The sequence below is a fragment of the Onychostoma macrolepis genome, chromosome 09 (genome assembly GCF_012432095.1).
Source record: "Onychostoma macrolepis isolate SWU-2019 chromosome 09, ASM1243209v1, whole genome shotgun sequence".
Lineage (NCBI taxonomy): Eukaryota > Metazoa > Chordata > Actinopteri > Cypriniformes > Cyprinidae > Onychostoma > Onychostoma macrolepis.
Window position 1 is genome coordinate 21,432,951 of NC_081163.1, and position 144,179 is coordinate 21,577,129.

The 144,179-nt window shown below is 39.5% G+C and overlaps 6 protein-coding genes and 2 long non-coding RNA genes across 13 annotated transcripts in view; 3 read left to right on the plus strand and 5 right to left on the minus strand.

Annotated features, from left to right (window-relative positions):
• The first annotated feature begins 7,324 nt into the window (after positions 1 to 7,324).
• On the plus strand, positions 7,325 to 11,525 carry LOC131546420 (uncharacterized). Its single transcript, XR_009272700.1, has 4 exons — positions 7,325 to 7,578; positions 7,668 to 7,821; positions 7,930 to 8,039; positions 10,863 to 11,525. It is a non-coding gene; the product is annotated as an uncharacterized LOC131546420 (long non-coding RNA).
• Positions 11,526 to 16,500: 4,975 nt separating this feature from the next.
• acp6 (acid phosphatase 6, lysophosphatidic) lies at positions 16,501 to 23,462 on the plus strand. The gene is made up of 11 exons (XM_058787051.1): positions 16,501 to 16,641; positions 17,337 to 17,505; positions 17,798 to 17,926; positions 19,197 to 19,327; positions 19,957 to 20,036; positions 20,150 to 20,237; positions 21,139 to 21,271; positions 21,354 to 21,454; positions 21,561 to 21,653; positions 21,903 to 22,068; positions 22,764 to 23,462. The coding sequence occupies exons 2-11, from the start codon at positions 17,344 to 17,346 to the stop codon at positions 22,896 to 22,898; spliced, it is 1,218 nt and encodes a 405-aa protein (XP_058643034.1). The 5' UTR covers positions 16,501 to 16,641; positions 17,337 to 17,343; the 3' UTR covers positions 22,899 to 23,462.
• A 97-nt stretch (positions 23,463 to 23,559) lies between these two features.
• On the minus strand, positions 23,560 to 32,748 carry si:dkey-229b18.3 (uncharacterized). Of its 2 annotated transcripts, XM_058787049.1 has the most exons (8): positions 31,579 to 32,748; positions 31,349 to 31,503; positions 28,605 to 28,678; positions 28,272 to 28,506; positions 25,688 to 27,906; positions 25,248 to 25,457; positions 24,550 to 24,652; positions 23,560 to 24,466 (listed from the first exon to the last, which is right to left on the minus strand). In XM_058787049.1, exons 1-7 carry the CDS (start codon positions 31,647 to 31,649, stop codon positions 24,551 to 24,553), a joined length of 3,066 nt encoding a protein of 1,021 aa, XP_058643032.1. In that variant the 5' UTR covers positions 31,650 to 32,748; the 3' UTR covers positions 23,560 to 24,466; position 24,550. The 2 variants fall into 2 exon arrangements, with proteins under 2 accessions (XP_058643032.1, XP_058643031.1); XM_058787048.1 differs by having other exon boundaries at positions 31,349 to 32,748.
• A 5,595-nt stretch (positions 32,749 to 38,343) lies between these two features.
• chaf1b (chromatin assembly factor 1, subunit B) lies at positions 38,344 to 48,342 on the minus strand. Of its 2 annotated transcripts, none has more exons than XM_058788053.1 (14): positions 48,195 to 48,340; positions 47,589 to 47,722; positions 47,355 to 47,487; positions 47,143 to 47,263; positions 46,539 to 46,642; positions 46,247 to 46,343; positions 46,014 to 46,098; positions 45,269 to 45,362; positions 44,981 to 45,050; positions 43,372 to 43,463; positions 43,124 to 43,283; positions 41,367 to 41,891; positions 39,439 to 39,518; positions 38,344 to 39,157 (listed from the first exon to the last, which is right to left on the minus strand). In XM_058788053.1, the coding sequence occupies exons 2-14, from the start codon at positions 47,712 to 47,714 to the stop codon at positions 39,018 to 39,020; spliced, it is 1,827 nt and encodes a 608-aa protein (XP_058644036.1). In that variant the 5' UTR covers positions 47,715 to 47,722; positions 48,195 to 48,340; the 3' UTR covers positions 38,344 to 39,017. The 2 variants fall into 2 exon arrangements, with proteins under 2 accessions (XP_058644036.1, XP_058644035.1); XM_058788052.1 differs by having other exon boundaries at positions 38,346 to 39,157; positions 48,188 to 48,342.
• A 5,436-nt stretch (positions 48,343 to 53,778) lies between these two features.
• On the minus strand, positions 53,779 to 63,175 carry LOC131546669 (MORC family CW-type zinc finger protein 3-like). Its single transcript, XM_058786443.1, has 7 exons — positions 63,075 to 63,175; positions 61,940 to 61,962; positions 61,800 to 61,863; positions 60,982 to 61,690; positions 60,712 to 60,951; positions 54,337 to 54,575; positions 53,779 to 54,223 (listed from the first exon to the last, which is right to left on the minus strand). The coding sequence occupies exons 1-7, from the start codon at positions 63,173 to 63,175 to the stop codon at positions 54,043 to 54,045; spliced, it is 1,557 nt and encodes a 518-aa protein (XP_058642426.1). The 3' UTR covers positions 53,779 to 54,042.
• LOC131547576 (uncharacterized) lies at positions 61,800 to 68,518 on the minus strand. Of its 2 annotated transcripts, none has more exons than XM_058788243.1 (3): positions 64,353 to 68,518; positions 63,075 to 63,368; positions 61,800 to 61,863 (listed from the first exon to the last, which is right to left on the minus strand). In XM_058788243.1, the coding sequence occupies exons 1-2, from the start codon at positions 65,098 to 65,100 to the stop codon at positions 63,175 to 63,177; spliced, it is 942 nt and encodes a 313-aa protein (XP_058644226.1). In that variant the 5' UTR covers positions 65,101 to 68,518; the 3' UTR covers positions 61,800 to 61,863; positions 63,075 to 63,174. The 2 variants fall into 2 exon arrangements, with proteins under 2 accessions (XP_058644226.1, XP_058644224.1); XM_058788241.1 differs by having other exon boundaries at positions 63,491 to 68,518.
• Positions 68,519 to 114,218: 45,700 nt separating this feature from the next.
• si:dkey-11f4.7 (piezo-type mechanosensitive ion channel component 2) overlaps positions 114,219 to 144,179 on the plus strand; it is a 718,195-nt gene continuing 688,234 nt past the window's right edge. The window contains 2 exon segments of the mRNA XM_058786444.1: positions 114,219 to 114,395; positions 116,875 to 116,970. Of these exon segments, the coding sequence (XP_058642427.1) occupies positions 114,368 to 114,395; positions 116,875 to 116,970 (124 nt within the window). The 5' untranslated portion in view covers positions 114,219 to 114,367.
• Positions 128,580 to 131,261, minus strand: LOC131546415 (uncharacterized). Of its 3 annotated transcripts, none has more exons than XR_009272696.1 (5): positions 130,759 to 131,261; positions 130,416 to 130,489; positions 129,785 to 129,931; positions 128,983 to 129,106; positions 128,580 to 128,899 (listed from the first exon to the last, which is right to left on the minus strand). It is a non-coding gene; the product is annotated as an uncharacterized LOC131546415 (long non-coding RNA). The 3 variants fall into 3 exon arrangements; XR_009272695.1 differs by having other exon boundaries at positions 128,581 to 128,899; positions 131,090 to 131,258; XR_009272694.1 differs by having other exon boundaries at positions 128,582 to 128,899; positions 130,416 to 131,246.

Genomic DNA, 144,179 nt, shown 5'->3' on the forward strand with positions numbered 1-144,179 from the left:
TTTTTATATATGGTAATGCCCAAATAGATGAAAGATTCCTTAATAGGGATAAATGAGGGAATAGAAGAATTGACTTTAACATTATTAATTGGCATTAAAGCAGATTTGCTCCAATTTATTTTATATCCTGATAAGCTACTAAAATTATCAAATTCCTTAATTACACTAGAGACTGAAACATCAAAGTGGTCTAAATATAGAATAATATCATCAGCGTATAACGAAATACTATGATTATGATCATGAATCTTAATCGATACTTCAGATTTCCTGATGGCTTGTGCTAAGGGTTCAAGAGATAGACAAAACAATAAGGGTGAAAGCGGACATCCCTGCCTTGTTCCCCGCTGCAAAGGGAACGGGGGGGAAATAATATTACCAGTTATGACTGATGCTGCAGGTGAGTGGTATAATGTCTTAATCATAGAAATGAAGTGTTCGCGAAGCGAAACATTGCAGAACTGCCCACATATAATTCCACTCTAGCCTGTCAAAGGCTTTTTCTGCATCAAGTGAAAAGACCGCACAAGGGGTCGGGTGGGAGTCTGCAAAGTCCAGAATATGAAGGAGTCGACGCATATTGTCAGATGCATTGCGCCCCTTGATGAAACCAGTTTGGTCCTCCTTGATCAGACTATGAATTACCTTCTCCATACGAAAAGCAAAAACTTTAGCATAGATTTTAAGATCACATGGGATAAGCGAAATCGGTCTGTAGCTGGAACAATCTAATGGGTCTTTCCCTTTTTTAAGAAGTAATGAAATCAGTGATGTTTTTTGATCTCTATGAAAAACCCCATGTTCAATCGCAAAATTAAATGAATTAAGCATAAGTGTCCCTACCAAATCCCAAATTTCTAAATATAATTCCGGGGGGAGACCATCTAGACCTGGCGATTTGCCCTTTTGAAGGCTTTTTAGAGAGATGTGAAGCTCCTCCAAACTTAATGGGGCCTCCAAAGATTCTTTATCCATCTGTGAGATCCGAGGCAGTTCCAATTTATCTAAATACTGCTTACAAATTGGTTCATCAAAATCTGTTTCGGCTTTATACAGATTCATGTAAAAACCTTTAAATATGTCATTAATTGCCGCAGGATTCATGGTGACCTGATCATCCGATGATTTTATTGCGCTAATATATGCCTTAGACTCGCATTCTTTCAACCTAAGGGCCAATAAATGACTAGGTCTCTCTGATTCAAAATAATATTTTTGCCTAGTCCTATGTAAAATAAATTCCGCCTTTGAGTGTGAAAGTAAATCATATTCTTCTTTTAAAGAGGACAACTGTGTAGCCTGTTGCCCAGTAAAATGTTGTTTTTGTAGGTTTTGCAATGATTGTATTTTATTTTCTAATTGTGTAAATTGGTAAGTTTTCGCTTTGGCAAGAGTAGAAGAAAAAGATATACAGAATCCTCGTATGGTGCATTTAGTCGATTCCCACATTATTTGAGGATCCACATCAGAGGGCATATTGATTTCAAGAAATTCCTTAATATATTCTTTTAATGAAGTAATGAAAGTCTGATTACTTAATAATGATATGTTAAAGCGCCATCTAGGGGCTTTGGCTTTAACATCGGAGAGAGGAACACTGCACAACACAGCAGAATGATCAGATAATAAAATTGGTAATATAGAGATGGACGAATTCGACGAAATTAAAGATGGGCTGAGAAATATGTAGTCTATCCTAGAGAAAGTCTTATGTCTATTAGAAAAAAAAGTGAAGTCCTTAGCTTTAGTATTCTGAATTCTCCAAAGATCGATTAAGTTGAGCTCCGTGATAAATTTATTCAGTAATTTAGAAGATGGATTGGCTGTTGTATCAAATTGAGATTTATCTAAAGCAGGATTTATGACAGCATTAAAATCCCCACCCACAACTAATGGGCAGTCAGTCTGCTCAAGTAATGTTTTGGAAATCTGTGTAAGGAACGCACTGTCTGTCTCATTCGGACCGTAAACAGAGACCAATGCTAACCTATTATTACAAATCTACCCTTCTCATCACTACCAAGGTGTTCAATTGTTAAATTTAACTTTCGATTAACAAGGATAAGCACCCCCTTAGTTTTATTTTGAGCGCAGGAAAAAGCCACTAATTTATAATATTTATTCTGAAAACGTGCCACATCAGCTTGTTTTAAATGCGTCTCTTGAATTAGGGCACAGGAAATAGACTTACGGTGTAAATATTCTAACACACGGGTTCGTTTAACAGCGGAATTTAAACCATTCACATTCAGTGATAAAATATTTAGAGTATGCATTGAATATTCACAATCCCTAAATTGTATTCAATAAATGAAAAAAAACAAAAGCACTTCCATTCTGTAAATAGCATGTAAACGCTGACGTGCATTTTAGATACCAAACCTCCTAGAAGAAAAATCCCTTTAGAAATAAGGTAAAATAAATAACAGTATAAATGTCTGTTGTAAAAAGTAAAAACAACATAAAAACCTGAACAACCAACAACTATAAACGAGGAACAACTCAGACCGCACATTACCGAGAACATAGGTCTGACTGAGCAACAAAATAGTGATGGTTCGTGACCGATCCACTCAACGCAAGACATGTCTCCCGAAGGCCCACACAGCCAAAAATATTTTTAATTAAACCTACTCTCAATTAGTCCCTCCAAAAAAGAGTGAGAGAGAGGAAAAAAAAAAAAAAAAAAAAAAAAAAAAAAAAGGAGTGTCAGTCTTACCAGCAACGAGATCGTTGTACCGGATATATAGGGACAATATCTCGGTAGTAGAGAGGAGAGAAGAAAAAGCAAAAAATAGACTTAACAAGCGTCCATGTCCATCCTACCATCATCCCCTACTGGGCAGCTAGAACCATGTCCATCCCGCCATCAAGTTCCTCCCGCTGGACCGAGAGACAGCGGCCGCTGTTCCCGTCGCCGCCCCGCAGAGCCGCGGCATATGTCTTCTGCTGAGACAGGAGCTGATAAAATCCTCCGCTTTCTGAGGGGAATCGAAGCTTTTCTGTTCCCCTTTGTGCCGTAGTTTAACCACCGCCGGATAGATGAGGAAGGGCTGGAGGCCAAGCGCTGTCATCTTCTTCAAAACCGGACCAAATGCCTTTCTCCTGATCGCTGTAGCTGGACTAAAGTCGGGAAAAAATAGTAGTGTAACATTGTTCTGTGCGCATTTCACCGGATAGGCCTGCCGAGCACCCTTCAGGATATCTGATCTGTCATGCCATCTCAGTACACGGAAGATAAGAGTGCGCGGCCGATCGGAGCCTCTCCCTCCATCATACACGCGGTGCGCCCGGTCAATCTCAATGTCACTGCCCCTCAAGAAAGGAATCCACTTGGGAAGATGAACTCTGAGGAAACCAGCCGCGTCGGATCCCTCAGCCCCCTCTGGCAGCCCCACCAGTCGTACGTTGTTCCTCCTGCACCTGTCCTCCATATCCGTCATCTTCTCGGTGAGTCGCTCCAGCTGATTTCTTACGTCCGTGACTGCCCTCCTATCCTCACGTGCATCTGCTTGCACAGAGTCAACGCGGTCACGTGTCTGCTTCGCCGCGGTAGTTATGGCCTCAAACTCCTCTCTTAGCTTTTTAACAGACTTGTTGGTCGCTTGTATGTCCTCACGCAGTTCGCGCAATGCTGGAATCAGTACAGAGTCCATCGCATCTCTTACTGCCGAATTCACAACCGAATTCAAAGTGTTTTGCTGTTGTTTAAATGCTAGTTCAATACGGCTAGCGATAGCATCGTCGAGGTCTTCTCTGGAGATGGCGGAATCTCTGAATTTTTTCTTCATTGGCGATTGCTCAATCTCTCTTTTCCGATCCCCTTTGTCTGCCTTAGCACTCATGATGGGTCCAATACAGAGTGGTTCAAATTTTACTGACAGGATCTTACAATATGTGGCAAAGTGAGCAGAGCGAAAGACTAAGCCTGCATCGCCGTCGAAGGGTCACGTGATCCCCAAAATATTTTATTTTTAATATGTTTGTACATATTCAAGAAACATGCCAACATTGCTTCTCTCGAAAAAACAAAACAAAGCTACAGCCAGTTATTCTACATGGAAATATGTGTTCAGTGTCATAATGTCTGTTTTTGTTTTGGTGAAACTGATCTAAGGATAGCTTTCTAATTAGGTGTCACTGTCAAACCAATCAATAGCCCTATTTGATCATTTTAAGATCAGAAACAAATTGATTTACATTAAAAGTGCTAAAATATGGGTTTTATTCATAATATTTACTTTTATCTGCATTTTAGGTCTTCAAGAGGGGCAAGAAGTCCTCCAACTTGAACTCCTTGACACGCTAGAGTGTTCATCACCAGGTGACAACACTGACTCTTCAGGGCGTTTGTCAGCAGCTGGCAACTTTGACTCTGTGGTGAGCTCCACAGCACAGAATGTCATTGACTCTGCAGTGAGTCTCACAGTAGATGAGGATATTAACTCTGCTGTGAGTCTCAAAGCAGATAGGGATGGTGCCTGTGCAGTGAGTGCCAAAGTAGATGGGGATATTTCCTGTGCAGCGCATCCCAAAGTGGATGTACACACTGCCTGTGGAGTCAATCCCAAAGTAAATGAGGGCATTGACTCTGAATTGAGTGCAGCAGTGAATAGGGCCATTGCCTGTGCAGCGCAGCCCAAAGAAGGTGGGGATATTTTCTTTGCAGAACGTCCCAAAGTATATGGGGTCATTGCCTGTGCAGTGCGTCCCAAAATAGATAGGGGAACCGCCTCTGCAGTGCGTCCCAATGTAGATGGCGTCACTGACAGGGCTTAACAGGAGAGCTGGACAAGGGTAAGTTTACTGTCATAACCCAAAACAGCTGTAACATTTAAATTTTTCATTATTTTAATTACCCTTTAGCTTTGTTGCAGTTAACTTAAATAGTTTTCCAGTGTGTCAAATGTATTTTAATTATAAAACAAATACAAATAATCTAGGCTGTACAAATTTGGTGGCAGGCTGGGTCAAGGAGGATTTGGCTCAGTGCATAAAGGGATTCGCTACAAGGATGGTCTTAAGGTATGTTTTTTTACTTACAATTTTTGGGTTCTTCAAGTTCTTGTAATGTTTACTAATTAGAGAACTCAAACTGCTTAAACTGTCATACTGACTAAACGTGCTTTAATAGGTTTTAAATTACTGCTTGGTATTTAAATTCACAAAACTTCTGTTCTTCAGGATTTATGACTGGAATAAAATGACCTTTGTGCACGTTAATTGTTAATTGTTTGTTTTGTTATTTAGGTAACTGTGAAATATGTCGGAAAGACACAACATACAGCATATATCACCACTGTGAGTACACTGCGCTCTCAATTCCCTATCTATCAACTAATCTTATCTTACATTCACGTTAATCATAGACAACAAATGATTTTCAATAGGCGAATTGGTTTTGATGGAGGCTTTTCATCCCAAACTCCTTCCTTTAGAGATCGCTTTGGCAGTCATTGCCAATAGGAAACCCAGCTGTCCGTATATAATTAAATTGCTGGACTGGCAGGACGAACCGGACTTCTACCTCATGGTCATGGAGCACCCCCGGGCCAAGCATGGATTTGAGAACATTTCTGAAATGCAGCTGTGGGGATCTACACAGGCAGACACACAATACAGCTGCATCACATTCACCCAATACCTGGGATCACATGATGTTCTGGGAGGTCACATGACTAATCAGGAAGTGATAAGTGCTGGCTGCAAGTCAGACTCTCTTTTGTGTTGATGCTAGGCACTGTTGTGTGAGTTGGGCTCCCTTTTCATGCAGGTATGATTTGTCATGGTAGAGCATGTTTAATCACTGCCATTTCATTTTTATTAGGGTAATCCTAGAAGCGCTTGTCTACTCTTCACGGAGGACACAGGCTTCTGCATGGAGGGTTAACATTTATGCGATCACCTCCAGTGTGACCCGAGCTGCTGGGCTGCACTGGTAAATGCCTCAATATGTATACTTTCCATTGGATGTTTTATACCTTATACAGCTTACCTGTAGCTCAAATAGTAGAGCATGGTGCTAGCAACGCCAAGATCATGGGTTCGATTCCCAGGGAAAGCAAGAGCTGATAAAAATTGTTAAAACTGTAACTTGAATGCAATGTAAGTCGCTTTGGATAAAAGCGTCTGCTAAATGCATAAATGTAAATACCTGCATTGGGACATGTTTTAATGCTTTTCTCTGTCTATAGCAACGGAACATTCACCTTTTTTTTTCGTGCTGTCAATGTGCTGTGGGACAGTTGAGCATATTGAAAAGTAGGCCTATATTTTCTAGTTATGTTTGAGTTGGCTATGCTATGCTATGCTGTTTAATGAGGTTGGCAACTAACATGCTTGGTTTCTATTGAAAGGGGACCAGGCCAGCCACTGTTTTTCTGTGATTAATATATTTTTCTTTATTGTTTCCTGTTGTTGTTCGTTTTGTTTGATTTGTTTGGTTATTTGTGATTTTGCCCTTGGGCCTACTACTCATGTGCCACATTCATAGTATTATTGTGTATTGTTTTCTTGACTAATTGTGGCCATTAATGCTGGTGGTTCTCCTCCTTAACTATGTTCTCTGCGTAGGCTATCCCTGTACAAGGCCGGATCCACACTGATGCTTTGTCCCTTCTCGTCGGGGAACCACACTGGGAGAGACACTGTATTGGTGTGTACTTACGACATGGTGTGATATTTTGTAGTGGTGTCTAAAGATATTAAGTGTGTAGTGCTTGTTGTGTTGCATGCTTCGACTGGTGTGGGGTTGCTGTCTCCTGTTTCTGTCTCCCCAGGGGCCTCCTGAGCAGGGGTTTTGCATTGGCTGATCCGACCTTCCTAGACTGAGGAAAACTCCACCAGTCATTTATCGCAGTATTTTTAAGATCCGTTCTTAATAACCTTTTTACATTTTTTTTTTTTTGTGTGTACTAAAGTGTAATAAATTTTGTGATACATTTATATCTCTGCCTCTTGTTGACTGTCCCTGTGTGGGGAAAAACTGAGTTAGCCACACTGTATTCAGAGAAAGATTTGTGGTTCCTCCTGCCTATCATCAGGGGGTGGCGTAGTCAGATTAAAAAAAAAAAAAGAAGGTACTGCTTGGCAGGTACCACACAGCGAAGGTGTCCTCAGCGAGCAGACTGCAAAGAACATTATGTGGCAGGTCATTTATGCCACTAACTTTTGCTGTTATTGTGGCGTTTTCCAACGTGACATCAAGCTGGAAAACCTGCTCATGAACCCGTGCTTGCTGGAGATCAAATTAATTGACTTTGGCTGTGGGGAACTCATGTCGGATTCAGCCTACAAGTCTTTCAGTTGTAAGTATTACGCATCAGTTTGGTAGCAAATTCATTAGCTCACTCAGATGCATCCTGTATATAGTAAACATTCTTGTGTTATAAGTAACCATCAAACAAAATTTCTTTCCTCCAGGCACAAGACCGTATATGCCTCCAGAATATTATGACAGGGGTTTTTACCATGCAAAGTCCGCAACAGTGGGGGTGCTTCTGTTCGTAATGCTGCATGGACGTTTTCCACAAGCCATTAACTTGAGCAATGACCGGTCTGTTTTTGCTGTGTCACAAGGTGAGATGTTTGGCAAAGACCAAATGATTAAAGATAGCATGTGTGAAGTTTAAGTTGATAATCAAATTTCTCCCATCTTTTTTGCACAGAATGCATCCATTTTTTTTGTCGGCTTGTCTGCAGAGTCATCCAGAGCACAGGATTCTTCTGGAGCAGATGGCTTATCGTGACTGGTTGATGTTGGTTTTTCCTAAACACCCACCCCGTAAATGCATCGAACCAGCATTCCAATAATCGATGAAAGTGTGTGTATACATTTTTTTTTTAAAGAATATTGCCTCCTTTTTATTATGCATGTTTTATGTGCTGTTTATTTCTTGTTGATAAAGCTTATTTATGTTTTTGTTTCAGGTCACTGCATAAGACATGGAGAAAAGCAGAAAACGGCCACCCAGTGGTTTTCTCTCTTCAGTCAGCATTATATCTGGCAGGCTGACATGAGTGGCCTTTCCATCCCTTAGGTATGTTTAAATATCGTATATTCTGTAAAGTTTTTGGATTTTTTATATTTAAAATAATTATTATATCATCCCTACACTTAGGCCTTATTACAAGCGTAGGGAGGTTAAAATATTGTATATTGTATATACTGTAAATAGTTTTATACTTTTTATATTTAAAATATTTATTATATCATCCCACTGCTTAGGCCTTATTATAGGCAGGAAGCAGGGCTTAAAAACATTTTCAGGGTAAAAAAAAAACTTATTTGGCAAACCAGTGCTGTTTAAATATTGGACAGAAGACATGCTGGGTTAATTTTACCTAGTTGGTTGGGTTAAATGTTTGACCCAACATGTGGGGTGGTTTTATTTAACTCAACTATTGTTTTAAAATTACTTTATTGCTGGCTTAAAATGGGTTGGAAACTAGAAATCACAGACAGAATTACTAGAGGCAACAGTAAGAAATAAAAGTAACATTTTAATTCAAGTGTATTCAATGATTCTCTCTCCCTTTTCAGTGAAATAGTGCTTATTCTCGTGCCAGTGTGTCACCGAAATCTGAGCCGGTGATGGGCTGCAAACATCAGACCGCCACCTTGCGTTTCACTCGTAGCTTTTAAATTAATTTCACGGACTTTTAAATTAAATATTCCCTCCTGGTGGAATGACCTGCCCAACTTCAAGAATCGGCTAAAAACACATCTCTTCCATCTTTATTTGACCCTCTAACTCTAGCACTCTCTTTTCTAATTCTATTCTTAGAAAAAAAAAAAAAAACTAACACTAGCTTTTCTAATCTTTTTGTATTTTTTATTTGTTTTCTTTTATTTATTATACAATTAACAAAAGCAAAAAGGCCTCTAACACTAGCTTGCTCTATTCTTTTTCTATTAAAAAAATCCTTTCTACGTATACTGCATTAAGCTAATAGAGACTTGTTATAGCACTTGCATATCATTGCTCTTTTGTTGATTTTGATTGCTTCCATTGTCCTCATTTGTAAGTCCTCATAAAAGCGTCTGCTAAATGACTAAATGTAAATGTAGCTGAAAGATGCTGTGACTTACTCCATAAACAAACATTAGAGAACATTTTAACATAAAAATAAAATAAATTCAGTATCAGTTTATTTTATGCAAGGCAAAATGCGTTTCCATCACGCAAAATGACCATTGCTGACACATTTAGTTGACTGACATCCCGTTGCTGTATGTTGCGTTGTGTAAAACAAAATTATTTACAGAACAATAAAGATTTTATAGATTAAATAAAATGTACACAAACATAAATTTCACTGAAGAAGTGCACAAATTAGGCGACGCTGAGAACCACTTTCTCCTGAAGAAGATGCAGAAAGCCTGTGCTCTGACTGTAACTCAACTCATCTGTGTATAGTTTCAGCTACCAGTGATATTAACCCTGCCACTAGCCTAATGGCTGGTAACACAAAAACTACCCAACACCGGAAAAACCAACACAACATAAGACCCAACAGGCTTAACCCAGTGTTTAGGTAGAAAAAAATAACCCAACATTTTTATTAACATTACATCACATGAGCGCCTCAACTCCACCACATGGTGAAAATACCCTATTTTATAAATGGAAAACACTGAATATGTTCAAGAAGTCTTCTGCACAACGGGATTGATGTGGTGAAGAAAACTTCTAAGCAAATTATCTTTGACAACAATTTAGAGATGAAACGGTATGAAAATTTCATATTATGATTATAGTGACCAAAATGATCGCAGTTATCAACATTATCACGGTATAGTTTACTTTGTTGGATATGTTAAAAAATGACTCATACACACACTAAAATAATTTCATCAAGGTTTACGTTGAAAACCAACAAACAGATAAAATTAGTAGCACTATACACTTTTTGTTTGCATAAACACTAAAATAGTAACATTAAAAATGATGCCCAGATTTTAAACAAACAAAACATTTTGGTTGGGCAACTTACAACATAACATGCTATCTACTAACATGTACTACATGTTCAAATAGAGTTTTGAAAGAAAAAAAGTAAAAAAAAAATGCCCTTCCAGACTCAGTCTACGAAGCAAAGCGAAGTAGCAGAGTTTGGTATTACCAGGCTAGAATAAATGCACTTCTTGTCAAGAAAAAACAGACAGAAACAGCAGTTATGAGTGGGGTGGCCAACCCTAGGCTCCGCCCCTGCGTTAATGGCGTTAAATAATTTTAACACGTTAAACTGAAAAAAATTAATTGCCTGCAACGCGCTAATTTTGACAGCACTAATTAATATATATATATATATATATATATATATATATATATGCGCTCATTTTAGAAGAAAATTTCAAACGGCACTTAGAGGCTTTTGCATCTGAACCCTTCATATATTAGTGAACAATATTGGTAGAAAACCTTTTTTTAATGCATACAATAAATATACTGATTTACACACACAAAAACTCTAACTTTCATAATTTAAAAGGTACAGTATGTTAGGAAGCTCTGTTAACTATTGTAAGATTATCAATCTAAATTAAACGTGCATAAGCAGTGGCATTAATTGAATACACAGAGAAAATATTTTCTCTTACAATCTAACTTTGTATAAAATTGCATGTGTCAAATAATAATCAAAAACAGTATGTGGTAAAGTTTAAAGTAATAAATAGACATCTCTCCCATCTATTTACACAGAATGCTGCCATTGGATTCTTCTAGAGCATATGAATTAGCATAACTGGTTTTTGTTGATCTGACCAACCGGCCTACACTACATAGATGACAAGTTGACTGTCTTTTCATTAAGCTTCGTGTCTGGTAGGCTGACGTGTGGCCTTTCCATCTCTGCAGATTTTCCTGTATCTTCAGAATCCGCTACAGTCCCAAAAGTTCCTGTCAATTCTAGAGCCCCTTGTCAGGTTCCTATCATTGCTACAGGTTCTCCACCCAACTGATTCCTCTCATTGCTGACCCAGAGGTTCTTGCCATGGTTGTCATGGATGCAAAGGTTCATGTCATGCCAGTGCCCAAGACCAGTCACACATATCTTGTCTCAGCCTCCCCAATCCCAGAGGTTCCTTTCCTGGCTGCTACAGAGGTTCCTGAAGATCCACAATCCATTACAGTAGCAGAGGTTCATTTCCTGGCTTCAACAGAGGTTCCTGAAGATCCACAATCCATTACAGTAGCAGAGGTTCCTGCCATTACAGGCTCAAAATAACTGGAGATGGCAGATGGGTCCAGAAAACAATCTGCAGGCACAGAGAATGATTTACAAGTGCAATAAATAATGTATAAATAAAATAGCACAAAGTTGTATTCTTTAACTGTGGATAACTCTAAATTAAATGTCTTTATTTCTCATTTTGATGCACAAGATTTTTTTTGTGCAGTAGCTCAAAAATTGTCCCGTAATGTGACATTAATAGTCAACAAAAATAGTTGTGTATATTTACCTAATAAAAATTCTAATTTATTCTTTAAGTTGGAAGCATGTTTTTTACAAAAGTTGTACATTCGGCTTTATTTGTGCGAACTGAATTAGGGAAGCAAGCTTTTCAGTATGCCGCATTTAGTGATTGGAATACTTTTTCAGAGGTGTAAAGTATTGGAGTAAGGCAAGGCAAGTTTATTTATATAGCACATTTCATACACAGTGGTAATTCAAAGTGCTTTACATAAAAGGAAGTGAAATAGTCATTAAAAATAATAATAATAACAAGAAATTAAAAATAATAATAATCACAACAATAAAAACAAAGTGATTTAAAAATTGATTTAAAAAGAATTTAAAACATTTAAGAATAGAAAGTGATTATACATGGTGCAATCAGTTCGGACGTAGCACAGTGTTCATTCAACAAATGCACAGCTAAACATGAGTTTTGAGTCTGGATTTAAATGTGGCTAATGTTTTAGCACATCTGATCTCTTCTGGAAGCTGGTTCCAACTGCGGGCAGCATAATAGCTAAAAGCAGACTCCCCTTGTTTTGTGTGAACCCTTGGTATTTCTAAGTGACTCGATCCTAATGATCTGAGTGGTCTGTTAGGTTTATATTCAGTGAGCATATCTGCAATGTATTTAGGTCCTAGGCCATTTAGAGATTTATAAACGAGTAAAAGTACTTTAAAATCAATCCTAAATGTAACTGGAAGCCAGTGTAAGGATCTGAGGACTGGTGTGATATGCTCAAATTTTCTGGTTCTAGTCAGAATCCTGGCAGCAGCGTTCTGGATGAGCTGCAGCTGTCTAATGGTCTTCTTTGGAAGGCCGGTGAGGAGACCATTACAATAATCCACCCTGCTGGTGATAAAGGCATGAACAAGTTTCTCCAAGTCTTGACTGGAAACAAAACATCTAATTCTTGCAATGTTTTTGAGATGATAGTATGCTGATTTAGTTACTGTTTTGACATGACTATTAAAACTAAGGTCTGTCTCCAGAAACACCCCAAGATTTTTGACTTGGATTTTAGTTGATTGACCCCTAGAGGCAAGGTATGCATTCACCTTGAGAACTTCATCTTTGTTTCCAAATGCAATGATTTCAGTTTTTCTCCTTGTTTAACTGAAGAAAGTTATGGCACATCCAACAGTTTATTTCATCAATGCATTGGCAGAGGGAGTCAATGGGGCAATAGTCATTTGGAGATAAGGCTAGGTAAATCTGGGTATCATCAGCATAGCTGTGATAGGCAACTTGGTTATTTCTCATTATTTGACTTAGTGGGAGCATATACAGGCTAAACAAGAGTGGTGCAAGAATTGAGCCTTGTGGGACTCCTCATGTCATGGACGTCCACTTAGACTTATGCTCTCCTATACTCGCATAATAACTTCTCCCTTCTATGTATGACCTGAACCATTTGAGTACCATCCCAGAAAGCCCGACCCAGTTTTCCAGTCTCTCTAGAAGTATGTTATGATCAACAGTGTCAAACGCAGCACTAAGATCTAGTAGTACCAGAACTGATATTTTGCTTGAATCAGAATTGGAGCGAATATCATTTATTATCTTAAGCGCGGTCTCTGTGCTATGATGTGCTCGGAAACCAGATTGAAAATTGTCCAAGTATCCATTTGAGTTTAAGTAGTTGTTCAGCTGATTAAAAACTACCTTTTCAATAATCTTACCTATGAAAGGAAGATTTGATATTGGTCTATAGTTGTTCAACATTGTGTTATCAAGATTGCGCTTTTTCAGAAGGGGCTTAACAACTGCAGTTTTCAGGGAGTTTGGAAAAGTCCCAGAAAGAAGTTAAGCGTTCACCACTTCTAAGAGATCTGCTTCTAAACAGTTAAGCACACTTTTGAAAAAACATGTGGGAAGTGTGTCAAGATAGCATGTTGACGATGTAAGGTGCTATACTATTTCTTTCAAAATTTTGCTATCAATTGCTTCAAAAACAGACACCGTTACTTCTTTTTGAAATTGTGGTCGAATCTGTGTGACCTCTGCAAAACTAGATATGCCAATCTCCTTTCTGATATTATTGATCTTCTCAGAAAAGGAGGAAGCAAACTCATTGCATTTACTGTCGGAGAGCATTTCACTGGGAATCTGACTTGGGGGGTTTGTCAGTCTCTCCACAGTAGCAAAAAGAGTGCGAGAGTTGTTTAAGTTACTGTTTATAAGGTTCGAGAAGAAGGTCTGTCTAGCTGTGGCTAGTTCCGCACTGAAAGCATTAAGGCTTTCTTTATAGATGCTATAGTGAATTTTAAGTTTTGTCTTCCGCCACATCCGCTCAGCTTTTCTGCATTGTCTTTTCATACTCTGAACTGCTGTTGATTTTCTCCATGGTGATTTTTGTCTGCCATTCTTCTTGCAGACCCTTGCCGGAGCAATATCATCAATAACATTCTTAACTTTTGAGTTAAATGAATCCAGGAGAAGATCAACAGAGTCTGCAGAAATGCTTGGTATTAAAGATATAGCCTTCATAAATAGCGCACTAGTGTTCTCGTTAATGCATCTCTTTCTGACAGAGACAGATCTAGATTCAGTGGTAACAGAGATCAATATATCAAAGAAAATACAGAAGTGATCAGATAATGCTAGATCCTTAATAACAATGGATGAAATGTTTAGATCTCTACTCATGAGTAAATCTAGAGTGTGTCCACGATTGTGTATGGGTCCATGCACATGCTGATTCAGATCAAAAGTGTTTTAACAGTGTTAAAACAGTTATAATTTCTTCTGCAGTTTTGATTTCTGCATTATCTATGTGAATATTAAAATCCCCTGCAATAGTAAAACAGTCAAACTCTGAGGAAATCATTGATAACAGTTCTGTGAACTCTTCAACAAAGGCTGGAGAGTATTTTGGAGGCCTGTAAATAATGATAAACAGAATGTGTGGAGCACCTTTCAGCACAATACCTAGGTATTCAAAGGACAAATACTGACCAAATGACACTTGCTTGCCTTGATAAACATCTTTAAATAGAGCAGCTACACCTCCACCTCTCCTAACAGTCCTGCAGACACTTGTAAAATTAAAGTTAGGAGGGACTGTTTCATTTAGGACTGTTGCACTGCAGCTGTCTTCAAGCCATGTTTCATTTAGAAACATAAAATCCAGGTTGTGTGTGGTTATAAAATCATTGATCAGAAATGATTTATTTTTCAGTGAGCGAATGTTTAAAAATGCTAACTTGATGGAATTACATTTTGTCTCTACAGCAATCTTAGATTGACACATTAAAGGCCGCAGATTATATGGGTCAGCCGTACGGCTTGAGAAGGCCTTAGACTTTCTATCACGTGATAAAACAGGAATATAGAAGGCTACAGGCACACTGGGTTCCTGCTTGTTCTGTGAACATTTGTGAATGTTGCTGCTAATATAGCGGGGACCCGACACACATCACTGAGAGCTGTTATCAGTTGTTTTTGGTTCACCTACAGCCGATGGAGGAGGGTTTGGGTCCTGGCGTTGTGGCAGCGGTCGGAGAGCTTTCACAGGAGGAGGAGTGCAGGAGGTGCAGTCTTTGGTAGTTGTGGGGCCTGCCGTTTTTTAGTTGATATCTGGGGGCTTGCAGCGAACGAGTGGGAGAGTTTGGTCCCAGCATACACCAGTTCCTCCATTTTCTGTGAGAAGCTTAGAAGTGAAGATTCTGGAGAGGGATAGTGTGTCTGGTGAGATGGGCTCTGGCTCTGGTGTTTCGAAGATGCTGGAAAACTGAAGAATCTGCTGGACGATTTTTCTGAAGAACAGTGCTCAGTTGAACTGTTCAGAACAAACAAGGGACTCATGAACAACCATCACAAAATGTCATAGATCATCCAGCGAACCACAGTATTAAGAACCAAGGGTTCCCAAACTTTTGAAGGGGGTTATTTTAATAATTTCAGCAATTTTTTTTTTTTTTTTTTACATCTTTTATGTCAAATATCTTAGGACCGTACTTAATAAAAAATAACATGCATTTTGTATGATCTCTCTTATTTTGTTAAAATTATTCACACTTTCACAGATTCTGCAAGGGCTTCCCAAACTTTCACATGCCACTATAGTATAGTGTTTCTTTAGTTCTTTGAGAGTTGTTGAATGCAGTGGTTGTCTGTTTGCCCGTCATTGTGTTCTTTTGTTCCCTTTGGTTTTTGGCTTAGTTTGTTTTAGTTATTCCATGAAATACCTGCACATATATCCTTGCCTCTGCCTGTTTTACCCAGCTTCTCCACAACATTACAGTTTTTGACTGGCCTGTCTCTTTGGTGCATCTTTGAGCCTATATTTATTATAAGTAAAATACTATACTGTTAAAATCAGATACTCTAAGACTTCTACTCAAGTTGTTTTGGAATTGGTGACTTGTAACGTATAGCCTAGTGGAGTAATTTTCACTGTAAGGTATCTGTACTTTTACTCAAGTATGGTTTTCAGGTACTCTTTACACCTCTGTACTTTTCTAAACGAATCCAAGATGCAAAGTTTGGTGTCGCTATCATTGATCTGTGAGCTATTAAAGGAAGAATCAAAATGCAATGCTTTCAAATATGTATTGTGTTGTTTTGTTATTGGAATACTGTCAGAACCTCTGGTAGTAATAAGTGTAGCCTATTGTTATATGTATTTTTGTATTACTGTATTTATTTTATTTAATTAAAAATATCCTCTTACTCGTTTATTTAATTCTGATATAATATTCGACCTTTTCCTTTGTGTAATTGGGTATCAGCAACTAATGACGTTGATCATTTCAAGGATCACTAATTTGGAGTCACGCTAAAAGTGTGTTGTTTTAGCCCAGATAGACTGTAAAAAAAGTTTTAGCCTAATAAAGGGGAATTTAAGGCATCATGTTACCGCACTTCAAAACAGGGTTTAGGACCATTTCAAACACTGCCCCCAAATGTATTTAGACATTTGATAGATTATACATTTACGTAGTCGTTCTGCATAGGAACATGACGGCAGCAAACGTGGTATACATGGATGTGTACGGGAAATGAAGTTTTATAACACGGTGTTTCCGCAACACTTCGGAATGAGGTGGTAGACTCCTGAAACTACACGTCCCAGAATGCACCTCACCGTCAGCCGGTGTAATATCCAGTCTGCCAGAAGTGAAAGGAATGAGTGCAATTCAAAAGCAGTGGATTTAAGGGTCTGAAACCTTCAGGTTGGTGACATTTAAAGAGAACTTTCTCTAGAGCACTTTTCTGTTTTTCTTTACTTAATAGATTCAAACTAGTGCATGATATTTGACGGTTTGCAAGAGCGTGTGGGTGAAATTTGCGGATATGACAGGCAGTCCTGAATGAGACAGAAGTTGTTGTGTTTGAGTCGTGACTTATGGAAATGTACTGACACGTTTTAATATATATTTCACAAAAACACAAATACAGGCTACAACTGTTAAGAAATATAGAAATCATGTATTGAAATCATGCAGCGTGATAAATTTAAATGTCATTATATTAGTAAGAATAAATACAAGCTGTATAGCAGAAAAAAACAATTACTTATTAGTTGATATGCAAGACGTGTATCTGACACATTTTTAAAACAATATCGACGTTTTAGGTTAAAATGTATATTTGATATAGGCCTATTATAAGTGGTCGCCTTTTTTGTAAGTTTTAATCGCATTTTACACTTCACTTAACTTTTAATTAATCCTGTGTTGTGACAAAAGAATTTAGAAGAAAAATATACTATACGGTTATTGAGGTTATAAAAACTCTGTGCATATTAATTAGAAATGAATTTGCACAGTTCTAAAATAGTGTAAAATAGTCTTTAAATAGTCTTTGCTGGAGTACACATGTCAACTTCCCAAATACATTTCAAGTCAAGTGTTCACATCTCTTTCAGGTGCATCATGTGGGCACGTGTGGGTTTGATGGGTTCAGTGGCCCTCGGGTCAATGTTCTGGTCTCAAAAGAATAAGACTGAAACCTCTCCATACGAGCTTAAATTAATTCAAGTTTTATTCAGACATGGAGCGAGAACGCCACTGAAATCTATACCAGATGTTTTGGAGGTAAGAGGGCTGAATAGTGTCAATTCAATGCCCAAAGTTACACCATATTCAGTTTTTTTATTTTGTGGCTTAAAAACAGTAATTATAAAAAAAAGATTAGGTTAAAAACACAAGAATCTTGAGAATGCACAAATGTGGCATTTATTCTTAATTGTTTAAACATCTCAGAATCATTTGTCAATCTTAATAGCATGCTTTTTACTCCCAGACAGTGGCACTGCCATATGTCTGTAATAGTCCACATGTTGATACCAATTATATCTAGTATGACGCATGGTTTCTGCACCCCTAGGCACAATGGGTCCCTGAGCTACTTGAAGTGCCAGCTCACACGGAAATAGACTATATGGTTACAGACTTGCAGGGGGGGCCCAGACCCCCAGCTCCTGTGGAGGACAGCTACAGATCCAAAATATTGACAGTGAGTTTGTTTATGCATTTGTGCCAAATCCTTGTAGAAGGTAGAGTGTGTTTTACACACAGTATTAGAAAGGGCTCAGCCTGTGGGTTGTCTACTAAAAGGCAAATTTGGCTTAAAAAGGGCCATAACCAATCTATCTAACACGTCTAATTAACAGGTTTGGTGCTTATGGAGATTTCAAAGCACAGAAATATTAAAGGAATAGTTAACCCAAAAATGTACATTTGCTGACCCTCAGGCCATCCATCTCAGTGTGTTTCTTCATCAGAGCAGAGTTGGAGAAATTTAGCGAATTTATTTCACTAATAGATCCTCTGCAATTGATGGGTGCCGTCAGGACGAGAGTCCAAATAGCTGATAAAAAAATCAAAATCCACTGTCGTACTTATTTTATAACTGTTTTGGATTGCTTTTGCTTGTAAACAGCACTTGAACTATGCATATTTCTCTCCTGATTCAGACAACATGACTGAAGTTTGAAGTTTTATAGGATTTATTTCTTACAAACATGCAGCTTTTCGCTTCACAATGTTAATTGATGGAGTTGTGTGGATTATTGTAATGTTTTAATGATGGCACCCATTCACTGCTGAGGATCCTTTGGTGAGCAAATGATAAAATGCTAAATTTCTCCAAATTTTCAGGTGAAAAAACAAACTCATCTGCTTCTTGGATGGCCTGAGGGTGAGTAATTTTTCATTTTTAGGTGAACTATTCCTTTAATGCTACTCCATACGTTCACATTCTAGAGATATGTGTGCTTTCAACTTTGTGGGAACAGTTTGACAATATTCCAGCATGACAATGCCCCAGTGCACAAAGCGAGGTCAAAAAAAGAAAAAGGTTTATTGAGTCTGGTGTAGAAGAACTTGACTGACCTGCAACAAAGCTCGGACCTGAACTGCATTGAACAGCTTTGGGATTGCAACTAAAAACCCATTACCCACATCAGTGATGCTGTGGTGTCTGAATGGGAGCAAATCCCTACAGCATATTCTAACATATAATGGAAAACTTTCAGTGAAAATGCTCAATAAACATATACTGTATATGGGATGTTGTTTGGATGTCCACATAATTTTGGCCATATAGTGTCATTTTCAGGCATGTTTGTGTAGCGTTTTGAGTGCTTGTTTGGAACTAAGTGGATCAATGCTACAGTAAATACAGTGTCATACCAGACGTGATGTAAACATACTTAACTGTGTGTTTAGATGAAAATTGTGCCAGGCTATCATATTAAGAAAAAGCATGACTTCTACTTCCATAGGGTGGAACTTATCCAGGTCAGCTGACCACACTGGGCATGCAACAGCTGTACGATCTAGGAGTGAGATTACGAAAGAAATACATACAAGAAGAGCCCTTCCTCACACCTTCTTTCAACCCTAAAGAAGTTTAGTGAGTGCAGTTGATGATTCTTTATTTAAATATATCATTCTGCACCATTTATGCTACAGCCAAGAATGGCACCCTAAACTTTGTCTCGAGGAGAAAAACATTTTACAGTAAGGTCCCATTTATTAACATTAGTTAACTACTAACATGAACATGTTAGTTAACTATTAACATGAACTAACAACAAAAAATACTTCTAAAGAATTTTTAAATCTTAGTATATGTTAATTTTAACATTTACTAATATGTTATTAAAGTCAAAGGTTATATCTGTTAATATTATCTGTTGGACCTGAGCTAACATGAAAGTTCATGAATTCTGTATCTTAAGGTTTTGACTCATCCTTGTGTCATTCCAAACCCATAAGACTTTGGCTATTCTTTGAGACGCAAATTAAGTTCATCATATTAAGCAATCGTATCTCTTCAAAACTCTCTTCATAGTTCACCCAATAATGACAGAATTTTCATTCTTGGGTGAATTATCCCTTTAACTAACATAACTAATTGGACCTTATTGTAGTTACTGAAAAATCAAATAAATTATCCTAATATACATGAATATGTTTATGGCTCTGAATTGCATCATTAAGCTAAAAGAGTAAGATGGAATATCTGCCATTGATTTACAGCATTCGCTCTACCAACATTGTCCGCACCATTGAGTCAGCTAAGTGTTTGGTGGCAGGACTGTTCCAACAGGAACAAGCAGGTAAGGTGGCAGCTCGGCTACACTTCTTTGTGTGGTTTGGTTGAGTAATGGATGAGATGAGCATTACACACTCTGTGTTTGCCTTTCCGTGTTTGATTTTCTCTCACTCTAAGGTGTTGTGTCCATCCTCACCGATAAGGCAGAGAAGGAAATCCTCTATCCCAACTATCATGGATGCAAGCTGCTCAAGCGGCTCATTGGGTAAAACCTATTTTGATAACGAAACTTGCTTTGATAATAATGATGATAACAAACATTTATAGAGAACCATTCATACAGAAATGTATTAGTAGTAATTTTAAAAAATGATTAAAATTCAAGAATTGGAAGGAGATTTATCAACTCATAAATATAAGTGTTAATGTAAATTTATCAACTCATAAATGTTCCTAAATATTACATTTTCTTTCCTTTTTCTATTATTATTATTTTTTTTAAATTGAGGTTTTGACGTTATTCTTTATTGCTTAAAAATATTGTAATAATATACTTTAATATCAGAAAACATTAAACCTTTGCTGTGGTGAAATACAGTACTGTTCAAATATTTGGGGTTGGTAAGTTTTTGTGTGTGTGTGTGTTTTTGAAAGAAGTCTTATGCTCACCAAGGCTGCATTTATTTGATCTGAAATACAGTAAAAACAGTAATATTGTAAGATATTAGTATTTAAAATCAGTTTTATATTTTAAAATGTAATTTATTCATGTGATGACAGCTGAGTTTTCAGCAGCCATTACTCAAGTCTTCATTGTCACATTATCCCTGATATCCAGGAATCATTCTAATATGCTGATTTGGTGTTCAACAAACATTTGATATTATTATTAATGTTGAAAACAGTTGTGCTGCTTAAGATCTTTGTGGAAACTGTGATACATTTTTTTGATAAATAAAAATAATCTATTTCTTCAAAATAAAAACCTTTTGTATGTTGTATGTTATGTTTTTTTTGTCACTTTTGATCAATATAATGCATCCTTGCTGTATTAAAGTCCTACCAGCCAATCTCATACTTTTAAACAGTAGTGCAAATGCCCAATAACGGCTTGTAATTTGTTTAACACCTTGTATTTGTGTCTGACTTTTGTCAATCAAATGTAGTCATCGTTGGGCAGAATCGTCCACAGTTCCTGACATTGCTGCAGACCTACAGAGCATCCAGAGAGCCTTGGGGGTCGATCCTCATCAACATCTCGACTTCATCCTCATTAGAGATGACATGGTGGCCAGAGAGGTAAAGTGCCTGTTGCATTGTACAGTTACATCTGAGTTGGCTTTGTTTGTCAAATACAGTACCATTATATTATTGATCCTAGGCCCACGGCCTGCCGCTTCCTACAGCTCTGGAGAACTGGAGGAGTATCGTGGAGCAGAGAGCAGTAGATATGATATGTCACATCTATGAGCCCAGTAAGAGGTGAGGAGCCAGTGAATCCAGCAAAAAAGAGTGTTGAGAAGTTATGGTTGAAGCTTATGTTTTAAGGCCACTGTAAACGTGTTCATGTGCTTTTGTTTGACCTCAGGCAGAATTTACAGATGTGCGTGGGGCCGCTTTTGCACATATTCCTAACCAACATAGAGGACAAAATCCAAGGCACAACCTCTAAACCTGACAGGTGCCTTCTTTTTGAACAACATGTCTATTGTTTTATCATTCAGAACCTGACTTCTTAGAAAGTCCATGTAAGTTATAAGACCACTGTACACCTGTTATTTCCAGACAGTAAAAATCAGTTGCTAAACTTGAGAGGTTCTGCCCCACAGTGGTCAGACTCAGAGATCAAGTGCGTAAAAGTCCAGTTGAAAATAAGATCTTTAGAGCTGCTGTTTATTGATATGATTTACTGCTGTGTTTATTGATATAGAAAGTTGTTCCTGTACTCTGTGCATGACACCACACTGATGCCATGTCTCATGGCTTTGGGGGTTTTTGACATGAAATGGCCACCGTATGCAGCTGACATCACTCTGGAGCTATACCAGCATCGTCAATCTAACCAGCATTACGTTAAAGTGTCCTACATTGGCCAGGTAACACACACACAGGAATCAAGGTGTAAAATGTTGCTCAGATGTTTGGGGTCAGTACGATTTTTAAATGTTTTTGGAAGAATTCTCTCTGCTAACAAAGGCTGCACTTATTTGATCAGAAGAAATACAGTGAAGCAGCAATATTGTGGAATATTATTACAATTTAAATTAACAGTTTTCTATTTCAATATATTTTAAAATGTAGTCCATCCTGTGATGCAAAGCTGAATTTTCAACAGCCATTTCTCCAGTCTTCAGTGTCACATGGTCCTTCAGAAATCATTCTAATAGGCTGATTTGGTACATATTTCTTACTATTGTCAGTGTGGAAATATAAATATTTTTATTTTTTTGTGGAAACACTTTTTTTTTAATTACTTGACGAAAAGGAAGTTCAAAAGAACAGCATTTATTTTAAATGAAAATCTTTTGTGACATTGATCAAAAATGGCAGTAAAGATATTTACAATTTAATGCATCCTTGCTGCATATTAGCACTTTTTTTTTTTTTTTTAAACTAACCGTAATGTAACTAAATAGTGTTCATTTAGGGGAAAAAACATTTTGAGGCTCATCTACTCTGGTTTCACTGAACATTAGCAGTAACTTCTTGCTTATCATTATGTGTCCTTAATTTCCTTCATCTTTTTCTGACATCTGCCCATATTTGAAGCAGTTATTGTTTATACCTACAGGACCAAAAAATCCCAGGCTGCAGTGATGTCTACTGCCCGCTGCAGGAGTTTAAGGAGGCACTGGCTGTTTACGCTCTACCTGATGAACGTTACTATGCCCTCTGTGACAGTGTTGATGACCATCCCAAACTCTGACCTCTCATTAGCTCTCAACTCAACCTTGCCCCAGAAAACGCACAGATGGTTTGCACCAACCTGGTCTCTAGAGCTCAGGTCTCTCCTACAACATGGATTCAAGTGTTCATATTAACAAAAGAGCAATACCAGAAGTCTTATGTTTAAATTGTCAGGTCCTTTCCTATGGTTCAAGGAAACTGGTTCATGACTCGTACACAGCAGATAAACATTTTCTCATTTATGCCAGTTACACAATTTTTTTTTTTTTCACAGATTGTCATAATATTAAGCAAGCATACAATTCACAGTAAACTTATTGATAATGTGTGTGAATTTGTTCACAACTATGGGAGTTAGTGTGGAATATCTTCATTAGGTGCCTTCATTTCAGAGTATCGAGTCATCTGAAACGGCTACAGATTTTGCTGAAACGTCATAATTTTAACAATATTTGATGTTTTAACATCAAATTAAGTGCTGTTAAATGTAATATGCAAGCAGAAATGGTGAACATTGTCTTATGCATTCACTACTGATATGCATATTAAATTAAGATACAATAAAATATCTGAAGTGTTTTAATTATATTCTACATTTTATAGTTTATTTTTTACTTTGTACTGTGGTATTTTGGCTCGTTACACTACTGAATGTTCAAAGATAGACATGAAGCAAAGTGTAAATTTTAAATTGCAAAATTTATTTATATGGCTATTTGGTCTTTCTACATTTTCAACTTGTGTTTTCAGACAAAACACCTCAACATTTAAAACTTCTTCATATAAGTCCATTGCATTTTATGTTAAAGAAGGATATGCATAAAAAGTCAGACAAGGAATTATCAAGGGGGGGAGGGGGCATCACATTAGACATTTTGGGATTCCCTTATTTGAAAGACACAGTCGCTGTCTCATTTTGAAAAGCCAAATGTTTTCACAAAATGGTACATACCAAAAATAATGGTATTTCACCAATGTAGGTTAACCATTTTGTGATTCTTAGAATAACTCTGACCCCATTAACAAACCTTCATTTTAAAATTCCTGACTAATTTCTGTAATAATTTTCTAAAACATTGCCAGACAACCACGCATTAAGGGCAGTCCACCGGCTCCACTCCAACAATCATTCAAGTACATCCCAGTCCATCGCATCTTTCTTAGGTTTCAAAACAAAGCGAACATTAAGTGCACTCAAGATTATGTCATTTATAAAAAATAATCATAATAACAATAGTAATAACAACTGCAGTAATTACATTAGTAGTAACAAATTTAAAGCATTCTACACAATTCTCATTATACATATATCACCTTAAACCATCAGGCTCCGCCCCCTGAGAAATACACCATGGGTTCAAGTTATGGTTCAACACATCTGTATCAATTGCAAAGCAACTTCAGCTTAGTTACTTAAATAACAACAACAATTATTGTGAGGAAAAAGACAATTTAAACCATCATAACATTATTTACATTAATAAATTGAACCTCATTGTCATACATCACAGATCCTTTGTATTTACAGCGTTAATATTTAAAGAAACAAAGCTTTGCTCCTCTTCATTTAATCCTGTGGCTTTTTACCTAAAATTTAAGACAATACATTTAAATTATCATGGGAATAAATTCAAACACAAATGAAAATATTCTCTGGATTACAGACTGACCTCACTGAGCAGCGATGCACTGGCGGCATTTGTAGATCTTGGGATTATGGGTCCTTATGTGATTCCTCACATTTCTCTGTCTGAAGAAAGTTTTGCTGCACAACTGCAAAAGAGAATTAAATATGAAAACCAGATATAGAAGTACAATGTCTATGTGGGAAAAGAACATTTATAAAGCAGAGAGACTGAAATGGAGTGACCAAGGAGAAATGGGATTGAGAAATTCTGCAGCTTCAAACCCACGCTGCTCTATCAATATGCTGGATATGCGCATACTTTTTTACAATAAGGACAATAAACTTTGTTCAGTATACAGGATCATGCGCATCTCATCAGTAAAGCGAGTTCTGTGACTAGCGGTAAATCTCCATCACGTGCTTTCAAATGGAGCGGCATTTAATACACAGAGCCGTAGATCACTGACAAACTACGCAATATCATGTTCATTATCGCAGATTAATTGCCTTTGACAAGCTACACAATATCACGTTCATTATCAGTGAACTACGGGTCTGTGTATTAAATGCCGCTCCACCTGAAAGCAGGTGATGGAGATTTACTACTAATCACAGAACCGGCTTTACTGACGAGATGCTCATGACAATCGCATGCGATATATCACCCAGCCCTAACAGGCATATTGCAGGGAAGGGAAGGGAAGGGAGCACCTCCAGGACCTCAGGAGACATTATACATACCGGGCAGGGCCAGTGTTTGCCTTCAATGTGCCTGATCCGGTGCATAATAAGAGCATCACAGTCCCTATAGGAGGCTCTGCATTGCAGGCAAGCATGTGGTCCACTGGAGGCCTGACTGTGAGGACCCTTCTGTTGTTTCAGACGTGCCCGTCGGATGGATTCCAGTAGGACGGAACGCCGACTGCTCAGAGGAAGCAGCTTATTTACATTCTACAAATGACAAAAAAAAAAAAATTATAAATAAATATTTTATCCTTTTCAAGTGTCATTTTCTGTTTATTACTAGTTTAAATTTAGTATTGTTCTTTCTAACGACTGACTCTCGAGTAAAACTTCCCCAAACCAGACTCCATAAAAGTTTACAAAACAACAGTTATGTAACATGCCTTTGTCATAAGAATAAACATCAGCATCTCCTAGCATAAGAAAAATTCTATCACCTTTGTCTTTGTAGGTTCTTTCTTGATTTTACAGCTCCTCTTGCTGACCTGGGGGTGTCTAGAAACTCGGCTAACCTTTGACCCTTGGGAAACTCCTGTTTCATCCCTCTCAGTCTTCACTTGAAGAGCAGTCCTTTGGGAAAAGGGTGAGTGCCTGTTGCCAAGTCCAGCCCAGTGAGGCCCATTTAGACCTGTCCGGTCTGGCATAATCCTAGCCCTCACCCGATCTCTTCTCACTATGCCAGGTGATGAATCACAATGGGAACTATTTCCATGAGTTAGGTAGATGTCCACACTCTCCTCCTCCCGTTTAATGCCACTTGGTGACCGACAGAAGCCAAAAAGGAAGCCTTGATCCAACAGTTTGATGGGTGGTTTGCTCTGACGCTTACCCAGGTCCGAGGAGTCGCTGGTTGGGAATGGCTGGGTTAGGGGCAAGGGGTCAGCTGGCTCTTCCTTTATAGTTTTGTAAAGGGGATGACTGTGAAGTTGCTGATGGTTGGAAGTATCCCAGTTAACAATAGCATACGGAACTTCAGGACTCTCTTTTCTGTTGCCACGTTCCTTAATTTTTCTATTCTCCTTCACCTGTGTTCCTCTTTCAGCTCTGCTGTGCTTTGCATGTGGCATTCCTGTAGCATGGTTGCATTTTGTTTTGCTTTCTATTTGTTTTGAGCTCTTAGGTTTGTCTATTGGGGGGCGCCCAGGTTTGTGCCGCTTTGTGTGCTGCAACTTTGTTGTGGCTACCCTTACTGTACGATCTGCTGGTGGGCGACCCCTACGTCCTGTTGCTTTAAGAGAAGTTCCCTGGGGGTTGTAGGCAGTATTACGACGATGAATAGGTTGCAGGATGGCACTTTCCGAAGATTCCTGTTTTATCCTGAGCATAGTGCTTTTTGAAGGGGAAGAGGCATTGTGTGCTGGTACTCTAACTCTTCGTGCAGGGTGGGAAGGTGCTTTATCTTCATTTCTGTGGTGGCGTCTGAGCGATCGATCTGTTGCACTGGACTCTGTCTGCAGCAATGACCTACTACGAGTAGCTCTTGCAATTGGCTGCCCAGCTTGCCCTGCAGGATCATGTCTTTTCCTTTTGGACCTTTCTTGGTTCCAAGGTTCTACTTTCACTGGTCTGTTCAGCAAGTCCATTCTGCTCATGTCACAGAGGGATAGAGTAGGATTAACAGTGGCAAGCACCCCTAAACTAGTTCCGAAACTCAATGGGACACCCTGTGCACGAGGTTTACGTCGGGCTGTGAGTGAATAATCACTGACTTTTAACTTCCTAAGTCGTTTTTTCTGCCCCCAGCCGGACAGTTCCTCTGGACCAGGTACCAGGGATTTCCTCTGCAAACCAAGGAAGCTAAGAAGACGGTATTTCTCCTGAGCACGTGGGCTGTGCACCTCATCCTGAGGGACTGTGTTACATACCTCCTCCTCCAGATCCTCGTCCTTTACCTTTACTGAGGTAACACGGGTCAAAGAATTTGCCTGAGATTGGGACGGAGTCACTGAGAATTCACACTGGGGCTTGTATGACCGGTAGGAAGAGGACTTCCTCTTTCTCTTGGTGGAAAGGTCAATTTTAGGCAGGAGTCTGCGTAAAGCAAGTGCAGCGCCAGGTGAGGAACGAAGCAGACGGCGTGATGGAGAGGAAGAACGAGTAGAGGTACAAGGAGATGTTGAGATGATTGAAGATGTAGGGTGGGAGGATGATTTTCTCTTGCAGGATGGAGATTTGAAATCCATGAGCTTCATTCTGCGATTTGGGCTGCATGGAAAGCCATTTTCCTCCACCTGAAAACTGGAGAGGACTTGGCATTGCAACTGAGGGTTTGAGGTTTCTGTTTCAGATTCATCTGTGACCTTATCAACAGTGTGTTCTCTGTGCTGTGCTTGAATGTTCCAGGAAGACCCAGAGCCTTCTCCTTCCTCATCCTCTTTTCTCCTCTCGAGTCTCACTTTCCCTTCTGAAGTTGAGGAGTGGTCCCTCCTGAAAGGTCCAGGAATTGAATTATTTGATTCCCCAGGAGAACTGTGCATTCTGGAACGTAACTGACAAGTCTCTCGCTCCCTTTTTATAGCAGAGCAAGCCTCAAGGGCAGGCCACATGCGTAAATGGCGGGCCATGGCACAAACCTCTGTCAAGATGTCCAAATTCAGATTGAGGGTGGAAGTGTATGAGAACTCAAGTAAAGCAAGCAAGCTTTGCTCACTGAAACCTATATGAGAAACCATAAATGATAAGTGATTAATGCCCTGAAGGATAAAATACAAGATATAAATGTGCTGTCATAGGAAAATGACTGTCTAAAGGTTGAGGATCTGCTGGAACACAAATGTGGGAGGCTCAGTCTTAAAATGAATTATTTTTTCATGACTCCAGTCCTGAAAATTACAATTTTAACTTTCCTTAATATTCTAGGGTTTCTATGACTGTGGAAACCCTGTAACAAGTAAACTAAATAAAAAAGTTAAAATATCCTCAACAATTTCAATAATGCCCTTTTTAAATTGATACAAGTGTAAACAAACAAACAAACACTGATTTTGAACTGGTTTATCTTGAATATATACTGCACCATACCTGTGAGGTCAACATGTGACTGGGGATCAGTGGCTGAGTCCATTTCAGTAAATAACTCCTGGAAGTACTCGCTCACCGCTGCAAGGACTGCTTTGTGGGCGACGAAAGACTGACCACCACCAGTTTTCAGTGTGATATCACAGAAGAGCCCTGCTTCCCGTTGGCTATTGAGCTTACTTAAGACTTGATGACTATGTGGTTCCACAATCCTGGAGATAAGTCCCACATCAGAACACTGGAGACAGAGACAAAGTGAAAGTAAGAGATAAATTCAAAACAAACAAGCAATCCTGACTGAGATGTGGATAAATACGTTTGAAAAACCAATCTTACCACTGATCTCTCAGACTGACTGTGTTGACATTCCTCACAGCCAAAGACATAGTCTCTGACTTGAAAATACATTCCTAAAATGAAGAATAGGACAAAATTATTACAGAAAAGGATCTGTCTATGCAAAAAAGAAAGTCAGTGCTCTCAGACCACTCCTAATTCCACAAGTAGATCAGTTCTGTGTGTAACTTCTGTGTGGGCATCACCCATTCTCTTTCACTTTCACATTACAGACTACACTGATTAAGACTGCAAACTATGCAGCTGACAGCTAACGCAGGAATCTCATTTAGCAGCAGGTGAATTTTGTGCTCAGCAATAAAAATAATAGCACAATTTTGAACAGAGAGCTCGGTCATGCCCATCTCATAGTACAACTAGTCAACACTCCAGCTGAATGAGAAATTTGCCAAAGTACCAACGCCGGTACCAAATCAGTACTGAAATTTTACAAATGTGACGGTACCAGCATTTCCCCCTAGCATTTTAAACACTGTTGAGCAGATTCTTAAACACATCTGATTGGCCATTGTGTTCTCGTGCTCAACAGTGTCTGTGATTGGCTACAATGATCATTGCTTCAAAAACATGTTGTAAATGCACCTTTCACACTCTTCAACGAGGGCTTACACAGATACACACAGGAGTGTTTGAAACAGGTGTCTATCACCAGATCCCTAATATATACGCTGTTACCTAACCCTATGCAAAAGGAAAAAGAGGTTAAGCATGGTAAACACATTTTTACTTAATTTTAAAGGCCTATAGCAAACTTGGGTTTACTTAAAAACATAAATGAGGGTCTGAGGCAAAGATGACTCAAAAGGCAAAATGGTTTATGCAGCATTTTATATTCCAACTGAAATAGAGAAATAAACATATATAAGATTGAATGGATTGAAAACTGGCATTACTTTAAAATATTGTTTCTTTATACAAATTTGATCCTCATATCATATACATTCATAAATTTCACTCTCAGTTTAATTAATCAACGTTGCTAATGACCTCACAAAATCTAATCAGTCATCAGCATTTTTAATCCACAAATTTGATCTACAACTATCTTGAATTAGACTTAAGCATTTTATCCTCATTAGAAGTACTTGTTCTTCTAGTTTTTTACAAGTTCTCTGAGCAAATTCTTTTTAGTTTTTTTGTTGAAGTTTTTGTGGCACAGACAAAATATCCTAATAAACTGTATTGAGAAATCTCTCATGGTGCAATTCAGTGAAAACATGACAGCACACCAAAAGCTCATATTATTACTTTTATTACTCCCATCACAAGTCCTGATTTACCAATGTGAGAGTGAAGCAACAAATATGCCATCCTGCAAACTATTCTCAAAGGACTGTGGAGTGGTGTAGATTAGAGGTTAAAGATCTAAATTAAAATTTGTGGGTTTGAAACCCAGAAGGAATAATCCATGAACTTTTATGACTGTTCAGGTGACAGATCACAAGACACATAACCTTAGATTATTCCAGAGGGACAGTCCCTAAAATAAATGCATTGTACATTGAGCCGAATACTCAATGGTCATGAATCATTACGGTCAGCAATCTACAAGTTTAGTTAGCATTTGGCTATAAATGTGGAGCTCAAACAATGATCTGAACCATTAGGCAGTTCTGAGGATTATTTTAGCCAGTGCATTTTATCTCTCTATCAATGATGTCCTCTCAGTAATTCACTAAATAGGCATTTAGCCAAAGCATTTAGTACACAAATAACAGGTTCAGTGCTCCTGGAATAACCCAAGGTTAAGTGTCTTAAGTGATCAATCACCTCATCTTCAAATTAAACCAACAACCTTTCAGCCCAGATGCTCAATCAGAGAGCTATCGTTTAATGCCAAGCATAACTAAATGTATATATCTGACATTCCAAAAGCAGTTTAGGTATTATAAACATCATACGAAGTCTCTAGATAAGTGGCCCTGAGGGAGATTTGTGCCACCATAAAATCCTCCATAAGGAAGCAATGCAGCATGATTTGCAGCACCTCAACCCTTAATTCAGAGATTATGTGGGATGAGTGTGAGAAGGCAACATTTGTGACTTTTTGAGTGCTTGATACATTGTTTTCTTGTGCCTGTAACTCACATGTAAAATTGTCCGTCCTCTCTGTCACTTTACAAGTGTAAAGACAGCTATGGCTAGATGTGATAAAAAAAAAAACCTACATGCCTTTGTGATAGATATTATCAAGCAGCAGGACAAAAATATCAATAAAGCTTCCAAGTTTACTACAAGTTTAGTAAGCAAGCAATGGCTATGAAGAGTCCCTACCTGTTCATTCACTGTCAATTTAGAAATATACAACTTTAAGCTTAAAGCCCCGTTCACAGAGACAACATTAGCTAAAGGTCTCCGCCGCGGGATTTTAACTGTGTCAGGTGGCAGACCACTGTCTGGACTCTCATTGGTAGTTGCACTGCTCATTTGCATAGATTTTGTTGCATCTCCAATCTCTGCACGTCTTGCAGAAAATCTCAAATACATAAATGCTTATATTAAGCTTGCTTAAATATACATTTCATAAACAATTATTTATACTACAATTATAAATAGTATCACTGTTTAATAAATAACTAATTAAAACATTCATTCAATTTCACAATGATGATTTGATTCAAAGTTCATACATAAAATTAAATCAAAACAGACACTTAAACATAATGCATCGGTTGTAAAAACAAGTCATAAAAATAATAATACTGTTAGAGAAAATGACAAACCTTCCCACCAATAGTGCTCTGCCACCAGTCTGTATGTGTCCTCCAGGGTGTGGTGCGACTTGCCTGGTCCTTTCTCGTGGAAGGCGGCTATGGACTGGAGTCGCTTATCTTCAGCCAGCACCTCCCGGTACTGGACGAAACCCTTCTCCAACTTTCTGCGGTAAAGAGAGCCGCCCATGACCTCGAAGAAGGCAGAAGACGCGACGGAAGCGATGCCGCCGTTCACATACCTCTCGCGTTCAGTGCTGCGAAAGGTGTCATCGGTGTCATACTTTGCACTGTAGGTGCATTCACTTGCCATTTTGACCAGGTTTCTTTCTCAAGACGCTTCTACTTTCAGTGCAGCTTGGTTATAATCGTTTCTCTTTGTGTAAAAAGCAGAACTTTTTAACTGCTCTTCATCCACCGACATTGAGACGTTTCTGCAATCAGAGATGCGTCTATTAAGTTTTACCATCGGTTGAAGATTCGCAGCAAATATGGATATTTAAGTAGCAAGCGTAATTAATAATATTACGAATAAATAAGACAGTCTCTCTTAACCGGTCTCAAACATCCAGATTGCTGTTTTGAAGAAGAATTGGACTAGTAGCTGAAATATTTTACAGTAAAGTCCATCATCTTTGGTGCTTAAGGTGTACCAGGCATTTTCATCACATATCAAACGTAAAAGACAGCAACTCCACGAGGCACTGAATTCACGACAGAGATGCAACTTCCACTATCAAAAGCCATAAATTAATCCCGACCACTGATTATAATTAATATAAATTATGACAAAAAATTGGAGACATGGACGGTAAGTTTCTCAATAGCCTGGTTGTCCTGGGAAACCGAACTAGACGCAATCACACAGAAATCAATCTAATGACAAATGTCTTGAATCCTCTCACTCTATCAAACATGCAGTGGCTGCCATCCGTTAATATGAAATTATTATTATTTCGTCAGGTACTTTAGGGCCTCTTTCATCAGATGTAACTGCACTTGAGTCAACAATGTATCACGAAACGCCAACTACGTCATAATCGGAGATCCGAGCGCCCAAACGTCTCGGCGGGCGGCGGTAACAATCGCACGGAAGGGTCTTCCTCTCGCGCGTGCAACTTGTGATTTCTTGAACTCGGTCTAAGCACGCCGCGGCTAATCTGTCGCGCGACCTATGCGCGATACGCGGTGGTCTCCCCGAAACACATCGAAATGGAACGGCGGCCTCCGAAATCAGCAATATCATCCGCGGGTTCCCCTTAATGCGCTCCGAGTCCGTTCATGTAACATTAAAGCCAGTCAGATGATCAAATAATCCAATTTTTAACTCGTAGTCTTCTGTTGGTTGCCATTCGTCAACCTAACTTCGCCTCGACGCCCAGTTGCCTCACCCCCTCCCTTCCTCGATGCCTATTGGTTGGATCTTTAAAGAACAGCGACTGCAGACAACGCCATTGGCCCTTGAAGCTGTCACTCAGCGGGCTGTTTTCCCTACTTTTTCCCTACACGAAGATAGGTTGTTGACGTCAGCGTTACCTTACTTAGTGTCAAGTTTATCAACATGAAAAAGGACAACAGTGCGAAAATATTTTGTTTCGACTCGTTTTCATTTTAGCTCCTCATATGAAGATACACATTCTCGTGTTTGTCTGCACGATTAATGTGTCTATAGATTTTGTCACAGTTAAGGTTATTATTTATTAATGCATTGTGCAATGTATGCATGGTTGCTCAAATCTATTCTCATTTTTGTATATTTCACTAAATGAATAAAGAGGAAAATGCTCAAATAAACGTATATTTTCAACGCAGTGCTGTACTGTGTACCTTTTATTATTAAACTATTATAAAAACAACACAATTAGGAATTATTTTAGAGGAAACAAATATTGTTTTATTGTATGAATGCAACTCTAATTTTTACTTTAAACAATGTCATATTTATGTTATTGTATTGGGCATGGGAAACAGCACACTTGACTTAATTATTGTATTTTTGCCTGTGTTTGTCTGATGGTTACACCAGCTATTTTAATGACATCTTCAGTGATGCATATATGTAATTGACACTGGTAAGCAAAGAAACAGGTCCATATTACTTTTTACATGATTCAACATAACTGTCCAATGAGGCTTGTCAATGCAGTCATTGATCCTTCCCTTACTCAAAACTCTATAGCATTATTCAAACTAATTTCCCCGCCTGATGTGCTGAAACTTCCCATTTCCCTTAAATATTGGCAAGTGTATGTTACATTTTTGGGAAATGGTGTTGTTTAGTGAAGTGTAAACTGTGGTAATTTGTTTTTGGTTTCTTCTATGTAGAGTAGCTAACAAAGAACAAGAAAATAAACCCAGTTACTGTGGTGAAATATCTTAAAAACAAACCTAACTTGACATTCTATTATGTCTTCAATAGCAACCCTCACAAATAACGAAACAGTACTTGGAGATATTGAAAGAGAAGGAACCGGCATCTTATGCATTGTAATGGTAATCGACTGTCAAGAATCAGTGCAGGATTACTGGTAAAGAAGAGTCAGAATCCAAACAACAATAGCTTTCATGAAGTCACGCTGTGTCATTACAGAACAGCCTGTCATTTTTACAGGAACATTGCTGTTATATGCTGAAACATCATCAGCTTTGGGTTGTCAAACTCATTTATTGTCCTTCTAATCATAGGGAACATAAAAGGAAAACAATAAAATATTGTTCTACCAGATCCACAATGCAAGGCGCCATGAAAGTGCCACATAAATCTGCCAATGCCACTGGAAGAACATTCCAGCCTGCTAATGTGCTTTGCCGTGGTTATGTTACATGTACACTCCTCCATTTGTTGATAATGATGTAGGATGGCTCAACCAACCACATGACATGGCTCAGTTTGTTATTGGCTCTGCCATGCATGAAGTTTCCACATACTGTTGTGGACCTTCCATGATAGATTCGGTTGCTCATGTAGTCCTGCCAAGGTTTAATAAGAGTGCACGGTTAGTCTACACCAGTGGTTCCTAAACCTGTCCTGGAGTACCCCCAGCCCTGCACATTTTGTATGTCTCCCTCATCTATCACACCTGATTCAACTCATCAGCTCATTAGTGGAGACTGCAAGACCTGAAGTGAGTGTGTCAGATATAGGGAGACAAATGTGCAGTGCTGGGGGTACTTCATGGAGAGGTTTGAGAACCACTGGTCTACACTACCTAGACATCACTGTAAAAAATTGCGCTGTAAAATAAGAGTTACCTACTGGCAGCTGTGGTTGGCAGCATTGTACTGTTAATTTACAGCTCTTCATTTTTACAGTATGTTACCATTATTATACCATGTGCTTTAAACCAGGGGTGCCAAACTCAGTTCCTGGAGGGCCGGAGCCCTGCAGAGTTTAGATGCAACCCTAATTAAACACACTTGGTCCAGCTAATCAAGTCCTTCAGGCTTATTTGAAAGCTACATGGTATGTGTGTTGGAGCAGGGTTGGAACTAAACTCTGCAGTTTGACACACCTGCTTTAAACCATTCGAGTTTAAAAAAAGCTAGTGTTTATATGTGGTTAGTACAGTGAATTTATTTAATTCGAGTCCATTGAAAAGAAATATTTCTTAATATAAAACCGCAAACACTTAAAGTGTAATAACAAAGCAACCAAAACATGACTTTTACTCACATCTTTGTAGATTGTCATTAACTAGCAACAGCACACATTTATGTACTAAAATGCTTAGTCATTGTATCAGCAACTCCACAGTTACTGTCTTTAAATAAAGCAGCAGAACGTCAGTGTTTGTGGCTCATCGTTGACTGAAGCACAGGCTCTACTCTCCAGCAAAATGGTGACCCACAAAACTATATTAAACTAACAGATCTCTCTTGTGCAAGAACACATTAATACAGTTCAGATTAATATTTACTCCACTTATCAGTTCACGACTTTGCATAACTTTTTTTCTATAAACATTCACTAATATTTTAGTGAAATTAACTTGTTTCATTTGTTAAATCGGACTGTTATGTTTTATATTGCTGTTTTTTCCTTGGATTAACGGTAATCTACTGGCAGCATGTTACTGTTTTTATACAGTGTGTTGCCGTAAATTAATTAGTTTATTACTGTTAAATTACACTTCATGCTGATTTTCTTCAGCTTACATCTTTAACCCTTTAAACCCCACAACAAAATCCTCAGTTTTAAATGAACACTTATACTGTGTCCACACTACAGAGTGTTAGAGTAACACTGAATCAGTGCTAAACGTTAATGAGATAATTCTGTGATTAGTTAAGTGATGATTGTGTATTAGTGATGGACACCTGCTGTTAACAAACAGAATCACTGAATGAAAGAGAAACACAAGAACCGCAACTGACTTCAGCCACAGCTTCAGATGAAATCAAATGAAATCTCTTTAGTCTTCAGTCACTTTATGAAAAGTCATTAAATCTCTCAAGATCTGATTAAACAACTCCTAAAACAGCATCACCAGCTGCACTTATTACCAGACTGGCTTTATTTCTGTCAGATGTCTACAGAAGATCTTATTGAGAGTTACAGAGGTTTAGATGTTTTTTTTTTCTTTCACTACCATGATGGAGATAAGTGTTTACTTTAGTTGGGTTCTTGAACCTTGAATTTTTAACATTAACTTTTCTTTGGCTGCTGTAACAATGTGTTTTTGAAACATGTTTGTTATGGCAAAAAAAGAATCAAAGAAAAAACAAATCTGGTATTGTTGTTTATAGATTGATAAGTACAATCATTCTCTTGCTCCTGATTCACTGATTTTATCCGGTGTCTCTTCTTTTATTGGATGTTGATAGGAGAGCAAAAGAACAAGCACTTCTCAACAGTCAGTTATGAAAGACAAAACCCATAAAAAAAAAAAAAGCTTTGATGTAATTTAGACAGACACATCAAGAATCAGCATATGAATCACAATTTTGTGGTGACTATCCACAAAATAAATAAACAGATCAACTCTAAACATCACAAAACGCCACTTAAACTCAACACAAAAACAAAAGCAAAAATAAAAGCACATAGTAAGGATTCAAGAAAATAAGTGGACAATTCAGCAGCATAATTTATTCATGTCGCAATGCTTGCTGCATTGCAGCAAGAAGCTTTTTGTTGTCACCATTGCTGAGATTCATATGCTGATTCTTGATGTATATCTTTGAGTGTAAAGTTCAAAATATTTTAAACTCAAACTGTTTTCAAATCTTTATTTTTTGGTTGTCACAACACTAATCAATCTCACGCTGTAAATCACTGGGAAAATCAAAAAATATAGAACACTCATATAACTCTCTTAGACAAGTTCAGCAAGACTCTAAATCAGTCTAATAGATTATGACTAGTAGAAACAGTCAACATCACCTGACCAACCATAATCATTTTGCTGTAACAAATGCATCTTAAAGACAGTTATAGCAATCAAACAAAACAAAAATGTTCAAAAAAGGGTAAGGAGCCCAACTAAAGCAAACTCTGATCTCCACAATGGTAACGTCAAACGAAACAATAACATTTCATCATCTAAACCTCTGTTCATTCTCAATAAGATCTTCTGTAGATGTCTGACAGAAATAAAGTCAGTCTGGTTAGTAATGTGTGAAGCTGTTTGTTGAATTGTTTAAATCTTCAGTTGATTTCATGTAAGGCTGTGGCTGAAGTCTGTTGTAGTTCTTGTGTTTGTCTTGTTTCTCTTTCCATCAGTGATTCTGCTCGTTAACAGCAAGTGTTCATCAGTATTTGAATTCACTCATTAGTTTTCACTCTCTCTGTCAGGTGGACTATATTAGTAAACTCATGTAGGGAATAGTGAATGAAAGTCTAAGGTGTGATTTGAAACAGTCTCTGAGCGTTGACTTTGAACGCTGTTAATTCACGATATATAGACGATATATAGCAGCAGGATACTTTCAAAAGTTGTTACTATCAAAATGTGGCCCTTTTTTACAGTGATTTTTAACATTGCATCTCTGTTTTGATGACACTGTTCAATGAAACATTACCTGAGCAGTATTTATAATTAATACCCTAAACATGACTCATTTTAGAGGCATTGGGCCACATAATGGGACATTAATTTCTCAACACTTTCCAACTATTGTAGAAATAGCTGAAATAGCTGCTTCAACACGGTACTCTTGTGCTACATTTACTGTCTATTAGTCGTGCATTGCAGTAAATCTGAGTGATAAAACACACAGGTCATTCTAAAACAGCACCACTGTCTATTTGTGTGCTACAGTATATGTGATGCATAATAGACATTTTGCTGTGCAGCTGAAGACAGGTCAAATTGCCCATGATGGCCCCTGTCCACTGCCGAAAGCGCCTACAATGGGCATGTGAGTGTCAGAACTAGAGCATTTAGCAAAGGAACAAGGTTGCCTGGTCTGATGAATCAAGTTTTCTTTTAGAATATGTGGATGGCTGGGTGTGTGTGCATCGTTTACCTGAAGAAGGGATAGCAGCAGGATGCACTATGGGAAGAAGGCAGGCTGGTGGAGACAGTGTTATGCTCTGGGCAATGTTCTGATGGGAAACCTTGGGTCCTGGCATTCATGTGGATGTTAATTTGACACGTACCACCTAAAGATTGTTTCAGACCACGTACACCCCTTCATGGCAATGGTGTTCCCTGATGGCAACAGCTTCTTTCAACAGAATAATGCACCCTGCCACACTGCAAAAATTGTTCAGGAATGGTTTGAGGAACATGACAACATGTTCAAGGTATTGCCTTGGCCTCCAAATTCCCCAATCTCAATCCAATTGAGCATCTATCGAATGCGCTGGACCAACAAATCCTATTCACGCAGGTTCCACCTTGCAACTTGCATAGGATCTGCTACCAATATCTTGGTGCCAGATATCATAGGACACATTCAGTGAGATGTGGAATCCATGCCTTGATGCATCAGTGCTGTTTTGGCAGCACGAGGGGAACCTACGTGGCAAGTTACTGCATTTTTCCGTAAAGCTCCTTTTGCAGTTCTGTTTAAGGAACTGACCTGTTAATTTAACTTGTATGAAACTTAAATAATATGAGTTTAATAAATCAATAATACAGGATAAGTTTCGTTAACAAGCTTGTGTAGTACAAAATCTGTTAAAGACAGTAAAATGTAACTTGTATAACATCTTACAATATTTTGATGGAATTTTTTCCAATCATGATATGCTATAACACTCAGTTTCAATCAGTCTGAATGCAGCAAAAAACATCCAATCCAGGCAAGTCATTTAACACTTTTTTTTTTTTTTTAAGAATCACACATAATGTTCAAGCAAACGTTTACAAAACATTGCAATCCATTACATCAATTTTTGACTTCAAAAACCTCCCCATTCTTAAGAATATTCATGAAGAAAATTCAAACAGGTGGTACAAAAGTAAAACATTTCTGTCCATAAGATAAAGGAATTTACGTCATGAGGGAGTAGGTTGTTCTGGAGAATAATTACATGTATTTTTTCCCCCCTTCAAATAGAAAACAGACAAAAACACTGAAAATGAAAGCAAAGATGAGTTTTAGAAACATAACACGGAAGTTCATAGCTCCATATGTCCATGGGATCAGGCGTTTAAGGTACTGGTTTATGGGTGTACTTAATCTTTGAGGATGTGAGTGCTAATAAAGAGGGACAAAGAACCACAGTCAGTGTTTATGGCTCCTGGGGTTTGACGCTGGGTTTTGTGTCCACTTTGTGCTTACTGCTCTGGGCAGAACCATTGGGAACATCAGTCTTGGACCTCTTGGATTCAGGAGGTTTGCACGCTGGGTCACTGGGAGGAGATGGTCTCTCTGTAAGAAACAAATATTTATAAATGACCGGGAAGTCAACGTGCACAAATATACAAACATATAATTCACATGCTTCTTACACAAAAATCATCCCATGATGATAGCAAAATATGCGCAAATAAGATTAAATAAGGTCTTCGAGGCAACTCAAAATGAGATGGAAAAACTAATGCTCTTCTGGAAAAAAAAAAAAAAAAAAAAAGCATATTTAAGCAAATACTTAAAAAAATCTTTACATATTAAGCAAAACCTAAAAGAAAGAAACAAATGGGTTTACTAACCGTGCTTGGCTTTCTCAGTGGAAGATGGGATGACAAAAAGAGTGGGGGATTTGGATACAATTGGAGTCAGTGAAATTCGTCTGAAAGAGAAGGACAGTTTTGATCTGTAGTGCACATTTTTTTTTACTGCTCAGATCATGGATTAGGCTATAATACTGCAGGTGCATCTCAAATTAGAATGTCATGGAAAAGTTGATTTATTTCAGTAATTCAACTCAAATTGTGAAACTCGTGTATTAAATAAATTCAGATGAGAGCAAGTTTTGTATTTCATTTGGAAACCAAGGTCCTACAGTCTGGAGGAAGGGTGGAGAAGCTCATAGCCCAAGTTGCTTGAAGTCCAGTGTTAAGTTTCCACAGTCTGTGATGATTTGGGGTACAATGTCATCTGCTGGTGTTGGTCCATTGTGTTTTTTGAAAACCAAAGTCACTGCACCCGTTTACCAAGAAATTTTGGAGCACTTCATGATTCCTTCTGCTGACCAGCTTTTTAAAGATGCTGATTTCATTTTCCAGCAGGATTTGGCACCTGCCCACACTGCAAAAAGCACCAAAAGTTGGTTAAATGACCATGGTGTTGGTGTGCTTGACTGGCCAGCAAACTCACCAGACCTGAACCCCATAGAGAATCTATGGGGTATTGTCAAGAGGAAAATGAGAAACAAGAGACCAAAAAATGCAGATGAGCTGAAGGCCACTGTCAAAGAAACCTGGGCTTCCATACCACCTCAGCAGTGCCACAAACTGATCACCTCCATGCCACGCCGAATTGAGGCAGTAATTAAAGCAAAAGGAGCCCCTACCAAGTATTGAGTACATATACAGTAAATTAACATACTTTCCAGTAGGCCAACAATTCACTAAAAATGTTTTTTTTTATTGGTCTTATGAAGTATTCTAATTTGTTGAGATAGTGAATTGGTGGGTTTTTGTTAAATGTGAGCCAAAATCATTACAATTAAAAGAATAAATTACAATTAAGACTTAAACTACTTCAGTCTGAGTGCATTGAATTTATGTAATACACGAGTTTCGCAATTTGAGTTGAATTACTGAAATAAATGAACTTTTCCACGACATTCTAATTTGAGATGCACCTGTAAATCTACATAAATTCAGGGATACATGTATGGGGTGCCTTTACAGTCAAACCAAGAAACTCTATTAAAGTTGCATAATTACTGACAATTTTGTCACAAACACTACCATTCAAAAGTTTGTCTGAAAATGTTTTTGTGCTCACCAAGGCTACATTTGTTCTAGGGCTGGGCGATATATCGAACACGATATTCATGCGCATCTCGTCAGCAAAGCCGGTTCCGTAATTAGCGCTAAGGCTTTGTGTATTAAATGTCGCTCTATTTGAAAACGGGTGATGGAGATTTAGCGCCAATCACGGAACCAGCTTTACTGACGAGATGCGCATGAATATAGTGTTCAATATATCTCCCAGCCCTAATTTGTTCATTAAAAAAAATGCAGTAAAAACAGTAATATTATGAAATATTATTAATTTAAAACTACTCTTTTCTATTTTAATGTATTTGAAAAAGTAATTTATTCCTGTGGTATCAGAGCTGACTTTTCAGCAGACATTATTCCAGTCTTCAGTGTCACATGATTCTTCAGAAATCATTCAGATATGAAGATTTGGTGCTGAAGAAACATTTGGTCTTATCAAACAGTTTTACAGCTTAATATTTTTATGGAAACTGTGGTATGTTGTTTCAGGATTCTTTGAACAGAAAATATATATAATATAATACAATATATAATAGAATAAAATCTTTTGAAACATGCGTCCTTACCGAATAGAAGTATTCATTTGTTTAAACAACAACCAAAAAACAATTACTGACCCAAAATGAATATTAGCATTTGGTTAAAAAAAAAAAACATCAGATCATACCACAGATGTGCCGCCCTACCTAGGAGTTGGTCCTTTTGGAGTTGTGGTATTTTTGGAGTTGAGGGGTCCAAGAGGAGTGCTGGGGGCTGTAAGAGGTGTCAGGGGTCCTCTGCTGGATCCAGGTGTGGAGGGAGCAGATTTGGGTGTGTTGGGGGCAGTTGCTGGTGATTTGGGGGTGCCGAGTTTGCCCCAGCCCTCCAGGGTATTGAGTGTGATCCTTCTGGGCTGAGGTTTAGCTTGCGGCGCTTGAGGTGTGCGTTTCTCTTCTGGAACAGATACGCTGGGGGTCTTCGAGGACGCAGGGCCAGCAGATCCCTCTTTCTCCTTATCCTGTGCAGGTGTGTTGGCCTGGCGAGGGACCGGGGAAGCAGTCCTGCCATTGGCTGAGGGTCTCTTGCCTTTCTTCTCATTAGTAGAGGATGGGGTCACCATCTCCAGTGGAGGTCGCTCCTTCAGTGGAGTGCCCAGCTCCCCTTCCTCAAACGACACGAAGGAACAGTAGCCATCAGTGGATGAGACAGCCAAAAAGGAGCCATCACAAGACCTGTAGAACAACGTCCATAACAGCAAATGTGTTAGTCAATAATTGTTATTCCCAAAATTATTCAAGACTCTTGATGACTGCATTTTCTATAACCTGAACATTAAGACTGGTTGGTCAATTGCCAAGAATTTCATAACTGATAAAGATAATCTCAACAGGCTCAAGTGTTTCAGGCTACCCTCTTCTGTATGAATTTGTGACTCACGAGAAAAGACAGGGTTTAGTTGCATTGGCCACATAGAAGGTTGGGTCAAAGCCTCAATTTTTTTTAAATAAATAATTAAACGGCACCAATATCACCACAAGTTTAAAAAAAGAAATCCTCTTCTGTCATCCAAAAACAAATTGGTTCTGCCAAGGCCATTTCAGTCCCCTGACATGAACTGCAAGAAAACCTAAAGGGATAGTTCACCCAAAAATGAATATTCTGTCATCATTTACTCACCCTCAATTAGTTCCAAACCTGTATGAGTTTCTTTGTTCTGCCGAACACAAAGGAAGATATTTTGAAGAAAGTTTGTAACCAGGCTGTTTTGGGGCACCATTGACTTCCATAGTAGGAAAAAAAAAAAAATACTATGGAAGTCAATGGTGCCCCAGAACTGCTCTGTTTCCCACATTCTTCAGAATATCTTCCTTTGTGTTCGGCAGAACAAAGACATTCATACAGGTTTGGAATTACTTGAGGGTGAGTAAATGACGACAGAATTTCCATTTTTGGGTGAACTATCCCTTTAAGAGGAGAGTGTAACAACATGGACTTGGGAAACTGAAGGATCTGGAGAGATTCTGTACGGAGAAGTGGTCTCTGATCTCTTGTCAGGTGTTCTCCAAAATCATCAGGTATTATAGAAGACTCAGAGTTGTTATCTTATCAAAAGGAAGTTGCAGAAAGTATTGAATAAAATGGTGCCATTAATTGTGGCCAATGTGCATTACTAAAAAAAAAAAAAAAAGAGATTTTAAAATAACAAAATTTAAATATGTAAAAATATATAACATTTAATAAAATCACAATTTTATTATTGACAGGTTTATGAATAAAGAATTTCTATAGACTTTTCACATTTTTATGTTACCAAATACACTTGGTCATTTCAGGCTACCATAAACGGCATGCAACATTGGGACACATTTTGTGGACAGAAGAATCTTCCTCCTATCACCATGTAGAACAAACCACAACTTAAGTCATATTAAAAACAATACACCAACGAGTCTGTGAAACCTACCAGCTGAGATCACTCAGTGTGTGATAGTGGATGTTGGACACGTATCCAAACGGCAGCGTCTGTTGTGTATCATAAAAGAAGATCGAGTCTTCTGATGCAACCGCAAACACCAGCCGATATGGCAAATTAAACGTGTTTGACACTGGCTTCAGTGAACCATCTGTGGAACATAAAAGAACAGTACTGTCTTTCCACTGCATGCATGTAACATAAGTAGAACAATATTTTGGGAAGGGTATTGTGTGTACCTTCAGCTCTTTTTGTCCTCAGCTCATAGTACACTGGGCTGCAGCGCACAGCCAGTGTGGCTTTAGATGGACAGGGCAGATGAGCAATGGGCCTGATTTACAAACACATATCAAACACTAAGCATGGTTACCCAAATCAAGATTGTGTTGGCAGTTGGGCCAAGTGTTGAAAACTAGATCCATTATCAAAAAGATACAGGAGTCCCAACATTTTATGGTTTATTTATACCACCGTTCTGTAAGATTTTATAAATAATCTTGTAATGTTCAGCAAGAATGCAGTTATTTGAGTAAAAACGCATTAAAACAGTAATATTGTGAGATATTACTACAATTTAAAATAACTTTTTTATTTGGATATTTGCAATTTCAGTTCATTCCTGTGATAGCAAAGCTGAATTTTCCGCAGCCATTACTCCAGTCTTCAGCGTGTCATGATCCTTCGGAAATCATTCTACTGGTTAATGTTAAAAACAGTTGTGCTGATTAATATATTGTGGAAACCTTGGTACATTTTGATCAATTTAATGCATATTTGCTGAATAAAAGTTTGCATTTCTTTCAAAAAAAAAAAAAAAAAAACCCTTACTGACCCCATGCATTAATCATTTGAATGGCAGTGTATATGTGATTAACGCATAGCTTTACAACTTAACATACACATCAGGGCTGGGTGATATGAGCAAAAATTCATATCTCTGTATTTTTTTGACTGATGTGCGGTATACATCTCGGTATTTTGTATTTGGATTAAACAAATAAAGTGAATGTAAGCATGAAGGCATATATTATGTGCAAAAAGGGTTAAAATCACATTACATTCTAACATTGCAATCTAAAAAAAAAAATAATGCTTTTAAAGCAGAAGTTAAATTTACTAAACTAAAATTGAAAATAATAAAAAAGCACAGACTAATTGAGTAAAAAGGCTATTTTGATTACCCCATTACACTTTATAGTTAGTGCTATCATACAAATACACTTACTTGTCGTTTTAAAATTCTACGTGTCATTTATTTTCCAACTACAAATATTTCAGCAAAATGTATATTTTAGTCAGAGTTATTGCGCTCCGTCTGTTTGGCGCGCGTGCGCGTGGCGGCGCTCGTTCTAAATGGTCTGTGAAGTTTAGCGGAGAATCGCAAAGCAAAAGCTCATGCACTTCTGACTGCAAACTGGAAATATTTCCATGGCTTTCTAACATTTACAGATGGAGAATATACCTGTGAAATGTAAGTTATGCGTTAAGGAAAACAGCACGTCTCTGTCAGCGTTTCAGCACGCAGCCTTTCTGTCAGAGCCGCTTTAAACTGAAACTATAAACTACAGGCTACTATATCTTACGATTTGTTTTAAAGCCCGATACATGTAGAACAAATTGTATTACGCACTTTCTCCGCAGCAGTTCAGTGTGTCCTCCCTAGATATTTTTTCAGATGCGCTCGTATCAAACTACTTATATCGATATTAATGGTATTGCTTCATACCGTATCGCTAATAAAGAATATATCGATATATCGTACAAACTCGATATACCGCCCAGCCCTAATACACATGTATAAAGATCATGCTTTCAAGAGAAATAAAAGCCATCAAACAAAACACAAACCTCTTAAAGCTTTTTCTGGAGAATACGTATGTTGTGTTTGTAACATTCTCTCCAGCCTCGACACACCCAGCTAAAAATAAAATGGGTAAATAAATAAAAATATTCTTTATTATCTATACAATGAATGTACAAGTAAATGGACACCAGGCCAAAAAACACACTGTGAATGTGTTGAATAACGTTCTTAAAAAGTATATTAAAAAGTCTGTTATAATAACTACTCTCACATACATTACACAAGCATACACGCATGTAAGAAAAAAAAAAAAAAAAAAAAAAAAAGTGTACCTGGTGCAAGGAGGAATGACCCATCTGGTGTGAATGTGAGACGTCTGAAGAAAGACCTCATGCTGTCATCGTGGAACATTCTGTAGTTCTTCACCTGCACAAAGGTGAGGAATTTAAACCACAAAAAAAGAATCTAATTCAAATTTAGAATCTACTTGCTCATAAATAAAAACACCACCACACTGTTATTGATATAGATAATCTCTAAATAAACAGCAACTTTATTTAAAAAAAAAAAGAGGCCAGCTGATTATCCCAGTGACACCAAAGACTATAGAATACCCAAGACGTGTCGCTCGTCTAGTTTTGAACGGGGAAAAATGCAACGCTCAATATGGCCGGTCAAATGCAGGAAGCCCCGCCTTCTGAATGAAACAGCCAATCGCTAATCGGTAAAGTCAGCACGTCACTGCAGCTGCCGTTGGAAGTCCCGGTTGCTATAGAAACAGTCAGCGCTCTGAGACGTGCACTGAGGACTGCACATGCGCACTGGCTGATCTAGCCTGAAAAATAAGCTTTTTAACGCTATTTGAGCAAAAGAAACAACATTTATGATACAGTTGTTGACAGATTTTTTTGGTGATTTCAAATATGAAATTCAATCGTAAGCTTAGTGAACAGTTTTGGAGAATTTGATGTTTCCCCATTCAAAGAGATAGGAGCTGCACTTGCATGCCCGAGAGGCGTTTCAAAGATGGCTGCCGAGTGACATGACTTGTCTTAAAGAGACTTTGGTGACACTCACCTCTCCGTCTGCAGCGGCGGCTGAAGTCATCTTACTCACACAGTAAGCTTTTTTCCTGTTGTGAGCACTGTACACACGCATCACCCTAAGAAACAGATTTTACATGCAGTCAGTATGCAAAACCATGTTTAAAAAAAAAAAAATCCTCAGTTTACTCTAAAATCCTCATAAAACTCGTGTCTATGATAATCTGTAATGGCTTGAAATTAAGCAATTAAAATATACACACTAACCTGTCACAGCTTAATGTGCTGATGTACTGTCCAAGTGGGTCCCATGTTACTCCTTGCACATAACTCTTATGATCATTAAAAATGCACATCTTTTGACCTGCAAACAAAACAGGCACCGAATTCAATACCCACAAAACACCCAATAGGTTTCTGCTCAATTATGTCAGTGAATGTTGAAAAAAAACACACACAAAAAAAACACATTCACTGTCATAATTTATTCTGACACATATCACTTCTATAAAAACAAAAATACGTATGCAATTCCTTAGTCCTGCTTCACGTTTCATACCCTTGTTGACATCCCACATGATGGCAGTGTTGTCCACAGAGCCCGAAACCATGAAACTCCCATCGCTGGTCCATGAGATATCATATACATCCTCAATATGTCCCCTAACAAACACAAGCAACAACATGAGCATTTAAGATTCTACAAAAGTAAATGACTTAAAGTTGCAATGAAATGCAATTAGTGGGAGGTATTTTCATTAACATTCTGACATACATAAAAAAAAAAAAAATTATAAATAAATAATAATAAAATAATAAAGGCCGGGGACTTGGTCTATGCATTGGTTGTTGATTGGATGGAGGCAGATCATTGGAGTGTGAGCTTGCAGAAAATGGCAGGATTTAAGTGGACTAAATAATTGAAAAAGTCCAGCATACATTAACAGAGAGAAGTCAGTCATTTCACCAGAAGATTTTGACAAATTTCGAAAAAACAAACAAACAGACAAGACAATAAAGACATTTGGATGTATGCATTGTGCACAAGATTAATAACATTCATTTAGAAATCAGATCATGTGAATTTTCATTTCATGCCATTTCTAATGTAAAAGACAGTCAAAGAGGACATTTTAAGAAATAAAAAATAAATAAAATAAGACCTCAGTGTTTTGACGACACTCCAGCTCTCTTTATTGAGCTGATCATCTTCATCTTCCTGAAAGGTCGGGGTTTGTTCAGGCTCCTTATTGTCATTCAGTTTCCAAAGCAAGATTGCAGCATCTTGAGAAAAAGACATTTAATTAAATTATTTAAATGCACTATAAGCAATTTCAACAAACTTACCCGGGTAAAGATCTGACTTTAAACTCACCATCCCCTCCAGAAGCCAATACCTCAGCGGTGGGTGAGAACCGCACTACGTTCACTGCTTTAGTGTGTCGTGCCAAGTTAGACAAAAACTCAACGACCGCCTTCCCATCAGGACCTTTATCCACACGCCACATCTAAAAGAGAGCAGCTCTCATCTTATAATCTGTAATATCTAATCGGTGTTAACTTAAAGAGATACCTATTATGTATTAAGTGAGGGCAGAGGATCTCTTACCCGTACTGTGGTGTCCACCCCAGCTGTAGCGAGCCGCTGTATCTTTCCATCACCGCTCTGCTGGAAATCTAGACTGTACACTGGCTCCTTATTATGCCAGGCAATCTCACAGGTTACCACCTTCATCCTGACACCTGATGGACAAGGAAATAAAGAAATACAGATATTGTGATCATGCATTAAGATGAAGGCAGGAATATGAAGGAAATGAAAAACACAAAAACTGACACTAGCAAAAGAAAAAAAAAAAAACACTTCACAAAAGTAACTTTTGTTACGTTACTGAAACAGTGGATCTGAAAGCACTGCTATGATTCTATAATAAACAGCACTAACACTGAACACATTTTAGGCTTAAAAGTACATAATTCATGAACATAAAAAACAAACCATTTAAAACTAACGTACTAATAAACGTTCTCGTAAACAATAACACTAATGTGGAACAAAGAACTATTACCTTGGATTATAATCGAATATTACAGCGTAATAGGGACCTACTCACCTAACACACCAGTACTTGGAGAAAATTTAATATAACAGCACGTAATGTTAATCAATAACAGATGAAGTCACAATTCGTTTAATTAAAAACTTACCAGTTAGCTCGATAAGTAAAGTTGCAAAAGTTGTAACAACTGTTCAACACAGTTGCTCTGTGTATCTCTCCCGCTTTCACCCAAACAGACGCCTTTCCCGCGCAGCTTTCCGAGAATGAGCACTTCCGGTTTCGAGGGTTCTTCTTCTTCTTCTTGAAATTTATTGGCGGTTGACAAACAACAAAATGGTGTATTTCCGCCACCAACTGGTATGGAGTGTGGATCAAAATGACTACCTTCCCCTTTTTGTTTAATTTTTAATTTATTTATTTAATTTTTATTTTTTATATTCTCTCCCACAAATTTGTTATTTTAAGGTACTGAAAAATAAAACTATAGCATTCATTCCCCGAGTTATTTATATCTCTCAGTTTAAATCACACTTTTATTTTTTCTAAATTTTCCATTAAAATCTGTCTTTCAGTTTCGTATTTCTGACAATACAAAATAACATGTTCCACTGATTCTTCTTGCCCACAAAATTCACACCTTCCTGTATCATGTTTACCCATTTTATAAAGTGTACCATTTAATCTTGTGTGTCCAAATCTCATCCTTGATATTACTATTTCCTCTCTCCTGTTTTTCCCTGCAGTTCTCATTTCTCCCACTTTCCTTTGAATTCTGTAAAACCATCAACCTTTTTTCTCCTCATCCCATTGTTTTTGCCACCTTTCCTTCAGTCTTTTTTTAATAATACTCTTGATTTCACTCTTACTTAGATTAACAATTAAGTCAATGTTGTTGTTTTTAACTGCCTCTTTTGCTTCTTTATCTGCAGTTTCATTTCCTTGGATACCAATATGTGCAGGCACCCATAAAAATACCACTGTAATACCCATTATTTGAATTCTGTGTAACGTTTGTATTATTTCCATTAAAATGTCTGGTCTACTTTCCGAATGACTGTATAATAAACTAGCCAATGATGCACATGAATCTGAACAAATAACTGATTTCAAAGGTCTTATCTCTTCTATCCACTGTATTGCTAATAACAGTGCAATCATTTCTCCTGAATAAACAGATAACTCATCACTAGTCCTTTTTTTTACGGATAAGTGAAATTCAGGAACAGTAAATGCTACTCCTGTCTTATTGTCTAAACTCTTTGATTCATCTGTGTAGATTTGAACATAGCTGCAGTACTCATTAATATATTTATGCACATTATATAAATTACACTCCTCACCCTTATTTTTCTGTCCTAACAATGTAAAATCTACTGTAGCATCTGAAAGTAACCAAGGTTTTATTACTGGCAGCGGTACAGTTGTACTAACCTTAAACTGATTAACTTTAACTTTAATATTTGTTCACTATATTCTGAATATGCACCGCCCATGTAACCCTTTCATCAAACCATACCCCTAAAAGCTTAAAATGTTTCACTCTTTCCAGTTCTTGATTATATAATTTTAGTTTTACCTCACACCCAATTTTTTTCCTTGTAAAAAACATTATCTTTGTTTTGTCAACTGAGAATTTAAAACCCCATTTATATGACCATTCTTCAACTATTGCAATAGCCTCCTGTAATTTTTTAACAATAAAACCAATATTCCTTCCCCTTTTCCAGATTGCCCCATCATCAGCAAAGAGCGATAACCCCAGCCCATTATCCAAATCTTCAAATACATCTTTTGTCATTATAGAAAACAATAAAGGGCTCACTATACTTCCTTGTGGAGTTCCATTTTCAATCACAAACTTTTCTGAATAACTGTTTCCTATTCTCACTTTTATTGCTCTCCCTGATAAAAAAAATCTTGATCCACCTATACATTTGACCTTTAATACCTAACTTACATAATTTGATTAACAACCCTTCTCTCCACATCATGTCATACGCGTTCTCTATGTCAAAGAAGACAGCCACTACACTCTCTCTATTTATTTGTGCATTTCTTATTTCATGTTCTAAACACACAACCGGATTGTATTTCTCCCTCTCCTAAAACCACTCTGATATTTGGAGAAAAATTTATTCTTTTCCACATGATACATTAACCTTTCATTCACCATTTTTTCCATTATTTTACCAATATTAGATCAAAGCAATAGGTCTATAATTTCCTGGATTTGTACAATCTTTACCAGGTTTACGTATTGGAACTATAACCGCCTCCTTCCAACTTTGTGGTAATTTTCCTTCCTCCCAAATTTTATTGTACATTTTTAATAAAACATCCTTGGATACTTCACTGAGATGATTTATCATTAAATAACAAATCTGATCCATACCTGGAGCTGATTTCTTGGTTTTCCTAAGAGAACGATTTAATTCTGTCTTCGTAAATGCTATATTTATTTGGTCATTATAGTATTCCTCATTCTGTATTAGCTCTTTATACTGCTCCAACGTCCTTTCCCTTCCTCTTTTTCCCTCCTCACTAATATTGTCCGATTTATGTATTTTAACAAAATTCTTCGCCAGCATTTCTGCTTTTTCTTCATCTTTAACAGCTGTTGTATCTCCATCCCTTAATACTGGATACCCAAATTCTCTTTTTATCCCATTCATTCTTTTTATCATTCCCCATACTTGACCGATTTCTGTTTCCCTTCCCACTGTGTTACAAAACTTCCTCCAAAATTATTTTTTTGTATTTTTAATGATTCTTCTTACATTTGCTTACTTCCTTTTATATTCAATAAAATTCTGAAAACTATGAAAACTTTTTTAACATTTTAAAAGCTTTATTTCGAGATTTAATTTAATCACATTCTTTTGTCCACCATGGTACAATCTTCTTTTTTTTCTTACCTCCCTTCTTTGGAATAGTCTGACTTGCTGCCAACAATATTGCATTACAAATATCATTATTAATCTTATCAACCCCTCATTTAACTTCAACTTTTTCCATTTCTTGTTCACTAATACTCCTAAATGCCTCCCAATCTGCATTTTCAAAATACCATTTATCTACTCCTCCTGTATAACATTCTTCTACACTTAAATTTACTTCAACTACTATAGGATAATGATCACTCCCTATAGTCGTTTCTCTAAACACCTCCTATGCGCATATACCCGCCAATGAATTTGAAACAAGTGTAAGATCAATAGCTGCTTCTGTTTCTGTTCTTACATTAATCCTTGTTCCCCTTCCATCATTTAAACATACTAAATCCTTAATCTCCATTAATTCTTCAATCACTATTCCATTCCCATCATTTCAATTGTCCCATAACGTGCTATGAGCGTTAAAATCTCCGCAACATATAGTTTTCCCTTCAAAATGTACAATCAGTTCATCCAGTACCTCTAATGACAATCTTTTGCAAGGATTATAAAAATTTATAATTTTAACATTTCCTTTTTTTTCTTCCAAAACTTCTATTACTATGAATTCCAACTTCTTTCCTTTCCCTAGAACCTTGTATTGTATTCCTTGTTTTACAAATATTATACACCCTCCCCCAATATCTTCCTCTCTATCTCTGCGTATGCTATCATATCCTTTAATACTAAAATCTAAAACTGGTTTAAGCCAGGTTTCCTGAATGCTTATGATTTCTGGTTTCTTTTTAAGCTCTTTTATAAAACCTTTAAACTCTTGACCATTTGCTAACAAGCTTCTTGCATTCCATTGTATAATATTCAGGTTGTCTTATCACCTGCACCTCCTGAATTCCCATCAACTTCCAACCTTTTATTGATATTTTCCCAAGATATATTGTTTATACCCAAAAACTTTTCAGCTCCCTTCTCAATTATTTTAATTTTCTCTGTTTTGTGTCTGACTTGGTCAGTGCAATTAATTACATATGCAATGAACAAAATCAACCCATCCACTGTCAGTGTTGGGTTACCTTCCACTGCTTGTCCAACCTCTTGTCTCGAGATGTATCTTTGTCAGTACCATTACTTCTCCTTTGCTCTTGGACCTTCTTCACTGCCTCTGCATAACTTATGTTATTTACCACTTTCACTTGTTCAATTTCCACAGCTCTCTTTCTTATATTACACCCACTGTATGTTACCCTATGTTGCCCCCCACAATTACAGCACTTGTCTTGTGCATTCTCTTCACAATTTTCAATTCTATGATCACCTCCAAACTTAGGGCATCTTTATTTTCCTTTGCACACTGCTGCTATATGTCCATATCTTTGACATCTATAACAGCGGAATGGGGGAGGAATATATGGCCTCACTGCAAAGCTCATATACCCAATTTTGACCCTTCCTGGAAGCATTGAATCCTGAAACTCCAAAAGAATTGATAAACTATTCAGCCTTTCCCCATTCATTGTTTTTTGCAACCTTTTTATTTTACTCACTTCACCTCCAGAGATACTTTGTTTGAGTCTTTCTAGATCTTCTTCGATTGGAATGCCTGTTATCACTCCCTGTTTCATTCGTGTCTCACCCAACATCTTCCTTTCATTCACTTTTTTCTTGCACACATTATCAATTTTTAGTGCTTTGTTTTTTGTTCTTCTGTTTTACATATATAACAAGCTTCCATCTCTCAAAATCTTAGCCGTATCCACTTCTCCTAACTTTTTCTTCAGCTCTCTAGACAATGCTATTGGACTTAGATTAACATGTTCATCTTCCTTTCCGAATTTAAGAATTACTTTATAGTCCTCTTATGATTTTTTTACGGACAACCCTATTATCTTCTTCTGAACTGTTTCCTTCTAATCCCCTTTTACTGGTTTGGCTATTAACATTACCTTCATTTCGCCCACTCTTTCTCTTTTCTTGTCCTTTCCTACTACTTATTAAATTCAAGTCATCTGACTCCATTTCATCTTCATCCATTACCCCAGAAATCACCTCAATCCAGTCACAAACCAGTTTATGTCAACCGCCATAGACTCCAAACACGACTCCACAATCTCCCGCGTTCCCCACACCTCAAACACCGACCGAGTCAAACCCCCTAAATTTACGATCAAAACACCCCTTTGAGGGGCCGGTTTCGAGGGTTGCCAGATCCCACACCAAAAATCCGACGTTGGACTCTCCCTGCGTCCCAATGTGCATACTATCCACCCTATCTGCCCTAAATAGTAGTGAAAATTACTAATATCACATAGAATCTAGGATGGATGGTATGCACAAGGCTTTAAACACCCCTTCTTCTTCTTCTTCTTCTTTTCTTTTAGTTTTATGGCGGATTACAACTACAACTTGTTAGGTGCATACCACCACCTACTATGGTAGGTGTTATATAACAGTTATTATAGGTTATTACTTTACATATTAGTGATCTTTTCGGGGGGGGGGGTAATTAAACACCCTTATGTTACATTTTTTTGTTAAAAGTATGTGGCAACTTAACATTTTATATCTGATTGGAAGAGTTAAGTAAACAATTTCTATAAGATTATATTTTTAAATATTGAAACAAACAATTTCCCATGTTGATGATCTATATCTCATGTGAACAAGAAAGACAGAAAGATCTATTTTTAATCAAACAACTATACAATTTATTTTATATATAACCTTTTTTTTTTCCAAAAAGGCACTATGTACAAAATTATACACAGAACTGTCTGTACACAATTTGAGTAGCACTTACTACAACTGTTATCCACTCACAATTGTGTATAAAAACATTGTGTATCAAAAATGCACACAGTTGCATATCAGAAAAATTACAGAAAAGTGGCATGAAATGGCACAACATTTGTAAGCTTTATAAGTCTTTATGACAAAAAGGTCAGATGTTGTTCTCGAAACAACTTATTTCTATTCCAATAACCAAAAGAAACAAGAATGTATGAAAGAATGTAAAACTTGCCCAAAGAACCGCAAGTGTTAATCAGGAAAACATGTAAATAAATAAAACTTAATTTAATAGTATTTGGTCTCCATGCACAAAAAATAACCTAGGCTAACATTTTGGTATCTGGCTTAATGTAAAGGTGGTCTCAGCGGGGTAAATCTCCTGTATGACCTGATTTAAAATCTCATCTATGACCTCACAGTCATAGTTCACTTGGTCGAGGTTGAGGTCCAGGGCAGGAACAAAAGTGACCAGTAAACGGGTGATGCTGCACCTCAGTTCCCTCAACCTGATGACAGAAGAGAGAGCAGAATTATATATGTGCATCAAAATGTGACTCCTAATGAGCATGTACAGAAATGCCACATACCACTTAAAACCTTAAGTCAACAAGGCTCTTACTTGGCCAGTGTCACTGTGTTCTCTCCATCCACAGGTCTTTCATTGCTATCTCCTTCCTTTTTGATCCCATTCTCAAGGTTTGCAGCCATGCTTGCTCTGCATGTTTGTTCTGAACTCGTGTTACTGTCCTTCAAAGTCTTTTGCTCTCTTGCATATCTCCACTCCTCTATTTGTTTCCTCAGCTCTTCCACTTCCTTCTGCAACAGCTCACAGACGTTCTCCTGCTCCAAGCTCTCCAACTTTGTGAATACAGTTGAGTTTGTGGGTATTGAAGAATGAAAGGAAAGAAAAAAGAAGAAAAGTCTAAGCCTGACTGTTTAAATAATGGTCATTCCTGCAGGAAAGACCAACACTTGTGGAATAGGATACTGTAATGTCCCCATCATTTCTCTTAGCTATCTTAACCAGCATGGCTTCCACGATCAGCCAGCTTTACCACTATAATTTACCTTCACTCAAAAATTAAAATTCTGTCCTTTAATAACCCTCATTTAATTGCAAACCCTTAAGACTTTGGTTCATCTTCAAAACAAAAGTGAAGATATTTTTAGAGATTTCTGTCCCTCCACTGAAGGTCCATGCAATCAATTCTTTGATGGTTTAAACCAAGTCTTCTGATATGATCACTTTATACTACCCAATTTCCAGAAAAGTTGGGGTATTTTGTTATATGCAATAAGAACTAGAATTTGTAATTTTGGTTATTCATTTTAACACTTATTTAACTGACAAAAGTTCAAAGAAAAGTCTTCCAATGTTTTCAATTACCAATCATCGTTGACTTCATGATGCACCATATGTTTTCAATAGACAGATCTGAACAGCAGGCAGGCCAGTCAAGCGCATCCACTCTGTGTCTACAAAACCATGCTGTTGTTGCACATGCAAAATAAGGTCTGTCATTTTCTTGCACTAATAACCATGGACTTCCTGGGTCATTTTGATGGCAGCATATCTCTGTGGAATCCCAATATATGCCTCCATGTCAATGGTACCTTCGCACATATGCAAGTCAGCTGTGGGCTTGCATGTACCTTGATGTACCCCAAGATGTTGGCTTTTGGACCTGTTGCTGATAAAAGTCTGTATGGTCCCTTACGTCTTTGGTGCAGAAAAAAATAAATTTTCTTCCCAAAAATCAATCTGAAATGTGGACTCATATGACCACAGCACACAACACCACTGTTTCATACAATCTGAGATGAGCTTTGGCTCAGAGAACTTGACAGAATCTCTGCATAGGATTGATGTATGGATTTCTCCTTGCATAACAGATTCATGTTGCATTTCTTGATGCAGTGACAAACTGTGTTAATTGACCAAGGTATTTAACACAAAAGCATGTTTTCTCATTCTGAAAACCACAACAAATTCCTTGTGTGTTTGTGCACACTTGGCGAATAAACGCAAACTGATTCTGGTTTCTCATGCAGTGCGATCTGAGAGCTTGAAGTTCTCACACATTCAACAGAGGTTTCCTGCCTTTCCCTGTACAGACTGAGGGTTCTCCAGATTTTCTGAATCTTTCACAATATTGGTTAAAAACCAGTGCTATCAAACGATTAATCGCGATTAATCGCATACAAAATAAAAGTTTTTTTTGCATAATATACAGTGGGGCAAAAAAGTATTTAGTCAGCCACCAATTGTGCAAGTTCTCCCACCCTCCCAACCTCAAACAGTCCAACTCCAAACTCCACCATGGCCAAGACCAAAGAGCTGTCAAAGGACACCAGAAACAAAATTGTAGACCTGCACCAGGCTGGGAAGACTGAATCTGCAATAGGTAAGCAGCTTGGTGTGAAGAAATCAACTGTGGGAGCAATTATTAGAAAATGGAAGACATACAAGACCACTGATAATCTCCCTCGATCTGGGGCTCCACGCAAGATCTCACCCCGTGGGGTCAAAATGATCACAAGAACTGTGAGCAAAAATCCCAGAACCACACGGGGGACCTAGTGAATGACCTGCAGAGAGCTGGGACCAAAGTAACAAAGGCTACCATCAGTAAAACACTGCGCCGCCAGGGACTCAAATCCTGCAGTGCCAGTGAAGTTTGCTAGAGAGCATTTGGATGATCCAGAAGAGGATTGGGAGAATGTCATATGGTCAGATGAAACCAAAATAGAACGTTTTGGTAAAAACTCAAAGAATGCTGAGTTGCATCCAAAGAACACCATACCTACTGTGAAGCATGGGGGTGGAAACATCATGCTTTGGGGCTGTTTTTCTGCAAAGGGACCAGGACGACTGAACCGTGTAAACGAAAGAATGAATGGGGCCATGTATCGTGAGATTTTGAGTGAAAACCTCCTTCCATCAGCAAGGGCATTGAAGATGAAACGTGGCTGGGTCTTTCAGCATGACAATGATCCCAAACACACCGCCCGGGCAATGAAGGAGTGGCTTCGTAAGAAGCATTTCAAGGTCCTGGAGTGGCCTAGCCAGTCTCCAGATCTCAACCCCATCGAAAATCTTTGGAGGGAGTTGAAAGTCCGTGTTGCCCAGCGACAGCCCCAAAACATTACTGCTCTAGAGGAGATCTGCATGGAGGAATGTGCCAAAATACCAGCAACAGTGTGTGAAGACTTACAGAAAACATTTGACCTCTGTCATTGCCAACAAAGGGTATATAACAAAGTATTGAGATGAAATTTTGTTATTGACCAAATACTTATTTTCCACCATAATTTGCAAATAAATTCTTTAAAAATCCTACAATGTGATTTTCTGGATTTTTTTTTCTAATTTTGTCTCTCATAGTTGAGGTATACCTATGATGAAAATTACAGGCCTCTCTCATCTTTTTAAGTGGGAGAACTTGCACAATTGGTGGCTGACTAAATACATTTTTGCCCCACTGTATGTGTGTGTACTGTGTATATTTATTATGTATACATAAATACACACACATACAGTATATATTTTGAAAATATTTACATGTCTATATTTCTATTCATAAAATTTATATTATAAATATATTTAATATATAAACATAACATTTTTCTGAAATATATACATGCACGTGTGTGTATTTATATATACATAATAAATAAAGACAGCACACATACATATATTATGTAAACAAAAACTTTTATGTTGGACGCGTTTAATTGTTTGACAGCACTATAAAAACCTAAATTCTTTGCAATCTTGCTTTGAGAAATGTTATTTCTGAATGATTTGATAATCCTTTCATTACATTTGGCAAAAAGTAGTAAACCACGATCCATCCATTAAAGACTGATACTTTGGAGGATGCAATTTATTTATTTTTTTTACCCAATCATGATACCTGTTATGAGTCCTGGGCCTGCTCTTCTGTCTGACTGCCACAAGAGGTCGCCCTGCCATCATATTGACTTTCACACCACACATCACAATGGACTCCAATTCCCATCATCCATTACTGATCACAGCTGTCACCAATCACTCATTGCACTAATCACACGCACACCTGATCCTACGTACACACTGATCACATGTCTTATTTAAACCCTGGACTTTCCTTCTGTCAGTGCTGAGTATTGTATGAATTATCGCTGCCCTACAGAGCCCTGTTAGTTTCCCTAGTCTTGCCTGTTTTGGATTGTGTTTTCCCCTGCCTGGACTCTTGCTCACGTTTTGGATTACCTCTCTTGTCTAGCCCCTTTTGATACTGTTCTCTGTCGTATGACCCACGCCTGTTTTTGATAATTCTGTGCATTGCCTATTATATACTTGTCTGCCATTGATTGACCCTGCCTGTTATTACCACGTCTCTTGTCAATAAAGCTTGCTTATGGATCCGTACGTCTCACATCTCGTCAGCCCCATTACAGAATACTCGGCGACAAAGTTCAGAATCCTTCAACTTTATGCAAACTAAGAACGACTTTTGGGAGCGACAGCCAATAGGAAAGAAGACGGTTGAGCTCATGTGATCGTTCTCCTCTCAGCCGGAGATAAACGGAAGAAAGTGGGCTCTGTTTCTCATTCATTTTTGTTTGTATGTACAGATATAATTTAGATTTAGATTATATTTAGTCTTTTGCCTCCAAAATGTTTGAACTTAGCAGCAAGAAACCTGCTTGAGGCACTTCCCCTGATGGGAATCGCTTTGTGTTGAGTTTGGGCTGCGTACACCACCGAAGAACTGCAGAGGTGGCGGCGCCCGCTGTAGCTTCTCCAGAGGTGGCGGTCCACCTCCAGAAGCGGCAGGGCTCGCATCGGCCCCTTGTATGGTGGCGGCACCCAGCAATGAACTCTCCCTGTGTCCTGAGTTTACCACTGTAGAACCTCCAGAGGTGGCGGCAACCACTGCAGAACCTCCTGAGGTAGTGGCGCCCGCTACTGTGTTCCCCTAAGCTATGGAGGCCACTGCAGTCTCTCCAGAGGTGGCGGTGCATGCTACAGAACCTTTCGAAGCAGCGGTGCTTGCTTCAGTTCCCTGCAAGGTGGTGGCGCCCAACAATACACTTACAGCCTGTCATGTAGCTTTTGGAGGAGCCGTGGCTGAGCTCTCCCTGTTTCCTGTTGGTACTGCTGTAGAACCTCCAGAGGTGGCAGCATCTGCTGCAGAACCTCCAGAGGTGTCAGTGGTATCAGCCTATGAATCCTTGTCCTGCCCTGTCATGGCCATGAAGGCCGTCTGTGAACTTTTGCCCTGTCCTTTTACGGCTAAGGAGGCCGTCACTGAACTTTTGCCCTGTCATGTCACGGCTATGGAGGCCGTCAGTGAACTCTCGTTCTGTCCTGTCACGGCTATGGAGGCCGTCAATGAACTCTCGTTCTGTCCTGTCACAGCTATGGAGACTAATTATGAACTTCCTGTATTCCCTGCCTCGGTCCTTGGGTCCGTGCATGTTCTCTCTCCTTTTTATGTCTCCGTTCTCCCTAGGTCCCAGGCTCTGCTGTGGGTTCCTGATCCGTCGTGGTGGCTATGTTATGAGTCCTGGGCCTGCTCTTCTGTCTGACTGCCACAAGAGGTTGCCCTTCCATCATATTGACTTTCACACCACACATCACAATGGACTCCAATTCCCATCATCCATTACTGATCACTGCTGTCACCAATCACTCATTGCACTAATCACACGCACACCTGATCCTATGCACACACTGATCACATGCCTTATTTAAACCCTGGACTTTCCTTCCATCAGTGCCGAGTATTGTATGCATTATCGCTGCCCTACAGAGCCCTGTTAGTTTCCCTAGTCTTGCCTCGTCTTGCCTGTTTTGGATTGTGTTTTCCCCTGCCTGGACTCTTGCTCACGTTTTGGATTACCTCTCTTGTCTAGCCCCTTTTGATACTGTTCGCTGTCGTATGACCCACGCCTGTTTTTGATAACTCTGTGCATTTGCCTATTATATACTTGTCTGCCATTGATCGACCCTGCCTGTTATTACCACGTCTCTTGTCAATAAAGCTTGCTTATGGATCCGTACGTCTCACGTCTCGTCAGCCCCGTTAGAATACCCTCACCTATCACCAATCCACCTGCTTATTGTGGAATGTTTTAAAACTGTTTAACTTGTAGATATATAAACAAATTTTGATTTTCAAAAAAAGTGGGACATAGGCAAAATAAAAGTGAAAAGATTACAAAATATCTTATATATATATATATATATATATATATATATATATAAAATACAATTAAGTTGGTCAGTGAAAAAATTGGAAACCTGTTTCTTTGTAGTTTTGTCAGTTAAATAAAGGTTAAAGAGAATTATAACAAATTATAATTCGTGTTTTTACTGCATTTTACGAAATGTCCCAACTTTTCTGGAAATGGGGTTTGTATGATGAACAGATTTAATTTTTATTCACATATAAACACTGATCATTGCACATACATCAAATATGGTAAACAGAAGCTCATATGTGCTTGGTTACTGTGCGAAAACCAACAAGGTTTGTTCTTGTGCGTTACTCAAGTGCAGTTCAGTTTCCATTGATCATATTTGATTAGAATAGTGTTTAAAAATTTGGAAGAACTGACATTCAAAGGAGAAACAGAAATCTTTCAGATTTGATTAAAAATATCTTAAAGTGATTCAAAGATGAACAAAAGTCATACAGATTTGTAACAATATGAGGGTGAGTAAATGACGACAATTAATTTTTTTGGTGAACTTTCCCTTTAAGAGCATAAAAACCATACTAACCAGGGGAGTGTTTCACAAAAGCAACCATGGTTGCAGGTTCCATCGTTAACAATGGAACCTGAACCAGAGTTCAAAGGAATTAACCACTATAGTTAGCCAACGATGCTTTTGGGAAACGCACCCCTGGCTGGAAATCCATGCATTTTCTGGAGGGACTAATGTCATTTAATTTTTTATTACTTATGAGAATTTACAGAGTCAAAAATATCAGGTGCTTACCTTTCTTCTCAGTTCATTGCATTCATTGTTGCGCTTGTCCAGCTCCCTTTGAAGCAAGTCCATTTGAAGAGCCACTTCGTCATTTACATTTTCATTTGTTGTTGATGAGTGTTCCTCCCCCTCGTCTTTCAACCAGTCACAACACACCTTATCCTGAGCTTCTTTCTCAACTTTGATTTGCAACAACACCTCATGTTTAATTTTTAACTTATCTCTCTCTTTCAAAACCTCTTTGATGCAGTGGGTGGTTTGTACTTAAAAAGTGTTAAAGTGTGTTATATGTGTCATACCTTCCTGGTTTTCTACATTTGACTTTTCATGTTCAAAACTGATCTTATTCTCCTTAGGTATCTCCTCTAGTTTTTCAAGATTTAGTCTGGAAACTTCTATGCTACTACACCTCTCAACTTCCATGGGGCCTCTGATTATTTCTTTATTGTTTCTTATCCTGCTTTCCACCTCATTAGTGCTCTGTTCCATCCTTCTCACATCACTCTCAATCTCCTCCTTCTTGATCTCAACTTCTTCCTTTATTATCTGCTTGTCTTTCTCCGCCTTTACAATCAAACGTTCTGTTTGGGTTTTTATGCTTGTTTGGCCATTGAAAGTCAATGCTTCCATCTTTTCCTTTCTGGTGTTTTCTGTTTCAGTTTTTATGGAACCATGATCACTGGACTCAATACATAATCCTGGTGCATCATCGCTGGTCTTTTCTTCCAACTTCACCTTAGAAAGGTCAAAGGGTTTGGGTCTTGGCGTGCTGTGGGTCTCATCAATAACAACATCATCGTCACTGCTCTCTACATTGTTTTCATCAACTTTATTGCCATCATTGTCTGTGATCACCAAAGGTGAAGTTATGAAATCTGATGTAGCTGCAGATGTTGATGGACTACCTAGTGTGTTGCTACAGTATTCATGTAATGTTCTTGCTCTTTTTACAGTTTGGCTCTGGGATAAACCTGGACTTCTCTTTGTTCTGAAGAAGACAGGTTTGAAATCATGTTGTGTGCAAAAACAGAATTAAGAGAGAATGAATGGAAATATGTGTGAGAAAAATAGAGAAAGGAAGAATGAGAATGATGTACCTTTTAGGAGTGGAGATTGACATGACCTTTGAAATCACTGGCATGCTGTCCGAGGGGCTAGAAGCTGTTTAAACACAAAGTATTAATAAAATAATTCAGGTTCTGTATCAAAAACAACTGCACACACAATGTGGCCTCACCAGACTGTGAAAGGTGCATTGAACTGAAAGAGACAACTGAAGAACTCATTGCTGTCAAAGAGGCCGTAGGAGAGGTTTAGAGATTTACACACACACACACACTCACGTTCGTTTTTGTGAAAAGTGGGGACATCCCATAGGCGTAATGGTTTTTATACTGTACTTACTGTATGTGCTATTGCCCTACACCAACCCTACACCTAAACCTACCCCTTACAGGAGACTGTGCATTTCAACTTTCCCCAAAAAAACCTCACTCTGTATGATTTATAAGGGTTTTGAAAAGTGGGGACATGGGACCAAAGTCACCTTCACCTTGTAATACCTATGTCATACCTTTGTCATTATACAAATCTATGTCCTGACTTTTCACAAAAATGCGCACACACACACACACTTACATTTGTTGATAAATATCACTGATATCTAATCTACATTGCATGTTTAGACATGAAACATTGCTCAAATGCACTGAAATTAATTTCTGTGTTTTCATATGTTATCTGTTCAGAGATGCAACCCCATAAGGAGTAAAAGAAAGAAAGAAAAAAAAAAGCACTATTTCTAGTCATTTTAAAAACTCAAGACCAGGGGTGTCCAATCCTGTTCCTGGAGGGCCACTGTCCTGCAGGGTTTAGCAGGACAGTGGCCACAATTAAGTCAAGTTGGAGCTAAACTCTGCAGGACAGTGGCCCTCCAGGACCGAGTTTGGACACCCCTGCTCAAGACATAATACATTAGATACGTAATGGCAGAATTACTAATCCGCTCAGCCTTATTTATTTAGCCTATATTTAAAAAGCCTTTTAGGTAGTTCAATAAAGGTGGATGATTATGATGATTAAGTAATTTTTGTTATTTTAAGGGTCAATACAGGTGAATATATATATATATATATATATATATTTGTATGTTCTCTCATTTTGGCCGATAGCCGATGCCAATACCAATATATTTCCTTTTGTCTGGAAACAACACCAAGTCTCTCCTGTGCAGAGATTATGAACAAAAGATTTTTAATTTTGGTTAATTTTGAGCAAAAACTTACTTGTTCGAACTAAACAAACAATATTAAAATTCTCTTTATAATGAAAGTATGAAAGCTTTTCATCTTCAATTCTGTATTGGCACTTACCTGTTTGCTGCTACTGCTTTCTTCTTCGCCTCAATCTCTTTTTTTCCCAGTTCCTCTGTCTGTTCTCTCTTCTTGTCTGCCTCCATCTCTTCTGTGTACATCAGTCCACTCTCTCACTCTCTCCTCTGTTTTCCTGGGCCTCTATCTCAATCTCCTGCATGTCCCTCCTCTCAGTCTGTCCTATTTCATGCTGCTCCCCCTGTCCTCTCTGGTCTTTGTCATCTATTTTTCTTTCTGCCTCATCTTCTCCTGTCCTCTCTTGCTGCCCCACCTCCACTCTTTCAGGATCACATGCTTTGATAAAAAAAATTAAACAAAACAAGACATTTAAGATGCAATATATGGTTCAAAATGTGAGTAAACAAAGAAATATAAAAAGTTAAGACAAAAGATACAAGTAGAACAGAATTACCCACCACCAGCAATCTGGATTGTGTGAAAAATGATCTGTACTGACATTTAAATCGGATCCATCTGGATCTATACTGGCTTTATATCCAGCAAGCTAAACACTTCTACTCAATAAACGGACTTGACACCATGAAATCGCAGTTCAGATGATTTACTGAGTAAAATGTGTAAAACTGTAAAATAAACAGAGATTGTATAAATAAACTGTTACATGAAAAATGTTGAGTCCAATTTTATCCAACATGAGATAATTATGCAAAATGTTTACACAACAAATGACTGGGAGATAAATGCTTAATATGAGCTAAAGCAGTTCAAAGATTTTACAATATAAACAGAACTACGTATTTCATGTATTAAGAAAATGACTATTTCCATATGTAATCCTTGATGAACATACAGAATAACATAAATCAATAATAATCAAACTTTACTTAGAGGCAGTGCCTCGTTAAGTGGCGTTAATGATGGAATGATGCAACAACAAAAAACTTCACTATCATGTGCTGTGCACACTATTCTTCTGAACCCGCAAACTGAATAACACAAATTCAAGCGGTAGAATACAAAATGACCAGTAGGGGGTGCAAAAAACAAGCTAAAACAGGCAGAGCCAGAACACTCCCCGTCTGGTATCTTAAAGATACCATTAACACTAACAGTTACTAGACTACATAGTCTGGTCTGAGGAAAGGAGATATACTAATTCGGATATGGGTCTGTGATAAACTTTTGTTGTCCTGTGCTGAACAGTTTTCACCTCCACTTTCCTCACTAGACCATCTGTACTGGGAATAGCCTTCACAATTATCCCCATTGGCCACTCATTCCTTTTGACTTGTTTGTTTTTGAGCAGAACAATGTCACCTTCTTTGATGTTTCGATGTTTGTGAAACCACTTGCGACGGCTCTGAAGAGTTCCAAGATAGTCCTTCCTCCACATATTCCAGAATGTTTCTGATAGGGCTTGGACCCTTTTCCACTGGCACTGGAGCATATCCTTCTTGCTGAAATCTTCTGGTGGAGTTGGGAGATTACCAGCTTTTTGTGTCAGAAGCATAGAAGGTGTTTGGATGAAAGGGAATTCAGGATCTGTGGAGACTGGGACTAGAGGCTGTGCATTAATGATGGCTGTCACTTCAGACATGAATGTCACTAAGACTTCATGGGTAAGTTGTGTGTACCTGTCTTTCAGGAGCATTGAATCCAGGATTCGTCTCGTTATTCCAATCATATGTTCCCAGGCGCCACCCATATGAGAAGAGTGTGGTGGATTGAAGACCCAGGAACATCTTCGCTCAAGGAGGTATTCTCTCACTGCTGTTTGTTCGTTCTCACTCATTTTAAGCTCTCTAGAGGCACCAACGAAATTCATCCCACAGTCGGAGCGCAGCTGCTTGGCCGGACCTCTAATAGAAAAGAATCTTCTGAGAGCGTTAATGAGACTTGAAGAAGTCATTGACTCAATCACCTCAATGTGAACTCCTCTGGTAAACATACAAGTAAATAACACTGCCCACCTCTTGCTATTGGCTTGGCCACCCCTTGTGCAGTGTGTGATCACCTCCCATGGCCCAAACACATCCAAGCCAACATAGGAAAACGGTGGATCCATCTGCAGTCTTTACGCGGGAAGGTCGGCCATCTGTTGTTCCTCTATTTTGCCTCTTAGTTTACGGCAGGTGACACATTTATGGATGATACTGTTAATGCATCGCTTGGCCCCAATTATCCAAAAGCTATTAGACCTTATGTTGCCCTCAGTCAGATGTCTACCCTGATGCTGCACACGTTCATGAAAATGTCTGACCAGTAGTGCATCCGCCAACTCTTAGCAACCCATCGTTGTCGATGATTGGATTCAGCTTTAAAAGTGAACTACGTGCGGGAATTTCACCTGTGGAAGTGATGAATTTCAGCTCCTCCTGATACACTTCATGTTGTACACTCTTGATAATTATTTCCTCAGCTTTCAGAAGATCGCTTACAGATAGGCCCTTTGAGCACAAATGGCAACCAGTGCACTGACTAGCATCACTCGGTTTAGTGAAACAATGGGCAACGTGATGCAGTCGAGCGACAGCTCTGACGACTGTTGTCCAGTTTGAGAATTGCTAAAATCTTTTGGTCCCTAACTGATCCACTTTGACGTGGGTAGAGAAGACATGAATCTCTGAGCGAATTTCAACATCTTCCTCTGGGTCAACAAGGTCGTATGAGTGCGAGCAATTGAAAGGCGGCTCTGATGGATAGTGCAAAAATGAGGGTCCTGTGAGCCAGGTTGTGGTCTCAAGCTTGGCAGATGAAACAGAATGAGAGCCATGATCGGCAGGATTTTGCTCAGAGGAAACGTACCTCCATTGTTCAGGCTGAGTAGATTGTCTGATGCGATGCACTCTGTTGCTCACATATACATGGAACCGTCTGGCCTCATAATAGATGTAGCCCAACACCACTTTACCATCTGTGTAGAACCTTATTCTGTCCGGTTTTAGATTAATCTCCTTTGGACTGCAGGACATAATTCTATCCTAGGTACAGAGAGATTAGGCTTTGGAGTCAACCTTGCTTTGCCAAGGATAAAGCCAACTTCTGTGTTGCCTTTCTGATCAGAGGCTCTCAAGTATGCTACAGCTGAGATAGCTTTCATGGAGGCATCTGAAAAGACACATATTTCAGTGTGTTTGGCTCCAGAAAGAGGAATGGATACATACATTTGTGGAATGCTCAGACTTCTCATCCGTGGAAAGGCCAAAGTTTTTGATGTCCTTTGCCAAGTCTTCATTTGGAAAGGCATCCATTACTTTGGCTCTGTTCGCAGCGATTTTATGGAGTCTGAGGTTTGAGACTGCAAGTGCCTCTTGTGCCCTTTTGAGTACATCGATTGCCTCCTCCTCTGTAGGAAATGACCTTAAGGCATCATCTACATAAAAATCTTGTTCAATGAATTTCCTCACATCACTACCGTACTCCTTTTCTTCTTCTGTGGCAGCTCGGCATATTCCATAAATGGCCACCGCTGGTGAAGGTCTATTGCCAAATACGTGAACTCGCATCCTGTAGTCCACGACCTCCTTAGTTAGGTCGTTGTCACGATGCCACAGAAAGCGCAAAACATCACGATAGTCCTCCCGAACCAAGAAGCAGTGAAACATCTGCTGTATGTCGGCTGTGATGGCAACAGGATCCTTTCGAAATCTCAAGAGGACCCCTAACAGGCTGTTATTAAGATCAGGCCCAGACAGCAGTATGTCATTAAGAGATATACCATCAAACTCTGCACTAGAGTCAAATACAACTCGTATTTGCTCTGGCTTTTTGGGATGGTACACTCCAAACGATGGAAGATACCAGCACTCCTGGCCATCCCGTAAAGGAGGTGCTAGCTCTGTGTGGTTATTGTCGAGAATTCTCTGCATGAATTCTGTGAAATCATCTCTTATCTTTGGCCGTCTGTCAAGGTTGCGACGGAGAGACATAAAACGTCTTACAGCATACTCTCAGTACAATGTGATTATTGCATGGACTGAAGTGGCTTGGTCTACCATTCTCTAAGATATGTGTTCTCATGCAGTTGACCGGAGAGGGCTTGTGACACTTCCCGAGGCACACATCTCCCACAATGACCCAACCAAGGTCCAATTTTTGGGCATACGGTGCATCATGAGGACCGTTGAGTTGTCTGCGGACTTTATGTGCCCTTATTATGTCTCTTCCAAACAGGAGCAGTATTTCAGCATTTGGATCAATGGGTGGTATCTTGTCTGCTATTACTTTTAAATGGCTATGATGCAGGGCAGCAACAGCAGTTGGTATTTCGTCTCTGTTGTCTGGCATACTATTGCATTCGATAAGAGTAGGAAGTGGAAAACTGATCTCACCATCTGCAGACTCAATGATGAACCCATGCGCTCTTCTTCCAGTTACTTCGCCAACTCCAGCTCATGTCTTCAATGTATATAGAGCACAGGTCCCTTGCACATTGAACATGTCAAAAAATTCTGACCTCGCCAGAGATCTGTTGCTCTGCTCGTCTATGATGGCATAAATCCGCTTGCTTTGGTCAGGGCTTCCATCAGGATAAACATTCACAAGGCATATTTTAGAGCATGATTTCTCACTAAACCCTTTGCCACAAACCTTGTACACTTTGATGACACATCACCAACACAGGACTTTTCTCTCTCCCCGCCGTGCTGTGAAGGAGGTGTAGAATCAGAACGCCATGGTGGTGGGCCTGGGTGGAGAGCAGCCAAGTGTTTGTCACTCTCACACTCAGAGCATTTGATTGACACATCACAATTCTTAGCGATGAATTGTTCGATGAGCAGTATCTAAAACAAATGGACAGCTCCTTCAGAATCCTTATCTTTTCCTCCAGTGGCTTCTCTCTGAAGCCTCTGCATTTCTTGAGAGGATGGGGTTTACGATGTATTGGACATTGCTTATCGATATCATCGGTTCCTCTCTAAAAACTCTTGACATGGTAAAGCTGGAGGGCATCACATCCATTTGATGGACTGAGACAGGTTTATGAACATGGATGTGGCTTTCACTATACCTGTCCTTTCCACCAGGGGTTATGGAGAGCGAAGAAAGGTTGAAGCTCGGATCGTTGCGTGCTCGTGCTTCTGCACACACAAACTCAACAAAGAAGGAGAATGGTGGAAAAGGGACCTCATATGTGTACTTGTAATGTGAACCTTGCACCATCCACCTTTCTTGTAATCCAAAGGGTAACTTTTGTACAATTGGATTAACACCTCTGGCTGTATCTAGATAAGTGAGCCCAGGTAGATCACCTCCACTCTTAGCTGCTTCTATCTCTAAAAGCAAGTCCCCTAGTTCTTGGAGCTTATGGTGATCTTTAGCTGATATCTTTGGAAAAGTCTCTATTTTTGTGAAGAGAGCCTTTTCTATAGCTTCTGGAGATCCATAGGTCGTATCTAGTCTCTCCCAGATCAGTTCAAGACCAGCAGGTAAATTCCCCACATTTGCAGATTTAATGCGACGGGCATAATCTGCTGACTCTCGTCCCAACCACCTAATCAATAAATCAAATTCCTCACCTGCTGAAAGATCAAGGTTTTTGATAGCATTGAGAAATGATAATTTTCTGCCATTTCAGCTTCCGCCTCTTTCTCCTTCTCGATTACATCTAATGTTGCTTCAAGGCGAGCTTTCTCTATTTTAATTTCCAACTCCCTCTGCAAATGAGGCTCTTGCCTGCGCAGCTTCTGCCTTTGCTCTTGCTGTAGTTGCTGCCATACTGACCGTGGACTTGCTGGAAGACACAGAGCGTCGAGATGGAGCTGACTGACTTTTGTCATCTTCCATGACTGCAGTTGTTGTGTTAGCCTCTATGCCGTGGACAACAAACACAGTTGTTCTGCTTCCGTGATAAACAGCTCTTGTCTGAAGCTTGCCTTTTTACTATACTGGCTTCATATCCAGCAAGCTAAACATTTATACTCAATAAACAGACTTGACACCAGGAAGTCGCAGTTCAGATGATTTACTGAGTAAAATGTGTAAAACTGTAAAATAAACAAAGAGATTGTATAAATAAACTGTTACATGAAACATGTTGAGTCCAATTTTATCCAACATGAGATAATTATGCAAAATGTTTACACAACATAAATGACTGGGAGATAAATGCTTAATATGAGCTTAAGCAGTTCAAAGATTTTACAATATAAACAGAACTACGTATTTCACGTATTAAGAAAATGATTATTTCCATATGTAATCCTTGATGAACATACAGAATAACATAAATAAAAGATTATTCATTTTTTTGCTTACAGGCAGTGCCTCCTTAAGTGGCGTTAATGATGGAATGATGCAACAACATAAAACTTTGCACACTATTCTTCTGAACCCGAGACACCCCTCGCTGCAGACTGTAGCGCGGTGACGTCAGGTATCTACGTCACGTATGTTTACCGCGCATGCGCAAAGTGACGTATGGTATGTCTATGACACGCATGCGCATTGCGTGTGTAATTTGCATTACGTGACAGGTGTTTTCGCGTCGTGCGTGACGTAACACGTCATAAAAACGCATGCGCATACTTAACAGAATACTCTAATAAAATGTAAAAGTATTAAGAACGCTAAGGTGGAAAAAAAATAAAACAATAAGATGTAATACAGCACATATCCATGATTTTAACCATGTCTCATCTCAGGTAAAATGATACGGAATTACAGAGTTTATTCTGTAATATCTAGTATTTTATTTACAATTTATTAACATTCTGTTGCACTTTACTTCACTGTGTATATTATAATATTACACTTTAACGGCGCCTTATATATTTCTTATTAGGCTAGTCAATAATTACAAAAGATACCATCAATCACTAGCTCTAGTGGCGCAGATGGTAAAACGTGTGTTTTTCACATTTTGACGCGATCGACCCAGGTTCGAATCCGCCTTTTAGCAAAGTTTTTTCTCCCTTTTCAAATTTCAAATCACATCAAAAAAGAATTTATTTTCAATAAAAATTAAGGAAATAATCAAAAGTTGTGAGGGAGGGCTTTATTGTCCCAATAAGGTGATATCCATTTAATAATTTGAATTAAAATAATAATTCACACTCAATAAGTTATTATTGCATACTGTTTTATAATGCACTACAATGAGGTACAGGTAATTACCACTGTTTGCAATAAGTAGTTTAAATAGCAGAAAATCCTGCTATCACTTAGTGCAAATAGTTGCTGCCTGTTACGGTGCACACAGCAGGGAGGAACGAGGAACACGCAGACGAGGAGATACTTCAAAATAATAGTCTTTAATGGTGACATCAGGACAGGGCAAGACAAGGCAAGGCTGAGACAGACAGGAACACCGGGGAATAACGAGTAGACCAGACGAAATCTAACTAAACAGGCAGGAACTAAATACACATGACAATTACTGATAATTAGACGAAACACAGCTGGACAAGACTTAAGGTGGTAGTGCATCCTGATGGCTGTATTGAGCTTGTCAGGATGCACTACCCCTCTATTAGAGCAGCTTTATTAAGGCGCAGAGTACAAATGCAGCTGTTGCATGCAGTAGGCAGAGTCTGGTTCCTCACTTAAGCTAAGCAGGACAGAGTCTATTCAGTACACTGGTGGGAGACCCTTTGTGAAAAACTAGCTTGCTGCTGGAGCTAGTTGTCATGAATTCCCCACCTCAATTACAAATTTGACTTTTTATTTATTTTTTATTTTTTAAGGCGGTAGCACATTCTGATGGCTGGTTGGCCATTGTGAAAAATTAGCTTGCTGCTGGAGCTAGTTTTAGTCCGGCCAGCAGGGGCTGCTCATTCCCTGACTTGTATGGGTCCAAAAGTCTTAGTATAACGATGCAGACTTCAGACTGTAAAAAGAAGCAACCTTTTGATGAAGCATTAAACCGGCGCCTGTAAAAAGGAGCATTGTTCATCTGAGGAATTAAACTGGCCTCCTGACATTCTGTTGTCATTAATTCCCCACCTTAATCACAAATTTGACCTTATTGTTTAAAGGGTTACTCCACCCCAAAATAAAAATGTTGTCATTAATCACTTACCACCATGTCGTTCCAAACCCATAAAAGCTTTGTTCGTCTTCGGGTCGCATACCGAATACAGAGTTTTCATTAAAATCAAAGCATAAACAAACGTAGAAGACCATCTACTTCACAAGTTTTCTTGTGGCGCGGCCGACACAGAAGAGTGTAAGAGCCGTGCTCTCTATTCTGACGATGCTTTTCATACTTTTCTGGGCCTCGACAGTGATAATTACTTGGCAGTCAATGGGACAGTCACAAACCTCCCGGTTTTCATCCAAAATATTTAAAATTGTGTTCCGAAAACGAACGAAGCTTTTACGGGTTTGGAACTACATAGGGGTAAGTGATTAATGACAAAATTAAAATTTTGGGGTGGAGTAACCCTTTAAGGTGGTAGCAAATCCTGGTGGCCGTATTGAGTTTGTCAGGATGCTCTAACCCTCTATTAGAGCAGCTTTATTAAAGCGCAAAGTACAAATGCAGCTGTTGCATGCAGTAGCAGAGTCTGGTTCCTCAAAGCATACTCACCCACGGATTGCCGAGTTCGACACTTGCGTCTCTCTGCTGCCTTTTTCTTGCGCATGCGCTGTTGTACATGCACAGTCCGCACAGTCTCAAAAAATGAGTAGCCCCAGAGTGCACCCTGGACGATGGGGTGGGGCGACACGTGTCGCTCCGCCCACCTTTAATTTCATTGGTTTATAATACAGCAGAGCTTATTGGTGTAGACGTTTGTGCATGAGCATTCTTTTATATACATTTTTATGAATGATCTACGCTGTTTGGATGTACTACAGACTTAAGTGCTAACAACAGCGATTTTAGTTAGAATCAATTAGCAAATGTGTTTTGTTTTTTTTTAAACTTATGACGAATTAGTTAGATTAAGTTCCTATCAAACTGTAACGGGGCTGACGAGACGTGAGACGTGCGGATCCATATGCAAGCTTTATTGAATCAGAGACGTGGTCAAACAGGTGGAGTTGAACAATGGCAGACAGGTATATAAAGGCAATGCAAAGAGTTATCTGAAACAGGCGTGGGTCAGGCGACAGCAAACAGTATCAAGAGGGCTAGACAAGAGAGGTAATCCAACACGTGAGCGATAGTCCAGGCAGGGGAAAACACAATCCGAAAACAGGCTAGACGAGGCAAGACTAAGGAAACTAACAGGGCCCTGTAGGGCAGCGATAATGCATACAATACTCGGCAGTAAGGCAGGGAAAGTCCAAGGCTTATAAGTCCAAGGCACAGGCTTTCAGCTGTGTAATCAGTGCAATGTGTAATCTGTGACAGCTGTGTGATCTGTGCGATGGATGATGGGAAATGTAGTAGATGGTGAAGTGCAACAGTAATGTGATCAGTGCAATGAATAATGTGGTGAGTGAGTGACCTCTGGTGGTGAGTGAATGGAAGTTACAGACCAGATTCGTGGCACAAACACTTGGTGGCGGGATCTCCGAGTACTTCGGGCAGAACAGAGCTGTGTAATATGAGCGGCTCATAAATTCAGTCTGGGGAACAAATTCTTAATTCGTGGCCATGAAATAGTCCTACCTATGCTATAAATAGCCTCACCTATGAGAAATATTAATTATGTTTCTGTGTGATGAACGTAAATAGTGGTCCTCAATCTCAACAGGTGGGTTGCACGTTAAATGAAGTCAGATATTATTGCACTTTTCACTGTAGGCTACACGAAGCAGACATACTTAAACATTGAGCAGTTTTAGCTGGGCGATGTTGATAAAAATGATCCACTGTTTGAGATTTAGCCATTTTGTATAATGTATATATGTAGCCTATATTCTTTATTTTATGATCGGTGGATAAAAACTTAGGATATGATGATAATTCACTGTAGTTCTGTAAGACATAGGACAAACCCGCAAATGGTTTTATTTTAAAGAACAACTGCGGTGACAAATAAGACAATAATACCATAAATAAATAAAAAAGGGGAATAAAAACCCTGCTGAAACAATATATATATATATATATATATATATATTTTTTTTTTTTGCATATAGGCCTATTTTAAATGTTTTTGTTTACTAAACCAGCTGTTATTAAATCTGACCTACAGCAAATATGATTATTTATGTGCTTTAGTGCGTATTTAAGCAATAAATGTAAATTTTTATTTATACTTTTTATATATATATATATATATATATATATATATGCTATGCACAAATTAAATTACTGGTTTTATGGCTTAATCCTTTAAAAAGAACCAGGAATCACTGTACTATATTAGGCCTACTGATTTTAGATTTTTAGTAGTTATTATAGTCTTTAATAAATAAAAAAATATTAATCATAGAGAAGGTCTCTTTTACTCATTAAAAATGCTCATGTACCTATTGCACAGATTTACAGCTCTGAGTGATTTAATATTCGATAGTTATGCAGGTCTATATGGGTACAATGATCGATTGTTAATAACTGAATCTAAATTCATCCTGTACACAGATTAGAACACGCACACACAAGGAGGGTGTGGATACATAAATAATTGGATTTTTAATATCTGATGTCACGGACACTTACTATAAGCAGGGCTTATTTTGTGCCAGAACAAGCCGGATCCGGCACCTCCGAAATCCGATCCGGCACCTCATTTTGTCGAAACCCCCTCCTCATGTACCAATATGAAAGACATTTGTGCTGACCTATAGTGTGCATATATGAAAAATCCTCTATAATGACTGCGCTTGCGGCACATCTACATTTGAAATAAAGAACCCGAGCACGCAAAAGACGTGACATGTGAACTTCTCTGCTCTCACAAGACATGCACGGATCCAATAGCCTACACATGCGATTTCTTTCTAAACTGTTCACATTTACTTAAAGGGGTGGTTGACTGTTTTTTTCTAGGCTTGATTGTGTTTTAGGGGGTGCAGTCTAACGTGTTAATGCTTCATTTTTAAAAAACGCATTATTTTTCACATTATTTACCTTTATTCCACACTGCTCTGTCCCTTCCCTAAACTCGCTGATCATTTCCTGGTTTTATGAAGCCCCTCCCTCAGAAATACGCAATGGGCTCAGATTGGTTAGCTGGTCCAGTGTGTTGTGATTGGCTAAACCGCCTGTAGTGCGCATCTAAACGTCCCGCCCCTCAGCTCAGCGACATGTGCTCCGGTTGTATTGTAAACAATGGCGTCATCAATATTGCTTATCAATTTGAGCCCGATTGAGACGCAGAGGATATTAGTGAAGAGGATCATGCAGAACCTGTGCAAGCACAGCTCTTAATGGTATGTTTTTTGTTTGTTGTTGTCTCATACTTTTAGATATGCTGTTATTTGTAAGTGCTACTGCTTCTGTTAGCTTTTAATATATGGTTTTATCCTGATTAAAGCTTTAATACAGTACAGCAACCACACGCATGTCCATGTTTAACGCTTGTCATAGCTGTGTGAAAATAAGTGTATAAATGGAACATTTCATTGTTGGAGAGAGAGAGAGAGAGAGAGAGAGATGCAGAGCGTGTGCAGACCAGGGTGACGCGAGGAACAGGATTGAGAACCGCTGCTTTAGAACATGATTTTGAAACTTGTGAAACCATTAGAATCGTTAGAAGACAGAATCGCGATTCATACATGAATAGATTTTTATGTGGACCCCTAGTTTTCTCTTCCTCTTCTCTACAGCAGCGCAGCATGGCCTCGCCCCCTTTGTTGCGTGTTACTGGGGGCGGGGTTTATTTGGGTTCGTGAGGTAACGGACCCGGGAAGTAACTTCTTGTAGTCCCTTACCAGTCGTTTTTGTAGGCATTAAAATGCCAGAATTTTAAAAGACGATATCTCCGTTTGCATTGAACTTTCAGATAACTTTGCAGATATTGTTTATGCTCAAACAGCAACATTACACACTAACTAATGTTAAAAAAGTGAAATCGCAATCAACCACCCCTTTAAGAAAAAACCTGGATATTCGCCAGAACGGCCATTTTTGCGTAATTTTGTGTGTATTTGGCCACTTAGGCTCAACAACAAACTACGAAAAATAACTCAATATGATACTACTCGCTAGGCGGCTTTGGATGTAACTGAGTGCTCAGCCTTGAGCCCAGCTAACACACGACGTAACAGTTACGTAACGTTTTCGTAATTTTTGGTAATTTCGTGATTTACCAACAGACAACGTTACCACAACGTCGTATGCTCGTAATTCCATTACCATCCCATTACCAACTCACAATGTCGTCAGTACGTCCTCATAACGTTACAAGATAACCAAAAATGTCCCAGACAGGTCCTCTATTCGTAATAATTTGGTAATTTCATGACTTACTGGTAACGTAACTGCAACGTCACTAGCCCGTAATTTCATTACCGCTATGCAGTACGTTTGTGAGAAAACATAATTTTACAAAAAGGAACATATTTATCCATTTGCTATAAACAATTTTGACTTTTTATCAAATTCATTTCTGGGATAAAAATCCTCCTTAGAGGGAGACATCCCCGCACATTTCATAAATGTACAATGAAAAATTAATACCATAAATTTTCTATGTGCAAGATAAGATAAAGACAAAACACACACACACACTTGTAGACTTCATGTATCAGACATCTAAAGCTTTCAGCATATTCAACACCCACCTGGCTGCAACAGCTGTCTAGTGCTTTGTGAAAAAGCTCAGATTTAATTCCCCATGATCTATACTATTTTTAAGTCATTTATGATCAACACAGGTAAGTGTCCACACACTATTGGTCAAAGAATATAAAGGGTTTTCTCCCATTTAATGCAGTATTAAGACAAAACAAGTGCATAACTGTCTATGGTTTTTCAACCCGATTAAACATTTGCACACTGGATTGAGACAATAACCAAATTCAGTTATTGACTAATTTTAAATGTATAGGTATCGGCTTATCACTTATAAACGACGTTCATTGTATTTATGCAAAAATGTTTAAATGAAGTTTACTTAGTTATGTTTACCTATTTCATACATAAATGGTGCATAAGACACAGAAACCATAAACCACAGAAACCCTCTTATTAACATATTTAATTTACCATAACACATCTAGTTCTTCACACCACAAAACTGAAAAAAAAAAAAAAAGTGTAGTCACTGATTTGTGATATGCAATTCTCAAAATACTAAAATACTACAGCCTAAATACTACAGCAGTAGAGGACATTATCAATTAATATGTATTAAAAGGACAGAGGTGAAAAACATAAAACAAACCAGAACAAATGAATACAAATATTCAAGTTCAAGGGACAATCATGGCCCAAGAATAGAAATTACACAAAATTATTGTCAGGTGACAATCATTCCAGTGACAGCAATGAAAAATCTGTAATTGGCTCGCTGAAAAAGAAGATAGGAGACAAGTAAATATGTTTTGCTTGACAGGCTGGAATGTTGTTTAGTTTGACTGGCCTGTTATTTATTCTTATACAATTTGCATGCTTGCTGGTGTTGTATTTAAGGTTATGGCCACACAAACTTCACATGCTATTTCACAGCAAATAAAGACTTAACATTCAATGACTTTTTTTTAATTTTCCTTGCATAAATCCAAGCTTTGTAGATGAAAACTGGAGACATGGTTTTAAAAATAACATTACATTTTTAAATCTCATAAGGCAAGACTACAAAGCTTAATGCACAGAAATAAGACTGTGTATGTTTAAGAGACTTCTGTGTTGATCTTGATGCATTGCAATATTGAGTTTTTCAATTTTATTTCTTATTTAGAAATAAAGAAATAAACAGGATAGTTCTCTTGACAAATTTCTTGTTTTACTAACATGTATCTTAGATGGTGGGGGTTTAGAGTATTCATTATGAGTAAAACACTTAAGTACTGTTAAAACAACCTGTCTGAATAATCGAGTTTGATTGGCTGGAAAGTGTGCAATTAACTTTTATGAATAAACTGATAACAAAAACACATCAACACTGCCTGTCACGTTAATAAAAATATATTCACTACTGAATTACACTTTTTTTTTTTTTTTTTCAGCAACGAGGGGGTAACTCACAGCCTTGTTGTTAGATGAGAGATGCTGAACTGATGCAATCATGCATCTCTCTTTTTCTCTCTCAATAACTATTCCAAATAAATGCTATAATTAATTAATTAATTAATTCAAATAATAATAATAATACACACTACTTTATTCTCTGTCTGATTCAAAGCGGACAGAATGGTAGATCTAATGACAAAAAAAACAACCAACCCAGTTGACCCTCCGCTCAAATAATGTGCTGCATACATAAATAATAGCTGTAAGAGCATTAACTCTTTGTTATGATGAGAAAATGACCGAGTGCGAACGAGTCACGAGCCCACTACCTAGCCTCTATGTGGTGATTGGATGCCGCTAATAATAGTTTTGAGTTGTCATTGCTGACAAATGAACATGTAATAAGCAGGAATAATCCACGGCTAGCTGTGCATTAAAGGAATAGTCTATCCTAAAATGAAAAGCAATTTACTGTTTGAATGCCCTATGCCAGGCATCCTCAAATCTGGCCACTCCTGCAGAGTTTAGCTCTAACCCTAATCAAACACACCTGAGCATGCTAATCAGAGTCTTTAGAAAAGAGATCATTAGAAAATCACAGGTAGGAGAGTTTGATCAGGGTTGGAGCTAAACTCTGCAGCAGATTGTTCCTCCAGGGAAAGATTTGAGGAATCCTGCCCTATGCCTTTCTTTCTTTAATGGACCACAAATGGAGATTTTTTTTTTGTAAATGTTCTGCTCACTCTCATCTGTATAATGGCAGTGAATAGCAACCAGGGAATATGTTCTGGGGGAATATGATATGAAATTTTATGCATTTAATGAAAATCCTGATATTGGCCTTTGGTCATGGTCCATAAAATAAAGAAGGGCATACAGCATTAGAACAAAACCAGGGTGAGTAAATGATGACTTGCTTTTTTATGTTAGGGTGAACTATCCCTTTAATGTTTTGAATGCACTCTGCAGAGGGAACCACCCTCTGCTTCATGTTGGGTGGTTCTTTGCCTCCATGTTGCACATTAAAATCATTTATGCACAGCTAGCCATGGATAATCCCTTACTTATGCACACATATGGATTTCAGGTACTGCACTCTTCACACTTTTGTTTTAAAAGGTCATTGTTAGAGGTTAGAGGTCACACATTAGAGGTGTAACGGTTCTCTTAAACCCCCCAAAAAACCCAACCACAGTTCAGCAAAACAGTTTCACTAATGTTGAAACTTGATGTATGTGCTCCACATTCATGTCACATGAACAACTGTTAGTATATAAATGTGTTGCTAACATCACATTTCCTCATGTGTTGGTGTGCTTTTAGGGCTGGATGGAATGAATATGTATCCGAATTGCATTTAGAGGCTAGAGATGCTTTTAACAATTGGGTTTTAACAGGGAAAGCAAGGTATGGTCCAGAATTTGAGAAAAAGAAATTGGCAAATGCCAAATTGAAATATGCTGTACGGTTTATTAAAAGAAATGAAGCAACCATGAGAGTAAATTCAATGACTAAGAAATTTCAGAAAAGTGATGTTCATGATTTTTGGAAAGTTGTTAAGGTTATTAATAATAGTAAAGTACCGCTGCCAGCTATTATTGAAGGGGTTGTTGGGGATGAGAATATTGTCAAATTGTGGAGAGAATATTATAGGGATATTTTTAATTGTGTTGAGAGGCAGGAACTTGAAGTAGGTCATGTCCCGAGTGATATTGGAGTGATTATTAGACCTTCTGAGGTTAACTGTGCTATTGAGAAATTGGCAGTAAATAAAGCATGTGGCCCTGATTTAATGGTAGCTGAACATCTGAAATATGCTAGCCAAAATTTTGTAGTGTTACTTGCTTTGTGTCTTACAGGATTTTTGATGCATGGTGTTTTACCTCAATCTATGTTTAAATTAATTACTTGCTGCTAGGAAAGAATACTTTGTTTCCTACCTATTTCTATTCTGCTTTTTCGTTGTGGCTTATATTTTTGATTGCACTTACTGGTAATTATAATAATTGCCCCTGGGCTAAAAAGGAGCCCGTGTCATTTGCTTAGCTCCTTTCGTGCACTTAAGTGCAAAGTGTTAGTTTCGATTCGAGCCATTTGCCCTGCTATAGGCTGGTGGCTGTGCTAATTAAAGGCGGCCACAGCGACTGTAAAAACTATTTAAACTGCCCGGTCACTGTTACACCCCGAGAGAAGTCGATTAGTCACCAGAAGAGATGGACGGCAGCGCGTAAGTGTTTTAATATTTGTTCGTAGATCTGTTGTTTAAATTAATTACTTGCTGCTAGGAAAGAATACTTCGTTTCCTACCTATTTCTATTCTGCTTTTTCGTTGTGGTTTATATTTTTGATTGCACTTACTGGTAATTATAATAATTGCCCCTGGGCTAAAAAGGAGCCTGTGTCATTTGCTTAGCTCCTTTCGTGCACTTAAGTGCTAAGTGTTAGTTTCGATTTGAGCCATTTGCCCTGCTATAGGCTGGTGGCTGTGCTAATTAAAGGCGGCCACAGCTTTTTTTCACTCTAGACTGTGTATTTCTTTGAGGTCTGCGCGCTGACACGGAAGCGTCTGCGGAAGCGTTCAGCCGTTGTGTTCAGCCTCCTCGTGTGAAGACCGACGAGTATAAAGACCTGTGTCTTTTTCCTGCGTGACTTTAACCGAGCAATGACACCGAGCTACACACTTAAGTATCTTTTTTTTTTTCTTCCCTCACACACTCTGCTTTCCTATCCTCTTTCCTTCCACCTCTATCATGTGTCTCCAAAACATTCCGGTTCTCTCTCAACCACGCTCTAACATCACACGCAGAAGGCAACATAATCCTGCTAACCTGCGCCCTATCTCTACATCTTCCACTACACCTCTTGCTTTCTCTGTGGGTCTCTGGAATTGTCAGTCAGCTGTCAAAACAAAAACAAAGCTGACTTCATTTCTGCTTTTTCTTTAAAATCCACGCTCAGCATCTTGGGCTTGACTGAGACCTGGATTCGTCAAGAAGACTCAGCAACCCCAGCTGCTCTCTCTAATAATTTCTCTTTCTCTCACGCCCAGCGTCAAGTTGGCCGGGGTGGGGGCACTGGCCTGCTCATTTCAAACAATTGGAAATACTCAACCCGCTCTACCCTATGCAATTACAACTCATTTGAATCTCATGCCATTACTGTATCAGCTCCTATAAAACTCCAGATTGTGGTAATTTACCGTCCCCCTGGCCAAATTCTAGCCACCTTCCTAGAGGAGCTGGATGGGTTGTTGTCCTCTTTCGTGGGGGATGGCACTCCACTCTTAGTCTTTGGTGATTTCAACATTCACCTAGACAAGCCTTATGCTACAGACTTCCATTCACTCCTAGCTTAATTTGATCTCAAACGCCTTACCACTACTAGCACGCACAAATCAGGCAACTTGATTTAATTTACACACTCAATTGTACTGCAGATAACATTCTGGTACAACCGCAACATATATCTGACCATTTCTTCATTACATTTACATTACATTTTGTTCAAGTTCAAGCAGGCTTGGTTAACCCCACTGCTCAAAAAACCTACATTAAACACTTCTCTTATAGAAAACTACAGACCTGTCTCTCTCCTTCCATTCATAGCGAAAACTCTTGAACGAGTTGTCTTCAACCAGGTCTCATTGTTTCTTTCACAGAACAACAAACTGGATGCTAAACAGTCAGGTTTTAGGAGTGGCCATTCAACTTGGACTACGCTACTCTCGGTCACTGAAGCCCTGCGAACTGCAAAAGCCCATTCCAAATCATCAGTCCTCATTCTGCTGGACCTATCTGCCGCTTTTGACACTGTCAATCATCAGATACTCCTGTCCACCCTCTCATCACTAGGCATCGCTGGAATTCCACTTCGCTGGTTTGAATCCTATCTCACTGGTAGGTCTTTCAGGGTGGCCTGGGGAGAGGAGGTATCCAAAGCACATCCACTGGTCACTGGGGTTCCTCTTCTCCACATACACTACATCACTGGGTCCCATCATACAGGCACATGGATTCTCCTACCACTGCTATGCTGATGACACACAGCTCTATCTCTCTTTTCTACCAGACGGTAGCTGCACGGATCTCAAGTTGCCTGGCGGACATCGCGGCATGGATGAAAGAACATCACCTTCAGCTCAACCTGGCAAAGACTGAGCTTCTTGTCTTTCCCGCCGCTCCGACTCTACAGCATGACTTCACGATCCAGTTAGGTTCATCAACAATTACCCCATCAACTTCGGTCAGAAACCTTGGTGTAATCTTTGATAACTAGCTGACCTTCAAAGACCACATTGCAAAGACTGCTCGATCTTGCAGGTTTGCACTACACGACATCAGAAAGATCAGGCCCTTTCTGACGGAACATGCTGCACAACTTCTTGTCCAGGCCCTTGTCATTTCTAGGCTGGACTACTGCAATGCTCTTCTGGCTGGATTTCCATCAAACAGTCAAACCTCCTACAAATGATTCAAATGTCTCCTCATCCATCACCAGTATAGAATACTGGTGTATAATACAGTATAGTATACCTGAAAATCTCTCTCTCTTTATTTATTCCTTCCCTTGCTAGCTTGTACTTATTTGAACAATGCCTGAGACTTGGTGTTACAAGCACTTCGTCTGTCTGATTGCCTCTTCAAGATGAATCGCTTTATGTATTCCCCAATTGTAAGTCGCTTTGGATAAAAGCGTCTGCAAAATGACTAAATGTAAATGTATGTTGACAGTTTTATTAGTGCCAGTAATTAAAGATAAAACTGGTAAAATATCCAGTATAGAAAATTATAGGCCAATTGCCTTAGCAAATATCATCTCTAAAGTATTTGAGCATATCCTTATGGATAGGCTCAAAGAATATTTGGTAACTACAGATAATCAGTTTGGTTTTAAGAGGAAGCATGGTACTGATTTATGCATATATTCGCTAAAGGAAGTGGTTAGTGTGTATAATAGACACAGTTCTACAGTATTTGGTTTTTAGATGCTTCCAAGGCATTTGATTGAATTAATCACACTAAGCTGTTTATGAAGTTACAAGACATGTATACATATTCCCTATATTTGATTAGGATTTTACAAAATATTTTCTGCTGGTATATACATCAACCTATAGGTGGAATATTATCACCTCTTCTTTTTAATTTGTATATGGATGATCTCTCTGTTAAGTTAAATGAATGTAAAACTGAATGTGTAATAGGAGATAGTCTTATTAATCATTTGATGTATGCTGATGATTTAGTTATTCTGCCCCCTTATAGTTCTGGGCTACAACAGTTGCTACGTGTATGTTCATATTATGGTGTGCAGCATGATATTGTATTTAATACGAAAAAGAGTGTGGTTATGATTGTTAAAACTAAAGAGGATCGTTAACAAAAGTTTCCCTCCTTTTATGTAGGTGACCAAGTATTAAATGTGGTAAATAAAATAAAATATCTGGGTCACATTATTAGAGATGATTTAAATGATGATGATGAGCAACGCAACCGAAATTGCGACCCTAAAAACATGATACAAACCAAACCACAATTCAAACCGTTACACCCCTAGTACAGATACTGTTATACCTTTTTATACTTATGAAGGAAGGTAAACATCTCAATGGTGGTCTGCAAATCCCCTCTATTCTCATTCACCAATATGGTCACCAGTTTGCAGGAGCTCCTAAAATCAAAACCATGATGAAATGCATGACACAATAAAACACAAAACATACACATGACAGCAAGAGAAATAATACTGGTGATGTTCAGCTGGGTAACTGTATGACAGGATATCACAAGCTGTGAGATGTGACAGTTCAGTAACGTGTAACAGAGAACAAAAAGCAAAGAACATACCCGAAATTGGAGTTTGTGGGAGAAGAAACAACTAGATCTGTATACATCATGGTGACCTCCATACAAAGACCAGTTGCCGAAGAGTGTCTGGATGATGGAGGGAACACAGCCAAACATCAGCACAGAATTCTGCATGAGTCAGGTAAGCAGAATAAATTGCACTGTAAATAAACATTAATAAAACAAATGGTAAAGTCACTAGTAAAATTAGTTTAATCCCATAAAAGCAATTTATCATGACATTATCACACACTAATAGTGAGATATTCAAGAAAATATCCTTTACATATCAAAAGGCAATACATATTATTCTGAATAATATTCACTAGGTTTAGGGAATAACTTTCTGAATTCTTTCCACATGCTTTGATGTCTTTAGGTCACATGGGTTTGGAATTTAATGGATGTATAGTTTTGCATCCATTTAAATTTCTAAAATTATTATAAAACACAAAATTGCATATTCTGCATATATATTCTTTAAATTAAGAATGCTATGCATTCACGTATATCTGAGTTGGTTTGGGATCAAATCTCTATTGCTAACTTGACATGCACCGCGGTTGGTTACAAAATGCGGTGCTACAGCATCTGGTCGGGTAAAACTGATCAAAAGTAGTTCACTTTTAAAAATGTTACAACAATCCCAACAATGTCGAATATACTATCATAAAACCATTTATAGAGACATACCATACATTTCCAAAATATCATGCTTACCTCTGAACCATCACGTTCAGCGTGACTGGCTCTTCTTCATCTATTGGCTTATTGGCGACTCACGTGCGTACATCGCCACCTATAGTGTTGATCAATTATACTGAACAAAGAGGGACTCACAAACTGGGAGAAAAAGGAGGAAGTTTAAAAAAAATTATGTGACTGTTATATTTTGATAACACCATTGCTTTGAATATAGTAGGAAAACACAAACACCACACTATTTGAAAACCCCATCTTTTTTTGACGTTTAATGCTAAGTTAATGCAATGTGTCATTATATAAATGTACATAAATTAAAAAAAAAAGAAAATAAACTCTCTCAATACTTAAATTCTTACTCGCGTGCCAAGCCCGCGAAACCCGGGCAGCAAGCATATATAATAGGGGTGGCACGGTACATATATTCGTAAAGAACCGTCACGGTACAGACATCTCGGTTCGGTGCGTGAAGCCTTACGACGAATACAGGCAATTCACCCCCAATCCAGAAGGGGTGCCCGCAGTAATGCTGCGCTGTTTGATAACCGCCAGCAGAAGAACAGCGAATGCCATGAGTTGCGCACTTGAAAACTAAGCCCCCTAGACAGTGACCATGTGCTGATTCTGAATAGCACTCTGAACAGCACTCTCACATAGACCGACAAAGGAGTATACTTTAAAGGCTTGCGCACTCAACTGTTTGCGAAATGGAGCTTTGTGCTTGAGTATCCTACCTCTCTCATTCGGCACAAATCAAAATATTCCATAATATTTCCATATTTGCGATGTAACCTATCTGAATGCTAAACTATTATTTATTATGTAAATGATAGGCTTTGTACTTCAGTCGCGTTCCAGTGGTGACACAGAGGGCGCGCTGATGTTTGGCTCACTGTATTTTATTTTGATAAAGTACCAACTGCGCTATCAAGTTAGCAATGCTGGAACTGATGTGTTTTGTGTGTGTGTGTGTGTGCGCGCACGCGCGCTCCGGCGCGATCACCTCAACTGATTCCTTATACCAGCAGAATCAACTTTAAACACTTATTGCCTTATTAATAATCACTGTATAAAGGTCTGCTTTTATTTGTGTACACTCACAATGAAAACAAAACAGATTTTATATAACGTGTAATAATATTTAGTAGTTTCACATCTAGATGGAAAAAAAAGAATAATGTAATTTGTACTACTGTCTGTTCAAAATAAATGAAAAGAAACTGAGCGTATTCGATTTTATTTCTTTCTGTTGTACCGAAATCGTATCGAACCGTGACCCCCGAACTGAGGTACAGTGGGGCAAAAAAGTATTTAGTCAGACAAAATTTCATCTCAAGACTTTGTTATATACCCTTTGTTGGCAATGACAGAGGTGAAACGTTTTCTGTAAGTCTTCACAAGGTTTCCACACACTGTTGCTGGTATTTTGGCCCATTCCTCCATGCAGATCTCCTCTAGAGCAGTAATGTTTTGGGGCTGTCGCTGGGCAACACGGACTTTCAACTCCCTCCAAAGATTTTCGATGGGGTTGAGATCTGGAGACTGGCTAGGCCACTCCAGGACCTTGAAATGCTTCTTACGAAGCCACTCCTTCATTGCCCGGGCGGTGTGTTTGGGATCATTGTCATGCTGAAAGACCCAGCCACGTTTCATCTTCAATGCCCTTGCTGATGGAAGGAGGTTTTCACTCAAAATCTCACGATACATGGCCCCATTCATTCTTTCGTTTACGGATCAGTCTTCCTGGTCCCTTTGCAGAAAAACAGCCCCAAAGCATGATGTTTCCACCCCCATGCTTCACAGTAGGTATGGTGTTCTTTGGATGCAACTCAGCATTCTTTCTCCTCCAAACACGACAAGTTGAGTTTTTACCAAAAAGTTCTATTTTGGTTTCATCTGACCATATGACGTTCTCCCAATCCTCTTCTGGATCATCCAAATGCTCTCTAGCAAACTTCAGACGGGCCGGACATGTACTGGCTTAAGCAGGGGGACACGTCTGGCACTGCAGGATTTGAGTCCCTGGCGGCGCAGTGTGTTACTGATGGTAGCCTTTGTTACTTTGGTCCCAGCTCTCTGCAGGTCATTCACTAGGTCCCCCCGTGTGGTTCTGGGATTTTTGCTCACAGTTCTTGTGATCATTTTGACCCCACGGGTGAGATCTTCGTGGAGCCCCAGATCGAGGGAGATTATCAGTGGTCTTGTATGTCTTCCATTTTCTAATAATTGCTCCCACAGTTGATTTCTTCACACCAAGCTGCTTACCTATTGCAGATTCAGTCTTCCCAGCCTGGTGCAGGTCTACAATTTTGTTTCTGGTGTCCTTTGACAGCTCTTTGGTCTTAGCCATGGTGGAGTTTGGAGTTGGACTGTTTGAGGTTGTGGACAGGTGTCTTTTATGCTGATAACAAGTTCAAACAGATGCCATTAATACAGGTAACAAGTGGAAGACAGAGGAGACTCTTAAAGAAGAAGTTACAGGTCTGTGAGAGCCAGAAATCTTGCTTGTTTGTAGGTGACCAAATACTTATTTTACCAAGGAATTTACCAATTAATTCTTTAAAATCCTACAATGTGATTTTCTGGATTTTTTTCTCATTTTGTCTCTCATAGTTGAGGTATACCTATGATGAAAATTACAGGCCTCTCTCATCTTTTTAAGTGGGAGAACTTGCACAATTGGTGGCTGACTAAATACTTTTTTGCCCCACTGTATGTACCGAACCCTGACATCTGTGTACCGTGCCACCCCTAATATATAAGCCGGGGTCTGTGCCCACTGCGCGCACAGGCTGACTCCCCTTCCAGTGACATCCCAGCAGTGCGTTTTCCTGAGGTGAAATACATTTACTTAACCGATTTAGTTAAATTACTTTTTAAAAGTACAGGCCGACAACAAAAATAAATTACATTTAAACCTATGAAGAAAAAGTAATACAATTTTATAATAGGTAATGTTAATTATAATAACAATAGTCTGAGGGAACAGCTCGTTCTTCAGAGGAAATAATGTTAACCGCTAAAATAAACAGCAGGCTGTCACACAACAGAAGGAGACCAAACGAGGAGAATGAGGTTAATGAGATATTATTTATTGTCACTGGAAAGGAAGCCGCAGAGCAGCATTGGCAGGTAAGCATGGAGCAGTTTGACCGACTTATCTGGCTGAAGAAGGCAGGCTGTAACTCTCTTGCAGGAGGACGGACGGGGATAGGAACAGGCGAATGTCGGCGGGAATCTGTATCCGTAGCTAAGGGTGAGTCCGAAGATCGTGACGATCAAGACCAGACAAAGGTGAGTGGCAAGAGACAGTGGTTATATGCAAGTCTTGATTAGGAGGTACCAGGTGCGCGTGATTAGAACTCAGGTGAGTGTGATCGTGCTGGCTGAGTGTTGGGACCTGACGAGGTTGATGGTTCTCTGACACAGGCATTTTCACTCATGAAACTCATTAAATTGCTATAAAAATTTGACTGTCTTTTCCGGTAAATGTACCACATCTCACACAAACAACGATTTTCTATCTTTATATATAAAGTCCGCTCATCAGCGCCGTTAAACACCGTTAAATGCCGTTACAGAAGTGTGACGTCATTGACAATGGAGCCAATCCGGTCCGTTTGAGAGCGCTCTTCGTTTCAGAGTCATCTGTTATGTTAACGTTACTTAAAAAGAGATCAGTTATTCTTAATAATATCGTTATTATTCATATTTGTATGGAAAGTAGTGTTTTGTCACCATACAGTCTATGGTTGTCACAGGTTTGACTGCGAGGCGAGCGCGTGAGCACCTAGAGAGAGAGAGAGAGGGAGAGAGAATTTTTTATCTCAATTTTTAATCGTGACCTTATTAGACCCCTGAGGATTGAATCAACTTCACAAGACTCATTACTGGACAATTTTTCTTTCCGTGACAACCAAATAGCCAATTTAACTTGCCCAAATAAAAAGTTAAATAAAACATGAAACTCCTTTTTACTTTTTTTATATTTAGGCCCATATATAAAACACATAGGTGAAAAAACTTCTCCCAGGTTCTGACACCACCCATCTATTGCTGGAAACAACAGTTGTAATCTAGCACAATTTAAAAATAAATGGAAAACAGTTTCTTGTATACCACAGAAAGGGCATCCCTCCCTCACCTGTGGGTCAAGACGTGTTCTGTGTCTGTTAGTAGCTATTATAGCATGCACTAACCTCCACTGAAAATCTCCGGTTCTTTTTTCAATAGGAGCCAGTTCCCGTGACTGGCTCTTCTTCATCTATTGGCTTATTGGCGACTCACGTGCGTACATCGCCACCTATAGTGTTGATCAATTATACTGAACAAAGAGGGACTCACAAACTGGGAGAAAAAGGAGGAAGTTTAAAAAAAATTATGTGACTGTTATATTTTGATAACACCATTGCTTTGAATATAGTAGGAAAACACAAACACCACACTATTTGAAAACCCCATCTTTTTTTGACGTTTAATGCTAAGTTAATGCAATGTGTCATTATATAAATGTACATAAATTAAAAAAAAAAGAAAATAAACTCTCTCAATACTTAAATTCTTACTCGCGTGCCAAGCCCATGAAACCGAACAACAAGCATATATAATAGGGGTGTACGGTACATATATTCGTAAAGAACCGTCACGGTACAGACATCTCGGTTCGGTGCGTGAAGCCTTCTGACGAATACAGGCAATTCACCCCAATCCAGAAGGGTGCCGCAGTAATGCTGCGCTGTTTGATAACCGCCAGCAGAAGAACAGCGAATGCCATGAGTTGCGCGCGAAAACTAAGCCCCTAGACGGTGACCATGTGCTGATTCTGAATAGCACTCTGAACAGCACTCTCACATAGACCGACAAAGGAGTATACTTTAAAGGCTTGCGCACTCAACTGTTTGCGAAATGGAGCTTTGTGCTTGAGTATCCTACCTCTCTCATTCGGCACAAATCAAAATATTCCATAATATTTCCATATTTGCGATGTAACCTATCTGAATGCTAAACTATTATTTATTATGTAAATGATAGGCTTTGTACTTCAGTCGCGTTCCAGTGGTGACACAGAGGGCGCGCTGATGTTTGGCTCACTGTATTTTATTTTGATAAAGTACCAACTGCGCTATCAAGTTAGCAATGCTGGAACTGATGTGTTTTGTGTGTGTGTGTGTGTGTGTGCGCGCACGCGCGCTCCGGCGCGATCACCTCAACTGATTCCTTATACCAGCAGAATCAACTTTAAACACTTATTGCCTTATTAATAATCACTGTATAAAGGTCTGCTTTTATTTGTGTACACTCACAATGAAAACAAAACAGATTTTATATAACGTGTAATAATATTTAGTAGTTTCACATCTAGATGGAAAAAAAAGAATAATGTAATTTGTACTACTGTCTGTTCAAAATAAATGAAAAGAAACTGAGCGTATTCGATTTTATTTCTTTCTGTTGTACCGAAATCGTATCGAACCGTGACCCCCGAACTGAGGTACAGTGGGGCAAAAAAGTATTTAGTCAGACAAAATTTCATCTCAAGACTTTGTTATATACCCTTTGTTGGCAATGACAGAGGTGAAACGTTTTCTGTAAGTCTTCACAAGGTTTCCACACACTGTTGCTGGTATTTTGGCCCATTCCTCCATGCAGATCTCCTCTAGAGCAGTAATGTTTTGGGGCTGTCGCTGGGCAACACGGACTTTCAACTCCCTCCAAAGATTTTCGATGGGGTTGAGATCTGGAGACTGGCTAGGCCACTCCAGGACCTTGAAATGCTTCTTACGAAGCCACTCCTTCATTGCCAGGCGGTGTGTTTGGGATCATTGTCATGCTGAAAGACCCAGCCACGTTTCATCTTCAATGCCCTTGCTGATGGAAGGAGGTTTTCACTCAAAATCTCACGATACATGGCCCCATTCATTCTTTCGTTTACACGGATCAGTCTTCCTGGTCCCTTTGCAGAAAAACAGCCCCAAAGCATGATGTTTCCACCCCCATGCTTCACAGTAGGTATGGTGTTCTTTGGATGCAACTCAGCATTCTTTCTCCTCCAAACACGACAAGTTGAGTTTTTACCAAAAAGTTCTATTTTGGTTTCATCTGACCATATGACGTTCTCCCAATCCTCTTCTGGATCATCCAAATGCTCTCTAGCAAACTTCAGACGGGCCGGACATGTACTGGCTTAAGCAGGGGGACACGTCTGGCACTGCAGGATTTGAGTCCCTGGCGGCGCAGTGTGTTACTGATGGTAGCCTTTGTTACTTTGGTCCCAGCTCTCTGCAGGTCATTCACTAGGTCCCCCCGTGTGGTTCTGGGATTTTTGCTCACAGTTCTTGTGATCATTTTGACCCCACGGGGTGAGATCTTGCGTGGAGCCCCAGATCGAGGGAGATTATCAGTGGTCTTGTATGTCTTCCATTTTCTAATAATTGCTCCCACAGTTGATTTCTTCACACCAAGCTGCTTACCTATTGCAGATTCAGTCTTCCCAGCCTGGTGCAGGTCTACAATTTTGTTTCTGGTGTCCTTTGACAGCTCTTTGGTCTTGGCCATGGTGGAGTTTGGAGTTGGACTGTTTGAGGTTGTGGACAGGTGTCTTTTATGCTGATAACAAGTTCAAACAGATGCCATTAATACAGGTAACAAGTGGAAGACAGAGGAGACTCTTAAAGAAGAAGTTACAGGTCTGTGAGAGCCAGAAATCTTGCTTGTTTGTAGGTGACCAAATACTTATTTTACCAAGGAATTTACCAATTAATTCTTTAAAAATCCTACAATGTGATTTTCTGGATTTTTTTTTCTCATTTTGTCTCTCATAGTTGAGGTATACCTATGATGAAAATTACAGGCCTCTCTCATCTTTTTAAGTGGGAGAACTTGCACAATTGGTGGCTGACTAAATACTTTTTTGCCCCACTGTATGTACCGAACCCTGACATCTGTGTACCGTGCCACCCCTAATATATAAGCCGGGGTCTGTGCCCACTGCGCGCACAGGCTGACTCCCCTTCCAGTGACATCCCAGCAGTGCATTTTCCTGAGGTGAAATACATTTACTTAACCGATTTAGTTAAATTACTTTTTAAAAGTACAGGCCGACAACAAAAATAAATTACATTTAAACCTATGAAGAAAAAGTAATACAATTTTATAATAGGTAATGTTAATTATAATAACAATAGTCTGAGGGAACAGTTCGTTCTTCAGAGGGAAATAATGTTAACCGCTAAAATAAACAGCAGGCTGTCACACAACAGAAGGAGACCAAACGAGGAGAATGAGGTTAATGAGATATTATTTATTGTCACTGGAAAGGAAGCCGCAGAGCAGCATTGGCAGGTAAGCATGGAGCAGTTTGACCGACTTATCTGGCTGAAGAAGGCAGGCTGTAACTCTCTTGCAGGAGGACGGGACGGGGATAGGAACAGACGAATGTCGACGGGAATCTGTATCCGTAGCTAAGGGTGAGTCCGAAGATCGTGACGATCAAGACCAGACAAAGGTGAGTGGCAAGAGACAGTGGTTATATGCAAGTCTTGATTAGGAGGTACCAGGTGCGCGTGATTAGAACTCAGGTGAGTGTGATCGTGCTGGCTGAGTGTTGGGACCTGACGAGGTTGATGGTTCTCTGACACAGGCATTTTCACTCATGAAACTCATTAAATTGCTATAAAAATTTGACTGTCTTTTCCGGTAAATGTACCACATCTCACACAAACAACGATTTTCTATCTTTATATATAAAGTCCGCTCATCAGCGCCGTTAAACACCGTTAAATGCCGTTACAGAAGTGTGACGTCATTGACAATGGAGCCAATCCGGTCCGTTTGAGAGACGCTCTTTCGTTTCAGAGTCATCTGTTATGTTAACGTTACTTAAAAAGAGATCAGTTATTCTTAATAATATCGTTATTATTCATATTTGTATGGAAAGTAGTGTTTTGTCACCATACAGTCTATGGTTGTCACAGGTTTGACTGCGAGGCGAGCGCGTGAGCACCTAGAGAGAGAGAGAGAGGGAGAGAGAATTTTTTATCTCAATTTTTAATCGTGACCTTATTAGACCCCTGAGGATTGAATCAACTTCACAAGACTCATTACTGGACAATTTTTCTTTCCGTGACAACCAAATAGCCAATTTAACTTGCCCAAATAAAAAGTTAAATAAAACATGAAACTCCTTTTTACTTTTTTTATATTTAGGCCCATATATAAAACACATAGGTGAAAAAACTTCTCCCAGGTTCTGACACCACCCATCTATTGCTGGAAACAACAGTTGTAATCTAGCACAATTTAAAAATAAATGGAAAACAGTTTCTTGTATACCACAGAAAGGGCATCCCTCCCTCACCTGTGGGTCAAGACGTGCTCTGTGTCTGTTAGTAGCTATTATAGCATGCACTAACCTCCACTGAAAATCTCCGGTTCTTTTTTCAATAGGAGGTTTGTACAAGGTCCTCCAGCTGCCCTTGGGGGAAGCACCTAATCCAAACACCTCTTGCCATTTAGACTCCTTTACGTTTGTGAGAGCATGAAGATGCAGTATCTTGACACACAATGTATACAGTGATTTTTTTCCTGTGTTGCTGAAAACTCCCAACTGAGGTGTCTTAAAAGATAATAGTCCACCCTCAGTTTCTTCCCAGTTTTCAAGTTCAGATGTAATTTCCAATTCTGGAAAGTCAAATGTGTCCATCTCTTTATTATAGGTTTCTAGAGAAAGTCTATAACTCTGTGGCAAAGTTTTCTTTGCCACACGAATTGATCTTATGCCCAATTTTTCAGCAAAAGTTTCAGCTGATAGCCATTCACCTTCAGGTATCAAGTGGCCTATTTTTGCAGCCCATAGACTTCTCCTGAGTGATATATCTTTAAAAACATCCAAATTCAGTGCTAAAAAGCAATGGTTCTTCTCTCTGCCATAAACTTTGGGCATTGTTTAACTCTCGGGAAAACTTGAAAAGTGTCCATGCTTTAAAAAGTGATCTATAAAATGATGTTAGTCCTGTAAGATCCAACTTGTTCATCTCCATCAGGAACATATGTCGATCTAATCCCATGTTGCCTGCTTTCCTCAATAAGGTACACGCTATCCCAGCCCAGCTCACATCCTTCCCGTAGAGGAGTCTCTGAGCCACTTGAAGTCTGAAGGTCTTTACTCTAGATATGATATCCACTAGGCCTTGTCCTCCTTCCTGTCTGTGCAGGTACAGCACTGGTGCCTTTAGCCAATGCTGGCCCGACCAGAAAAAATCCACCAGACATCTCTGAATTTGTCTCACAAGGTTTTCTGGAGGTTCAAGGATCATCATTCTGTGCCAAAGGGAGGAGGCTACGAGGTTATTATATATCAGCACCCTTCCCCTATAGGAGAGCTGGGGCAGCAACCATTTCCAATGAGACAACCGCGCACGTACTTTCTCCAACAGACCCTCCCAATTTTGCTTTCTGTATTCATTTGTCCTCAAAAAAACTCCCAGATATTTAAAACCTGCCCTTCCCCATTGTAAACCACCAGGAAGTGCTGGACTTTTAACAACTTGGCCACACCACACAGCATCACTTTTACACCAGTTAACTTTGGCTGATGATGCTTTTCCATAACACTCTAGTGCATTCTTTACCACTTCAACATCATCATCTCCTCTGATTAAAACTGTAACGTCATCCGCATATGCAGATAATTTGACAGATTGCTGGGAGTTTAAAATTTTTTTTTTTCTTAAACCTGCTAGTTCTTTTCTTAGTTTACATAACAAAGGTTCGATAATTATACTATACAGTTGGCCCGAAAGGGGACAACCCTTTCTAATTCCCCTCTGAACTTTCACAGGAATACTTAGGCCACCAGCCATTTTTATCATACATGTGGCTTCAGTGTACAATAACCTTATCATTGAAATAAAATTATCACCAAACCCAAAGGCCTTTAAAGCATCAAGGAGAAAAATATAATCCACCCGATCAAAAGCCTTCTCTTGATCTAATGATAAAAACCCCATTTCAATCTTATTATCAAAAGCATAATCATACAAGTCTCTTACTAAATGTAGATTATCTACAATAGATCTATCTTTTATGCAGTAAGACTGATCTTTATGTATGATTACATGTAATACATTATTTAATCTGTTTGCCAAACATTTGGAAATGATTTTGTAATCTGAGCACAGCACTGCGACAGGTCTCCAGTTCTTTATGAGTGTTAAATACCCCTTCTTGGGGAGAAGTGTTAAAACTGCACGCTGAAAGCTCTTAGGAAGGATTTTTTCAATAATACTTTTTTGAAGAACTTCAAAGTAATCATGTCCAAGAACAGGCCAGAAAATCTTATAAAATTCGGCAGACAGTCCATCTATTCCAGGTGCACGACCTACAGAGAGTCCCATAACAGCAGCTGTAACTTCTTCATATGTAAGTTCAGTCTCTAAAAAATGTTTGTACTTTAAAGTTAAAACCGGAAGGTCATAAAGCAGTTCATTCCTACATTGCTCATCCAGTTTTTCAGAAGCATATAGACTGGAATAAAAATCCACAGCAATTTTATGCATCTCTGTTTGATCAGAAGTGTCTCGACCATCACAGTCTTTTAAACAGTACATCAATTTTTCTTGTCCTTTTTTACGCTCAAGGTTGAAAAAAAAAAGAAGTAGGAGCATCCATGTCTCTTACTGTTAAAAACCGACTCCTCACAAGTGCTCCTTTAACTCTTTCATTTAAAATTGAGCCCAGCAGGTTAGTCTTTTCAGTCCACAGATCTTTAAGGTCATTTGCAATCATACTTTGCTCAACACCAATAATTTATTTTTCAAGACATTCCAATGACCTTTTTATACAAAATGAAGAATGTGATACATATTGTTGACAAAAGTTCCTTATTTGTACCTTCCCTATTTCCCACCATTGAATGCAATTTTCATAATTCTTTTCATGCTTCCAGGACTCCCAAAAAAACGTATCTTCTAATAATTTAGCATTAAAATGCCAATAATGACTTTTATGCATTCTTTTTAGTAAAGTACACTCCATAGTAACAAATTTATGATCAGATATTGAAGTGGGAAAAATTGTTGAATTTAAAACTCTATTCCTCATATTACGTGACGTATAGAGTCTATCCAACCGTGCAGCAGAAACCTTCTCATTACTAATCTTCACCCATGTATATGTCACGGATCAGCCAGGCTCCTCCACCAATCCCATGCCAAGATCACATTCACCTGAATACTAATCACACCACCTGCACCTCATTATCACTCAGCCCAAGCCACACTACTTAAGCACACACCTCACTCCAGTCAGCGTCCGATCTCGTACATACGAAGTGGACTCGCTCCTTACCTGTTGGATATACTTACCTCGCCACTCTTAACTCCTCGTTCTGGATTGTCTGTGTTCCCTGGTGTCTCCATTCGTCTGTCCTTGTCCGTCCTCCCTGCCTGGATTCCACCATCCCTCAAGGTGTGTGCGCCTCCCGTCTGCCACGAGCTCCTGGCATCCTCACCTCGGCAAGATATCCTTCATCAATCACTATCATCAGACAGTATCAGTATTCATCCCTCTACATTACTCACCCGTTTACTCATCTCAATAAACCTGTGACATTTACTATCCTCTGTGTCTGGTCCACATTACGTAACAGAAGATCGGACCTACTACAGTTTCTCAAGATGAGTAGGGCGGACCCCTTCCAGGAGCTCGTGGACAATCTTTGCCGGTTCTCACCGTGGCTCATCCACCACCATCACCCGTCACGATAGCAACCGCCATTACCACTTCATCTCCGCCTGTAACCGCCAGTCCCATGGCCACACCAGCGCCGTTCTCAGGCGTGGCGGAGGAGTGCAACGGTTTCCTACTTCAATGCTCGCTATACATAGAGAACCAGCCTCACCTTTACCCCACGGAAATTTCAAAAAATTCATTTCTGATTTCCCTTCTACAGGGCAAAGCCCTGCAATGGGCGGAGACCATTTGGGCGCAAGCCAGCAATGTTACCCAATCTTTCAATAACTTTGTATCTCATTTCAGAGAAGTGTTTGGACGACCACAAGGAGATCCCACCGCCAGCGATCAACTCTACTGCCTCCGACAGGGATCTCAGCCCATAAAGGAGTACGCCCTACGTTTTCGCACACTCGCCGTGGCGAGCGGTTGGAATGAACGCTCATTAATCACCGCCTATCGTCAAGGGTTGGAACCGAAACTTCGCCTGCAGCTGGCGAGCTATGACGACAGTTTCGGCTTGGAGAAAATGATCCAACACTCTATTCGATGCTCATCTCGCATGCAGGCCTGCATGGAGGATCTCATATACTGGAACCGTTGCACTCCCTCCTCTCGCCACTCAGACAATCAGTTTCCTCCAGAACCAGAATCAGAACCCATGCAAACAGACAACATGCGGCTGACCTTCGCTGAGCGGCAGAGGCGATTAACCAAGGGACTTTGCTTGTACTGTGGAGGCGGAGGGCATGTGAGGTCTACATGCCCCATTCGTCCACCTCGATTATTGGTGAGTTCCATCCACTCTATTCCCCAGAAGATGTCTCCATTAACCATGTCCGTGATGTTGATCACTCCATGTACTTCCATTCCAGTCCTTGTCCTCCTCGACTCGGGATCAGCTGGGAACTTCATCTGCCGCCAGCTCAAGATCCCCACTACGATCAACCGGAAAGACTCTCAGCCACCATCAAGTAAAGCATCTGGCAGGACCATTAACTCTCCGTGTTGGTCTCTTCCATGAAGAAACCATCCGACTTCTGGTTCTGGAGGAGACCAACATGGACATCATTCTGGGTCGTCCCTGGCTCGCCTTACACGAACCCCAAATAGCCTGGAATATCGGAGACGTCCTGAAGTGGGGAAATCAATGCTTCCCAGACTGTTTTCCCCGGCTACCTCAACCTCCTCGAACCTCCAAGACCAGTCTTCAGCTATACACCACTTCCATAGAAAGCCCTATCCATCAACAATCCGTAGCCATCCCTGACGAATATACCCACTTCAGAGACGTCTTCTGTCCGAAGAAGGCCTCACAACTGCCTCCTCACCGGCCATGGGACTGCGCGATAGATCTGCTTCCCGGTGAACCAGTGCCCAAAGGAAAGATTTATCCTCTGTCTATCCCGGAACAGAAGGCCATGGAGGAGTATATAGAAGAGGCTCTCCAACAGGGCTACATTCGACCGTCCACCTCCCCTGCTGCTTCTAGTTTCTTTTTTGTGGCCAAAAAGGACGGAGGCTTGCGGCCCTGTATTGATTATCGATCACTCAACAACATCACCGTTAAATTCAGATACCCACTTGCCCTCGTCCCTGCTGCCCTGGAACCTCTCCGTGGAGCGACTATCTTCACCAAGTTGGACCTCCGCAGCGCGTACAACCTCATCAGAATACGTGAGGGGGACGAGTGGAAGTTCATCACACCTACCGGACACTACGAGTACTTGGTTATGCCTTATGGCCTGGTCAACGCCCCCTCCGTATTCCAAGACTTTATGCATGAGGTGCCCGGCCGACCATCGCCACCACGTTGCGGAGGTCCTTCAGCGCCTCAGACAGTATAATCTCTTCCTCAAAGCCGAGAAATGCTCATTCCACAAATCATCAGTACAGTTCCTGGGTTATCATATTGACAAAAATGGCGTTCGGATGGACGAGGGGAAAGTGGAGGCTATCAAGACCTGGCCACAACCCACCACCATCAAAGAACTCCAGCGCTTCCTCGGCTTCTCCAATTTCTACCGCAGGTTCATCAAGAACTACAGTACCATAACCAGTCCACTCACAAACCTCCTCCGAAATAAGCCCAAGTCTCTCTCCTGGTCCAGAACAGCCCAAGAATCATTCGAAAAACTCAAGACCTCCTTCACCCAGGCCCCCATCCTTGTTCATCCAGATCCTGAAAGACCCTTCGTCGTCGAAGTGGATGCTTCCACCACGGGTGTGGGGGCCATCCTTTCCCAGCAGCAGGGGAATCCTTCTAAACTCCATCCATGCGCCTTCTTCTCCCGCAAACTCAGCCCGGCGGAACGAAACTATGACATCGGCGACAGGGAACTTTTAGCTATCAAACTGGCCCTCGAGGAGTGGAGACACTGGCTTGAGGGAGCCAAACACCCTTTCACAGTACTCACAGACCATAAAAATCTACAATATCCCCAAAGACGACATTCTAGATCCCGCTCTAATATAGGAATTCCACACAAGCTTCCCCAACCGTCCAGCACCTAGAGCCAGAGGCAGACCACCACGGCGCCGGGTCCCTCGGCCCCCAGGAGTGGGCCGTGGAGAGGGGGGTAATGTCACGGATCAGCCAGGCTCCTCCACCAATCCCATGCCAAGATCACATTCACCTGAATACTAATCACACCACCTGCACCTCATTATCACTCAGCCCAAGCCACACTACTTAAGCACACACCTCACTCCAGTCAGCGTCCGATCTCGTACATACGAAGTGGACTCGCTCCTTACCTGTTGGATATACTTACCTCGCCACTCTTAACTCCTCGTTCTGGATCGTCTGTGTTCCCTGGTGTCTCCATTCGTCTGTCCTTGTCCGTCCTCCCTGCCTGGATTCCACCATCCCTCAAGGTGTGTGCACCTCCCGTCTGCCACGAGCTCCTGGCATCCTCACCTCGGCAAGATATCCTTCATCAATCACTATCATCAGACAGTATCAGTATTCATCCCTCTACATTACTCACCCCTTTACTCATCTCAATAAACCTGTGACATTTACTATCCTCTGTGTCTGGTCCACATTACGTAACAGTATATTGACGTGAAAAGATATTATGTTCTCTCCATACATCAGATAGGTTTAGATTTTTAATCACGTTGGCTAAGCACAAAGCACTCTGAGCATGAGGTTCCTCACTATTCCTATCATGTGTAAAGTCCAAGGTACAATTAAAATCTCCCCTAAAATAACAAGATCTCCTTCAGGTTGTTGTCTTAAAAAATCCTCTAATTTTGTGAACAAACAATTCTCTCTGCACCTATATTTGGAGCATAAATATTCACAAAAAGTAAGATAAGATTACTAATTTTTGCCCTCACAATCAGCAATCTCCCTGGATCAACTTCATGTTTTGACAAGATTTTCACTTTAACAACAGGGGAAAAAAGTACTGCCACTCCAGCACTCAAATTGGACCCATGACTAAGAATATGCTCTCCTTCCCACCATAGGCCCCATTCAGCCTCATTACTTTGATCACTGTGAGTCTCTTGTAACAAAATCACACCTATATCCTTCAAATGAATAATCTCTGAAAGTAACCTATTCTTTCTCCCATCTCTCATCCCATTAACATTTAGGGATCCCACCCGCAAGACTTCCATGAGGAAGAGAAAGAAAGAACAAGTACACAGAAAAAAATAATTAGCAGTCATCATGATTGTTAAGCTTTTCCTTTGCCTTTCCCCTCGTCATCCGTTCTTTCCCTGCTTGTTTTCTTTGTCTAATTATGGTCATGTTCTTTTTTTAATCGAAACCTCTTCTGCTGTGAAATCTCTTCAAAGCTACTTGTTTTCCTTGCCCATACAACAGAGGCAACAAACTTTTCTAGATCTGGGAAAAAATCATCAACTTCTACACCTGCTTTTCCTTTTGTTTCATCTAAAAAAGAGTTGATATGTTCAAGAGTATACATATCCTTTCCAACCTCTCTTGCTATATCAGATGTATCTGACCACTGTTCTTCATTTCTCAAACCTACATCAGTACATTGGGATATTTCATCTAATTCATCAGTCATATTTCCTTCAGAAACTCCTTGTGTTTCTTTGAGTTCACACAATCCTTCATCACCTCTCTGAACTTCACTCATATCAGTCACATCAATCACATCAGTTACAATCTCAGAAACGCAAACCGGTTGCTCAGTACTCCCAGCATTTAAATTAATATCACTCATCTCCTCTGAGGCTGCTTTCTCCTGCGTCTCAGTTCTCCGTTTTTCTGTATCCTGATGGGAATGTTTCGCATTGTTAACATCTCCACGCAATGTAGACGGCCGCTGATTATCTTTATGTATATTTCAAGTGTTTTGAATGTGGTGATTTAGGGCACAAACGTTTTTTGTGCCCTAAATCACCACATTCAAAACACTTGAAATTTTCGGTACTTGCGTAAAATCATGCATCATTAACTCGGAACGAAACTTCTAAAGTACTCTCCGGCGAAGTCAAAAACATAAACACTTGGCGGCGGAAAGAAGTGACATGTTTAAGCGTGATATTTTTACAGCCTAAAGGAATCATTCTCACTGGGCTTGCTATTTTTCCAAATCTTTGCAACTCTTTCATGATGACATCATTACTAATAAAAGGTGGTACATTAGAAATCGTGATTTTTGTTGCTGGAGCGGATAGTGGGTTCACTGGGACAAACATTTCCTTAACCCATATTCCACTCACAGTCAACTGGTTGATCAGCGATTCAATTTTCAAAAAAACAACAACCGCTTTGTTCATTTGTGAAGCTGAAACAATATTGTCAAAACCTACTTGCTCTCCTACAACAACAAGTAGCTCCTCTATTGTCACGCCAGGCTCTGGTACACACCTGCACCCATTTCTGAGTGATAGATTAGGTGGTGTTTGCCCGGGAATAGACGCCATCTCGCCATCTCACACGATAGAAACTTTCCCTTATTTTAACTTAATCCTTGAATAAAAAAAGAAAAGAAAAAGAGAAAGAGAGCGAAAAAAAGAAACATAAAAAGAAAAATCAGCTTTTTCACAATCACTCTCAGAGGCGCACTCAATCCTCCTCACCCACACTCCCAACATGCAACACAGAGAGAGAGAGAGAGAGAGAGAGAGAGAGACTCTCATAAGCCTTTACATCTGTATGAAATTGGTCATCCCTCATTTTGTAACAACAACAACAATTATAATAGAACATAATAATAATAATGTTATTCTCAAGAGTGAAAAAGCATCTTACTATGGCTTATTTGTTAGTGGGCTGTGAGGTCTCAAATACATTGCTCTGCATTCTTCTCATCTTGCATTATCAGATGATATTACAGATTCATCAGAGCCTTTATAAACTTTGGGCATTTATACCATGATAATTCTCTTCTCTCTTTTTTTTCAGTGTCAATTGCCGTCTGAAGTGAAAATAGTAGCAGTTAACTTACATCTCTGATTTGTCACTTTCATCATAACATACTAATTCATCAATAATCACTGATGAAATTGAAAGCATTTTAATTTGTTCAGACATAATTTCACTCATGAAAGGTTAGATTTTTTAGATTTTTTTTAATAAAAGATCAAAAGGATTAACAATGCAGATTAATTTTCACAGCCTTCATTGATCATATTTACCAAGGGTGCCGATATTTTTGACCATGACTATATATATATATATATATATATATATATATATACAGTACATATATATATTAGTGCTGTCAATCGATTAAAAAATTTAATTGCGTTAATCACAGTTGTAGGATCAGAACGAGTCAGACAAAACTAAGATTCGATCAGAACATCGAAACATGAGGAGCCGAAATTCTTGAGAGGCCCCAAGAAAACAGGACAACATCGTAAATCAGATTCCTATCTCCGACCTCTGGAGCAAGCCTAACCAACAAGCCTCTTCCAGAACAGTTTGCAACATTAAGACAAAAGAACACTTATTGATAAGTCCAACGCAGGAAGGAGATCGTCAAATTTAAATAATCAAGATTAATGGTCAAAGAGATGGCCATCACATGTGTTCCACGGGAGAAATCACAAGCTTCTTTAGATTGACTTTTCCCCCACACATAGAAGACAAAGAACCAGACTGAAATTCCTCTGTCCAAAGAACATGTCTTTTGGTCTCCACAGAACTACACAGAGACTTTCTTTTTCATATGCATATAAAATCATCCTAAAAGGACATTTCTAGGCATAACACTATATTATGTATGTAACCCACACATTAGACTATCATGTTTTAAGCACATATGTATGTCTTTTTAATAACTATTGAACGATTTTAAGGGTTATTTGTGTTTGGTATGTATGAGTTTGACAATTCTAGCTTGAAACGTTTCTTCCAACTGATTCTTTGTCAAATGTATCATATTCTGGTTATAGAAATCACATCCAAAAGTATACTTTGCAAGAGTGTGTAAAATTCGGACAATGTGACTAATAACATGCTGATTTATGATGGAAGGAACAACCCTAGCTCAGATAATAGCCTATCTAATTGGTCAAGACACCAGATGGGATGTGTCCAAAAGCCGAGTTTAAAAACTCAGGACACCATCAAATCTGCCCTTCTTGCCCATCTCCCTTCTCTCTTCTCGCCACCGCGTTTTGACGCTGCTTTTTAGCGCTCTTTGAGCATGCTCTGGCCTACAGGCCAGTTGCTACTTAACACCACGATGAGAAGAAAAACCACCTAGTCTCGTTACACCCTTTCTTTCTTTTATTTTAGTTTATTTTCTGTTGCGAGTTTCGTGTTCTCAGTTTAAGTTTTGCCGCCACGCCTTGTCTCCGAGTTCAACTCGAGCCTGTGACCGCCTCAAAACTTCAACCAGACCAACTCCGCATCCTCAGCCAACGCCCAAGACATCCCTTCAACGACTACTGAACTTCCAGCCAATCACCAACTTGGGAAAACCCCTTTCCTGTAATGACGATGACAGAAGGGAATCCCTGTAACACAAAGGCAACGCAAGCAAGTAACCTTCAGGTCTAACTGAACTGGTGCATTTAATATAAATTTTAGCCTCATTGAGAAACTCAATGCGAGGGTTAATTAAGTGATTGATGGTTGTTCAGCTCTGTGCAATAGCCCATATTGCTGTAAACTTGGAATATCACATTTTCATTCTCTAAACTCCTCCATTCTCTCTTTCTGCAACGTGTGAATGTGTGACTGCTTGTGTTCATGTGTTAGATTAGTTTATGTCTTAGGTTTATATAAATAAAGTCGTATTTATATTTAAAGAGAAGTATCTTGTGTTTTGTGCTTACAAGTTAATGTCTTAATCTGCTGATCTTGTTACTGTGCTTATTAATAGTGTTTTCACTATATTTTGGATTTTAATATCCAGTGCAGAGTTGATGTTATACAGCTCGTTCAGTGAATCGCTGCCGACTCAGTGATCAGCCGCAAAACAGTGATTCTGTTCAAATTCCCTATAAAATCATGAATGATTCCCTTTGAGCTAAATTTAATTATTTCTATGTATCAAACCCTACACAGTCATGGACAAACTATTAAGTTACCAAAAGTATTTCTAAATAAGTACAACAAAACATTTTCTTGCGACCTTACGTGAAGTCTTCTGACAAAATGCATTATGAAGAAGAATTGGACCTGTTCTGCAGGTGCATTAGAGCTAATATTAGCATCATGCTTCATAAGACAATTTATGAGATTAATAGTACACTTTTACTCATAACTCACTTAAAACCACCATCGAGTGTTTGTAATAGCTTCCTTTTGCGATCACATGTGGAAGTTGGTCGGTTACTGTTGTTAAAATATGCTATTTATAGCCTTTTATATCGCTGCACAAATTAGCATTTCAGATGTACACATTCACTTTCAAATATCCTATCGTAATCGTGGGTTTATTATCTTATATAATCTATAGTGGCTGTTGTCATGTTTATTTCTGCTGTGTAAAAGCCTTAACATGTATGCTCTGGCTGAAACTCACGTTGTTTGTGATTTTACAACCGCCTCTCCGTTCTCAAGTTGCCAGGGATACATTCCAAGTATAATACACATTAGTAAAAGGATCTATTTTAATTTTTATTTGTCTATACACTTTGGGCGGCCGTGGTACATTATAAAAGCAGCCCAAAAAACCGCAGCCCACGGCTCTGTAATTTTTCCCGTGACTGTATCCCACTTGTGCCGCTACCCTGGCAGCACTGGTTCTCTGTACCCTCATCACACAATGATGGATGACCTTCCGCGTTGCGATGAAGGGAAGAAGTTGGGGTCAAACCTTATCAAACGATTAATTTGTGTTAAAAAAAATATTAACGTGTTAAAATTTTTAGATTAATCGCATGCGTTAACATGTTAACGTTGACACCTCTAATATATATATATATATATATATATATATATATAAACCCTTGCTATGTGTACTGCATTAGGCTAACTGAGACTTGTCATAGCACATGCATATGCAAGTGCTCTTTTGTTGATTTTGATTGCCTCCATTGACCTCATTTGTAAGTCGCTTTGTCACTAAATGACTAAATTTCAATGTAAATGTAAATGTTCATTATTTTATAATTATTATTATAATGCATTATTTTAATGCATTGAGGAAAACCTCACAGATCATGAAAATTATGCATTCTGTTGAGTCTGGATAGCAGAATTAATTAGCCATAAATGTGTGGATGTTGTATGCATATGATAATTTGGTTTGATTTAATCATGTTTACAATAGTTTAGTAAATGTGTATAAATGGCCAATTGCATTTGAAACATCTATACCCTTTTATCACTATGGATTTCATGTTTTTATAGCTGCTCGTGTTGTGTATGCGTGGGTGTTGACTTCCTGAAGATGATGTGGTGTCCAGCATTGATTTAATGCGCTGTCAGTGCAGTCATAGTACTCCATCATGAGAGCACAGTGTTTGGGTGAAATGCCAGGAGATGTTATAGTGGGGACACTATTCAATTTATTACTACCTGTTTTACTACTGACTGGTAAGCTCTCTTTAAAGTTTACTTGTAGGTAGTTTGAAATCAGTTGGCTTGTTATGAGTGAATCTTATGCATGTAATAAATCTATAAAATGTAGCTTGTTCTTAGCAAAACAGAGGCAAATATCCTGCCATCCATTGAATATCTTAAGGCATATGTACATGTTAATGTGAAGGTAGAATGACTGAAATGTCTCTATACAATAGAAACATTTTATGGTGGTTTGTTTGAATTTCTGTACTAACCAGTAATTGGAAGTCAGTATTTTTTTCTAGACATTATCTACCACACTATACTCAACGTAAATACCGTCTACCATTTTTTACACTCAGTGTAACTTATCTGAGTAACATTTTGCTTTGCATATCTAGCATTAAGTCTGCTTGATTATGACAAAAAAAATAATAATTACAATTAATTTGGTCAATATTGAGAACACAATCATTCAATATCCACGCATTTAAACATCATGCATTTATTAAAAACAAAAACAACAACGACAAAAAAAAAACAAAACAGTGCATTTTATTGAAATTTAAAACATGCCACTAAGAAATATGGAAGCATATGTGTAGCTAAATTCAATTTGAAATGTAATATGCAAAATGGCAATGCAATATGTAAAATGGCAATGTATTTCTGTATTTAAATTTAAATGTTCCCATATATACTGTATGTGCAACATTTAGTGCAAAATGAAAATGAAAATTCAATTATATAATTTAAATTTGCCATTTTCTACACTACTTTTAATATGCAAATTAAAAACATATTTTAAAGCTTTATAAACTGCAAAATGAAAATGTATTACCCAAATTGATTAGATATGTTTAACATGTCCAAGCAAAAACTGTAGCAAAATTATCATTTAAATGCTATTTTTCCCAAATGCATTTAGACTTAGACACTTGGGATTGCATTTTCATCGTGATACCGCGTGATAATTGTAGCAAAATGCAGTGAGAATTTCAAAATGCATTCTGAACCAAAGGTGCAGCAAAAGGGTAGCAAAATGGTGATTTAAATGTATTTTATTTTTCTTAAATGCATTGACACTTACATATATGATGTTTCAATTGCATTTTCATTAAATACCCTGCGATGAGTATAGTTTAAGTCATTGCGGATTTGAAAATGCATTCCGAGCCGAGCACTCCCCTACCTGTCAATCATTACATCAAAGCAGGGCTCGGCAACAGGACGCAAAATAGGTCAATATTCACCGTTAACCAAACGCTTTCCAGCTGCCTGAACATCTCTCACCGCTTACACTCGGATTGATGCACATAAGTAAACAGACAGTGCAACAATCCCCTACAATCTTATAGCTACAGTCATTTCTTAATTGTCAGGAAATGCAAAAACTAAAATGGAGTTCAAGCCAAGTCACCTTTATTTTAACAGCTCTTTATACAATACAGATTAAAAAAGCAGCTACACTGTGATAAACATGAATTCAACTGAATCAAATTTGAAAGCTCATAGGGCTGCATTTTATTAATTCAGTTATTTAAATCAATTATTACCATAATTACCTCTGGTTATTTATCCTAAAGAAGTTACTTATCCTGAAAAGTGTCACAAATGGCCTCACCACACATCCAAAGATGGGCAGGGATGTTGTGACTTGTGAGGATATGAATACATCATTGTGTACCCAAGTAGCAAGGAACATAACAATGCTAATGGACTGAGCAGGTTGCCATTGATATAAAAAAAAGTGGAGACATCAGTTGAGGAAGAAATACTAGCATTTGTCAACACAGAGCTGGGGAGGAAATGAACCGATAAATATGCTGTTTTAGCATGAGAGAATATGCTATCAGGGGATGGCCAAAGAGACTGGATAATCCAGTTTTCAGAATTTTCAGACCTGAAAAAAAAAAAAAAAAAAGGAAGGCAGTGTACTATGGGTTGTATTTGGTTTAAATGGAGAAAGGTACTTTTTGTGAGTATTTTGGTAAGTCTCAGTCTATCCTGTGTCTTGTGGCTTTCCTTACGTGGGAATTGTATAACTCTTCTTCCCAGAGTATTTTCCACTGAGCAGGAGCAAAGACTTTGCATGATGTTTAACCGTAAATCATCCTCCACTGTCAATAAGCGTGAGCGTTTCTTGCGTTTGATGTACGTATATACAGAAAATGCTGCTTTGCAGAGCCAAGTTGAGGCAAAAGGCAAGAGTACATCAATTGCAAGTCTCGAAAGTTCAGCATATTCCGTCTCCACTGCCAGCCAGAATTCTGACAGTGTGGTTGAGTCGAACAGTGTCTTCAAAGCACGGTCACTTGAAAGGTCCAGAAGGGCATCCTGCTGATTTGATGACAGACTCACTGTGCTTTCAATGAAGGGGTTACGAACCCAGTCGTACTGGTTCCAACTATGCTGCTCAGGAAAATACGTATTGAAATGTGCAGACAGGGCTTGCAGATGGAAAGTGATTTATTTTTTTGTAACATCCCAGTTAAGCTCATTTTCTGTGAGAAATTCATCCAAGGTCGGGAACATGTCTAAATTTCCCCCATCAACCTGCCCCCTCCATCACTCCAGTTTCCTCACAAACAACACAATTTTATTCGGACATTGTTAGTAGGTTTGAATTCGGGCCCTGAAGAGACAAATTAAGGGTATTAAGTCTATCAAAAATGTCAGACAGGTATGCAAGATCTGTGAGCCACTTAGCATCAGTAAAATAATTTGCAAAAGAAGATCCATAATCAAGCAGAAAAATCCTCAGTTCGTCACACAATGAAAATATCCGATGCAGTACTTTCCTTCTGGAGAGCCATCTTACCTCCGTGTGCTAAAGTAACAATTCATATTCTGACCCCATTTCTTTGCACAACAGGCCAAACAGTCTTGATTATGTAGGACGAGTTTTTATGAAATTTACAATTTGTGTTGCTGTTTGAAGCACGCAAGGGCCTCTCTGTGAATCATACAGTGGGTGAAACGAATGTGCCGAGCTACTTCACGAATCAAAGCAGCGAGTCCTTTATTTTTCCCTATCATTGATCCCGCTCCGTCTGTGCACATGCCGACACAGTTGTCCCAACAAAGCCCAAGTTCATACAGTTTACCACTGAGTTTTTAGCAGATCCTCAAGCAATTTTCTCTCATGACGGTAGCGGACAAATACAAGTAGTTGGGAGGAGAAATTCCATTCTTTATTCTTTCAATTAGCTGACATTTGACTCTGGTTGCCATTTCAGTGATACGCCGGCTTATGGTGTTGACCAATAGTGGAATTTGTTCAATGCCACTTGCATACTTATCTCCAAACATAGTTCTACAGATGGCCATTGCTGCTGGACGAATGAGGCTCTCTGCAATTGAATGAGGCCTTTTGGCCTTGGCAACTAAATGCGCCACCTCATATGAAGCAGTAAGCGCTTTTACTGGCAGAGTGGTTTGGCTGGTTATAGTTTGTTTTTGACCTGTTAATGCTGATTCTTTACGGCGAAAAATGTCAACCAATTTATCTTTTAACATCGGATGTTTGGTTTGTAAGTGACGTATCAGTTTCACAGGTTTCACACTGTCGTTTGCAAGCACCTCTGAACATACAACACACTGTGGACGAGGTTCATTATTAATTGTGATGCACGTGAATCCGTATTTTATGTACTGTTCGTCATACTTCCGTCGCTTCGATGCACACAGGCCTTTGGTTTTTGCAGTTAATCCTCTCTGTGTGGAGATCCCCGTTGACGTGGAGGGTTCATCATCAGTTTGAAGTCGTGATGCTTCAGACAGGCACTCCTGTTCTTTTTTGTCAGAGGGTTCACCCTCTTACTTTTACTGGTATTAATCTTAAAAAGCCACCGGTCCATTTTTTTTTTTTTTATGTTACTTGCTCTTTCTTGAACTTGATCGCACCAACTCTGCTCTAACAACTGCCTGATAATTAGTTGCGGGACTAATCAGATTGCCCCCTAGTGGATGCGTAAAAAATTGATAGCTCGTCCTCATAATTACTCGAGTGTATGCCTCAGGTTCTCGCGCCCCCCTTAACAGGTGCTGGTGCCCCCCTGGTGGGGCACAGCCCACAGGTTGAAAACTGTGGTCTCGGCTGACTTTCAGGGCTGTAGAGGTCGTCTCTAGGTGCTGATCCACCATCTGGTCTGGATACGGGGTGGATCCAGGTGGCTGCAGTGACCATCTGATCTGGATACAGTCTGGATCTGAGTGGCTATGGTGACCTCGGAATAAGAAAGAAACAGACTAATATTAGCATAGATGCCATTCTTCTGACGATGTAACAAGTATGGGAAATGTTCCCGGTTCTGGTTGACCTAATTTATGTAGCCTAACAATCCTTTAACAGATTTGAATTTTAGAAGTGTGTTAGTGTGTTATGTGTAAGCCATGTTAAAGAGATGTTTTTTTTTTTCATTTTTATCTAGATTTAAACTGACAGAGCGTCTCTGCCTCCTGAAGAGTGTTAGGTAGATAGTTCCAGAGCTTGGGAGCTAAATAGGAAAATGCGAGGTAATAGGTTCTGTTGAAAGAACCGGGCTAATATGGTTATATTTCTTGGATCTAGTAAGAACTCTAGCTGCTGCATTTTTAACCAGCTGGAGTTTGTTTATTAAGCGCGCAGAGCAACCACCCAATAAAGAATAACAATAATCTAACCTTGAGGTCATGAACGCATTAATTAACATTTCTGTATTTGCCATTGAGAGCATAGGTCGTAATTTAGATATATTTTTGAAATGGAAAATGCAGTTTTACAAATGCAAGAAATGTGGCTTTCGAAGGAAAGGTTGCTATCAAACAGCACACCTAGGTTCCTAACTGATGACAAAGAATTGACAAAACCGCCATCAGGTATTAGACAGTGTTCTAGGTTATTACATGCAGAGGTTTTTATCAACTATGCATTCCGTTAGTTTTGCAAATTGGTATGTCTCGTCAGGCTGCAAAGAAATATAGAGCTGAGTATCATCAGCATAACAGTGAAAGCTAACAGTATGGAGTACCTCAGGGCTCAGTACTAGGTCCATTACTTTTCACACTCTACATGGTACCCTTGTACTTGTACCCTAGTACTGAGCCCTGAGGTACTCCATACTGCACTTGTGATTGGAATGATCCCTCTTCATTCACTGCCACGAATTGATGGTGGTCAGATAGGTACCATTTGAACCATGCGAATGCACTTCCACTAATGCCAATAAAGTTTTCTAGTCTATTCAAAAGAATGTTGTGGTTTAGTGTCGAACGCAGCACTAAAATACAGCAGAACTAATAGAGAGATACAACAATGATTGAATGATAAGAGCAGGTCATTTTTAACTCTTATGAGAGCAGTCTCAGTATTATGATACGGCTTAAATCCTGACTGGAAATCCTCACAGATACCATTTCTCTCTAAGAAGGAACATAGTTGTGATAATACTACCTTTTCTAGTATCTTTGAAAGAAAATAAAGATTCGAGATCAGTCTGTAATTAATTAATTATCTGGGGTCAAGTTGTGTTTTTTTAATGGAAGGCTTAATAAGAGCCAGTTTGAAGATTTTTGGGACATACCCTAATGACAAAGACAAATTAATAATAAAGAGGATATATGACTTCTGGAAGCACCTTTTTTAGTAGCTTAGATGGAATATGGTCTAACATACATGTTGTTGGTTAGATGATTTAAAAAGTTTATACAGTTCTTCCTTTCCTATAGAAGAAAATCAGTGGAATTTTTCCTCAGGGGATCTATAGTGCTATGATATAGTCTGATGCGATACTGATGGCTGCATGGTTACAATTTTATTTCTAATAGTATCGATCTTGGAAGTAAAGTAGTTCATAAAATCATTACTACTGTGCTGTTGGGAAATGTCTGCACCTGCTGATGTTATATTTTTTTGTTAATTTAGCTACTGTATTTAATAAATACTTGGGGTTGTGTTTGTTTTCTTCTAAAAGAACGGAAAGTAATCAGCTCTAGATGTTTTTAAGGCTTTTCTGTAGGAGAAAGTACTTTCCTGCCATGAAACACGAAATAACTCTAGTTATGTTTTCCTCCAGCTGCGCTCCATTTTCCAGGCTGCTCTCTTTAGAGTGTGAGCGTGCTCGTTATACCATGATGTAGGACTGTTTCCTTAAGCGTATAAGAGCAACCAAATCTAAAATGCTAGAAAAGAGAAAGCCCATCATTTCTGTTACATCATCAAGCTGTTCTGAGCTATTGGATATGCTGAGGAGTTGATATAAGTCAGGAAGATTATTTACAAAGCAGTCTTTTTTGGTAGAAGTGATGGTTCTACCATATTTGTAACAAGGAGTTGAATTTGCAGCTTTAGCTATATGGAGTATACATGAGTTTAGATATTGATCAGAGATATCATCGCTCTGCTTCAGAATTTCAACACCATTAACATCAATTTCATGTGACAGTATTAAATCTAGAGTGTGATTTCGACAATGCATAGGTCCTGACACATGTTGTCTAACCCTAATAGAGTTCAGAATGTCTGTAAATGCTGATCCCAATGTATCTTTTTCATTATCAACATGGATATTAAAATCACCAACAATAAGGACTTTATCTGCAGCCAGCACTAACTCAGATAGAAAATTAACAAATTATTTAATAAAGTCTGTATGGTGCCCTGATGGCCTATATACAGTAGCTAGTACAAACGTCACAAGGGATTTATCATTAGCACTTGTTTCTCTGGATAACTCTCTTCTAACACACATACTTAGTTTACATTTCGAATTTGCACATAATACACCTGTACATACAAAACTGTCTATTGCAATATACCTGTAAATACAATTGTCAATTTGTATATTGTTATTCCCTATTTACTTGTTCTATTTTATTTTTATTTTTTATTATCTGTGGTTTGTCCTGTCACTGTCATTCTGTTGCACTGTGGAAGCTTCTGTCACGAAAACAAATTCCTCGTATGCGTAAACATACCTGGCAATAAAGCTCATTCTGATCATTCTGATAAAATTATATGAAGCACCATTACTTCAAACGAATTATACTTGAAACCAGACCTCTGAGAAATACTGAAAATATTGCTATAAATTGAAGCAACACCTCCCCCTTTTCCTTTTAGAAGCGGCTCATGTTTATTACAGTAATCTTTGGGGGTAGACTTGTTTAAAGTAATGTAATCATCTGGTTTTAGTTAGGTTTCTGTCAAACAGAGCACATCTAGTTTATGATCAGTGATCATCTCATTTACAAAAAGCGCTTTCATAGAAAGGGATCTAATATTCAATAAGCCAAGCTTTATCATTTGCTTATCTGTATTACACCTGTTTTTTATTTGTTGAACAGCCTGGTGCATACACAGCATCGCCAGCATGTGACAAAAGGCACGGCTCCAACACTTTGAAGTCCTTGCATGTAGTCCAAATTAAGCCTGTCCAGCAACATGCCAGACTACTTCAAACATCTGAGTGTAAGCTGTTAAAGCAGGTTCTGTATAGAATTGTTACAATCTCATTACAGTTCACCAAATAAATTACATTGCTTGACTATTATTTTAAAGGGGGGTCATGTAACCCCCTGTTTCAGTACTGGTTAGTTCTCACCACAGTTTTAAAAAACGCTAAAAAAGTGGGCATGGTGCGCTGCGGAGTGGAGGGGGAAGAGTGCAACACACTCACAGACAGACAACCAGTGTTGGCGGGTTTACGCCCAATTGGGTGGTTTTGAATTTGATTGTGCGGATAAATATTTATGGCTGGACAAAATTTGGGCTGGTTTGGCGTCAGTCGGTTTTCAAACATGTAAATTGTATAGGCTAATTGGTTAACATACAAGCCCAAGTGTGCATATACTGCATCCAATCAGTCATTACAATGTTACTAAACACACACGCACACTGCAAAGATGACTGGTGCTGATGTTGACGTTTATATCTATATGGTCCTGTCTTTTATCTTTTAAACGGCCTAGATTGGTATATCCTTGAAAGCTGCTGGACTTGTTAGTTTTGACTGAGCAAAGTTCAATATGAACTTCACAAAAAATTTTCTAGTTCAGTGTGAAATTATAGAGCGACACAAAGGTTAGAGCATTATTGTTGTTGTTAATTTTTTTATTGTCAGATTAACATACAGTATGCATCAATCAATACATGACACAGTTTTGACTCATGGTGTGTGCATGAACGAGTGTGAAATACCTAATTGCTTATTCTGATCACTTATATTGGGCACTTTTTTGCATTTAAATTCTAACTGTTGACATTGAAAATGATGCATGTGTTTTTTCGAGGGTATCTGTGAATTTCTTGACTGCTGTTTTGACAGTGTCAGCTTGCATATTTTAATCATATTTGGTAATTCTCTTTAATGTATTTGCCCCGATTTGATCCATGGGAAATGTCTCTAGCATTATATTTATATTATTTTGTTGTCATTATTTTGTTTTAAGGAGTTAAAAATGGCTTTTATCAACCTTGATTTACATTCTATCACATTATTTTGACAGTTAAAGTTTTGGGCGGTTTTTGTGATCTTTTGGGCTGGAAATCATCCATCCAATCTGGCAACACTGCAGCCAAAAGACAAACACACACAGCTTCAGGTTCAGACCGTTTCATTTCACTCCCATCGAGTTAAAAACAAAAATAAATGCACAGCCATTTGCTCTCTGCATCGAAAACATATATATGAATGCAATGTTGCCTCTGATAACTTTTAAGGCTGATTCTGTGGCGTTTATATAAGCCTTTTGACGGGTGTTGTCAGGAGCTGTAAAAACGGTTACACTCACTAAGTGAATGAATCGCGTTTGTACCGAACTCTTATTACAAAGCAAAAACAATCACTCTCCTTCGATCCATGAATGTTTTTCTTAGTTAATGTACCTGATCTCACAGTCGGAAGCCTCTGTCATAGCAAATCAACATATGTGGTTGTGAATTAAGCGAAGCGTCTTCTCATAGGATAAGAACACGCAGTCTCATGAATAATAGAGACTTTAAGCAGCCTCCACTGTTGGAACGGCAACGGCATATTGCGTGTTTGCGACTTCAACTGCTACTTCGTGGCGTTCTACTGTAACCGTCTACTACGGGCCCAGACAGCAAGCAGTGTAGGCCCAGATCCGGCCCACATCTGGCCCGCATCGATTTCACACGGGCCAGATCATCCATTTCATCGTACTCCATCTTTTATGTTAAAAATCTCAATTTGAATCTGAATCTAAAACAATCTCCACAAAAATCTCCTCAGCGCACCGCTATATTGAAACCGCTCAAAATCATGAGATTCGATTTGCGCCTTCTGATTGGTTCTCGGAACATAGTGACTTTTGCTGCCAAAGGGAAGTGGCGTTTAGAGGCTTTTGCCAACAAAACGATATTTTTGAATGGGCTGAGGCTGGGATTTAGAGGATTTGAAGCAAAAATATTTGTTAAACGTGTACTATGTGCCGTAAGCATTCGCTCAATGCCATTATCTCATTTTTGACGGAGGTGGCGTTTAGTGGCTTTTGCATCTGAACTCTTCACATTATACCACTCACCTGCAGCATCAATCTTGACTGGTAATATTATTTCCCCCCAGTTCCCTTTACAGCATGGAACAAGGCAGGGATATCCGCTTTCCCCCTTATTGTTTTGCTTATCTCTTGAACCCTTAGCACAAGCCATCAGGAAGTCTTTAGTATCGATTAAGATTCATGATCATAATCATAGTATTTTATTGCACGCTGATGATATTATTCTATATTTAGACCACTTTGATGTTTCAGTCTCTAGTATAATTAAGGAATTTGATCATTTTAGTATGATCAAAGAGATTTAGTTTCTCCAACAATTAAAATTAATGGATGCTAATATGGTCTTCTATGATGTGCAACACAAACACCTCTGCTAAAAGTGTAGCCTTGTGAGCGGGCACCGCCGCCTCGAGAGCTTTGCGTGTGGACACCGCCGCCTCGGAAGGATCGGGAGCGGACACCGCCGCTTCGGGAATTTCGTGAGGACCGCGAGCGGCCACCGCCACTTCGGGAACCTTGCGTGCGGACACCGCTGCTCCCTGACGGATTCAAATGCATGCCCAATGAGTGTTAGGACAAAGAAGAGTCCGATATGGATGAAGGACTATGTAGCCAAGCAGGTTTGGACAGCTTTTTTCCTTTAATAAATGAAATCATTATTTTAAAACTGCATTTTTTATTTACTCGGGTTATATTTGAGTAATATTAAAAATTAGTTTGATGATCTGAATCTTTTAAGTGTGACAAATATGCAAAAACGTAAAAAAAAAAAAAACAGGAAGGGGGCAAAAACCTTTACACGGCATATAACGTATGCCATATTGACCCAAATATAAGACAATATTTTTTTCTTGGAAATACATCTGAAAAAACACGGCCGTCTTATATTCAGGGTCTAGACTTTGACATGTCAATAATACACCCACAACAATAGGTGCCGCCAAACATGCTTAAAATGAGTGTTCCATGAAATATGTAATGTAATGTAATGTGTGTTGTAAAGATCGCGAGTGGAAACAAAAGAAAAATAAAAGCTCACGAGTCCTGACTGTCATGTTAGCCAGATGGGACCAAACTTCCTCTGTAAGTGATTTTAAAACATAAGACCCCAGACAGCAAGCAGAGTCGGCCCAGATCCGGCCCACATCTGGCCCGCATGGATTTCACACGGGCCAGATGTGGGCTGGATCTGGGCCAAAACTATGTTGCTGTCTGGGACAGTACCCAGATTTGAAGACTACAATAAGGTTTCACTTCTAGTGTTAATAAAATTTTGGTAGGCTACTATGAGATGGATGGACTAAATGTTATATAATTCAGATGGGCTACCTGTTATGGTATATCAAAAAGTGTATATATTTAAATGTCATTGTTGGTATATTTTACCAGTATTTACCATACTTTCAAAACAAAAATTAAAATAGGAAAAATACGGAATATGAAAATTTAAGAAAAAATGTGTTTTATAGAGAGGAAATCTGGAAAAAGGTGGGGTCGTCTTATAATCAGGGTCGTCACAGGGCAAAACTGTGAGGGGGATTTATGATCATTCACACTTTGATAAGAGTAAGGGAGAACAAAGCAGTTCCTGGGTGGGGGTACAGTATGATAATGTTAATCCCTCTCTCCACGAGGTAAAACCGGTTTGGTCAGTCTGAGGTAGTGAGTGATTGTTCACACTTAATTCTCTAGAATTAAGAAGTGCGATCAGTGAAAGACCACATGGTGATTAGATCAGTCTTTGATCCATGAAATGCTGACATTCTTATCTTTCCACAAATGATAAGTTTGAGGAAGATCCTGCCTGAGCATTACTGTATGTTAATGTTAACCTCCCTCGTCACAAGAAGTAGTGTTGTTATGTTAAAACAAAAGGTATCCTTCGTTGTCAACATGCCTGATCTCATCAGAACATAACTTTCCAAGTGTTGTGTGGAAAGGAGTCTCGCCATCTTGACTGCTGTTCACTACACCAGCATAAATTCCACAACTGTTACCAAGCAAATGCAATTGCTGCTTCCCAACATCATCTTGTGTATTGTAATCGCAAAGATTTTTACATCACAACTCAACATAAGATTAAACATTAACAATGGTTAATCACAGTAATATAATATAAAAAATAAGTAAATGAATGTTGATTACATTAAGAAATGAATACATAAAGGTAAAGTACATAAAAGAGATAAAGATTAATAGATGGTCTGTAGCTCATCCAGATGTTGTGCTAAAGTGTTTAATTCCTAAAAAATGCAAGGAAAACAATTAGTGTGTATTAATTTAAACACTGCATCCTGTTGCACAAATGATAAGTGCAAACACACCGTTATTCATTCACTGAGTTATCGTGAGGTCTATTCATCTTTATATATAAGCTAAATAGTACGAATGTCCTGCGTAGGAGGAGATCGCTACAAGGAAAGTATCAAAAATACACACAAATCCAAGGCGATTCACACATTCACAGTCCATGATGAACTCGTGAATTTTAAATATACAAAATTTTTGTACATAATCTGTGAATTGTGTTTTGCATTTGTGAAATTTATTTTATGAATATATATTCTTATTTTGTGCTCGTGAATTGGTTTTCATGCATGTGAATTGGGATACGCATGTGTGCATCGTGTCTTTTGCATGAACTATTATTGAGTCTAATCTGCTTCCATAGTACTAGCCTACAAATTGATGTCATGACTAAAAAACTCCACAAGACAGCTGTAGTAACAGAAGTTGGGCCTTTTTGTTGGTTTCACATTATATGGATTTGCCTGTAATTATTTTTTAGTGAATCTACATTTGATACCATTTTTTGTCATGTTATAGATCATTCAATAATATGTTTCAATAATATCCTATTTAATGCCGTTTCATTTTCCATTTGGTTCAAATGTGCTGTTGAAGATGAATAACGTCTGGGATATTATTCCTGGTAAATTGGTAATGATTGTGAATTATTTTAGAGTAGCAATAAATTTGCCAATAGTAGCAGAAAGAAACAATAACATAATGATACCAAATGCATACCACTGTATTCCTGAGTCTCTTTATTATTATTATTTTTTCTTTACTTATACTGCAATTATTTTCCCCCCACAGCAATATCACTGAGGTACAATGGGCTATCAATTGTGTATCTTCTGTTCCTTCTGTCCGTACCACTGTTTCCTACTCCAAACCTGGCTACCATGAAGGGTAAGTAATGCTTGAGTAATGAATAATGATTTATCTATAATAAGGTAGTGTAATATTTAGTAACAGCTTTTCTTGCAGAGAAGACAAAAGAGAAAGTGTACTTGTTGTAGTATGCTTTATCAGTTTAATGAGACTTATGTATATACAGTCAAACTATAACCGTAGTAGCAAAAACTCCATGTATATATCTATAATAATGAATGTGTAAAATTCAGAAAATTCATACAGAAATGAGTTAAAGGATAGTAAAAGGTTTTTTTTTTTTTTTTTTGGTATTCTTCTCAATTCAGCAAATAATGTTCTAGCCATCTCATCAATGATGCATTACAGCAATTACATAGAGTTGTGCTGTCAGCAGAGTTAACCTATAGAGATTACCTTCAAGTGGATATTTAGTTGAGTGCTTTATAGATCCATACAATCATGTCAGACATTTTCTCAGTTATTTCCATTTATTTCCTCTGTCCTCACTTTAAACTAATTTAGCCTGATAACACACTCACACATACACACACGCACACGCACACACACACCTATTCCATCTTTTCACACTCCCTTTCAGTGTTTACTGTAAACTGTAAGTAAAGTTGTGTGGTGTGATTGTATAAGGTCTCAGCTTAAAAAAAGATGACATAAAGCTTTTAGTAATACATTTGCTGCATCAGCTGAGTGTTTTCACAAAAATAATTGGTTTATTGCTAAATAATCAAAATCTAACACTTAAGCAAGACAATACAGCATTCTCATTTCCCATACATTTACAAGGATGAATGACTTTATCCTGTGGGGTAAAAGCACAGGATCAAACAGCAATAAAAGACACAGTTGGTAGTGTTAGCATTTTTACAAAGGTTGTATTATATATATATATATATATATATGTATGTTATTTTAGTTTTTCTTTGTTATTAAAAATAAGAGCAAAAATGCTAATAATAAACGCAAGAACAAATACAAATGAAAACAGTGCTTTACATTTTCAAATACAGTAGGCCTATTTCACAGTAACATTCAAATAAGAAATAAAGAAATTAGCATATTGAAAAAGGCAGTCATAAATAAAAATAAGTATTGCATAGTTTTCACTGAATGAATTAAATATACATTGATTCTTAAAAATGCCACTAAAATTATTCACACAAAAACAGTTAGTTTTTTTCAAAATTGATTGTGTTTTTATGAATTGATGCAGAATAATTCTTGTCAGCATCGTGATGCATAGTAAAAATGATTATTTCACAGCTCTACCTCTGACTAAGATCAGAATTGGTGAGCTTGTGACCACAAGGTCCCGACCAGTGTGAGACTGCAAAACTGGGTCCCTAATGAATGAATAATTGAAGAGTAAGAGAATACTAGAAAATTTAAATATCTAAATTGGAAAACAACTAAATTGATAGCTATCTCAGTCTAAATTTTAGAATACTTTGAAATTGGAGTCAGATTAAGAATGGAACTAGAATCAAATTACACTGACTAAATACTAAATTAACAAATTACATAAACTTTACAGAAGCATAAGTAAAAGACCTAAACACAGTGTACCTTCACCCATGCCATTTTCTTTGGGCCAATGGGTGATCCTTACACTTCAGAGAACTGATGGAACCACCAGTACTGAAAGAAAATGCCTGCAGTATTCACCCCAAGAATGGATGACTGGAGCCAAGCACATGGATGCCAATGTAATAATGGTTCCTTGTACTGCAGGAGTACTACTTTATTACAGAATGCTGAGCTGAACAGCTAACAGAAACATAGCTTCTTTCTTGCATGTTCAGGTGTGGTAAGATGATTTGAGAAAAATAAAGAATTGTGTACTTTACTTGGGAACACGTGTGTGTGTGTGTGTGTGTGTGTGTGTGCGTGTGTGTGGGGGGGGGGGTGCGAAAGTTTAATAAATAATCTGTAGGAAATTTTGCAGCTAGATGAAGAACAGCTGGCTCTTAGGCAGCTTGATGGCTTGAATATAAAATGTGTTCTTCAGTCTGGTTTTCCGTGATTGAAGGGAGCGTAAGAATCTGCCACACAACAGTGTAGCAAACAGGTGATGAGCAGGGTGAGTGCAGTCTTTGATTATGCCACAGGCCTTTCTCAAGCAACATGTCTTGAAAATATCCTTTTAGGCCAGGAGTTTATGTCCAGTGATGAACTCAGCTGTACTCACCACTCTCCTTTTTCCCCCAAAAATATATTTATATTTATTGGCATTTTGTGCAGCTACAACATCTTATATATACACAAAATTAGTAATCCACAGTTCTGCTTTTTAGCCCCCCCAGTCTCTCCAATCCCCCATCTCATCCACCCCTAACATCCCCAACACACAACACAAACAAGTACAAGTAACTATGATATGTAAGTGTAGTTATTAAATGATTCAATAAATGTACAACAAAGAACAAAACAAAATAAGTAAAAATAAACAAATAATAATAAAAAAAAAAAAAAGTTCTGCATCTTCAGGGGACAGATCAATAGAACGCATGTTTCCACTTAAGGAGAATAAGCTTCCTAGCCAATAGAGTGGTAAAAGTAACAACATCTTGTGTTGTTGAAGGCAAATACAGCTTAAAAGGAATTCCGAACAGAGCTGTAGAAGGGTTTGGAGTGGTTGATATGTTAAAGGTTTTTTTTTCAAAAGTATCAAGTATTTTAGACCAAAACCTGTCTGGGTATATTTTGGCTAATCTGGCGTTAGTGTAGTAGTAGTGTAGTACTCTGTGAAGAATATTGTCGAGCACATATAGAGGAAGAGTGTACTAAATTGAGTATATAATCCCACTCTATTTCACTTATAGTGATCCACAGCTCTTGTTCCCAGAGTGATTCAGAAGGATCAGAATTTAAAGAATCGAATGATTCATAAATGACAGAGATTAGACATCTTCTATCTGGGCTAAGAGAAAGAATAGTGTCCATTTTTGAATGAGGAGGAAGATTAGGATACTGAGGAAACTGATTTTGTACAAAATGTCTGATCTGAAAGAAACAAAAAACATGGGTTTTAGGAAGATTAAACTTTTCTGACAGTTCTGAAAATGAGGGTGATATAGTACCATTGAGGGTACTAAAACCCCCTAGAAAACCAGCCAAAAAAACAAAACAAAACTGGATCAGAACATGATGGTAGAAAACATAAATTGTTTAATATAGGTGCATGAGTTGACTGATTAACCCAAAAATTATTGCTAAAATTAACCCATATTTTAAGAGTATTGGTCACCACTGTATGATATTTTTTAGTATTTATAGGAAGCTGAGAGCAAATCATTGAATGAAGGGAACATTTTTGAGGATGACAATTCTATTTGGGCCCAGACAGGATATTCAGGAACTCGTGAAGTGTTAGTCCAATACAAAAGCTTGTTAATATTACAGGCCCAGTAATACTGTTGAAAATTTGGTAAGGCAAAGCCCCCTTTCGATTTTGGAGGTTCAAGAAACTTTCCACTTATGCGCGCATACTTGCTGCCCCTCAAAAAAGAGCTTGATTCAAAGTAACAAAAAAAGACTTGTTAATATAAATGTGTATATGCTGGAAAATATATAATTGCTGCGAAATTGTAATTTTAACCAAATTAATACGGCCAATTAGTGATATTAGAAGAGAGGACCATATAATTGCTGCAAAATTGTAATTTTAACCAAATTAATACGGCCAATTAGTGATATTAGAAGAGAGGACCATCTCTGTATATCTTCTTTATAAGCATCTAGCAGAGAATTATTATTATTTATTTATTTTTTATGAAAATACCTCAGACTGATTTAGTGATGAACACACATAAATATCTGAATCCTTCCTGAGCCTATTTAAAGGGAAAAGGATATTGAGAAAGCTGCTAGATTAATTGGGAACATTTCACTCTTTTGAAGATTCAATTTGTAACCAGAATTTTTGCCAAACAAATAAAAAATTTGGAGGATTTGCGGTAATGATGAAGTAGGATTAGTTATATATAAAAGAAGGTAATCTGCATAGAGGGACCATTTGTAAGAGGTTCCAAAATGAGTAATGCCCTTATACTTTTCCTCACTTCGCAGCAAAATGGCCAATGGCTCTATAGCCGATGCAAATAAAAGAGGCAAAAGGGGGCAACCTTGGCATGTGACTCGGCAAAGGGGAAAGGTTTTAGAATGTGTTGCATTGGTGTGCACAAGTCCAACATGCTAGGAGTATAATAATCAAGTCCATGCTATAAAATTTGAGCTGAAAACAAATTTTATTTAAAATGAAAAACAAATACTCCCATTCAACCCTGTTGAATGCTTTCTCGGCATGAAGGGACGATATAGCTGTCACGATTCCGGTCTGTGGACATCCGTCCGATTACCACCAGAGGTCACCCTTCCATTGTGTTGACTCTCACACTGCACAGACTGTTTCACATTACCTAGGACTAAATTTCCCATCATCCATTGCACTGATTGCACGCACATGGCTGTAGCCAATGTGACGGGGTGGAAGAATCACACGACAAGGAGAGCTCAATAAATACCCCGGAGGGTGGATTTATTCACCATCAAAAGGGTGCAGAGTGAAGAGTGGCTTGTTGAGAGGGTGCAGTGCACTCCGTGCGTGATTTCCTGGGTGCGGTGAGTCGGGGTTGTGCTCGTGGCAGAGCTGGATCGGTCACTCGCTGGCCTCTGAAATCAAGAAGAGTGGACACGTTAGTTCTCTGCATGGAGGAAGCCCGTCTTCCATTACCCAGCCTCGCACGGCTTATCTGGCCGCGGGCAAACAAGCCTCGGGTGTGGCCGATCCAGCCGTGATGAGCAGGTGCAGGTGTTTCGCTTCCGTCTCCAGGGCAACGCTGATGAATGGTACGGGACACTCGTCACACCAATCACACATTCTACATAAGCCATGGACTTCCTCTTTCTTACTGCCGATTGTAAGCACATATCGCTACCCTAGCTGATAACTACTTTTACGGAGCCTGTCTTAGTTTTCATAGTCATAGTCTTACCTTGCCTGTTTTCCTGTGTTCTGATTCTAGCCTGTGTATTTTGGTTTAACCCTTTGCCTTGCTGTTTCGGATTGTGTTTGCTCCTGCCTGGATTATTGCTGTGTACCTGGATTATCTCTTTGCCTTGCTCTGTTGGATACTGTCTGCCGATCGAAGACCCACACTTGTTCTAGGAATACTCTTTGTCTTGCCTCATCTATGGGTGTATTCACACTAGGCACGGTTGCCTTGAATCGAGCCTGAGCGCGATTATCCCTCCTCCCCACTCCCCCACTGGCCTGCACTCACAGTTGCACTAAACTTTATGGGACAGAGCACGCTTACGTCATGTGCGAGATAATGGAGAAACCCACTTTCACTAATATTCTGCCAAATAATTAAGAATAATTAATTTATAATTTATGCCGTGCATTGATTTTCACTTGGATGTATCAGATAATTATTACGGAGGCAGCTGATGTTAATAAAATAATTTGCAGCTTTACTTGCAAACTACATTTCCTGTTCATCAATAAGGTAAGAACCAGAGCCATTATAAACCTAAATATACTTGATTGAATTAAATGAATTAAAAAGTGTAGTGTAGTAGTAATACTATAATTTGTTTGCGGTCGTAATGATGACAGTAGCGCACACAATATAGTATATGTTCAGTGCTCCGGCGCGGTTAGTGCTCTTCCAACCGGGCCAGGGATGGCTAAACGAACCGCACTCGAGCACGGCACGGAGCAATCACACTAGTCAAACGAACCGCGCTTTGGGGGTCAAACACGCTCGGGCACGGTGGTCAGTGTGGGTCTAGGGGTCATTCTGTCACTCTAATGGGTAAGTGGACAAATAGTGGGTTCGTTGGACCTGGGGGTGCAGTGGTCAGCGGGGGCCGAAGGGTCATTCCCCAAACTTCTGCGGTCCCCTGTCGGGCCCATGGGGGGGTCAGGCCCCCTGAAAATGGTCAGGGTCGGTCAGGTGGCCGGCGAGGGGGGGGGTTATGGGAGGCACAGCGTCCACGAACCCGCTCACGTGAGCCATCGCACGTATGACTGAATGTACCCACTCCAAAAGTCTTGGACTACCTGGAGGAAAAATGGAGCGGAGCGGAGCTGGAGGATCATGCTGGATGTGCTGGATGGCCTCAGTCTGTCTCTGCATTGCCGAGAACTGCTGGGCAAACTCCTCGACAGTGTCGTCAAATAGGCCAACCTGTGAGATGGGAGCATCAAGAAAACAGACTTTGTCGACGTCTCTCATTTCAGCGAGGTTGTGCCAGAGATGGTGCTCTTGGGTCACAAGGTCTTGTCCCGATGGGCGTCTAGGTGACGAGGTTTTCACTGGGGATCTGTCTCTGGGGCTCATCTAGGTGTCCTGATCTCTGCTGACGTTCAGGGCTGTAGAGGTCATCTCTTGGTGTTGATCCACCATCTGGACTGGATACGGACTGGATCCGGGAGACTGCAGTGAGCATCTGATCTGGATACGGACTGGATCAGGTGGCTACGGTGATCTCGGAATAAGAAAGAAACAGAGTAATATTAGTGTAGATGCCATTCTTCTTACGATGTGACAAGTGCATTGGGTGTTATGGGAAGTGTTCCCGATTCTGGCTGACCTAATTAATGCAGTCTAACAATCCTTTAATGGATTTGAATATTAGAAGCATATTAGTGTGTTATGTGTATGGCAGGTTAAAGAGATGGGTCTTTAATCTAGATTTAAACTGACAGAGTGTGTCTGCCTCCCGAACAGTGTAGATTGTTCCAGAGTTTGGGCGCTAAATAGGAAAAGGATCTGCCGATCTGCCTAACAGAAATAAAGTCAGTCTGGTAAAGCTGTTTGTGGAGTTGTTTATTCCTCCTCTGCTGAGATCCTCAGAGATTTAATGTATTTTATCTTCAGCTGAATTCATCTAAGGCTGTGGCTTAAGTCAGCCGTAGTTCTTGAGTTTCTGTTTGTCTCTTTTTTTTCTGTTCTCTTCTTTCCTTCAGTGATTTTGCTTGTTAAGAAGCTTAGACAAGCTGAGAGGACTCTATATATAATATATGAAGATTTTTGGCTCAGAAAAGGTCCAGTGTGGTCTATTTATTTTCTCTTGGCAGACATGTAGCATTGCTATGGCTTGCTTTTGACCCAGATTTGGCAAACAGGAGCGGTCCGCCCAAGTGCCATCATTCCACACTGCATGTGGGCCAGATCATCATTCCACATGTGCCAGATGTGGGCCGGATCTGGGCCGACAATATGTTGCTATCTGGGAAGGGACATTCGCTGCGGGAGGAGTGAGAGGTCCGCGGGGACAGGCCAGGTGGAAGAGCTCTCACTGTGATCTTCAGATCTCCTTGAGCTCTAACCGGCAGTTCTCTGCTCGTGACAGAGAAACCGGGATGGGTAGAGACTGAGGGTGCCCCTCCATTCCCCTTGAGGAGGGAGAGGTGAGATCACAGTGAAGCCATGCTTATGTTCTCTTTTAGCTGAAGCACCCAGGGACACCAATGTTTGTGCCGTCATGCCAACCAGGAACAGCTTCTTTCTTCCAGTCAGAAATGAAAGGCTTCATGGAGAAAAAAAATCATTCAGCAACTCTGCCCCGAAGCAAAAATCTGATAAGTGGATGCACCTGTCACCTCTTTATACCGTATGCGCGGGGAGTGGCTCAGCATGCAAAATCCACTAGCCAAATTTCATTGGCGTTTTCTCTTAAAGTCAGAGATGATTAGGGCTCTCAAGTAAACTCCCTATGGCGTCACGACATAACTCGTAGTGACAGACAGATATAGGGAACAGGGCTGACAGTATCAAATTAATTTGCTAATTGCTAGCTAATAGTCAAGTTCACAAAAGCACATAATGTACACTTTGAAAGGATTTTACTTATAGACATTGATTATATTAAATGTAATAATTGTTTAAATTTACATTTTAAAAATGGTAACAGTATCAACACTTGTGTCACGAATCCAGTCTGCACTTCCATTCACCCTCCACCAGAGGTCACTCGCTCACCACATGGACTTCACACCATACATAATACTGGACTTCATTTCCCATCATCCAACACTGATCACAGCTGTCACCAATCACTCATTGCACTAATCACACGCACACCTGATCCCACGCACACACTGATCACACACCTTATATAACCCTGGACTTTGTTTCCCTCGTGGCCGAGTATTGTATGCGTTTACAGCTCCCCTAGCTGTAGCAACTCTACAGAGCCCTTGTTAGTTTGGATTGTGTTCTCCCCGTGTTTGTTCTACCTGTGTTCCCTGGATTAACCCTTGCCTTGCCGTCTGGACACTGTTTGCCCCCTATTGGATTCTAGCCCGTGTTCCCTGGATTATCTCTCTGCCTTGCCCACTGGATACTGTTTGCTGATCGTCGACCTCCGCTTGCCCTAGGATTACTCTTTGTCTTGTCCCTGCTATACCTGTTTGCCATTGCTCGACCCTGCCTGTATTTATGACCATGCCTATAAATAAAAGCTTGCATTTGGATCCGCACGTCTCACGTCTCGTCAGCCCCGTTACAGAATACTCGGCCACACGAGGATCCAGCAGCTTTTCCAGCAATGGACCCTGGTCAGGTATGGATCCATTCAACCAGTTGCTCGATCTACGACAGGGGAGTTCATCCATTGAAGAGTACGTCACTCAATTCTGTGAGCTAGCGTATATGATCTCATTTGATGAGGTTGTATTAAAAGACATTTTCCGTTTTGAACTGAGCGAGCCAATCAAGTCATGTTTACCTGAGGGGAAATTTAATTGTAGTTTAAGGGATTTTATAGACTATGCTTTGCTGTGTGCTGGCTCATTGTTTACTGTGGGTGTCGCGGAAGAGGAACGCAACACCGCGTCTGTGACTAAAATGGCAGCGACACCGGAGCCCGTTCACAAAATGGCGGCCACAACAACACCCCGTCATGTCATTGCTGTCAGTAAAGAACTAAGTCAAGTCACAGTTGATGTCAGAGAGTCAAGCCAAGTCACCGTTGATCGTCATGAATCAAGCCAAGTCAAAGCTGATCTTCACAAGTCAAGCCAAGTCGCAGCTGAACTTCATGAGCTAAGTCAAGTCACCGTTGATCATCATGAAAGAGTGTATAACCATAAAATTCTTGTCAAATTAAAAGTAACTTACTGGCAGCAATTATCCAGTAGTTGCTATTTCATAACACTGTAAAACTAAGTACAGTAGTTTTAAGCACACTATAAAATGAAATACAGAGTTATACTGTTATTTAATTTTTATTTTGTTATACATTCAGTAACACAAGTTATTGCTTCACACCAACAGCTTTATTAATGATTCTTCTTTTATATTTCATAGCTGAACTTCAATCACACAGAATTACCAGCATATTAACCATATTTCATCAGTGAACATATACCAGTCAAAAGTTTTTGAACAGCAAGATTTCTAATTAAAAAAAAAAAGAATGATCTTCTGCTCACCAAGCCTGCATTTATTTGATCCAAAACACAGCAATAGAAATGGAAACAGAAATATTTTTACTATTGAAAATAACTACTTTCTATTTGAATATATGTTAAAATGTAACTTATTTCTGTGATCAAAGCTAAATTTTCAGCATCATTAGGGTGAATCCCATTTCTCTGTCTTACCCCTTCCCCTTAGTTTTGCGCGTTTACGTGAGAGTAAGGGCTATCCCAATTCTCGTTTTGATCGAGGGGTAGGGCTAAGGGGAAGTGGTAGATACCCCTTAAAACCAAGCATTTTCGCGAGCTTACTTGAAACCAAGGGGTACCCAGAACACACTGCGCAACCGGCAACAATGGTGGCCAGATCATCAAGTATTCAAGTATTTTCGGCTTAAATAATTTATTTAAAAATTACGACAGTCTTGTTTTGTGCTCTAGACAGTCCTGTACATATATATTTGCAACCATGTTCTTAATTGAAATGTTTAAAAAAAAATCGCTAGTTTGCTATGCTAACGTTACATTGCTGAGTTGCACAACAGTCCCGCAGACTAGCCTTGAATGGACTCCATGCATGTCTACAGTTTTAACAAGTTTGTAAAACGATCCAAAGTTTGTGATCAACACTTGTCGGCTCTGGTGACGTAGCAGCCAGCTAGCGACGGTTACGTCGTCATACACCGTAACCAAGTGGTGTCTCATTTCATAGGGGTATGTTTTCACCCCTAGCGCTTACCACTCGGTTTCGAGGGACAAGGGCTAGGGGTAAGATGAAGGGAGGGGAAGGGGAAGGGAAGGGGTACGACAGAGAAATGAGATTCACCCTTACTCCAGTCTTCTGTGTCACATAAATTATATAAATTAATACTTTAATTCAGCAAGGATGCTTTAAATTGAACCAAAGTGATGAAGACATTTATAATGTTACAAAATATTTCCATTTCCGATAAATGCTGTTCTTGAACTTTTTCTTCAAAGAAACCCGAACAAAAATTCTACTCTGCTGTTTTCACAGGAATAAATTACATTTTAACATGTATTCAAATAGAAAGCAGTTATTTTAAATGGTAAAAAAAATAAATAATAATAATTAGGGGTGTTTAAATTTGTCCACAGTCCATGACTGTGATTAACGAGATTACATTTTTTAATCGATTGACAGCACTAATAATAATTCACAGTATTACTGCTTTTGCTGTATTTTGGATCAAATAAATGCAGGCTTGGTGAGTAGAAGATAATTCTTTAAAAACATTAAAAATCTTACTGTTCAAAAACTTTTGACTGGTAGTGTATAACCTAAAAGTAAAATTAGCCCATGTCTTTAAAGTGTCTGTGAGCCCATGCACACAGTTAACAGCACATTGTGCTAGTGGAAAATAAATGTATTAAATATAAGAATAAAAGTTTGAAGAGTTAAAGTACTTAATTAGTAAGAGTATACAATAATCAGAGAAAGCATACCATCTGAATATATGTTTAAAACGGTCTTCTTTATGGCCGCCTGTCTCCCGATGGTCCGGCCGCTCTGCCAGCACCGCTGCGGGAGAGAAATGCTGCTTAGCACGGCTTAACTGAGAAATGAGCACTCGATGTCCCGATCCGATGTTCTTACAGACATTTATTAACTCAAACGTATTTATACATTGCAAATAGCACTGGTATAAGACAAATTATGCAACTGCAAGTGTTTAAAAGTTCACCTACCTCCTATTTAAAGTATTCGTAGAGCTTTCCCAGCCAACACATCCATGTGGGGCCCATAGGGGTTGCAACTGGGCCGATATCTGGGGCCCATCTGGGCTACCCAACTGGGACCCAGCTAATTTTGTCCTCCGTTTCCATGGTGGCCCAACATGGGTTAGCCCAGATGGGCTGATGATGGGCTCCACACGGGTTAACCAGGTAGCTCCCATTTGGTGCCTATATGAGTCTGTCTACCTGGGTTAGTGATGGGACCCAGCTAGGTCTTATGTAGGTCTCTTATGGGCCACAACAAGTATACACATGGGCTAACATTTGTCTGTTTGGGTTACCTTATTTTACAGTACACCCCTAAATACAAACATTAAATCCACTAAAATGCTAAAGGTATTCAATAAACAGAAACCAGTAGTTCATGATTTTAAGCAAAGTTTATTTGGAATAATTTAAACATTACTATTATAACTTGTACATTCACAACTTTATAAAACAAGTATATATATAAAAAAAAAAGTTAATTTTAAGCTCCTGAAAAACTTTATTTCTTGTAAAAATAAAAATCTTCATAACTTGTATTCTGCATGCTTTAAACAAGGTTTCGTTGGAATAATTTGAACATGACCATTATAACTTGTGTATTTACAACTTTATAAAACATAAGCATCTTAAAAAAAGTTAAAGTGAAGCTCCTGCCAAACATTATTTGGAATAACTTGAATCGTTTGTATACACATCTGAAAACTCTAAAATACATTTCACAAACAAACCAACCGTGCAGCCCCTCACACCTCTGTCCTCGCTCTCCCAACGGCCCTTTGAAAAGACAACAATTAATGAACTACAGTGCCACTTTTTCCAGTTAAAACAGACGATTCTTGAAATATCTTAAGACTTACCTATCTTACTCTCTACTACGTGACTTCGCAGAACGGTTTCCTCCCGTCACCGATTAGCCACTTTGACGCTGACTTTTCTGCCTCTTTTCTGGTAATTTGGTTAAGAGAATTTTTTTCAAGCTTCCTGTAAAGCACATCAAAAGCATTAAAGATAGATTAAATTCCATATTTAAGCCCTTGCAATAAATAAGCAGTCATCTCCATTTTTACATTTTTTTTCAGGATGTACAATAATGGTATCGGATATAATATTCTATCATAAATTGATTTGTGTAAACAAGGGCACAGGGCAACATTTAAAGGCATAGTTCACACAAAAAAATGTATTTGTCTCATTTAATCACAAATGTCAAAATCTGAAATTTTCTTTAAAAAATAATTTTTATCAGGCAAATATAGGTCATCATTCAATTCATTGCCATTACAGTGAAGTAACTGAACATAAACATAAGAGCCTGAAAATTTCAGACGGTTTTTGCATCTGATGTCTTCGTTTGTTCTTATTTTATTACCACTTCACTTGTATTAGTATACTTGTCTTTAATAAAGTTTGAATATTATTTATTATAAACTCTTTTTGTGATCTCTTCACCACAAATGAACCGTTACTTATCACTAAAATAAGCAGTACACCTGGTTCATATTCTCATAATTTTGGGGTATTGCTTGTCCAAATATGGACAATTATTTGCATTCAATCAAACTGATTTGATTCCACTGATTTATGAAGAACAAACTCAACTCTACCAAATAACCTCTGTTTGCACATGAACGTTAATAATCCAACAGCAAGTAAACATACCTTATACAACCTCAAGCAGTCTGAGCCCCTGAAACTCTCACTTTCCATGCCGGCTAACAAAATTGAACTCTCTTGATGCGGGGTGGTCCAAAAGGAAGGCCCTCATTCTTCTCCTGGCTTCATCCACAGTACTGCCACCACAGCAACCTAATGGAAAACAAGATTATTATTATTGGGGAGACAACACAAAAAAATTAACCCTGAATAATTGCAATTACATTTCCCCCTAGATCTACTGTGTGTATCAAGTCCATACAAGTCTATTACTCACAACTCCTATGGAACACTTCCATAATTCCTATGCAGTTACCTCTGTAACAGACGTTTTATACTTGTACTACAATTGTGTTGCCTGTGCTACAAAAATATTCTCTATAGCAAAACAGCTACAGTACTGTGAAAATGTGTTAGGCCACCATTACATTTGTTGTTTTGGAAATGGTATAATGATTATCTCAGAGTTATTTTTATTAGAATACAACAAGAAAATACAGCTAATTTATAGGCAGTATTAAAAAAAATGAAAGAAACAAAATGGTGGCCTAAGACTTCTGCACAGTACTGTAACTTAGGTGCAGAAACGTTAACGTTCAGCCCCGTGAACCTGCTAAATGGTCATGTTAGAACATACCACTTGTTTCTGGAAGGTGGGGTCTGCCAATTTCTGTTCCACTGCATCAACATCCAAGACCTTCCGATTCCTTTCTGTAAGAAAAATGCTTATTACTTTAAAAAAATTAAAATTCTAATTTAGGCAAAAACATTTGTATAGTCATAACAATTTGTATGATTTGTAATAACACCCGAATGCAAACTGTTGCAGATTTATATAAGGCAGAAACTCCTGTTTGCATGATAAATATTAAATATTGTTGTACTATTATTGTATTTTATGTATTGTTTAAAGTACAACAGCCTTGTTTACTGTTCAAATGGAGATCTGTCCCAGGCTAACGTACCTTATTTACACTAACCTTAGCTTCTCTGCTATAAGCCATTTCACATCGTCGTCGTAATCTTCCCGTATCGTGAGCACACAGCCCGCTGCCAAACTCTGCAGTTTGAGCTTTTTTAGTGTTTTTTGTTTGTTTGTTTGTTTTAGAGGGCGTAGGGAACATCAATACAGCATTATCGTTTAAGGTTAGACATTGGCGCCAGAAATAAGAGGAAAAATATGGCGCGATCTGAGTATGAAGTCTAAATTGTAACGTGACAAAAACCAAGCTATGTTTCGGTTAACATCATGGTTTGAAAACAATGTAATTACATGCTCTACATTTTCAGTTTTAAAATTGTCATTCTTACCTTGGTTACACTGACGGCAAACGTCTTCTCTCGAAAATTACAGCAAAGCAGTCAGAGAGTAGTAATGGCGTCGGCGCGATGCAGCGCGTGCTGCATGGGGGATGGGAATTGCTGAATGAAATCTCGCGGGATCCACACTGCATGCAGATCGAGGCAGGGCTGCATCTCGCGGTAGTTTGATGTCGTGGGGAATGGGATCTCGATGGAACTCAGGAGATCTCGAGTTGTCAGCTCAATTAAAGTGGCAGCATTTTTTATTTTTTTTGTTTGGCTAAATGTCAGTGGAAAATTGGGTAGAATGAGTATTGGAATCATAGACTGTAATAAAAAAAAAGGAGGGTTTTTTTTTTGATTAAAGTAATCCAAGTGTCAAAACAACAACAAAAATAATTTTAAAGACACATATGTGCATATATATACATGTAATCACCCCATGGGATTAATTATTTTTGCACTTGATAAAACAAATAGGGTCCCATGTGCAGCCCATTTTGAGCCCATGCACACATTTCCCATTAATTACCCAACTGGGAACCACATGGGGAGTCCACCTGGGTTCACCCAAGTGGGCCCCAGATAAGATGCCCACCTGTTCACCCATCTGGGTCCTAGCTGGGTCACCCAAGTGGGCCCCAGATAAGATGCCCACCTGGGTTCACCCATGTGGGTCCTAGATGGGCCACCCAAGTGGGCCCCAGATAAGATGCCCACCTGGGTTCACCCATGTGGGTCCTAGATGGGCCACCCAAGTGGGCCCCAGATAAGATGCCCACCTGGGTTCACCCATGTGGGTCCTAGATGGGCCACCCAAGTGGGCCCAAGATAAGATGCCCACCTGGGTTCACCCATGTGGGTCCTAGATGGGCCACCCAAGTGGGCCCCAGATAAGATGCCCACCTGGGTTCACCCATGTGGGTCCTAGCTGGGCCACCCAAGTGGGCCCCAGATAAGATGCCCATTTTTGAGCCCATGCCTACTCTGTACCCCTGTAGCCCATGTGAAACCCATGTGGGCCCCACATCTTCACTAGTCTCCTGCCAGTCTGCCTGCGCGCTGCGGGAGGAAAATACCAGTTATCACCGCTTTACTGGGAAAGTGAGCAAGTTACATTAAAATAATACATACAAGACAATGAAGAAAAGTGTATACATGCATTTTAACGTATACCTACCCATTTAACACACTCTTAGGACTTTCACCTTCACGATGAGTCTCCGCTGGTCCGCCAGCCACGTCGCGTTGAAAAAATATCTAATTAAAGGGTAGATAAAAGCAGCAGTACTCGGCTAATATAAAATTAAATATAAATCTTACTTTGATAGATTAGGCCTATCCATTGACACGCAGGTGCCTGTGTTTAAGTGGTGAGTGGCAAACCGTTTTTTTTTTTTTTTTTTTTTTAAATGAGAAGACACGGGAAGACACGCACGCCAATCTTCGCATGACGCAATGACTGCATAACACAAGTGTTTTTAGATTATAAGGAAAAAAACTTGAGTAGGCCTACTTTTTTGGAGATGCTTATAAATAAATAAAATGAAATTATTCCTAAAGTAAATGGTCTTGGATTGTTGTAGCCTATATACAGTACATTATGATATAATCCTTTAAAAACACATGCAATATTTAAGTTACCCATAATTGCATAAAAATAAACCAACTGCAAAAAACTAAATTTTTGTAACTATAAATATAGCCTAATATAGCCCAAATGTGGCCCATGTGGGACCCACAAATAAACAATAATGGGCAACCTAACTGGGGCCCACAGTTTTATCCAAGCTGGGGCCCATATTCAGGCCATCAAAGTGCCCACTCTGAGCCCATGCCCAGTTGATACCCATATAGCCCAGATAAATCCCACGTGGGGCCCACATGAACATGTTGGCTGGGATATTTAAATATGGGATGATCGTTCTTCTTCATACTGCCGTACAGGTTTTGAAACACTACGCCTTCATTTTCTTTTTTCGACGTCCACCGGTCTCATCTTAATACTCCGATGGTAGCTGGAGTTGTACCCCTGCATAATATCTTGCAACACATCTGTGTATCTCCGTGAATTTGTAGCGGTTAAAAATCTCCACATTCGGCTTTTTAACGATCTATTAAATCGTTCCACGACGCTGGCCTTCAAATCAGTAACCGTAGCAAAATGATGAATGTTGTGCTTTTTCATCAAATCTCGAAAATGTTTGTTAAAAAATTTGGTTCCCCTATCCGTCTGTAATTTCCTTGGAACGCGCCACTCTTCGAGTATAGACTTGAACGCTTTAGTAACCTCGACCCCGCTCTCATTCTTTAATGTTCGAGCCCACGCGTACTTGCTAAATACATCGATATATGTCAACAGATATTTATTACTATCATTTTCCTTGAAATAGGCCAACATGTTGACGAGATCTGCTTGAAACTGCGTATCCATCCCGTACACCACGACTCTATTACGTTTGTAGTTAATAGGTGCCGTTCTGTGTAGCATGTACGCATCCTCCCCAGCCAGCCAGTCCGAGACCTGTTTATCGCTCAGACGGACGCCGGTATCCTTTAAGACCGCATCTTTTAACCGTTTTTTACCTCCTAAAGAACCAGGGTTGGCAAGCGTGTAATAAACTTTTTTCATGAGCTCAGATATGTTGTTATAGTTTCAACCGTCCTCAAAAGAATAACACGCACAAGCGTTACGTTTCAGTCTTTTATTAAAAATAATAATAATAGAGAGTTTTTTAAAATGGTTACATAGTGATGAAAATAAAATTAAAATTGGTTACATAATAACAAGAATAGATTTCAAAATGAATACATAGTAATGAGAATAGAAATAAAAATGGTTACATTGCAACATGAATAGAATTCAAAATGAATACATAGTAATGAGAATAGAAATAAAATGGGTTACATACTATCTAACCAGTAAAGACAATTTACACAGGCCGTATAGCTGCGATCTAGTATGTACAGGTGCTGGTCATATAATTAGAATATCATCAAAAAGTTGATTTTATTTTATTTTACTAATTCCATTCAAAAAGTGAAACTTGTATATTATATTCATTACACACAGACTGATATATTTCAAATGTTTATTTCTTTTCATTTTGATGATTATAACTGACAACCAAGGAAAATCCCAAATTCAGTATCTCAGAAAATTAGAATATTATTTAAGACCAATACAAAGAAAGGATTTTTAGAAATCTTGGCCAACTGAAAAGTATGGACATGAAAAATATGAGCATGTACAGCACTCAATACGTAGTTGGGGCTCCTTTTGCCTGAATTACTGCAGCAATGCGGCGTGGCATGGAGTCGATCAGTCTGTGGCACTGCTCAGGTGTTATGAGAGCCCAGGTTGCTCTGATAGTGGCCTTCAGCTCTTCTGCATTGTTGGGTCTGGCATATCGCATCTTCCTCTTCACAATACCCCATATATTTTCTATGGGGTTAAGGTCAGGCGAGTTTGCTGGCCAATTAAGAACAGGGATACCATGGTCCTTAAACCAGATACTGGTTGCTTTGGCACTGTGAGCAGGTGCCAAGTCCTGTTGGAAAATGAAATCTGCATCTCCATAAAGTTGGTCAGCAGCAGGAAGCATGAAGTGCTCTAAAACTTCCTGGTATACGGCTGCGTTGACCTTGGACCTCAGAAAACACAGTGGACCAACACCAGCAGATGACATGGCACCCCAAACCATCACTGACTGTGGAAACTTTACACTGGACCTCAAGCAACGTGGATTGTGTGCCTCTCCTCTCTTCCTCCAGACTCTGGGACCCTGATTTCTAAAGGAAATGCAAAATTTACTTTCATCAGAGAACATAACTTTGGACCACTCAGCAGCAGTCCAGTCCTTTTTGTCTTTAGCCCAGGCGAGACGCTTCTGACGCTGTCTGTTGTTCAAGAGTGGCTTGACACAAGGAATGCGACAGCTGAAACCCATGTCTTGCATACGTCTGTGCGTAGTGGTTCTTGAAGCACTGACTCCAGCTGCAGTCCACTCTTTGTGAATCTCCCCCACATTTTTGAATGGGTTTTCTTTCACAATCCTCTCCAGGGTGCGGTTATCCCTATTGCTTGTACACTTTTTTTCTACCACATCTTTTCCTTCCCTTCGGCTCTCTATTAATGTGCTTGGACACAGAGCTCTGTGAACAGCCAGCCTCTTTTGCAATGACCTTTTGTGTCTTGTCCTCCTTGTGCAACGTGTCAATGGTCGTCTTTTGGACAACTGTCAAGTCAGCAGTCTTCCCCATGATTGTGTAGCCTACAGAACTAGACTGAGAGACCATTTAAAGGCCTTTACAGGTGTTTTGAGTTAATTAGCTGATTAGAGTGTGGCACCAGGTGTCTTCAATATTGAACCTTTTCACAATATTCTAATTTTCTGAGATACTGAATTTGGGATTTTCCTTAGTTGTCAGTTATAATCATCAAAATTAAAAGAAATTTGAAACATTTGAAACGTATCAGTCTATGTGTAATGAATATAATATACAAGTTTCACTTTTTGAATGGAATTAGTGAAATAAATCAACTTTTTGATGATATTCTAATTATATGACCAGGACCTGTAGTTTACCAGAATTTCAACCATTACGTACACCTTGTTTTTAATTTTTTTTGAAACAAGCTTCACACATACATCGGTTACATACGTGCACATACAAAGGACGTCGCTAACTCTTATCTCTTCACTGGCTGCAGATATCTCATCTAGAATTTTTCGGAGCATCACAGAGGAGCGATCGGATCTGTTTACACAAATGTCAGTCAATTCAGACCAAGAGTCGGTCAGACCTCTTATAACACACATTTGTTTCATGAGATTTTTTTATACGTGTCGTTTGTCCTTTGTGATCTTTCTCCAGATCACATGCATGATCGATGGCCGCTAGCATCATTTCGATCATCTGTCCTTTATAACGGGGGTAAACAAGATGTCTCTGAAAAAATGTATTCCGCTACACACAGACCCCATGTTGTCACACTCCGGGGGCGGTCACAAGATCCAGAGATCCACGGCGTCGTAAACGACTTTCTTGTAGGACTCGTCCAGCAGCTTTTCCCTGATTTCTTGCAGCTTTGCGACGATGAATGGTTTGTCTCTTAATTCGTGCAGGATATCACCGGTAGTTCCTTGAATCCTCAGAATGTTTTTGGTCATTAAACCGTAGCGGCGTAGAGTGAAGTTGATAATGGTCTGAAGATCAGGTTTGAACAGTTTGCAGCACAGCTCGTCAAAGCGTGAGTTGAAATAGTAGGCGTCAGGCTCAAACAGACAGGAATGTTGCAGCTGGCTTGGATGGTCCGTTGCGCACCCCTCGCACTCGTCCCTTAGTTTGTTGTCGATGATGTGTTGCAGCAGCAGTACGATCGTGGCTTTTATGATTCTGAAACCTTTTCCGTTGAAGCAGCCATCTGTGGTGTCGAACCCCGTGTGGGTGGTGGTGGTACACAGGTCCTTTAGGTAGCTCAGGTTGCGGTATCCGAGCTCTGTGCAGAATTTATCCAAGCATTCTTTGCGCAGGTTGGGTGAGCGGGTATTGCCTGTCGAAAGATGATCGACAGCATTATCATCAGAAGCTTTGAGGTTGAAAGGAGCATAATCGCATTGTAAAGAGTCTTCTTGAGACATGTTGGAAATGCTGTGTGGGAGCGACTTACTGTTCTTTATAATGGCTGTAGTGGATGGGTGGGGATGGTAACACCTCCTCGCTGGGGTTTCTCTTGGGGTGAAACAGCTGTGTTTTAATTTTGTTGTATCCGTCACGCATGCCGCACCACTTGAACATTTTGTTTACGACCGAAAAAAGAGCACTCAGCAAATGCAGATCGCACCACTTGAACAAAAACTGAAGGCTGAACATTTCGTGATATTCTTTATGCAGGTCACCCTCCGAACGGTCACTAAGCTTTGTCTTGTCTTCGCAGGCGAATATGTACACGCAGTCCTCCGGGTTCTTTTGAGCATGGTCACTGACCAATCGGTACCGGATATTCGGAGCTACCCCGTCCCACTCCCCAACGTACAAAGGCTCTTCTCCACAATCCTTCAGATCTTTCCAGATACGATTGAAAAATAATTGCCAATCTTTTTCAGGAAATACCAGGCAGGGGTCTTGATCCTGTACAAATTCGTTGGTTTCGTCAGACGTGTAGAGCGTAACCGTTCGATCCGATTTGTGAAATATGTAGCCGAATATACGACCGCTGATCAGGAAAAATTTGTCACTCACACATTCAGAATTTTCGTGGAGAAACCTTGCCAAGCACAAATTACCGCTGTACGGCTTTCTCTGTGCCAAAGTCAGATTCATCATCTCTTCATCCCATTCCTTCTCAGGTGTTTTAGGTGAGTATGAGGCATTCATGTCTATGTGTTTCACAGGTCTTTTCTGATTTTCCACAGAAATACCGCGGCCTATTTATCTAAGCGCTCCTCGGAACGCAACCTGATAGGTGAGCCGCAGATGGGAGGGGCGCTCGCTCGCCACACAGATGTTCCCGTGAGAAAGATTTAGAACGCACCATAAAATCTTCAAAAATAGTACTTTACAGCTCATTTATGGGTTTTCCATCTATGGACACGTACAAACATCATAGCTCAGCCCGGATGACACCGGAATTTCATGCTTCTCCGATTTCCACATCTGAAACTCATTATGAGATCAAAGGTCACATATGGTTATCATTAATATTATTATGAGGTCACAAAGGTCAAAGCAATTAATCAAACTTGACACAAGCCACCGGCTAACACTACTGTTGTATTACACATTTCTTTTTTAGAAATGTGTTGTGCTCACACATCCTTGCTGGAACTTCTAAACCTTAACAGCTAGCTGTCCATTGGTCTGCCTACTAGTGCATAGCATTAAGCAACAAGCATCTAAACTAAACCTTGTTTGGTTCCTGTGTGAAGCACTTTCATAAAATTACATGTAATACTTTGTCATTTACAACCAATATCTGCAGTTCTGCCTCCAACTCAAGTCTCTGTAAAACTAAATAAACCACAAAGTATGAGCGGCATGCTGACAAAAGCTATAGGTTTAACAATTTTCTACAAATTAAATGTGTAGCAAGTTTTTAACAATTACAACCGTGCACTGTTTAAAAATATCCAAATAAAATCCAACATATACCCAAAATAAGGGGCTTGGCCCCGCATTACTGCTTGCAGTTATATTTTGTAATGATACAGAAGCAGGAACTGCCAGACTATAAACTGAAATTTTGAAGGTTGTCCTTAGCAGGACTAGAACCCATATCTTCTGGACACAGAGCTGGTGTTCTTCCTAAGTGAGCTAACCTAAGTTGAGGATTTTGAGACCCAAGTGCAGGGGAAAATCACAATTGGGAGACGAGAGGTATAACTTCAAGTGGCTTTACTTGTAGAAGGTCAAAAAAGGCAAGAAACAAAGTACAAACAAAACCAGAAGCAAAGCTTCCAATAGTTACAAAAAGGGGAAAACAAAACAAGCACGATGGCTTACAAAGACTCACGGTCTGCAACAGGATACACAGGTAGGTAGGCTCAAGATTGAACAAAAAACAATGGCTAAAGGCAACTTAAATAGAGCCCTACACAGGTGAGTATCATCAACAATCAATTGCTAGGCACAGAGTTCTTGCTAATGGTTGCCCCCTGGCAACTGGGAGGAAGATTGCAGGCAACAGACATCCTGCGCCCCCTTGTGGCTGGGAGCAATACTGCTCATCATGGCAGAAGTATGACCCCTAGTGGTTGGAGGAAGTATTGCTGGCTAAAGTCTTACAGGAGCCCCCTCTTGATGAACGGCTCCTGACGTTCCTTTTAGTGCTGTTTGACTGTTGTCGTTGGAAGTCCCTGATGAGCTCTGGGTCCAGTATGTCTCTGGCTGGTACCCACGAGCGCTCTTCTGGACCATAGCCTTGCCAGTCAACCAAATATTGGACCCCTCCCCGTACTTTGCGCATGTTCAAAAGTCTCTCCACGGAGTAAGCTGGTTGCCCCTCCACCATCTGAGGAACTGGAGGTGGTCTAACTGCAGGAGACAAGGGAGAGTAGATGACAGGTTTGAGACATGAAACATGGAATGTGGGGTGTATGCGCATAGACCTGGGCAGTAGGAGTCGGTAAGAGACTGGGTTTATTTTCTTGAGAATCTTGAAAGGTCCAATGTATCTAGGACCTAGTTTCCGTGACTCGAGGCGCAATGGGAGATTTCTAGTCGAAAGCCACACTCTCTGCCCCGGACGGAGTGACGGACCGATCCGCCGACGTCGATTGGCCTGTTTCTGCTGTTCCCGGGATGACTTTAACAGGGCTGCCCGAGCTCTCCGCCAGACCCCCCGGCACCTCCGGACTAACTGGGCCGGTGCTGGAACCTGTGCTTGAAGGTCCTGTTCAGAAAACAGAGAGGGGGGGAACCCAAACTGGCATTAAAATGGGGACATACCCAATGATGAGTCATGGAGGGTGTTATGGGCAAATTCTGCCCAGACCAGCTGGGAACTCCACATACTCGGGTTGTTCGAGACCAGACACCTGAGGGTCTTTTCAATCTCCTGGTTCACTCTCTCTGTCTGGCCATTGGACTGGGGATGGAACCCTGAGGACAAACTGATGGTGGAACCAATTAGACGTCTAAAAGCCTTCCAGAATCTTGAGGTAAACTGGGAACCCCTATCAGACACCATATCCTGAGGAAACCCATGAATCCTAAAGACATGTTGCATGAGAAGTTCTGCCGTCTGGCCTGCTGTAGGAATTTTAGGGGCGGGAATGAGATGACATGCCTTAGAAAATCTGTCGACTACAACAAGTATCACGGTGTTACCTTGAGAGTTGGGTAGGCCACTAACAAAATCCATGGATATGTGGGACCAGGGTCGTCTCGGGATAGGGAGGGGATGTAGTTTACCTTGAGGGAGGGCTCTAGGTTCCTTATTTTGGGCGCAAGTGGAACAAGCAGCAACCATTCTCCGGACATCAGTTCCCATGTTGGGCCACCAAAATTTAGACTGGATCCGCCTCAGGGTTCTTAGGACCCCTGGATGTCCAGATGACGGTGCGGCATGACCCCACTGCAGTACTTCAGACCTGATGGTGTTAGGCACAAAGAGGCGACCCAATGGGCCATTACCTGGGTCAGGTTGGTGAATTTGGGCGTTCCGTACTGCTGTCTCCAAGTCCCACTGGATGCTTGCCAGCACTCTGTACCTTGGTATGATGGGCTCTGACCTGTCCTCCTCTTCCTGGGACTCGAACTGCCTTGACAGAGCATCAGGCTTAATATTCTTGGAGCCAGGTCTGTAAGAGAGGACAAAGTCAAAACGGTTAAAGAAAAGGGCCCACCGAGCTTGCCGAGGATTTAACCTTTTGGCTCCCTGGATGTAAGTGAGGTTCTTGTGGTCCGTCCAGATCACAAATGGGTGTTTAGCACCCTCCAGCCAGTGCCTCCATTCCTCCAATGCCAACTTAACGGCCAGCAACTCCCGATTCCCAATATCATAGTTCTTCTCTGCTGCTGTCAGTCGACATGAAAAGGCACAAGGATGGAGCTTATTGTCCTTAGTCGCTCTCTGGGACAAAACTGCTCCCACGCCCACGTCCGATGCGTCCACCTCGATAATAAACGGTAACTCGGGATCTGGTAGTGTCAGTATAGGGGTGGAAGTAAACAGCTGTTTGAGTCGTTTGAACGCTTGGTTAGCCTTCTCCGTCCACTGGAAGGGTGTGCCAGACCTCCTGGTGAGAGCTGTGAGAGGTTCTGCAATGGAACTGAAGCCTCGAATAAACCTCCTATAAAAATTGGCGAAAACCAGGAAGCGTTGGACTTGTTTCAGTGAATCAGGGTGGGGCCACTCCAGGACTGCACGAACCTTGCTGGGATCCATCTGCACACTGCCACATGACAGGATGAAACCCAAGAAAGTAACTGTAGTGCTGTGGAACTCACTTTTCTCTAGTTTGACGAAGAGGTTGTTCAAGAGCAGACGAGAGAGAACCTGCCGGACATGTTGAACGTGGTCTTCGTAACTCTGGGAAAATATTAAAATATCATCGAGATAAACAAACACACATTTGTTAAGCATCCCTCTTAGAACATCATTGATAAGGGCTTGGAAGACGGCCGGGGCATTAGCTAGCCCAAAGGGCATCACCTGATACTCATAATGCCCTGTAGGGGTGTTGAAAGCAGTCTTCCATTCGTCCCCCTCCCGGATTCTCACCAGGTGGTATGCATTCCGGAGGTCTAACTTAGTGAAGATGGTAGCGCCCTGGAGAAGTTCAAAGGCTGTGGCCATAAGTGGTAGTGGATAGCGATTCTTCACTGTGATGTTATTTAGGCCACGATAATCAATGCATGGGCGAAGACCTCCGTCCTTCTTACCTCGAAAAAACCCCGCCCCTGCCGGTGAAGTGGAAGGCGAATAAATCCATTCTCCAGTGCCTTACAAATGTAATCGTCCATTGCGGACCTCTCTGGAGCAGACAATGAGAACAGTCTACCTCTTGGAGGGCAAGTTCCTGGCAGCAACTCAATGGCGCAATCATAGGGTCGGTGAGGAGGAAGAGTATCGGCCCGGGATTTACTAAACACATCCTGGAGATTGACATATTCCTGGGGGACTCGAGATAGGTCAGGAGAAGAAACAATCAGAGCAGGAGGTGTTAGTTTGACTTGAGGAACGGCTAGTACCTTAGTTCTTGGTGTATTTGACTCATGCTGGTTCCAGAGTTGTCGTTTAGGCCCCCAAAAAGACTCAGGAGATGAAATAATTCCGTCCATTGGACATGCACATCTCCATCTGGTGAAACGGCTAGTTGGCCAGTCAATTTGAGGATTGTGAAAAACAAGCCAAGGGTAGCCGAGGATGACTGGGAACTCGGTGTGTCTATAATGAGAAAAGAGAGTGATTCTTGATGGGAGTCTATTTCAACTGAAATAGGAATGGTACGGTGTGTTACCTGGCCGGACCCCAGAGGTCTGTTGTCTAGAGATGTTATAGTGAACTTATCCTGGAGAGTTATTAATGGTATCCTCCAGCTCTTGGCCAGAGTATGGCCCATGAAATTGCCAGCAGCGCCCGAGTCAATAAACGCAGAACTCTTGTGCCAGCCACTGCCCCAGGAGAAATGCATCACTGTTGAAAATCCAGCTGAAGATCGGGGGTCAGTTATTTCTCTCGTCTCAGCCCCCCTCTCTCTGGACGAGAAATCTCTTTTCCCACAAGTTCAGGGCAATGAGTTCGAAAATGTCCTATTTCACCACAGTACAGACAGCGCCGCTCCCGCATACGTTTGTCCCGTTCAGATTGTGATAAGCGATTTTTCCCAAGCTGCATGGGTTCTTCTGTGGAAAGAGGCTGGAAAACAGGTTGAACTGGACTGATGTAGCTTTGGGCTGTGAGTCGGTCTTGTTGTTTCTCGGACCTCCTATCCCTAATTCGGTTATCCACTCGAATGGCGACATCAATAAGAGAAACCAAGTTAGGCGCAGGATCTCGGAAAGCCAATTCATCTTTTAGCTCAGGTGCAAGAGCCTGATGAAATGCTGCTTGAAGAGCCTGTTCATTCCAGCCACTCTCAGCTGCCAGAGTACAGAACTCAATAGCCATTTCTGCTACACTGCGTGCTCCTTGGGTGAGTTGAAGTAATCGTTGGTCATTTCCTACTCCTGGATGATGGAAGACCCTCCTCATCTCTGCTAGGAATTGCTCAGAACCAGAAGTGAATGGTGAACAATGTTCCAAGAGAGCCGTAGCCCATTCCAAAGCTCTTCCAGTCAATAAGGTGATGATATAAGCCACCCGACTGCTCTCTGTAGGAAAACTACTGGGTTGAAGTTGGAAGGCTAGAGAGCATTGGGTGATAAAGCCTCGACAGCCCCTGGTATTTCCATCATATCTCTCAGGAGGTGGTAGCCTGGGCTCAAGAAGAGGAACCGCTGGAATTGTTTGAGGTTGAGGAAAGATGGGTAACTCAAGAACCTCCGGAGATGGAGGATTTTGGGGTAAAGCCAGAGAGCTCAAACACTGAAGTATTTCTGTGAGTATCTGTTCATGATGTTGAATAGCGGTAGCTTGATTGGTGAGCTCGGATAATATTCTCTCCACATTTGACGAAGGGCCTTGACTCTCTGCTGGGTCCATCTTTTGGTTCAATCTTGCTGTAATGATACAGAAGCAGGAACTGCCAGACTATAAACTGAAATCTTGAAGGTTGTCCTTAGCAGGACTAGAACCCATATCTTCTGGACACAGAGCTGGTGTTCTTCCTAAGTGAGCTAACCTAAGTTGAGGATTTTGAGACCCAAGTGCAGAGGAATCACAATTGGGAGACGAGAGGTATAACTTCAAGTGGCTTTACTTGTAGAAGGTCAAAAAAGGCAAGAAACAAAGTACAAACAAAACCAGAAGCAAAGCTTCCAATAGTTACAAAAAGGGGAAAACAAAACAAGCACGATGGCTTACAAAGACTCACGGTCTGCAACAGGATACACAGGTAGGTAGGCTCAAGATTGAACAAAAAACAATGGCTAAAGGCAACTTAAATAGAGCCCTACACAGGTGAGTATCATCAACAATAATTGCTAGGCACAGAGTTCTTGCTAATGGTTGCCCCCTGGCAACTGGGAGGAAGATTGCAGGCAACAGACATCCTGCGCCCCCTTGTGGCTGGGAGCAATACTGCTCATCATGGCAGAAGTATGACCCCTAGTGGTTGGAGCAAGTATTGCTGGCTAAAGTCTTACATATTTATTATTTTCTTCCCATGGGAGTCTATGGCAGCCCTATGAAGGGAACGTAGGAAAATGATGAAATTTGGCATGCTTGTAGTGATGGCCATGAATAGTGATCTGACCAACTTTGGGGTCTCTAGAACCAACTCTACAGCCCCACCACCACCACCAGTTCAAAAACTCAACATTGAAATGGTAATAACTCCTGAATCCCTAAATCTAGAAAAATGAAACTTAGTACACCTGATTACTCTCTTCATGCTGATCTCATTCAATAGCTTACATTAAGACTCCACCCATTACAGTAGCAGACATTTTGAAAAGTACATTATTCTGTCTTTTTGTTACTACTCTTTCA

What these genes read in the sequence shown, in the direction of transcription:
- LOC131546669 (XM_058786443.1), bottom strand. Translation starts at nt 63,175, where the DNA reads ATGTACACAGAAGAGATGGAGGCAGACAAGAAGAGAGAACAGACAGAG. An exon ending in AATGCACCTTTCACAGTCTG is followed by an intron (nt 61,864 to 61,939) that starts GTGAGGCCACAT and finishes GTGTTTAAACAG; the next exon opens with CTTCTAGCCCCTCGGACAGC. An exon ending in GCAATGAACTGAGAAGAAAG is followed by an intron (nt 54,576 to 60,711) that starts GTAAGCACCTGA and finishes GTATTCACAAAG; the next exon opens with TTGGAGAGCTTGGAGCAGGA.
- acp6 (XM_058787051.1), top strand. Translation starts at nt 17,344, where the DNA reads ATGTGGGCACGTGTGGGTTTGATGGGTTCAGTGGCCCTCGGGTCAATG. An exon ending in ATGACATGGTGGCCAGAGAG is followed by an intron (nt 21,272 to 21,353) that starts GTAAAGTGCCTG and finishes TATTGATCCTAG; the next exon opens with GCCCACGGCCTGCCGCTTCC. An exon ending in ATCTATGAGCCCAGTAAGAG is followed by an intron (nt 21,455 to 21,560) that starts GTGAGGAGCCAG and finishes GTTTGACCTCAG; the next exon opens with GCAGAATTTACAGATGTGCG.
- LOC131547576 (XM_058788241.1), bottom strand. Translation starts at nt 65,100, where the DNA reads ATGGATCCACCGTTTTCCTATGTTGGCTTGGATGTGTTTGGGCCATGG.
- si:dkey-229b18.3 (XM_058787048.1), bottom strand. Translation starts at nt 31,649, where the DNA reads ATGGCAAGTGAATGCACCTACAGTGCAAAGTATGACACCGATGACACC. An exon ending in AGAGCACTATTGGTGGGAAG is followed by an intron (nt 28,679 to 31,348) that starts GTTTGTCATTTT and finishes TCTTCATTTTAG; the next exon opens with GAATGTATTTTCAAGTCAGA. An exon ending in GTCACATGTTGACCTCACAG is followed by an intron (nt 27,907 to 28,271) that starts GTATGGTGCAGT and finishes TTTCTCATATAG; the next exon opens with GTTTCAGTGAGCAAAGCTTG.
- chaf1b (XM_058788053.1), bottom strand. Translation starts at nt 47,714, where the DNA reads ATGAAGGTGGTAACCTGTGAGATTGCCTGGCATAATAAGGAGCCAGTG. An exon ending in ATTGGCTTCTGGAGGGGATG is followed by an intron (nt 47,264 to 47,354) that starts GTGAGTTTAAAG and finishes CTTTTTCTCAAG; the next exon opens with ATGCTGCAATCTTGCTTTGG. An exon ending in CACTGAGAAAGCCAAGCACG is followed by an intron (nt 39,158 to 39,438) that starts GTTAGTAAACCC and finishes TGTTTCTTACAG; the next exon opens with AGAGACCATCTCCTCCCAGT.